Raw genomic sequence first — 142,764 nt, 5'->3', positions numbered from 1 at the left:
AGAGATGCAGAGTCCTTGTCTGAGCCATGACAGTGCAGATCCTGTGGCTGACCTGGAACGTGTCCACGGTGGAGAGGGTGGGGAAGCTCCCGCTCTCTAAGAGAGGGCACCCTTCACCCCAGGTCAGCTCTGATCCCTGGGGAGTCATGAAGCCTCTCCTTCACTTCTCCCTCTGACAATGACACCAGAACTCATGGGACCTGTGGTAGGCAGAATAATCGCCACCCCAAAGATGTCAACATCCTAATCCTGTGAATGTTACCTCACAAAAGGAAGTTCACAAATGTGATTAAGGATCTTCAGGTGGGGAGGTTATCCTGGATTATCTGAGCGGGCCCAGTGTCATCACAAGAATCCTTATAACAGGGAGACAGGAAGGTCAGAGTTACACAGGAAATGTGATGATGGAAAACAGAAGTCAGAAAAGAGAGAAAGATTTGAGCGCTCGCTTCAGCAGCGCATATACTAAAATTGGAATGATACAGAGAAGATTAACATGGCCCCTGCGCAAGGATGACACGCAAACTCGTGAAGCGTTCCATAAGTTTACAGAAAACAAATTTATGGTTACCACAGGGGAAGGGGAGGAAGACGGATAAATTAGGAGTTTGGGATTAACATATACACACTACTATATATAAAATAAACAATAAGGTCCTACTGTATAGCACAGGGAACTGTATTCAATACCTTTTTTACAATATCTTGTAATAAACTATAATGGAAAAGAATCAGAAAAAGTATCCACATAACTGAATCACTTTGCTATACACCAGAAACTAACACAACATTGTAAATGAACTATACTTCAATTAAAAAAGAGAGAGAGAGAGAGGGAGAGATTTGAAGATGCTATGCTGCTGGCTCTGAAGATGGAAACAGGGGCCATGAGCCTAAGAATACAGAGGGCCTCTAGAAGCTGGGAAATGCAAGGATACAAGCAAAGGAGAGCCTCCAGAAGGGACACAGCCTTGTTGACACCTTGAGTTTAGGACTTCTGACCTCCAGAACTGTAAGGTGATAAATCTGTGTAGTTTTTTTGTTTTTTAAAAATAAATTTATCCATTTATTTATTTATTTTTGGCTGCATTGGGTCTTCGTTGTTGAGCGTGGGCTTTCTCTAGTTGTGGCGAGCTGGGGCTACTCTTTGATGCAGCGGTGCACGGGCTTCTCATTGTGGTGGCTTCTCTTGTTGCAGACCACAGGCTCTAGGCACGCGGGCTTCAGTAGTTGTGGCACGCGGTCTCAGTAGTTGTGGCTCATGGGCTCTAGAGCGCAGGCTCAGTAGTTGTGGCTCACAGGCTTAGTTGTTCCATGGCATGTGGGATCTTCCCAGACCAGGGATCGAACCCGTGTCTCCTGCATTGGCAGGCAGATTCTTAACCACTGCGCCACCGGGGAAGTCCCAATTTGTGAGGTTTTAAGCCATTACGTTTATGGTAATTTGTTACAGCAGCAATAGGAAACAAATACAGGGCCAGACACCACACAGAAAGACCAGAAAGCAGGGGGCATACCCTTCAAGAGGAAAGTTTTTTAAAAGAAACCAGGCAGGGACTTCCCTGGTGGCGCAGTGACTGAGAATCTGCCTGCCAATGCAGGGTACATGGGTGCGAGCCCTGGTCCAGGAAGATCCCACATGCCGCAAAGCAACTAAGCCCGTGTGCCACAACTACTGAGTCCACGTGCCACAACTACTGAAGCCCGCACGCCTAGAGCCTGTGCTCCGCAACAAGAGAAGCCACCGCAATGAGAAGCCTGCACACCACAACGAAGAGTAGCCCCCGCTCGCTGCAACTAGAGAAAGCCCACGCGCAGCAACGAAGACCTAATGCAGCCAAAAATAAGTAAATAAATAAAATAAATTTATTAAAAAAAAAAATGGCAACCAGGGAGCACACACCGGGACCCCAAAGGAGTGTGTGTCACAGGCCTTGCAGGACACCAAGTGGAGGGAAGGAGGGAGGAGCTCTAAGAGCGGGCAGCGAAAGTGAGGTCACCAATGTGCTGACCTGGTTGGCGAATTTCCACATCACATGCACCACATGACAGCATCCCAGCTCTTCCACACACCCAGATCCTATGGCTAGAGAGTCAGTGCCTCCTATTCCTCCCCTCGGTAACTCAATACAGTAGTAAACAGGCATGCCCTAGGGTAACTGTAGCTGTGCCTTTCCTCTCAGAAAAATTCAGGGCAAAAGACTCCCCATACCCCTCCTTCAACTAATCCCAGCTTCTCCTCCTGTCTCCTCCATAGTCCATACAACTTCAGGCCCACGTATGCAACCCAGATGCACAGACACCCAGAGGCCCAAGAGTTACAAACCTCTTGCGAGGCAGGTGGAGTGCCGCAATGTTCACAGACACGAGTCCTTTGTTCTCTGCCCCCAGAGTTTTGTTGGTCTCCTAACTTTACAGACCAGAGGCTACAATCAAAGGTCATAAAAAGATATGATGATGGAAAGCCAAGAGATGAACAAACTCAGGAGTCCAGAGTCTGAGTTCATTCCTCCCAGCAGAGGGTAAAGAGTGGCCCCACTGTGTGCAATCTTGTCGTGGATGACGCCCAGCGCTCTGCGGCTTCCCCAGGTGGAGTTCACCCCACGGAGTGAGGCACACGAGCTCCAAGGATTACGAATATTGGAAGGGAAGAGTAGGAACAACATTTGGGGGGAAATTTTACCTTAAATTAATACATTAAAGACTATCGGTAGAAGAGGCAATTGAAAATCAGTCTCTAGTCCATTTTGAAACAGAACATCAGTGAGTCATTAGCATAAATAAATAAATCTTCCTTCAGAAAATTTTAAGGATGGATTAGGGGATTGTGGGGTTGGTCTTAAGTCCCTACAACCTTCACAGAACCAGGGCTGTGACTTTATCACTCTTTCCCTCACCTCTACCCAGCAACACCTGGCGGGTGGAGGACCACGTGGGTTTCTGGTGCCTTTTTCAAGTGCACAGCAAGCAAGTAGAGCTCAGAGCAGCTTGTATACGGAGTGAAGTGGTAACGGTGCAGGTGGGGTTGAGCAAATCGGAAGGATGGAAGCAGAGATGGCTCCCTCGGAGGGACCTGGCAGCCTGGGCGGACTAAGAATCAGACAACTTAGAACCTGAAGAACCCAATGGCCATGATGCCCTTCCCGGCATGGTCACTTACTCTCTGGACAAGCCAGTAAAACTCTTTGAACCTCCCCTCCCTCTCTGTAAAATGGAAGTGTGGTCCATTTTAATCCCACGAGGATGCTCTGTAACCTGTGTACCGCTGTATAGAATGTTAAGTGGTTATTTTTATTGTTCATACGCTAAGAAACTATAACTCGAAAAGAGGCCACGACTTGCTCAGGATAATGCTGACGACTGGCAGCAAAGCAGAGTGGATGGTAAAGGGGGCGATTTGGAGGGTCTCAGAGACGCCGTATCACACATCAGGACCTATCTTGCACTGTTGCATTGCTTCTCCCTTCTTGCTTCCTCCTCTATCCCTGACCCTTTGCTTCAATTTCTTACCTGTTTCAGCCTTTTTCTTGGGAGGGTACTCATCCACAAATTACCTGCTCTGGGGTCCTTCAACCCAAACTGTCTGAAAGTGTGGGCACAAAGGTGGATCAGGGGACTATGGGGCTGGTAAGCATAAGCCCGAGCCACTGAACCAGGAGCCCTGATGTTCAAGCTTGTCCCTGTGCCTTGGTCTCCACAAGAAAGTTGTACCACCCATTCTGCAGGATGGAATGCCCTACAGAAAGCAAGGAATGCTGTTGTTGCTGCGCCTGCTCTACCCATCAGGCCCAGAGAAGAATGAAACTTCCCTATTCTTCTGCAGCCAATAGTGCACACAGCCATTAACAACACTCTGCTGGCCAGGGTGATCTTGAGGTCCTGTATCTGCCTGGCACACAGTAGGTGCTAACGCTTACTGAATAGAGGATGGATAGATGAACAAATCTAGTCAGAAAATACCAAGTGTGCACAGGAGCCATTGTTCTTCCCTAGCGAGTAAATATCAGGGTTTTTACATCGTGGGACAGCCCCATGAAGTGGGGAGGGCAAGTACCGGTGATGCTAGACAGAGTTGGGGGCAGGGTACATATCATGGCTTCTTCTCCTTCCCCCGAGAGAGCTCACAAAGCACAGGCTATCCCTCAGTGACCACTGGATGACCGTCTTCAGGTCCTCCCTTGCTTCTGGACACAAGACTTTGGCTGAGTTGGGCTGGCAAAGGGTCGTTTTGTGTCTTCATCAGAGGGCCAATGAACACTTTCCCACGTGGGTCCCCAAACCAAACTCTCTCTTTTTGCCAAGCCAGCTTCTGCTCCATGAACCACACTGGTCTGGTCTGATGGGTGAAAGTCAGGAAGGGGCCATTTGGATAGGGGGCTGGATTGTTATTTATTTATTTTTGGTTGTGTTGGGTCTTTGTTGCTGGGCACGGGCTTTCTCTAGTTGCAGTGAGCAGGGGCTACTCTTTGTTGCAGTGCGCGGGCTTCTCATTGTGGTGGCTTCTCGTTGCGGAGCATGGGCTCTAGGAGCAGGGGCTTCAGTAGTTGTGGCATGCAGGCTCAGACGTTGTGGCTCACAGGCTCTAGAGCGCAGGCTCAGTAGTTGTAGTGCACGGGCTTAGTTGCTCTGCAGCATGTGGGATCTTCCCGGACCAGGGCTCAAACCCATTGGCAGGCGGATTTTTAACCACTGCACCACCAGGGAAGCCCAGGGGGCTGGACTGATTATTATAAGAACAATCAGTTATAAGAACTGATTGTTATAAGTGCTGATTAGAATGACCTGGTTGGGGCTCATTTGCAGACAGCTCTTGGTACTGGAGGGAGAGGTCTGCACCCTACTACCCAGAGGCACATTTCCAGCCTCATGGGCAGTCAGAGAGACCCAGAATCTCATCTTATATGTGAGTGAAGTAAGACCCCTGCTATTAGTGTCAAAGACAGGACTGCCCCCCTTGGGCCCCCTGCCCGCCCCCCCACCACCAATTCCCAGTTGCTTATTCTGCCACTACACCAGCCTTTCTTGTATCATATGCACATCACCCTTCTTTCCCTTCTCTCATTCCCACATCCTCTCTCTCCCTTGCTCCTGTCAGTGGTACCTATGGTCACTGCTGACAGTGCCACTAGGGGCTCTGAGTCTGTCACCTGAAGATGCTGGCCAGATTGCTTTCTGGGCAGCAGGAAGTAAGATGCCAGTGTGAAAAAGGGGAAGACTAGGATGGCTGCCCCTCAGGATCCAGGAGCGTTTTGCCCATCGCCCCCAGGGTTTTGGAAAATTATTTCCCACAAACAGACTTGCTTTTCTGCCTTGTGTCCCCTCCTCTGGTCCCTTAACAATGTCACCATCAGATTTCCCTCCAACTCCAGGAACTCCATTTGGATTTCTTGGTTGGTATTGCTGGCTCATTCCTAGAAGTAAACTGGAGGCAGATTGGAAAGGCTTGTTTTCCTTTAGCGTTTCCAGAACCAGGGCTTTCTTTGTCTTTTCCGATAAGAGAAAACAGGCGTCAAAATGCCCAGACTTGCCAAAGTCCATAAAGACAGATGGTGAAGAGGAGAGGAAAAGAGTGAGCATGAGAGACAACACGGGGGAGGAAGGAAAAGGAGGAATAATACACACCATTACGAGTGAGAGAGAGCGAGCTTGAGAGGAGCATAATAGAGAGAGAAGGCCAGGACAGAAAAAAGAAAGATGGAATGTATTAAAGCAGATAGCTGCTGAAAGGGAAGCTAGTGATGCCACTTGGTAGAAATCAGAACACCCTGTTCCCCTCCAGAGCTTCAAAATAAGCACCTTTCCGGGATGGAGTTTTCCCCAGCCCTCTGAAGCAGCCATAAATTTCACAAGGGTCACGGGCCAGCCAGAAGCGCTGGTTTATTAGTCTCCCCTTTTGCTGGGGCATGCACTTCTCCGCCCTCTGCCTTGCTCTGGCCAGTTCCCCCTGACTCCCTCCCTCTAGACCTGGAGCAAAAGGGGCGAGGTGATGCCCCTCCGACCAGTCCTCACCCAGCAGCGGGTGAGCTGGCTGCCTGCCTCGGCGGGTGTGGCAGCACTTGGCTCTGTGATAGGCTGGAGCCGGCTCCTTAGAAGGAACTGGGCACGTGTTTCTAATTGTGGAAAAGCTGCTTCCCTTAGCCTGCCTAACCTCAGCCGGTTCCAGATCTAGGAGGTAACCATTGCCGGCTGCCAGAAGGCACTGATAGGCAAAGAAAACACCGGAGCCCCATCTGAGTTCTAAGGCACACAATCCTGAGACTTGGATAAGGTTCCAGTTCTGCCCACACAGGCCAGCCTGAGCTATCTTTCCTCCTCATAGACCTCTGAGAGCCTGGGAGACATTTTTCACGTGGGACCAGGAGCCGAGTTATAAAGTCTCAAGTCTCTGCCTACCCACAACAAAGGCTGGTATTATTGCATGAGTAAATAACTTGACTGGTGAAAGACAAGAAAATCAAAACAAAGCAACAGCAAAGTCAAAGCAGCTCTTCCCTATAAACTAAGCCCTGATTCCAGCTCCTGTATGGTACACAGTGGGGCTTTGAAACAGATCTTACCTACCACACTACAGCAAGTTTTCCCTCCTCCAGCCCTTTTCATCTTGAAGCACTGGCAATATTTTAGAAATCTAAGAAGCGCCTCTAAGGAGAGATGTGCTGAACCTTTGGAAGGGCCTCTCTCCTCCAAGGACAAACAAGCAGCGGAGGAGGGGTGCACAGATGCTCTGCAGCTTCTGGACATCCTGATTCATACAGCTCGACCTGGACACTTCCAGCTAAGCGCCTGCCCATGCTGCTCCACCCCCTTCCCTTCCTGGCTCCCTCTTACCCTTCCTTCTTATCCTGATCCCTCCCTGCCAGTTGTTGGACCTGAAGTTTCTGCTGAATCACCATCCAGTACTTAGTACAGCCAAGAAGCCCGAGCACCCAGCTCAGCAATTTCCAAGAGCTGAGTAATTCTTCAGCATTAGCTAAACATGGCTCCTGAGCTGGGGTGGGGGAGAAGAGAAAAACGGAAGACACAGGGAAAGCAGGGGAGACAGGACACAGCATGCTGTGCTACCTGGGGGAGTCCCCTTTAGTTCCTACTCATTACTTTTCAAGCCCAGGCCGAAAAAATTCCAGCTATCTCATGCCCCAATTCTCAGGGCCAAGAACAGTAACGAGCACATCATGGCCCTTGATAAATGTTTGCTGCATGAACAAAGTGCTGTGATTCTCATTTATATAAGGCTTCCCCGGGGTCCCAATCCCCTTCTGTTCCAGAACAGGCTTTTGAACAGCATCCTGGGGTAACCACCCTGAGGAAGACTTCCAACCAAAGACCTGCTCAGCATCTCAGGGATTTGGAGAGGACGTGGAAGGCAGAAATAGAGAGAAAACATTGTTAACTGCTCACTACAAATGCTGGAGACAGTTAAGTAGAAACGTATTTCATTTGAAACTTAGTTAATTTTGATTTGTAGATCAGCTAGATTTCTCTCTCCTAGTAGTCAATCAGTCGACATGGCCGGCTGATTCTACTTCTAATCCTTTCTTGTTTTTGTCACCTTGTAACTTCGTTTTTATTTTGGGCCACCACCTCTTTGGCCTGGAAAAATGCTTAGCCTGCTGACTCGTCTCCCTGCTTCAAGTGTCACGGTCTTCTTCACTCAAATGTGAACCTAATCATGTTACTCCTCTGCACAAACTCCTTTGGTGGTTCCTTGGATGAAGTCTGCTCTTCTCTGCATGATATGCAGACTCCTTTACGATCTGGCTCCTACTCACCTCTTTTGCCTTATCTCCTGTCTCTCTCCTAGGCCTCACCCACACAAAAGTACTTGCTTTTCTCCAACGAGTCATTTCTTTCTTGACTCCAAGTCTTGCCTATGCTCTTCCCTCTACCTGGCTGTTCTACTGTATGCCCACCTGGAGACTGCCTACTTACCTTTCCAGACTCAGCTCAATCTGGGAACCTTCCCTAGCACTCCTGTCCCAACTCTGAAGCACCTTTCTCTGTGTGGTACATTCTTTTGTCATCACATTATATTGTGATTATTTGTTTGTACACCCATCTTTTCACTAGCCTTTAATCTCTTTCGAGACTCTATAAATAATGCCTCACCTTCACTCAATGTAGGAGCTCAGTATGGTAATTAACTGATGGATTTGCAGTTTCTTTTTTCCTTGGATATCCATTTAAACAGGTGACCCTGATTTGGTCCATCTGCCAGAAACCCAATTGAGTGGATTTTGTATAACTGTACCCAATTCATGGCTGAAATTTTGAAATGGGACTATGGGGTCGCTGTGCCTGTTTGCGTGTTTGTATATGTCTATATACATGTGTTATAGATGTGTGGTATTTTCTACCTCCAAGCGGTATTGCCAAAATTAACTTGTAAAAGAGCTCCATTTAGTTGGCTTAAAGAAAATTAAGCAGAGGGACTTCTCTGGTGGCGCGGTGGTTAAGAATCCGCCTGCCAATGCAGGGGACATGGGTTTGATCCCTCATCTGGGAAGATCCCACATGCTGTGGAGCAACTAAGCCCATGCGCCACAACTACTAAGCCTGTGCTCTAGAGCCCACGAGCCATAACTACGGAAGCCTGTGCGCCCTAGAGCCTGTGCGCCACAACTACTGAGCCCACATGCCACAACTACTGAAGCCCATGCACTCTAGGGCCTGCGTGCCACAACTACTGAGCCCACGTGCTGCAACTACTGAAGCCCGCACGCCTAGGAGCTGAGCTCCGCAACAAGGGAAGCCACCACAATGAGAAGCCCGCACACCGCAACAAAGAGTAGCCCCCGCTTGCCACAACTAGAGAAAGCCCACACGCAGCAACGAACACCCAACGCAGCCAAAAATAAATAAATTAATTAATTAAAAAAAAGAAAAGAAAAATAGCTTGGTATGATGGTTGACTTTGTCTAATGTCTCAGGAAGTTTTCATGGGTAATCTAAACATTAATTGTTGGAAACAAGTAAATTAAATAAATGTAAATGGGATAACAGTTTTTAGGTGAACTCTTTAATAATTATTATGTTTTATGGTATGTCCACTTAAAAATGGTTTCTCAAAATCTTTTAGTAATTTAAAACTTTGGAGTTTTGCTAAGTTAAATGATGGGGATTCACTGAATGTCTAGATCACTTCCAAATAAGATAAAATACTGAAACCTTAACTGCTAAAGAAGTCTAAGTTTACCTACTTCTGTCTTATTACAGAAAAACTAAAGACGTTTATATGTATTAAAAACATGTCATGTACCACACTGGAAAAAAAGCATTATGTTATGAGGAAATGTATGGTTTAGAAATTATGATATGCATTCATAAGTTTGCCAATCAAAAAAATACTGGTATGACAGTTTACAACTGCTTAACAAAGACAAAACAATTATCTTTTTTCTCCCTACCTGATGTCTCTAAAATTTGGAAACTCAGTGAGTATTCTTATTTTCATGGCAATATAGTTATTTGTATAAGTTCAGTACGAATCTGTTCTCCTTATAACATGATACAATTAGAAATATTGGTTATGGGACTTCCCTGGTAGTCCAGTGTGTAAGACCCCGAGCTCCCAACACAGGGGGACTGCATTCGATTCCTGGTTGGGGAACTAGACCCCACATGCATGCCGCAACTAAGAGTCCACATGCTGCAACTAAGGAGTCCACATGCTGTAACTAAGAAGTCCGCATGCCGCAACAAAGATCCCACGTGCTGCAACTAAGACCCAGCACAGCCAAAATAAATAAATATCTTTTTAAAAAAGAAATATTGATTATATTACCAGGGCTTTGACTGGATTGTCATATTTGAGAGAGACATACATAGAATTAGATGTGACCAGACAGCTTTAAAGAACTAAGGTTGACTTCATGGAGCCATAAAGCCCCTTGGAAAAACAACCTGGTACCTTGCCTTCAGGGTTCCCACCAGCTTTACCAGGTGAGTAAGGAAAGTTCCTTCCTTGCAGGCACAAGAACCTCAAGATAATTTTGGAAACCTCAAGGAGAGAAAAATTCACCCAAATTCATAGGTATTACAGGTGAATCTAATGTCATGTCCTCGGTGTGGCTTCCTGGCCTCGAGAGGCAATTAAAAGTTCAATCTGGGGCTTCCCTGGTGGCGCAGTGGTTGAGAGTCCGCCTGCCGATGCAGGGGACATGGATTCGTGCCCCGGTCCGGGAGGATCCCACATGCCGCGGAGCGGCTGGGCCCGTGAGCCATGGCCGCTGAGCCTGCGTCTCCGGAGCCTGTGCTCCGCAATGGGAGAGGCCACAACAGTGAGAGGCCCGCGTACAGCAAAAAAAAAAAAAAAAAAAAAAAAAAAAAGTTCAATCTGGCAATTCCTTATGAACAGTTCCAGCAAAGCATATTTTAAAAGGCCTGGACTTATGTAAATAATCAGGCCAAGTTTAATACAATTAAATTTATTTTACAAACAAATGAGTCTTAATTTGGCCATCTTTGGTAAAGATAAAGGTGATTTTAGAGAGAGAGAAAAAATTATGTTTCAATAGAAACTATAATACACGCTTATGGATATTAGATTCTAATTCTGTTAATCATCTTTGAGGTTTTGTTTTTCTACCTGTAAACTGGACTGGACCCTGAATTCTTCTATTTTCCTCAAATATTTGGCTACAGCTCTCCAAGCCTACATTTTCCATTTTTCTCTCACTTTTGACTTGAAATTATTGAGAACTAAAGCTGTCCTTTTCTTGAAGTCCTACAAACTGTAACTGAACAACCTGATATAAACTTAAGCAAGATCAGCACAATAACCCACGTTTAGACAATCTTTGTGCCTATTGCTTTGTAAGCCACTCAGGAAGTTTACCTGAACACCAGATGACATCACAAGAGATTTCAAACCACAAAAGATGCTTTGAGCCTAACATCTAGAAATCTCAGCTGGCAACTCTCAGGACTCAGACACTGGGTTTATAATTTGCTTCACCCATTAACCTCTATTTTTCTTTGTCTCCACAGAAATGCCTCTTATTAAATACCTGGTTGCTTATACCCTGTGGGCCTAACTTTGAGTGCCCACCTGCATCACCACCTCCTGAAATGAGTAACTGAAGTGACCTATTGTCAGGACGAAGACACTCGTTCGATGAGATATAAAGCAATCTATCAACTCAACTTTTTGACTGTGACAATGCTAGAAGAAGTTTCGAAGGCAAGACTGGAGGGGACCAACATGTGCCTCCCCAAAATGTCTCTGGCATGCAGATTAGTTCAAGTTGAAAACAATCGAGGCCCAAAAGACTCAGGAAGAAATTTTGCCCCTCCCCTCAGCTGCCTAAAAAGAATTTAGATAGAGGACCTGTTCCTGGAGTAGTGCTATCACCAGAGATATCGGCAAAATGTGGGCTGGGTGGTGGGGAGATTAAAGATTAGAGTCCACTCTCTGTCCCATTGTCTCCACAGGGCTCAGCAAACAGTTTTTACCAAACATTTGCTTTTCATTTGCAAGTCAATTACCTTCCTCCCTCCGAAGTCCCAACATTCTCTTTTGTCTTTAGCTGAAGGTGGTATTTAAGGTGAGGGTTTTGACTATTTTGGCGAGTTACTCAGTTTTTCTGGGTCTCTTCTAGGTATAGTTGTTATTAAACTTTTCTTTGATTTTTTCTTGTTAATCTGTCTCACGTCAATTTAATTCTTAGACCAGCCAGAAGAACCTAGAAGGGTAGAGAAAAATTTCTTCCTTCTCAACAATACGTACGAGGCTGATGAGACACGCACAGCACTCTTTGGGGACCAGGGGAGGGCAAGAAGACAACACTGTCCAGGTACCTGTGGTGATAGGCTTAGTGCATGGGAATGAGATGTTTGGGCCTCGAGAATATGAAACCTCAAAGGAAAATGAACTGAGAGTAAGGGATTTAGAAGTTAGGAAGGACTGCTGAACTCTCTGATGTCAAGGGATTAATTTGTAAGAGATCTGCAAAACAACACACACAGGTATCTACCAAATCATCATGCATCATACACCTGGAAATTTCCTGAAGAGGAACTGCAAAGCAATTCAGGGTTAAAAGCAATACCTACAGTGAAATCCTTAACCTTCCAAATCACTCAAGGAAGGAGGAGAAATCTGAAGCCCTGGAAAACTAGCCTCTTCAGAATCATAGCAGAGAGATAGAAAACAAGATAAGAAGCATTTTTTTTTTTTTTTTTTTTTTTTTGCTTGTGAAATGCATGCAGGGTACTCCTTTCTCCTCAGGGCAAGAAAGGAGAAGGAGCTTCTTTTGTACAAGGCATTCTGGAAGAGGGGGACTTGAATGAGAAGAAAAGATTCTAATTCAGATGCTGGATGTGACCCCAGCCCCCAAAGAGAGGAAGGAGGTCGGGAGCTGCCCGAGTGAAAGGTGGCCCAGTCCCCAAGAGAGGGGGGACAAACAGAAGGAAAACCCATAGTTAGGGAGCAGGATATACAAATGGGGGACCCCAGAACACCTGGCACTCCTTCTGTGTCACTGGGACCACTTTGTTTATAACTAGAAACTCAGGTAGTAGCCACAAGATGTGGCTAAAGGATAAAAGTGCAAGCTGCAGAAATAACTTGTCAAAATGTACGTCTAAATACCCAGATGTGTGCGCTGAGAGATGCATTTTACTTAGAATTATTAGGATACCTATCCACTGTTACAAGGGCTCCTGGGCAGGGGAGAGGGGTAAAGATAAGAGGAAGCTTTCCTGGTCAACTGTCTTTATATATTACTTGACTCTTACTTAGAGAATATAGTCACTTACTTATGAAATAAGAAAGGAAGGAAGGAAAGAAGGAAGGAAGGGAGGGAGGGAGGGAGAGAGGAAGGGAGGGGGAGGGGAGAGAGAGAGAGAGAGAGAGAGAGAAAGAAAAGAGAAATACCCAAGCAAATCACAAAAGGAAGGTACCAAAACCAAGTTCTAATCCCTCTCATTCCCCTGCTTCCTAACTCCCTCCTCCCACTAACATACTTGCTCTGGAGAAGGGAGAAAGGCTTTTCATTTAATTAAAATATAAAAGACTTTCTTTTTTTACCGCCTGGTGGCTAGGGATATTTTGCTGACTCAGCAGTGAATAATCAGCTTTGACCTAAATAATAGAATAACTCAAAGTGGCAGCTGCAGTTGCATAAGCTGGAGCCAAATCTGCAGTTCCTTCTCTCTCGCTCTCCTCCCCGCTTCACTCCCTTCAGGCTATGAGAAGGCAAGCCAGTTACAGCAGGTTCTTTCTGCCTCTCCACCCGCATCCGGACATTCCCACCATCACTTCTCATCTGATCTTTTCCAAAACTCTAGAGGGTCTTTGCGCAAGGAGTCACCTACCTAGGCTTGGCGGGTTTGGGGAATGCAAAGGAAGCCGTGGGGTCTTGCCCGGGGAACTCTCCCCTGTGGCCTGGTTTCTCTCCTAGGGGAGGACTGAACAGCCTCAGGGTTCTTGATTTATAGCTGGAGGGTGAGGGTGGCCTGTCGTCTGAGATACTTTAGCAGCATCAGCAGGAAAAAGGAAACTGTGTCTGTGGGCATGAGATGCTGAAACAGCAGTGGCCTGCACTCTGTGGTCCCCCTTCCCACCCCCATTAACCTATCTGATGGCAGAAACAGCCACTCCTCCTGCATTCCCATGCCCCCTTCCCCCTCCTCTCACCTCCTGCAGCTCCAGATCCAGCCAGCAAGCAAGGACCAAGTGACTATCCTCGTGACTACCCTCGGTGACTACACGACAGGATCACGAGGTGCCCAATGCTGTGCTAAGAATACTCTCGTCTTGGGCAATCCTTGCCACGGCACGTACAGCACACGCGAGATCTCAGCCTCATCTCACGAGAGGTGGGCCGGTGACCTGGCCAAGCACTGGCTGCACTTAGAAAGTGGTGCAGAGATGCAGGCTCGGGAAGCCCGGTTCTGGAGCCCACATCCCTCTGCCTCCAGATCCACGAGCAGGCCCAACCGGCACAAGGAGTACGCTCCGAACAAGTATATTGGTTCCACAGTGCCACTTGCCTAGATGATGGGGTCTTATCCGGGGCTGCACACCACTGCCAATGAGGGCACACACCCCTCAGGTCCCACCCCAGCTCCTGGGTGGGCGAGTGACCCCTCCCTCCCCTTCCCACCAGCAGAACAGAAGGAAGTGTCAAGACCTGGGACAGAGTGTGACCAGGATGGTCACTGCCCTCAGCTAGGTGGATGTGTGTTGGAAGGTGTGGGAAGGCAGGGACTGAGCTGACTCTAGAAGTGGAGCCTCTGAAAAAGTCCAAATATTTACTTTAGAAATTAGTTTTTGGCTAAAAGGTACAACATACCCCAATCCATTGAGATCCCTGATTATCAGAGATTAAGTGTTGAGACTTCCTAGAAATACAGGTTGCCAAACTTCTCCATAAAGCCTCTCTAACCTATTCCAGCTCACAGATCTCTTCCCCTTTTCGGAATTTTTACTGCAATTGAATCCTAACCATGAAATCTGTCTATATGGCTTTTCTGCCTAGTTAGACAGAAAACTCATCAAGGGCGGGGACCATGGACATGCTGCTATTTGTGTTCTCCCAACTCACATCTTTACACTCTCCTCCCAGAGAGTTTTGTTTTTGTTTTTTTCTGTTTTTTTTTTTTGCGGTACGCGGGCCTCTCACTGTTGTGGCCTCTCCCGTTGCAGAGCACAGGCTCCCGACGCGCAGGCTCAGCAGCCATGGCTCACGGGTCCAGCCGCTCCGTGGCATGTGGGATCTTCCCGGACCGGGGCACGAACCCGTGTCCCCTGCATCGGCAGGCAGACTCTCAACCACTGCGCCACCAGGGAAGCCCTCCCAGAGAGTTTTAAGATGTGAGCTGGCAGGTTGAGAGGCCAGAAAAGTCTTCCCACGAGAGGTAGGGAGTCTCCAGCGTGGTGTGTGCGCTGGAAAGAGAAGGAATCACCTTGGCTAATTCACTTTCCTGGCTCCGTTTCCTTTTCTGCTCTAGGAAAATTGTAAGACTGGCCCAGCTTGCCTTATGGATTTGTTGTGAGGCTCGGGTCGGATGATACAAGTGAAACTACTTTATATGATGTAAAGAACCCTCCCAGTGAAAATTACTGTGCCTGTGAACAGCTATCGATACTTAAGTTTTGGGGCTTCCCTGGTGGCACAGTGGTTGAGAATCTGCCTGCTAATGCAGGGACACAGGTTCGAGCCCTGGTCCGGGAAGACTCCACATGCTGCGGAGCAACTGGGCCCGTGAGCCACAATTACTGAGCCTGCGCGTCTGGAGCCTGTGCTCCGCAACAGGAGAGGCCGCAACAGTGAGAGGCCCGCGCACCGTGATGAAGAGTGGTCCCTGCTCGCCGCAACTAGAGAAAGCCCTCACACAGAAACGAAGACCCAACACAGCAAAAATAAATAAGTAAATTAATAAACTCCTACCCCCAACATCTTCTTAAAAAAAAAACACTTAAGTTTCTTCTTTTTTTTTTTTAAACACCGGATAATTATTATGTCGAATCCATTTGTCCACAGCATGCAAATTGGAAACTGAAAAGTAACAAGGAAGAAAAAAAAGGTGGGGAGGAAAGAAAGAGGGAGAGGAAGGAGAACCAGAGATGAGGAAGGCTAGAAGACGCCATCCCGGGAGCAAGGCCCAGGTGTCACTTACATAAGCAGATGGCAGCCAGGAGGCGAAGGCCAGACTCTGGGGGGAAGCAGGTGGGGAAGAGCGGCTGCAGCACATAGTTGGAGAAGGTGAGGGCGATGACAGCCTGGTTGGTGGGGTAGATCACCAGCACAGCAATCCATAGCCTCAGGAACCTGGTGGGGGAATGGGACAGCACTTGAGCCAAGACATCAAAAAAGACCCCCGCTCCCATCGCCTGGCAGGGCAGGGATTCAGAAGCCATCAGGGAAGCCCGGGCAAGTCACCGGGCAGTGTTAGGAGAGGCAGGTGGGCTAAAGGGGTGCGGTTCTTTTTTGTTTTCAGGGATGCTAAGGAACCCAGCCACTGCTCAAAGGAGACACCTAGCCCTCTGCAAGGACGGTAAATTGGTTTAACGATGAGCTGTTTCAACTAGTACTGACTGGTCTTGGTGTTCTTTCTCTCTCCCTGCTCCTTTCATCATTTCATCATCTCTTCTCTACCACTCTAGCCCCCAGCATCCACTGGTGGAAAAGAAAATTTGCAACCCCGGAATCTTCACAGTCAGGGCATGCTAAAGGCGTGGCCACTTAAGCAAATGCCAAGGGGAGGCATCGCTGGGGGTTTGTCCTCCACGCCCTTGGGCCCCTTGGTGAGGTTTGAGCTCTTCAGTAACAGGGCTGCAAGGGCTGAGGATATTCAAGATCAGGGTCTGGAATCAGGGATACCGTTATCCTTGGTAACGTGAAAAGTACCCCGTACCTTAGTGGTCACTCTCATTTGTCAGGATAAAAGGGCTTTGTTTTTGTGATGCGCTTTCCCCGCGCATCTCCAGTCAGAGTTGTCACTTAGTTCTACTTGTTCTCACTCATAGAATCTTGCCCACTAAGGTCAACAGAGATTAAGGGAATTCCCTGGCAGTCCAGTGTTAGGACTCCACGCTTTCACTGCCAAGGGCCCAGGTTCGATCCCTGGTCTGGGAACTAAGATCCCACAAGCTTCATGGCGCAGCAAAAAAAAAGAAAAACAGAAAACAAAAAACCCTAAACAGAGATTAAAACGACAGCCTGGTTCCTCTGCCACTCTCAGGGGCATCAAGGGGACACAGGCTGAACTGGCAACCATGACTTAGAGGCAAAAGAGGAATCCCAAGCTCTAGCGCTCTTCAGCATGCTGGAAAGCCCTGGCCTTGGCTTCTGGGACCGCTTGGTCCCCTGCACATCCTCTTACCCAGCCAGTCCTCCGAAGATGTCCTTGACGTAGGAGTAGTCACCTCCAGATTTGGGGATGGTGACCCCGAGCTCAGCATAGCACAGGGCTCCCACAGCTGTGATGAGGCCTGTTATGATCCACACGATGAGAGCGAGGCCCACGGAGCCGGCATTCTCCAGCACACCTTTGGGTGAGACGAAGATTCCGGAGCCAATGATGTTCCCTGCAAGAGGCACCAAGGGTACCAGGGGAGATGGCACAGTCAGTACAGTTGGCAGGACCAGCACCTGCAGGGGTGCTCTCACCTTTGATCTGATGCAGTGCCTTGGGGATGCGCTAATCCCCTCCAGGCAGGTGCGTCTAGCAATAATTCTCCTTAGAAGGAGGGGAAAGAGGAGCAGACACTGGACATGTAGAGACCAGGAACTTGGTCGGGTACTTTACATGCATCATTTAATCCTCAGGACAAGCCTATAGAGTCAGATACCACCTCTCCCATTTTACAGAGGAGGAAACTCAGTCTCAGAGATACCAAGTGCGTCGCCGAAGGCCACACAGTATTAAGTGGTGGTGCAGATTGAACTGACTGGGCTGAACGTAGTCCAGCCAAGGTGGTGACAAAGGCCTTACTTAAGGCTGGCTGGAAATGGAAGGGCTGGAAAAAATGGGCTGTTCTGAGACCTGCTGCCAGTAAGAAAACTTTAAAAATGAGCTGAAGGGTAATGCCTTTGGACAGATTGTGGTCACACCCTGTGTCTGGGGTCTTCAAGACCCATGAGTATGGACAGCACTCCTGGAGGCTGGCCTCTACCCCAGACACACGGCCCCATCCTTGGTGCGGAGCATGAAATAGCCCTATCAGAACAGCCCTGGTAGTTTGGAAGTGGTTTGTCGGGGTGCAATATGTGCAAAGCCTCAGCACCATATTCTTCCAAAGGTCTCTCCCCTCCATTGTCCCATGTGCCCCTCACAACCACCTCATGGAATCAGGAGGAGGAGGAAGTACAGGCATTTCTCTCTATTTTACAAACACAGAGACTAAGACACAGAGGGGTTAAGTGGCTTTCTCCAAATTCCACAGCTACTGGTAGGTAAAACTGGATCTAGAAGTTGGTCTCCTGTTGCTTAATCCAAGGGCTCTTTCCACTAATCCACTTCTGTTCTGTGTGCAAGGGGATGGTCTGCTCCTGAGAGGTGACGCTGGCCCCAGGGACTGAATGTTGGCTACTAGGATGTGTGTGTCGGGCCGGGGAGGAGCAGAAGTGTGGAGGCAGCTCCTGACATGTTCCTTCCTAAGCTTTCCTTTGTTCACTTCTTATGAGTCCAGGGATAGGTGTTTTGAAAGCTCCCTCTTCGTGCCCCACCCTGCCAAACTAATGAGGGCCTGGGGGAAGAAGCAGAGACTAAATAGATCCAGGTGGAAATACAGAGCTGGGGGCCAACTGAGGCCAGTTGGATTTGACAGTGTTCTGAGAACACCTCAAACTCCCACCATCTCTCTTTAGTGGTTTGGGGACCTCCCTGGCAGTCCAGTGGTTAGGACTCTGAGCTTCCACTGCAGGGGGCTCGGGTTCGATCCCTGGTCAGGGAACTAAGATCCTGCATGCTGCACGGCATGGCCAAAAAAAAAGAATGCCCTCTCTCCAGTGGTTTGGAACAAGTTCTGGGCTGAGTAAGATGCAGAGTATACGATTTTATGCTCGAATTTCAAAAACTGACTTTCGGATCTCAACTACAACTCAACCTCAATCCAGTCCTGAAACTTTCACTTCTAAACCAAAATTCAGTCAAAGGGGAAGAGAAGAGAATATTCACATCCTAAAAGCAGTAATATTTCATTCTTTCGGGACGTAGAATATGCTGCCCCTTTTCAAACTAAAAAATTGCTGCGTGAGATGAGTAATGAGAGAGGGAAGGGCCCAGGAGGATCAAAAGAACAGCCAAGCGGTGAGACTGAAGTACAAAATCGGAGGGCCTGGGGCTACAGCTAGATTCCGATGGGAAGGAGGCACATTTATGTCTCCAACAGGCCTTCTTTCCCCTAGTGCTAACTCTATCCCAATAGAACAGGGCTGCATATAGAAGTGAAGCTAAAAGAAACAATCCCTCACGTTCAAGTCTGTGATCTAAACATCAGGCAAAGAGAGACAGAAAAATGAGATCCCAGGTGCTACCAGTTCTTAAAGGCTTTTCCTTTTTTTGGTATTTTTATTTAAAGTCCTAGGCTTGGAATGAGAGGACACCTTTCAGCCCTCCTCTGTCCTCAACCTGTCCCCATGTGTGCTGTGCATGGATGTTGGGTCAGTGGGGACTAAAAGGGCCTCCTGGTAGCATCCCGGGACTCAGGACACAGTCACCCTGTCAACGGACCCTTCATCTGCCACACTAAATGTGAGATGGGATTGCTGATAGTGCTGAAAGGTAATAGTAAACTCCTTGCCTGGCAGGAATTTATCAGAAGAGTCATCTGTAGGGCATTTTAAAGCCAGACGAGAAGGGGGCAATAGAAGCTTATAAAACTAGCTCAAGGGGTTAGAAAAACAATCAATATGGGAGAAAAACAAGGTTTTGGCTTTGGTCTTTAAGGTGCCGAAAGGGTGGTGGGGAGATAGCTAGGCAGTTCTCAGAACCAGGAATGGCTGCTGCCACAGGGAAAAGGGCGGTGAATGTACTGAAAAGATTCCATCTTCTCAGGAATGAGGAGTGTCAAAGTTCCACTAAGGTTCTTAAGAAAACACCGCAGTGGAGACGAGTGAGCACTTCAGTTCTCCTGCTTTCGTTCTGACATTTCCACAGTATGTGCCCCTCCCCATCACCGCAGGTGGAGGGTGGGAGGTGCAAGACCAACAGCCCTTTTCGAGGGTCTGACTACTTCCTGTCTCCACTGATTCTTGGATAATGTGTCCTTCCATGGAGCTGCCGTAGTAGATGGTGAGGGCTGGCACTGGGACAAGAGTTCTCGTTTTATAAAACTTGAGCTCTCCCCAACAACAATCTTCATTTTGACCAATTAAAATGACGAAGATAAAAGTGGAAAAAAAAATTGAATTATGCTAACCAAAACTGAGCACTACGGGATGGGAAGGAGAGGAATGCCTTGCCCTGATTCTAGGAAGCCGCTACCTAGAAAACCAGAATCAGATGTCTCCTCCCCCTTAGCAGCCTCTAGAATTTCTACAGGGGGAGGAATGTCACTCAGAGCACAGCTATGTACTGGAGCCCAAAGAATATTCACATTACATTTACTTAAAAGTGATGCTGGGACTTCCCTGGTGGCGCAGTGGTTAAGAACCCTCCTGCCAATGCAGGGAACACGGGATCGAGCCCTGGTCTGGGAAGATCCCACATGCTGCGGAGCAACTAAGCTTGTGTACCACAACTACTGAGCCCCCATGCCACAACTACTGAAGCCCATGCACCTAGAGCCCATTCTCCGCAATAAGAGAAGCTACTGCAGTGAGAAGCCCGCGCACCACAACAAAGAGTAGCCCTTGCTCACCTCAACTAGAGAAAGCCCGTGTGCAGCAACAAAGAGCCAACACAGCCAAAAATAAATAAATAAACAAACAAATAAATAAATAAATTAGACTACAATTCTGCAGCCTGTGGAAGGAAAACCACATTCACAGAAAGACAGACAAAATGAAAAGGCAGAGGACTTTGTACCAGATGAAGGAACAAGATAAAACCCCAGAAAAACAACTAAATGAAGTGGAGATAGGCAACCTTCCAGAAAAAGAATTCAGAATAATGATAGTGAAGATGATCCAGGACCTCGGAAAAAGAACAGAGGCAAAGATCGAGAAGACGCAAGATATGCTTAACAAAGACCTGGAAAAATTAAAGAACAAACACCTAGAAGAATTAAATAACAAACAGACATGAACAATACAATAACTGAAATGAAAAATACACTAGAAGGAATCAATAGCAGAATAACTGAGGCAGAAGAACGGATAAGTGACCTGGAAGACAGAATGGTGGAATTCACTGCCATGGAACAGAATAAAGAAAAAAGAATGAAAAGAAATGAAGATAGCCTAAGAGACCTCTGGGACAATATTAAACATAACAACATTCACCTTATAGGGGTCCCAGAAGGAGAAGAGAGAGAGAAAGGACCCAAGGAAATATTTGAAGAGATTATAGTTGAAAACTTCCCTAACATGGGAAGGGAAATAGCCACCCAAGTCCAGGAAGTGCAGAGAATCCCAGGCAGGATAAACCCAAGGAGAAACATGCTGAGACACATAGTAATCAAACTGACAAAGATTAAAGACAAAGAAAAATTACTGAAAGCAACAAGGGAAAAATGACAAATAACATACAAGGGAACTCCCATAAGGTTAACAGCTGATTTCTCAGCAGAAACTCTATAAGAAAGAAGGGAGTGGCACAATATATTTAAAGTGATGAAAGGGAAGAACCTACAACCAAGATTACTCTACCCGGCAAGGATCTCTTTCAGATTCGATGGAGAAATCAAAAGCTTTACGGACAAGCAAAAGCCAGAGAATTCAGCACTGCCAGACCAGCTCTATAACAAATGCTAAAGGAACTTCTCTAAGTGGGAAACACAAGAGAAGAAAAGGACCTACAGAAACAAACCCATAACAATAAAGAAAATGGTAATAGGAACATACATATCGATAATTACCTAAAACATGAATGGATTAAATGCTCCAACCAAAAGACACAGGCTTGCTGAATGGATACAGAAACAAGACCCATATATATGCTGTCTACAAGAGACCCACTTCAGACCTAGGGACACATACAGACTGAAAGTGAGGGGATGGAAAAAGATATTCCATGCAAATGGAAGTCAAAAGAAAGCTGGAGTAGCAATACTCATATCAGATAAAATAGACTTTAAAATAAAGAATGTTACAAGAGACAAGGAAGGACACTACTTAATGATCAAGGGATCAATCCAAGAAGAATATATAACAATGAAAAATATATACGTACCCAACATAGGAGCACCCCAATACATAAGGCAAATGCTAACAGCTATAAAAGAGGAAATCGAGAGTAACACAATAATAGTGGAGGACTTTAACACCTCACTTACACCAATGGACAGATCATCCAGACAGAAAATTAATAAGGAAACACAAGCTTTAAATGACACAATAGACCAGATAGATTTAATTGATATTTATAGGACATTCCATCCAAAAACAGCAGATTATACTTTCTTCTCAAGTGCACACGGAACATTCTCCAGGATAGATCACATCTTGGGTCACAAATCAAGCCTCGGTAAATTTAAGAAAACTGAAATCATATCGAGCATCTTTCCTGACCACAACGCTATGAGATTAGAAATCAATTACAGGGAAAAAAACGTAAAAAACACAAACACATGGAGGCTAAATAATACATTACTAAATAACCAAGAGATCACTGAAGAAATCAAAGAGGAAATCAAAAAATACCTAGAGACAAATGACAATGAAAATACGATGATCCAAAACCTATGGGATGCAGCAAAAGCAGTTCTAAGAGGGAAGTTTATAGCAATACAAGCCTACCTCAAGAAACAAGAAAAATCTCAGATAAACAATCTAAACTTACACCTAAAAGAAGTAGAGATAGAAGAACAAACAAAGCCCAAAGTTAGTAGAAGGAAAGAAATCATACAGATCAGAGAAGAAATAAATGAAACAAAGAAAACAATAGCAAAGATCAATAAAACTAAAAGCTGGTTCTTTGAGAAGATAAATAAAATTGATAAACCTTTAGCCAGACTCATCAAGAAAAAGGGGGAGAGGACACAAATCAATAAAATTAGAAATGAAAAAGGAGAAGTTACAACAGACATTTCAGGAATACAAAGCATCCTAAGAGACTACTACAAGCAACGCTATGCCAATAAAATGGACAACCTGGAAGAAATGGACAAATTCTTAGAAAGGTATAACCTTCCAAGACTGAACTAGGAAGAAATAGAAAATATGAACAGACTAATCACAAGTAATGAAATTAAAACTGTGATTAAAAATCTTCCAACAAACAAAAGTCCAGGAACAGATGGCTTCACAGGGGAATTTTCTCAAACATTTAGAGAAGAGCTAACACCCATCCTTCTCAAACTCTTCCAAAAAATTGCAGAGGAGACTTCCCTGGTGGCACAGTGGTTAAAAATCTGCCTGCCAATGCAGGGGACATGGGTTCGAGCCTTGGTCCGGGAAGATCCCACATGCCATGGAGCAACTAAGCCCGTGTGCCACAACTGCCGAGCCTGTGCTCTAGAGCCCGCGAGCCACAAGTACTGAAGCCCATGTGCCTAGAGCCCATGCACTGCAACAAGAGAAGCCACCGCAACGAGAAGCCCACTCACCACAACGAAGAATAGCCCCTGCTCACCGCACTAGAGAAAGCGTGCACGCAGCAATGAAGACCCAATGCAGCCAAATCAAAAAAAAAAAAAAAATTGCAGAGGAAGGAACACTCCCAAACTCATTCTATGAGGCCACCATCACCCTCATACAAAAACCAGACAAAGACAGTACAAAAAAAGAAAATTACAGACCCATATCACTGATGAACATAGATGCAAAAATCCTCAAAAAAATACTAGCAAACAGAATCCAACAACAAATTAAAGGATCATACACCATGATCAAGTGGGATTTATCCCAGGGATGCAAGGATTCTTCAATATATGCAAATCAATCAATGTGATACACCATATTAATAAATTGAAGAATAAAAACCATATGATCATCTCAATAGATGCAGAAAAAGTGTTTGACAAAATTCAACACCCATTTATGACAAAAACTCTCCAGAAAGTGGGCATAGAGGGAACCTACCTCAACATAATAAAGGCCACATACGACAAACCCACAGCAAACATTGTTCTTAATGGTGAAAAACTGAAACCATTTCCTCTAACATCAGGAACACGACAAGGATGTCCACTCTTGCCAGTATTATTCAACACAGTTTTGGAAGTCCTAGCCATGGCAATCAGAGAAGAAACAGAGGAATACAAATTGGAAAAGAAGAAGTAAAACTGTCACTGTTTGCAGATGACATGACACTACACATAGAGAATCCTAAAGATGCCACCAGAAAACTACCAGAGCTCATCAATGAATTCGGTAAAGTTGCAGGATACAAAATTAATGCACAGAAATCTCTTGCATTCCTACAAACTAACAACAAAAGATCAGAAAGAGAAATTAATGAAACAATCCCATTCACCATTGCAACAAAAAGAATAAAATACCTAGGAATAAACCTACCTAAGGAGGTCAAAGACCTGTACTCAGAAAACTATAAGACACTGATGAAAGAAATCAAAGATGACACAAACAGATGGAGAGATATACCATGTTCTTGGATTGGAAGAATCAATATTGTGAAAATGACTATACTACCCAAAGCAATCTACAGATTCAATGCAATCCCTATCAAATTACCACTGGCATTTTTTACAGAACTAGAACAAAAAATCTTAAAATTTGTATGGAGACACAAAAGATCCCGAATAGCCAAAGCAATCTTGAGAGAAAAAAAACAGAGCTGGAGGAACCAGACTCCCTGACTTCGGACTATACTACCAAGCTACAGTAATCAAGACAATATGGTACTGGCACAAAAACAGAAATATAGATCAATGAAACAGGATAGAAAGCCCACAGATAAACCCACGCAAACATGGTCACCTTATCTTTGATAAAGGAGGCAGGAGTGTACAGTGGAGAAAGGACAGCCTCTTCAATAAGTGGTGCTGGGAAAACCGGACAGGTACATGTAAAAGTATGAGATTAGATCACTCCCTAACACCATACACAAAAATAAGCTCAAAATGGATTAAAGACCTAAATGTAAGGCCAGAAACTATCAAACTCTTAGAGGAAAACATAGGAAGAACACTCTTTGACATAAATCACAGCAAGATTTTTTTGATTCACCTTCTAGAGTAATGGAAATAAAAACAAAAATAAACAAATGGGACCTAATGAAACTTAAAAGCTTTTGCAAAGCAAAGGAAACTACAAACAAGACAAAAGGACAACCCTCAGAATCGGAGAAAATATTTGCAAATGAATCAATGGACAAAGGATTAATCTCCAAAATATATAAACAGCTCATGCAGCTCAATATCAAAAAAACAAACCCAATCCAAAATGGGCAGAAGACCTAAATAGACATTTCTCCAAAGAAGATGTACAGATGAACAAGAAGCACATGAAAAACTGCTCAACATCACTAATTATTAGAGAAATGCAAATCAAAACTACAATGAGGTATCACCTCACACCAGTTAGAATGGGCATCATCAGAAAATCTACAAACAACAAATGCTGATGAGGGTGTGGAGAAAAGGGAACCCTCTTGCACTGTTGGTGGGAATGTAAATTGATACAGCCACTATGGAGAACAGTATGGAGGTTCATTAAAAAACTAAAATTAGAATTACCATATGACCCAGCAATCCCACTACTGGGCATATACCCAGAGAAAACCATAATTCAAAAAGACACATGTGTCATGAATAACCTAGGGGTAAGACGGGAATAAAGACACAGACCTATTAGAGAATGGATTTGAGGATATGGGGAGGGGGAAGGGTAAGCTGTGACAAAGCGAGAGACAGGCATCGACATATATGCACTACCAAACGTAAAATAGATAGCTAGTGGGAAGCAGCCGCATAGCACAGGGAGATCAGCTCGGTGGTTTGTGACCACCTAGAGGGATGGGATAGGGAGGGTGGGAGGGAGGGAGACGCAAGAGGGAAGAGCTATGGGAACATATGTATATGTATATGTATAACTGATTCACTTTCTTATAAAGCAGAAACTAACACACCATTGTAAAGCAATTATACTCCAATAAAGATGTTAAAAATATATATATTATTTGACCAAATTGCAGGCAAATGCAAAAAAAAAAAAAAAGACACATGCACCCCAATGTTCATTGCAGCACTATTTACCATAGCCAGGTCATGGAAGCAACCTAAATGCCCATCGACAGACAAATGGATAAAGAAGATGTGGTATATATATATACAATGGAATATTAGCCATAGAAAGGAACAAAATTGGGTCATTTGGGGGCTTCCCTGGTGGCGCAGTGGTTGAGAATCTGCCTGCTAATGCAGGGGACACGGGTTCGAGCCCTGGTCTGGGAAGATCCCACATGCCGCGGAGCAACTAGGCCCATGAGCCACAACTACTGAGCCTGCGTGTCTGGAGCCTGTGCCCCACAACAAGAGAGGCCGTGATAGTGACAGGCCCGCGCACCGCGATGAAGAGTGGCTCCCGCTTGCCACAACTAGAGAAAGCCCTTGCACAGAAACGAAGACCCAACACAGCAAAAATAAATTAATTAATTGATAAACTCCTACCCCCAACATCTAAAAAAAAAAAAAAAATTGGGTCATTTGTAGAGACGTGGATGGATCTAGAGACTGTCATACAGAGTGAAGTAAGTCAGAAAGAGAAAAACAAATATCGTATATTAACGCATATATGTGGAACTTAGAAAAATGGTACAGATGAACCGGTTTGCAGGGCAGAAATAGAGACACAGATGTAGAGAACAAACGTATGGACACCAAGTGGGGAAAATGGGGGGGGTGGTGGGTGGAGTGGTGGGATGAATTGGGAGATTGGGGTTGACATATATACACTAATATGTATAAAATAGATAACTAATAAGAACCTGCTGTATAAAAAATAAATAAAATTAAATTAATAAAAAAATAAATAAAAATAAATTTTTAAAAAGTGGTGCCTATTATATACAATCTTTAGTGTAATTATTTGATTAATATATATCTACCCCACTAAGACTGCAAGCTCTGTGAAAGCAGAAACTGTATTGCTTACCTGTGAAATGTCACATAGTAAACACTCTATAAATATTTACCAAATAAATGATGTCTGATGTCAATCTAGAACTGATCTCCACAGAGCAATTTAATATACCTGTTTATCTGGAGCCTCCAAAAGCTTTGAAATATGTCAAGTGTCTACTGTAGGCAAATGAGTAAAGCAACCTACTCATTTCACTGCTGAGTAGACTGGCTACTATTACCATCTCTAATTTATGGGGAAAGAAAGTGGGGCAACTATTATTCTCATTTTTCCAAATGGAGAAAATGAGGGAGATATTATTATTCCTATTTTACAGATGAAGAAACTGAGACCCAGAGAGGTTAGTTATTTGCCTAAATCACAGGGTAAGTTAGTAGTAACTGGATTAGAACCTAAATCTTCTGTCACAGCCTTAAGCTTTTCCCTGAAAATTGTCTATTTTACATGCTCCACCCTATAGTCAATGAGAATGGTTCACAGAAGATGCTTATTAAAGAACTGGAACACAGATCTGATTCTTTCCTTCTATTGCAATACCACGTTCAATGATAATTTACAAAATGTTCATGTCCATTACCTTACGTGATTCTCACAGCTACTTTCTTGGGTGCACAGGTCAGGCACTATCATCCCTATTTACCTTTGCAAAGACTGAGCTTCAGAGAGGCGAAGAGCCTTGATCAAAGTCACATACTGCATAGGTAGCAAGGCCTGGACTAGAGGCATGACCTTGGACTCCTGGTCCAAGGGTTCCTCCTACTCCAAGCTGCCTCTCCTCTAGAAATTACACAACACACACCTTAACTGCAGGGCTTTTAAACTTTACACTGTCCAAATGAGGGTTATCTGGAGTGGCTTTGAAAGAGGAAAACTGGGGGCTTCCCTGGTGGTGCAGTGGTTAAGAATCCACCTGCCAATGCAGAGGACACAGGTTTGAGCCCTGGTCTGGGAAGCTCCCACGTGCTGCGGAGGCCGCGCACCCCAACTACTGAAGCCCGCTAACGTAGAGCCCATGCTCTGCAACAAGAGAAGCCACCGCAATGGGAAGCACACGCACCGCAAAGAAGAGTAGCCCCCGCTCACCACAACTAGAGAAAGCCCACATGCAGCAACGAAGACCCAACAGAGCCAGAAATAAATAAATTAATTAAATAAATTTATAAAAAAGAAAAAAAGAAAAAGGAGAACTGGGAAAGGGCTTTTCTACCTTGGCTATGAACCTTTCTTGATGAGAGGTTGGAAGAAAGTTGATTATGGCAGGGATTTTTTTTTCTCCATTGTTTTCCTCTTAGGCTCATCATCTACAAAGCCATTCAAGAATGAGATGCCCAACTGTCTGGTAGAGCCAAGGTACTGGAGGTCAGGGTTTCAATCCTCTCTTTCATCCACTCCAATTGGGAAAATAACCATCTCATCACATAGATCTTCTTTAGTGAAAAATCAGTCCTAGAATGCCTGGACGATGAGGTCCAGCTTGGCTTGTTCTGGCAAAGAAAAGCCAAGTGAACCACTCCATTAAAAAGGGGCCAAGGGGCTTCCCTGGTGGCACAGTGGTTGAGAATCTGCCTGCTAATGCAGGGGACACGGGTTCGAGCCCTGGTCTGGGAAGATTCCCACATGCCGCGGAGCAACTAGGCCCGTGAGCCAAAACTACTGGGCCTGCGCGTCTGGAGTCTGTGCTCCGCAACAAGAGAGGCCGCAATAGTGAGAGGCCCGCGCACCGCGATGAAGAGTGGCCCCCGCTTGCCACAACTAGAGAAAGCCCTCGCACAGAAACGAAGACCCAACACAGCAAAAATAAATTAATTAATTAATAAACTCCTACCCCCAACCAAAAAAAAAAAAAGAAAAAAAAGGGGGCCAAGTTGTATCAGTGGGCAAGTTGTCACTAGAAAAACTGCTGGAATTGAGAAAATCCACATTTGCCATGAATAACTGCTGACTTCACCTGTGGGCAAATACCCATGTGATTCATATTAAGGCCTTACTCACTTCCAGGCCTGTCCATGCTAGAATGCTGTAGCCATCAAAGAATTTCCTAGGGCATGGAATTACAGACTTCTAATGCCCAAGAGACTCTCAAATCCAAAAGGCTTTGGCCTTTCCTACAGACTCATGCTCCTCTTGGAATCTAGCCAGAGCTTCTCCTGGCCCTTGGAGGTTCTGTCCTTTTCTATGATGTCCAGAGAAAGCCAAGGTGAACCTTCTTTGTGCTTCTCCCACAAAGTGGCTGGGAGGGTCTCAGGATTTTCAGGACTAGGGGAACAGCATGGAAGTAGGGTCAGCATATCGAGGCCAGGCTTTGATCCTCATGGCAGGCCTGGAATCTCACCATGCCTCTCACCCTGTGTCCATTTCCCATCAGGACTGTACAAACAGCTACCTCAGGGTGACGGCTGGTCAAGACTCCGACACACACCCTGTGGTGTTGCCATCTCCTGCCCAACAGAGATGTGGAAGGCGCTCTAGGACTCTGCTGGTTCGGATTCCATGCTGAAGAGTGAAATGGGTGCTAGACTTAGAGTCGGAGGAGCCATTGAGTTCTTGCTTTGCCACTCATAAGCCGTGTGACCTGAATTTTTCTGAGAGTCCCTACTTCATCTGTTAAATGGGAATACTTGCTCCCGCCTTGCCTACCTCACAGAGTTGTTGTGGGGATGAAATGCGATCACACATGCGTGGAAACATTTTATAATCTGTTTAATGCCAGCAAATATAAGAAGCTACTAGGATTTAGAGCCGTAGGAATAGAAATAATCCCTAGAAGACACCAATAATGGTCTTGCTTTGGAAGTTTGGTTCTGAAATAGCACTGCAGAGCCAGGACCATGAAGCATTGTCTGTGTACAATTTTTAGATGCCACAGGTAGGTGGCCAACAGGTAATTACATCTCAAGAAGTATTTATTGAGCACCCACTCTGTACATGCTTGCTTCGAAAGGTAATTGGGAAGCACTTATTCACACATGGACTTTTAACATAGATGGAGCCAACCACCATCCACTAGCCATTTAACATAGATGGAGCCAACCACCATCCACTAGCCATTAAAAGACAGGCATCCTGGCCTGAGGGGCTAAGAGTGCTGAGCCCTCAAAAATGACCATTAAGGATTCACATCGGGCTTCCAGCATCTCCCTGTCTGGTTGGGAAACCAGGCACCAGCAGTGAGAGGCTTTGTCTACATCAGTGGTTCTCATCCAGTGGCAATTCTGCACCATCTCCCCACCCTCAGGGGACAACTGGTAGTGTCTGGAGACATTTTTGGCTGTCACAACTGGGGAGGCGGTGCTACTGGCATCTAGTGGGTAGAGGCCAGGGATGCTGCATGGGACAGCCCCCCAAAACAACAAAGTATCTGGCCCAAAAGGTAATAGTGCCAAGGTTGAGATAAGCCTGTCATCATCTGGTTAATTCCTAAAGTCCTTTTCAAATTTGAACTTAAATGAGATTTGGGTGCTTGGTGTTTTGTTTGCTTTTTGCTAAGTGCAAAAATTTATTGTTCATGGGAATAACTCATTTTTAAGCTAAAAAATTTTGTTTTCAACACACAACATTAAATTTACCACCTTAACCATTTTTAAGTGTACGGTATTGTTAAGCATATTCAGGGACTTCCTTGGCTGTCCATTGTTTAAGAGTTCACGCTTCCACTGTAGAGGGTGCACGTTCGGTCCCTGGTCAGGGAATTAAGATCCCGAATGCAGCCAAAAAAATAAAGCATATTCACATTGCTGGCAGACAGGTCTCTAATGTATGATCTGGCTTAGACTGACTGCTATTTTTCAACAAATACTTTCTAAGCACTTATCCTGTGCCAGGCTGAATACATGGGGATGTGAAAATGAGAAAGACTCAGTCCCTGCCCTCAGGGAATCGTGCAGAGAAGTGAACATGATGCATATGGACACAGAATTGACACCACCAGGGACAGCAGAAGTTGCATGAGCGCAATTGTGACTCATGACAAGATGTTAGGGATGGAAAAGGTCACCGATGGAGGCTATTCAAAAAAAGCTTCCTGGAACAGGGGAAGCACAAGAAGCTGATTGAGTAAGTAGACTCAAGTCAACAGAGAGAAAAGGAAAAGCATTGGCTGCTTGATAAACGGGTCAGACTTGGGCTGAATTGGACAGGTCTTCCCATCACCCAATCAACCTAATCTAATCTACGTTTCTAAACCAGAATTAATGAGTGTGGAGGTGGGGTGAGAGCGGGGATTGGGGGAAGAGGGGGTGGTGGACAATGAGCTTAAAGGAGAGAACGAAACTAATATTTACTGAACATACGCCATAGGATACCAGCCTTATTTTATTTTATTTATTTATTTTGCGGTACGTGGGCCTCTCACTGTTGTGGCCTCTCCCACTGTGGAGCACAGGCTCTGGACATGCAGGCTCAGCGGCCATGGCTCACGGGCCCAGCTGCGCCATGGCATGTGGGATCTTCCCGGACCAGGGCACGAACCCATGTCCCCTGCATTGGCAGGCGGACTCTCAACCACTGCGCCAGCAGGGAAGCCCTACCAGCCTTATTTTAATACTCCACAAGAAATTTCTATTTTACTGATAATTAACTGGTTCCAGGTTACCAAGCTTGTACATAGGGAAGTAGTTTAAAAATCCAGGACTATCTCCAAAGCTCTTCCTGTTCTGTGATATCATCAGTGGTTCCTCCCTTTCCACAACATGCTAATACAAATCATGGAAAAATTCATTCTATGCTTCCTACTTCCAGCATCAGGGCCCACTTAACAAATGCCTCCTTATCCCTAAGGCAACCTGACCTGGCTGTATCAGCTGCTGAGTCAACACCCTATGCAGAATTGTACTCTAAAGAGGCAGCTAAAGAACGTACGCATCTCACAGATGTACAAGCAGACACCTTGAAAATCTATATATACTGAGAAAAGTACACTAACAATTCTGCAGCAACGGAACACCCTCTGGGTAATCGGCCTTCACAATATGCTGCTCAGTGTGAGGCTGCCCAGAACATCCTAAGGCATAATGTGAAATCCTCTCCCCAGGAGTGACATCACTGGTAATGCTGAAGATATTTACAGCAGGGAGCAAACCAATGGGAAGACTCATGACCGTGTGGAAGGATGAGGGATGAGATGCAATCGATAAAGCTTTTCAGCTCAGACTTCATTCATTCTATAAATGAAACAGCTTAAAATAGACTTGAGAGATAATTTGGCTTCTCAGAAGTAAAATTTACTGGTGCTTAGCACAGGGCCTAGCACATAACGCTGAATGAGTGTTTGCGAAATGTTAAAATATGGGCCGACCGGATCCTATGACCAGCAGTCCCTACCCCTGAGCCAGGGAGCTGTCTGCACTTTGCCATTCCAGATGTCCAGGGAGAAGAGCTGGTGGGGGGGTAAGGGTGGGGAGGGCTCTTTTGCAGGCAAGTTCTGGGAGGGGAACAAGGCATGATCCTTCTTGCTCTGTACGCTCAGCTGGGAGTTAAAAATTAGAAGGGATGGACTCCTAACTTTCTGTTGTTTGGGGTGGTTCAGAATATATTCTTGGGATTATTTGCTCATGCCTGCTTTTTTGATAACCCCTCACCACCCCCCACCCCCAAAATAACAACCAAACAACAAGAGCAACAACAGACATTCCTGAAGCGTTTCTTTGCAGGCAGCTGCGCTGCTGGATTAACCCTCAGAGGAAAGCAGAACACCTTGCTGGGCAACTTGAAAGCCTCACCCAGTATGCCCCATACCTCCATGCCACTTCAGTAAGCCGATTTCATTCAGAAAAAGTGATATATATGGTGCTGGTCTCTCTGAGAAGGTCATCTGATCTGGGTACAGGGTGTTTTTGTTGTTGCTGTTTTTCTAAACAGAATGGGCTGTTTGTTTCTGTTTCTTGGAACATATTTTTTTTTTTTTTTTTTTTTGCGGTACGCGGGCCTCTCACTGCTGTGGCCTCTCCCATTGCGGAGCACAGGCTCCGGACGCACAGGCTCAGCGGCCATGGCTCATGGGCCCAGCCGCTCCGTGGCATGTGGGATCTTCCCGGACCGGGGCACGAACCCGTGTCCCCTGCATCGGCAGGCGGACTCCCAACCACTGCGCCACCAGGGAAGCCCGGAACATATTTTTTTACCTGCTGGGTTTCTATTTTCTTTCCCTAACCTAAGTGTCTCCTGCTACTCACTTATTCTGCATAACTCTGCTCTTTGAGAGAACATATTGCAGCCCTGACAGTAGCAGGCTCAACCAGCTTGCTCCTCGAGCTCCTTGGTTCCTGGCACGAAGCAACAAGATCCCTGGTTCCAGCCGCCCTGAGCTCCATGCTGTGGAGCATTTTGATTAAGCCCAGTGGCTTCAGAGTTCAATGACCTGGATGGAAATCCTGGCTCTGCCACTGTTCAGTTACTTATTCATTCAATGCCGTCCTTTCTACCACAGTACTTATTTCATGGGATTAGATGAGAATATCCATAAAGCACTGATCAGGTACTACGAATTGGGTGCATAGTAGTGCTCAGGAAATGGTAGCTACTTATATTATTATTATTACACCGCTGGGTATAGTGTTTCTCTATCCGCTAAGATGTGTTTGTTTTGACAAGTGTCCAAGTTGGCTTCTGTCTCAGAGTTTTCTTTGAGAACAATGACAGTTTTAAACATGCTTTCATCATGAATGAACCAAATGCTAATCCTTCCATGTTTAAAAAAAAAATTGAAGTACAAACTCGAGAAGCAATTTTCACACTCCAGCCTCTGGTTAACATCCAATTGACATTTCGGGGATTAGGAAGCTAATACATCAAATTAGAGACTAAAATGTAAAATTTTCTGAAGTGGTGTAAAAACACACGGGTCTGAAAATCTTTTGGACTTGAAATGTTTCCAAATCAGTCCAGTGCCATTTCAGTATGGCTATACCTATAGCCACACTTCTCTGTTGACAAATAGCCTTTAAAAGAAGTTTCCCCCTTAAAAAAAAAAAAAAGTATAACTGATTCACTTTGTTATAAAGCAGAAACTAACACACCATTGTAAAGCAATTATACTCCAATAAAGATGTAAAAAAAAAAAAAAAAGAAGTTTCCCCCCAACTTTTCCAGCATCAGACATCCACGGTCTTTCCAGACTCCAGTGTCAGGGTTATGGTCCTGCATGTCCCACTGCCCCACCACACAATACACACCAGCCTCCCTCCTGCCTCTCTTGGTTACCAATTAGAAACGGGGAATGGCTAAGAGCTTTGGTTGTGGAGTCAGACCATCTCAGTAGTCAGTTGTGTGATCCCAGACAAATTACTTCCCAGCTCTGTGACTCAATTTCCCCATGTTTAAAATAGAGTTATAGAGACTTCCCTGGTGGCACTGTGGTTAAGAATCCACCTGCCGATGCAGGGGACACGGGTTCAAGCCCTGGTCCGGGAGGATCCCACGTGCTGCGGAGCAACTAAGCCCGTGCGCCACAACTACTGAGCCTGCACTCTAGAGCCCGCGTGCCAGAACTAGTGAAGCCCGCGCGCCTAGAGCCCGTGCTCCGCAACAAGAGAAGCCACCGCAATGAGAAGCCCACACACCGCAACGAAGAGTAGCCCCCTCTTGCTGCAACTACAGAAAGCCCGCGTGCAGCAACGAAGACTCAATGCAGCCAAAAATAAATAAATAAATAAAATAAAATAGAGTTATAATACCTATTTCCATAGGACTGTAGTCAGGATTAAATAAGGTAATATATGTAAAGAGTTTATAGCACAGGAACTGGCATTTAGTAAGAGCTCAATAAATACTATTTTTTAAACATCTTGTTAGCTGAAAGAGAGCGGTCTAATAGCTAGACCTGCATCCAATATTGCTCTGCAGCAAATATACCAAGGTACCCCATAAACATACATTGTGCTAAAAACAAAATGGTCTAACAAATCATGAATCTTTTCTGTAGGCTCTGTAGCTGAACTAGTGCCTTCAGACCTAGATTCTGGGTGCATACCTAAATACATAACTGATATAAAGTGACCTAAACAGCCAGGAACTCTGTGGGCACCTCTACCATAGCTGCAAAGAATGCTGGTCCAGAGAGGAAAGGTGTGCATGTGGGAGAGTTAATGGGAACGTGGTCTGTGCTGATCACATCCTGCAGTAGCTGAGCCAGCGCACCTCAGTCTCCCCCACAAGTGTTCCTGCAGCTGTACCAGAACGGTACCTTCTTCCACTCCCAGCCGATTGCTCAGTTCTCATTTATACTGGGACACTTTCTCACCTGGAATGCAACACTAACTGCTCCATCTATAAAAACAAATAAGGACCTCTGCCCAGGATCTAAATGAAAACACCTCTTTTAGGACATGAAAATTAAGAGTAGAGAACAATGCTTACAAGCTTGATTCAGGATTCAGACAAGCTCTAGGTTTGAGTCTTCAATACTTTTCAGCTGTGTGACCTTCAACACGTTGCTTGTCCCTCTGAGCCTCTATTTTCTTATCTGGATGAAGGGTGAGGAAGTGCTTACCACACGGGATTATTGTGAGGGATAAATAAGACAATGTATGTTTGGTAACTGGACAGTGTCTGGCACATAATAAGTGTTTAATAATGACAGCTATTAACAGTAGCTTTGATAGCATCAATTAATGAATTTTGCTGCTCCTTCATACTCTCCTTAGATTTGGGGGAGACTCCACATTCATGGAGAAATCTAAGTTCACCTGTTGCCAACAGGTTTCCTTGGCCAAGTATGTGGAGAGCAATAGCCTGGTTAGATTAGGGCAGAGGTGATGTTAAAAAATTAAAAACAGGTCAACCTCATTTCTAAGTTGATGAAATTATTCCTGGCTTAAAGATTTTCAAGCCAGGTTCCCAAGAGCCCTTCAGATAAATACTTTTTATTACTACGCTCTTCAGAGTTTTGTCCAAGGCTCAATTAAATTCAACAATCATTTGAGTAACTGTTTCATGTCAGGGACACTGCTGAGCACTAAAGATTCAGAGACGTATACGACACATTTTTTTGCTCGAGGAAATCACAGTTTAGTCATTTTCCGTCTACCTACCAAATCTCCCAGAATTACCTTCTCTACTCCATCTTTCTCCATGTCCTTCAAGATGCTTCTTAATCTAGTTCTGGGTGAGAACTTCTCTCTCTTTGTGCTTCTCACCATTCACCTAACTTTGTCCTCCTTACACAGCTCAACCGTATCATAAATTTTCAATGTTCTCTGTCTAATGTATATAAATCTCATCTCCCCAGTCAGATTATAAATAATTCTAGGGCATGAGTCTTCTATTAGTTCATTTTATATTCTTGTAACACCTGCCATTTTGTTATTCCTACTTTAAATCATCAATGACGATTGTGAGTGAAATTTTATGAGGTTTTATGAAACATAGTTTAACTTATCCCTCTAAGTCAATTGGATATGAGATAGATTTGGGGCAGTTGCTACTTTCCCATACCTCATGACCTTAGGAAATTTCCTTTCTCTTTTTGCCTTCAAATTCTCTTCCTTCCACAGTGTTGACAGTGCACACCAGATCACTGAATTCCATGTGAAAAATGCCATTTCTATTTTTGCATTTGGTCTTGAAAAAACGTGAATCACTGTCATCCCCTCGGAAACCCCTCTAGAGGACAGGGCAGCTACTCAGCACATTTGTAAATCAACAGCCACACAGGAGGGGAAATGGAAAGGATTTCATCTCCACATCACCCTAAAGGGGAAATGTGTATCTCAGCTTAAATGGAGATACAATCGTGACTATTAACGGTACAAGGACTCTTGCACTTTGGAAAAATATCCTGATTTCTCTGAAATCACATATTTGGGATCTCTTTTCACCATAGACTACCAGAGTTATTATTCTGGTTGCTATAATACCAATGGGAGCATTGGGACTATTCTTACTGTGAAGTGCTATCCATGAGGCTGTGGACAAATCAGTAGTAGCATTCACCCAACTAAAACTATATCTCTTATACCTGGACACTCCCATTTCTTCATAGTCTTAGACAAACGATAAAGGAAGAGACAAAAACAAGCTCAGTATATAGGAGAATATTCTCTACCTTTGAATACCTGCACATATGTAGGGGTGGGTGAACAAGGCTGAGGCAGGAAGGAGGTCTGACTGTGCTTGTGTGTATGTGGGTGTGCACTCTGTGGATAAAACAGAACCTTCCCAAAGGGGGGAAAATTCTTAATCCTCTCAGTCAAATGGGTGAAAGAGGTAACAGGCTCTGGGCTATTTACAGACCTTAAATTGGCATGTGCTATACATATTGAGTACTTTGCTGATCTCATTTTTTAGAGCAATTGAAATAAGGGAGAGACAGAAAAGGTCATGAGAGATTCAAATCATGACTATAATTGTTTAAAATAACATTACCTTTCTTAAAACTGTAGATGCCTGGAAAACCTCCCAGAGTCAGAGAATTAGATAAAGTGGGATTCCACTTTGAAAGCAGAGTGGAGATAATGTGATGTATGAAGGCTGGGTGTAGAGGTGAAGAGGACTATCTGAATATTGTACTGATTTGATTTGATTTAAAGGGTGTTCTCCAGTGCCACCATTGCTCAGGTGCCAAAATGCCTCTGTGCTACCATGAGGACCGTTGGGTTATCCAAGTGCTGTGGGCACCAGGACACTACATGCCTTCAAAAGGAAGTCTGCACAGAAACCTATCTGTCCTGACTGTCCCATGCCCCTTTCTCTGGGGAAAAGGTAAAGCCCTCTACCAAAGACAGCAGAAGAAACTCTCACCCTCTGGAGTGAGGACAGTAATGACCCATTGGCCATCGATCTCTAGGGCCTCTCTGGAAAGAGGAATATGTGTTGTCTCGAGATGGAGCCATGTTTGGGACCCCCTGCCCGGTAGAGTACAGTTAGGGGGTTGGAGTGGCCTGCACTGGCACTCTTGGGGACACTCAGGCTCCCCCAGTTTCAAAGCCTCCCAGCCGGACTCCCCATTCTAGTTATTCCCATTTCCCTTTGAGAACCTCACAGGGTCTTGCGTGGATGTTAAGAGACGTGGATGCTACATGGACTCCATCAAGCAACGAGAGAAACTGCCAACTGCACATTTACAGAAAAGCAAAATCTGTCTCTTCTTTTCTTCCATAAGTTATTTCCTCATCTGTGAAATGGGAATAACAGCCCTATCACATGTGCTTTGCCAAGAGAAAGTGCTGTATAAGGTGTAAAAGCTATAGAAAGGCAAAGCATTCTTATACTGCTGTTTGTAGCTATTTTTATTGTGACACACCCCCTAGGCCCATAGTCTCATATAATGTAAACAATAAAACAGTGACTAAGTATGTCTCAAAAGCCAGTCCACAGCCTGCTAAGGAGATGGCTGCAGGAAAGCCTGTTAAAAATCTAGGTTTCCCAGCCCTACCTTAAGTCAGCTGAATCAGAACCCTCAAGTGTGGAGCCCGGAGACCTATATTTTCAACAAGCTCCCAGGCAACAATGACCATCAGCCAGATGTGTGCCCCTATTTGCTCCATTCCGTGAACGCTGGACAGAACTTCTCAGCCGGGTTTGGAGGAAGAGATGTATGACATACAGCACTTCCTATACCTCAAACTTGACCAGTGGGAATAGGTTACAGCACAGGTGAATGACAACTCTTTTCTAAGGGAGCAGGAAGTAGAAATAGTGCTTTACGGGGGTTGGGGGAATGAGGGGTTAAGGTTCTACAAGAGGACCTCCAGACGGGGAGGAGTGGTCGGTGGGGAAAGGAATTGGACTCACCTACAATGATACCACAAGCACTGACCAATCCAATCTCTTTCTTCAGGGCCACTCCGCCCCCTGCAGAACTCTCGGGGCTGGCCTCCGACTCGCTCCCACCTGGGTGGTTCTTTCCAGTGTTGTTTCGGTGCCTGGCTCCTTTTTCCATGTTTCTCAGTAGGATTTCAACCTCCGAAAGGTATCTCTCTTTCTAATGCATATGGATGTAAATATATTTAGAGAGAAAGCCTTTCAAATGGAGACGTCCTTTTCCGTGATGTGATAAGGACCACTCCTACCCTCTTTTAAAAAAAAAAACACCCAGGCAGATAAAAGAGAAAAATGAAAATATTCCTACTCTGCCGTGACACTTTCTTGTCACTCGTGCTTACAAACAAGGAAAGTGTTGTTGGGGGCGGTAAGGGGGAGGCATAGATATTTAAATATAAAAATAGAACTGTACCAGCTACTCCGGCTGGAATTCTCCTGAAAAAGGATGTAGCTCTTCAGAAACCAGGACCTTTCAGCAATGTGTACCAGGCAGTGGCTTATTTCAGATGCTTCAAAGAGGTAGTCCGGATTTCCCTCAGCTCTTCCCCTAAGAAAACAGATTGTCTTTACCTCCCCTTACCCTTTTCTTTTATGAGGAGGATAAAAGTAGTTTTCATTAACTGACAGGAAAAAAGGCAATCCTCCCGTACTCTCTTCTCTCCCAGAAACAACGTGGACCCGACCGGTTTGCTCTAGGTCCTGTTTCCACCTGGCGTGGGTTTCTTTCCCCTCCCCGTCTCCTGCCTTCCGCTTTCTCCAGATGTCCTCTTCGGTCTCGCTTGTTTTCTTGTCCCTGTTTTCCTTCTTCCGATCTCCGTCCTCACGGCACAGACTGCCCCATCTCCCGTGGTTACAGGAGAGTGGCTCTGGCACAAACGAACGTGTTCCCCTTTTAGCGAGGGGTTTTATGTGCTGAGCTAGCTCCGCCCCCCACCTCCTCCGTTCCTATCCATCCTCTGTCTCCTCCTTTCTGTTCAATGTAAATAGCAGCACACAGCCGCCAAAGATCACCGAGAAGATGGATTAACAGATTTCCTTTTGTAATCGATAGGCTCTCTTTTCTCCATCTTCCTCTTTGTAGGTAGTGGAAGTATTAAAAATCCTCCTATGTCGACCGTTCCGGGAGAGTTTCATGAGCTGGTATAGCATTACAGGTCTTTCAGCAGATGTGGGCTTTATAAATAAGGCACCGGTTGTGCAGACACTTTAGTACCATCAGAAATACACTGGCGAATGTATTAAAATATTTATGTCTGGAAGATTTGAGGATACAGGAGAGAAGGCTGTAGGGACATTATCTTCAAGTATCTGAAAATAGGAGGAAACTCAGGGTGGGAGAGGGGAATGGAAAGAATTAAGAATAATGGTAAAGAGGTTCATTTAGTATAATTGTGAGCAGCTGTGAAGAGTAGCGTGGAAACAAAATTACCCGGAAGAGGTGGCAGCCTCAGCGTTCGCAGCTCTTATTTAGTGTTATCTGAAACGGGGCGGGGGACGGGGGGGAAAGACCCCCACTCTGGTCCCAGGAAAGAATGACACAAAATCTGGTGGGATGGGGCCTTTTACAGCTTCTAATATTTTTGCATCTATAAATTATTAGAAAGGCAGACTGGAGTGGGAGTGGGGAGTTATAAGCACCTCTCTGATCATGAAGCAGATTGTTTATGTTAAGAGATGACTTATTTCCACACTGATACTGTATCTTGGCTTCTGTGAAGAATTTTACCCAGAAACTACTGCCTTATGTGAGAGCAATGACATCTATTTATAATTGCAAAGTACTCTGAAAAAAACAGCAAGAAGCAATATAGCAGACCACACTGTAAGTCTAAAATGAAATTATTTTGAATCTGTATTACATACATTATGCAAAAGCACTTGATTTTAAAGTGGGTCTAAAAAATAAAGTTCCCCAAGCTGACCACTAAGTACAGAAATTGGCCTCACTTTTTACAGAATGTTCCAAAAGATTTTGGATTTTAAGGGAAGTAAATAATTCCTTAAAATGGGGATTGTTGAGCTATTGTAGGAAGGGCTTTTCCACATGGGGTAAAGTCCAATCAGCAATCTTTTCTACTTCGCCCCCTTGAACACTCAGCAAGTATTAAGAGGTTTCAAAGTTTAGGAGTTCAACAGCTTCTCCTTCTGCAGTTCAAGATATAGCAAATTGAAAGCCTCAGCAAAAAAAAAAAAAAAAAAAAAATGTGGGGGTGGTGATGTAAAAAGGATTTTTAACAAAAAGAACAGACAAAGCAGGGAATATATAGCACAGAACTCCATGGGAGGGGATGAGTCATGGGAAATGAAAAAATTTTGAATTGCTTTTGGCCTTTCCTGACAATATCAGAAAGCATCAACCATCTGGTTTGAAGACTTCTGCTCAAATTTCAATGTCAAGTTATAAAACAAATAATCTTTCTGCTCTCAAACATGAATTCCTTCAGTAATGTTTCAATTCAAATGGTGTAGATATAATACGAGATAAAACATGAATGTGATGAATTTGAGGTCTCTTGCCAAAACTGGTGCTAGCTGATCACAATATGGTAAGCTTTAGCCATCTCAACGTATGAACTAAGAAGCTAAAGGGGGAGTGGGATCAAATACAACTTTGGGATGCAATGGTATTAAGCACACCCAATTGGAAAGAAAGTGTTTTTGAAATTTAATATTTCTGTTTCTTTTGCACTTGGAGTTTATAAGTGGCTTATGATTGTCTATTAATGGTACAATGGAAAAGGTAGAAAAGGAATCTCCCCACCCCACCCCCTAAATAAACAGGACCATTTATTCATATTATAAGGCTTCCTTCAGGTTTGGATCTTTTTGTGGAATAAATCCTAAGTGTGTCAAAATTCCACATGGTTAACATTGAGCGCAGGAGAGAAAGAAAAGTCTTCGCGAGATATGTTGAGAAAAATCTATAGAAATAATTAACTGAAGGTTATTAAATTTTTAGTGCTGAATTCTTTTTTATTCATAACTCGATTCTACATTTGCCTTTATAATTTTAGATCTGTTGTCTACATTTAAATAGTACATTATCTACAAACTGTTTTCTGCACAATATCTTGATTTTTTTTTTTCCCCTCATTAAATACTTCGGGGAGACAAGGCTGTAATTTTTCCCTATTATAAAGATTAGGAAGCTGAAGCTCAGAGAATGTCTTACCTGAGGACAAAGATAAGACACCTTTGGACAAGTGGGATATCAATGGTTTACACTGAGATCTTCCCAGGACATTACAGCTACTTGCTGATGCCTCAGTTTCTTCTGAGGGAAACAGAAGACCTTTGATCAGGGCCATGTCCACGCTTCTTGAATTGGTGTCATAACTGTGCTTTTAGAGACCCACCTTGATGCCACACCTAACATCAGTGAGATCCACAGGTCTTAATCTGCCCCCACTCCTCCATTTGTCACCCCTTCCCATAGTCCTCGGTTTGGTTAGTTTCCAAGTACTTTAGTACAACTCTGTTTCCAATATCTGAGTCACTGTTTACTGTTGTTTTTCATGCTGAAGATGGGAAGAAATTGATCTTTTTACCCAGGGAAAGGGTGGGTAAGAGGGTCGTTTTCTTAGGAATCTGTACTTAGGAAGAGAAAGGCTGTGTGAGGCTGACATCTACTGCACAAAGAGGGATATGGCATGGGGGCATGCTGCTTGTATGGTAGCTGAACAAAAACGCTGTCATGTTTCAATATTCCCTTTTTGAAACAACAGGTAAGAAGTATCTGTTAATGCAAAGGGGTAGAATTAATGCACAAAGCACATTCACTCCATTCCTCACTTTTTTTTTTTCCTGCCGTGCCGCACGGCTTGCAGGATCTTAGTTCCAGGGTTCGAACCCAGGCCCCTGCAATGAACGCGCCGAGTCCTAACCACCGGACCGCCAGGGAATTCCCTTGACGTTTTTTTTTCTGGACCCAATAGACAAGCACTTTATTCTTGTTCTTTGTAGCAGAGCTATAAGGTCTGAGGTCACTAAGAGAATTCCCAAATCTCTTCCGGGAGGGAACTCACAGTCCATGCTCCCACTCTACTCTTCTTCTCGCACCTACCTGCCCAGAGTCAGAAGGAAACCCTGATTTCAATTAAAGCCAGCTTTCTTCTTAGAATTCCAGCGACCACTGCCTATAGTCAAACAGTGGCTTCCTGAGCTAGTGGTTCTAAGAGACTTTATTTAATTAAAAATGGAAAGCAGGGCTTCCCTGGTGGCGCAGTGGTTTAAAGTCCACCTGCCAATGCAGGGGACACGGGTTCGTGCCCCGGTCCGGGAAGATCCCACATGCCGTGGAGCGGCTGGGCCCGTGAGCCATGGCCGCTGAGCCTGCGCGTCCGGAGCCTGTGCTCCGCAACGGGAGAGGCCACAACAGTGAGAGGCCCGCGTACTGCAAAAAAAAAAAAAAAAAAAAAAAAAGGAAAGCAGATGAAAATTAGTGAGCAAAGAAGAAGGAAGTAAGAAAGAAAAGGCCAAAACAGGTTAGAAAAAAAGGAAGATGAAATGAGGAGATGCCCTCAGTTAATAAGCCCTTTTTAGTGTATGCTCTGTTTGCCTTTCGGACATATTCCTAAATTCAAAGGAAGTTGTATCTTGTAAGGTCTATGTAGTCCTGAGAATTTGGATGGAGCAGACCCTGTTCCGTTATGATGGTCCATTAGTTCATGCTCTTCTGGGATAACGATGAATTCTTGCTCTGACACTAGAGACAAAAATTCCAGCAGATTACTGTTCTGTCTGCTGCACTTGGCCAGATTCCATGGAGCCAGCCCAGCACCAGTGGGAAGGAAGTAAAGATGCATTCCCTGAGGCAGGCTGCATGTCCTTCACTCCTTCACTGGGCCCATCTGTCATGGCGACTTGGTATTCTTTTTAAGGATTTAGGTGACTTCAGTTCTGAGTACTTAAATATGGAAACTTCCACCTCCTCATTGGTTTTCACTGAAGATTTGTGTTTATCAAAGATGAGAGCCCCTGTCTTTTTTTAAAAAAATAAATTTATTTATTTATTTATAGCTGCGTTGGATCTTCATTGCTGCGTGCAGGCTTTCTCTAGTTGCAGGGAGCAGGGGCTACTCTTCGTTGCATTGCGTGGGCTTCTTATTGCGGTGGCTTCTCTTGTTGCAGGGCACGGGCTCTAGGTGGGTGGGCTTCAGTAGTTGTGGCACACGGGCTTAGTAGTTGTGGCACACGGGCTCAGTAGTTGTGGCTTGCAGGCTCTAGAGCACAGGCTCAGTAGTTGTGGCACATGGGCTTAGTTGCTCCACGGCATGTGGGATCTTCCCGGACCAGGGCTGGAACCTGTGTCCCATGCATCGGCAGGCGGATTCTTAACCACTGCGCCACCAGGGAAGTCCTGAGAGTTCCTGTCTTTTAAGATGTGGAAGAGAAGTTCCCTGAGGTCAGAGATTTGTTTTGTTCATTGCTGTAACCCCAGTACCTAAAATAGTGCCTGGCACTCAATCAATATAATCGAATGGGGCTTCCCTGGTGGCACAGTGGTTAAGAATCCACCTGCCAGTGCAGGAGACACAGGTTCAAGCCCTGGTCCGGGAAGATTCCACATGCCATGGAGCAGTTAAGCCCGTGTCCCCCAACTACTGAGCCTGTGCTCTCAAGCCCGTGAGCCACAACTACTGAGCCTGCGTGCCACAACTACTGAAGGCCGCGTGCCTAGATCCTGTGCTCCACAATAAAGAGTAGCCCCTGCTCCTCACAACCAGAGAAGAGCCTGCGCACAGCAACAATGACCCAATGCAACCAAAAATAAAATAAATAATAAAATAAATAAATTTAAAAAAATATATAATTTAATGAATGAATGGTGATGTGCATTAATGCATAATAAATGCATAAATCACATAATAACTGATGGACTGATGTGCCGACTAATTGTAGCAAGATGTAGTCCTCAGTGCCTGGAGAGGGACTGGATTGTGGAAAGAGGGGAAAAACACCATCCAGGGTTTGACTTAAAGATCATTTCTTACAGAGCACAGATCTCAAGCAGGCCCTCAACCCTGCACAGCGATCCTACCACAGTCCTGTAGTCATTGCCTCTTCCACTTATCTCCTCCTCTCTGCAAAGCAACACCATCCCCCAAATCCTCACTTTCAGTTGACATTCTTGCCTATTGTTTCATGGTGAGAAAATAGAAATAAGTGGAAGAAAACATCCACATCCTCCTACCACTAAATCTGTACATCTTTCCCCACATACTCGACCTCCCCTCCCATAGAAACAGATGTGGTGTCCATGCTCCTGTGTATCTATCTCCCTGACTTGTGCACTCGATTCCCTGTTCTTTCTTACCTACTCATGAACTTTGCTCCTGCAATTACTCCTTTCTTTCCTGCATTATCAGTTTTTTACTCTCTCCTGGATTATTCCTATCAGCATGCAAATATGCTGTAACAGCTTCTGTTTAAAAAAACAAAACTAACAGAACCTCCCTTGACTTTACTCCCCTATTCAGCTGCCACCCAACTTCTCTGCTCCCCTGTTTTCACTTCTTCACCTCCATTCATGCTTGAATCCACTAGTCTTAAGCTTTTGTCCCTATCCCCATGATGAAGCCATTCCTGTCAAGGTCACCAGTAGCCATCGCAGGGCCCAATCTAGCAAGCGTTTCTCAGTCTTCGGCTTACTGATCTCACAGCAGCCTTGGCTCCTGGGATCCACTCTTCTGGCTTTCCCCTACCTCACTGGCCTCTTAGGTTCCTCAGCTGGATCCTTTTCTCTTCCCAACCTCTCCTCTATCCTCCCTCACTACCTGGGTGATCTCATCCAGCCCTATGACTTTCAGTGGCATCTACACACTGATATTTCCCAAATTTATAAATCCAGCCCTCATCTCTCCCAGAAATTCTAGAATTAGCTATCTGTCTACATGATGTCTCTGTTGGATGTTTAATAGGTATCTGAAACTTAAAAAGCCCAGTGCCTGCATGCCCCTTCAAACCTGCTCTTCCTCCAGTATTCCCCACTTTAGTAAATGGCACTCCTTGGTCAGGCCAAATATCTTGGAGTTAACCTTGACTTACCTTTTTCTCTTATCTTTTATTCAGCATTTGGTTTATCAGCCAATCCTGTTAGCTGTTAATTTAAACTCATTTAGAAATGACTCACTTCTTACCATCTTCACTGCTACTACCCTGGTTTATTACCACCTCCTCACCAGCTCTCACCTGGACTATTCCACTGGGCTCCCTGTTTCGACACCTGTTGTCCTAAAACGTCCTCCTATACATCATTCTCAACAGAGCAACCAGAATAATCCTTTAAAATCATAAGTCAAGGACTTCCCTGGTGGCGCAGTGAAAGAGACTCCGAGCTCCCATTGCAGAGGGCCTGGGTTCGATCCTTGGTCAGGGAACTAGATCCCACATGCCTGCCATAACTAAGGAGCCCGCCTGCCACAACTAAGGAGCCGGCGAGCCACAGCTAAGACCCAGTGAAACCAAATAAATAAATAAATAAATATTTTTTAAAAATCGTAAATCAGGTCATATCTCTCCATTGCTCAAAATCCTCCAGCGGCTACTCATCACACCTAATTAGAATCAAATCTGAAGTCATCTTTCTCATGGCCTCTGGTGACCACTCCAAAATCATATCCGTATAATCTTCCTTCCACTTAGTCCTTCCAGACTCCTTCCTATTCTTGTGAACACCGAGCTCTGCTTCAGGCCTTTACACTAGCTGGAGCTTCTGTGAGGAACACTCTTCCTCTAGACAGTCACATGCTCTGTTCCCTCGTGTTAGGCTTATCTCTCATCAAATGTCACCTTGCAGAGGATTCCTCTGATCACCCAATAGAAAATCAATCTTTATTCCATCACCTGGACCTATTTTTTGTCATTATTACCTAACATTATTCATTTGCTTGTTTGTTCCTTGTTTCCTCTGTTAAAATGTAAGTAGGGAAATGATATTATAGTTATAAGTAAAGAATCTTTATCTTTTTTTTTTTAGGGTGTCTTCTTTTATTTATTTATTTTTGGATGCATTGGGTCTCCGTTGCTGCACATGGGCTTTCTCTAGTTGTGGCGAGCGGGGGCTACTCTTCGTTGCAGTCTTCTCATTGAGGTGGCTTGTCTTGTTGTGGAGCACGGGCTCTAGGCATGTGGGCTCCAGTAGTTGTGGCATGAGGGCTCAGTAGTTGTGGCTCACAGGCTGTAGAGCGCAGGCTCGATAGTTGTGGAGCACGGGCTTAGTTAATCCGTGACATGTGGGATCCTCCCAGACCAGGGATGGAACCCGTGTCCCCTGCGTTAGCAGGAGGATTCCTAACCACTGCGCCACCAGGGAAGTCCCCATCTTTTAGTTATATATGCCAATATATTTATGGATGAAATAATTTGATGTCTTGGATTTGCTTCAAAATAATATAAGGGGGGGCTTTCCTGGTGGCGCAGTGGTTGAGAGTCCACCTGCCAATGCAGGTGACACGGGTTCGTGCCCCGGTCCGGGAAGATCCCACGTGCCACGGAGCGGCTGGGCCAGTGAGCCATGGCCGCTGAGCCTGCGCGTCCGGAGCCTGCGCTCCGCAACGGGAGAGGCCACAACAGTGAGAGGCCCGCGTACCGCAAAAAAAATAAAAATTAAAAAAAAAAATAATAATATAAGGGGAAGTGATAGAGCGGTAGTTTATCAATGAAAGAAGGCTGTGAGTTGATATTGTTTAAGCTGGGTGATGGGTAGGTAGGAGTCCATTATACTGTCTTCTCTAGCTTTGTATATGTTTACATTTTCCTATAAAAACAAACACAATCTTTGCTCGTTTCTTTATCATCATCTCCCTAATGTCCAGAGCAGTACTTGACATATAGAAGGAATTCAATAAATACATATTTATTTAATAGTTATTGCACTTTGAATCAGGAGAGTAAAGGTATATTTTCAAGATAAAAGTTAATCATTTACTGCCAATTGTTGAAATCTAAGTTCCAAAGGAGATTTTATAAAGAGTATTCCCTTCCAGGCTTCACATCCAAGAATGTCTTAATTGTGGGAATGCCAAAACTAAACTTAAGAGCAATTTTTAAAAATATAGCTTAACTGGGAGATCAGCTCGGTGCTTTGTGACCGCCTGGAGGGGTGGGATAGAGAGAGTGGGAGGAAGGGAGATGCAAGAGGGGAGAAGATATGGGGTCATATGTGTATGTATAACTAATTCACTTTGTTATAAAGCAGAAAATAACACACCATTGTAAAGCAATTATACTCCAATAAAGATCTTTACTATATATATATGGCTTAATTTCTCACCTCTTTCTCACCAAATCATGATAATTAACCGTCATCTCCTATACTACTAAAATTGTGAAGCAAAGTTGGGAAGAAAATACAAAAATCTAAAAGGCTATAGTGGACTTCCCTGGCGGTACAGTGGTTAAGAATCTGCCTGCCAATGCAGGGGACACGGGTGCGAGCCCTGTTCCAGGAAGATCCCACATGCTGCGGAGCAACTAGAGCCCGTGAAGCACAACTACTGAAGCCTGCTCTCCTAGAGTCCGTGCTCCGCAACAAGAGAAGCCACCGCAATGAGAAACCCGCGCACCGCAACAAAGAGTAGCCCCCGCTCGCCACAGCTAGAGAAAAGCCCGCATGCAGCCCCAACGCAGCCAAAAGAAAAAATAAAAAAATAAAAGGCTACAGTGTGGAGCTCACTGATGTAGAACGTACAATCTATAGTAAGAGAATGTGGTCTTTTAGGAAATCTTCAATACTACACAATTAATCAGATTAATAGAGAAATAAATTCTAATAGAAATTTTATTACATATACAGGGATGTGCTCAATTAATTTCACTTGCATATTCAGCCAATACTGATCAACTGTTTACTGTGCTATAGATACAGGGAGTATAATGGCGGACAAACACCATCTGCCTTCAAGAACCTCAAGGACTGTGATGATTGATTCTAGGTGTCAACTTGACTAGCCACAGGGTACCCAGAGTTCGCATTATTTCTGGGTGTGTCTGTAAGAGTGTTTCTGGATAAGATTAGCATTTGAATTGACGGGTCCATTAAAGTAAATTGCCCTTCCTCACGTGAGTGAGCATCATCAAATCTGTTGAGGGCCTGAATAGGAGAAAAAGCAAAGGACGGAGGAATTCACCCCTTGTTGCTTCCTATCTGCCTGCTGGAGTTGGGACATCTCATCTCACCTTCTCTACCCCTCAGATTGGGATTTAAACCATTGACTTCCCTGATTCTCTGGCCTTTGGACACAGACTGACTTACACCAACATCTTTCCTGAGCCTCTGGCCTGCAGACAGAAGATCATGGGACTTCCCAGCTTCCATATTGAGTAAACCAATTTGTTATAAATAAATCTCTCTCTCTCCCTACCCCCATATATATACACACATATATCTCCTACTGATTCTGTTTCTTTGGGGAACCCTGACTAAGACAAGGACCTTAGATGCCAACACTTTAGATCTTTCTCTTTCCTCCTAAAGTCCAGGTGCAGCTTAGTTTCCTATGAGACAGGAGGGAAGAGGGCAGGACACAACCTTTAAAAGAATGACATAGCCCTTGAGGATACGACGAAAACTGGTTAGAACCTACTAGGCCCAAGATGGCGGAAAATTCAACTTCCAATAGACCTTGAGCCTCATTGTATGCTCATTGTAATATATTAGCATGCTAAATGACAGCCACCCACTGGTGCCATGACGACAGAGGCTGACCATTTTAGGCCAAAAAGTGGGCGGTGGCCCAATTCCTGAAAACTGCTTCCCCTTCTCCAAAACAGTTAGAATATTCCTCCCACTTAGCATAGGCAATTACCCAGCCCATAAAAACTAACCACCCCTGCAGCCCAGGGCCACTCTCGCCTTCTGAGGTGGACAGCATTCTGCCTATGGAATAGTGTATTCCTCTCTAAATAAACCTGCTTTCACTTTACTGTGGCTCACTCTTGAATTTTTGCTCTGAAAAGCCAGGACCCTCACTTGGTGGCCCATTCCGGGGACTCACCTGAGACCTGGGACCTGACCAGCCTATCATGCCCTATTTTCCTGCAACATCTTGACTCCCCAACAAAGGATCACTGGACATTTGAGGAAAGCTCCAGCATGACAATAACAAACATAGGTGATGCAAGAAGCAGAAGAAGGGCTTCCCTGGTGGCGCAGTGGTTGAGAGTCTGCCTGCCAATGCAGGAGTCACGGGTTCGGGCCCTGGTCTGGGAGGATCCCACATGCCACGGAGTAACTAGGCCCGTGAGCCACAACTACTGAGCCTGCCCATCTGGAGCCTGTGCTCCGCAGCGGGAGAGGCCGTGATAGTGAGAGGCCCGTGCACTGCGATGAAGAGTGGCCCCCACTTGCTGCAGCTGGAGAAAGCCCACACACAGAGGCGAAGACCCAACACAGCCATGAATAAATAAATAAAGAAAGAAAGAAAGAAAGAAAGAAAGAAAGAAAGAAAGAAAGAAAGAAAGAAGCAGAAGAAAACTTCCAAAAAATTACAATTACTATACTCAGAAAGGGGAATTAGAGTGAGAAGATAGGACCCAGTTCTGAGGCCAGGTAATAGCCCCATTAGGTCATGCCAGTTACTGGGTTCAAAACCAAACTCCTCTCAGTTCCCCAGACAAAACCAAATTCCTGTGTTCCTCATTTTGTCATGGCCATAGTATCACGTTATCATAGCATCATGATCTCAATCACCCAGGTCTGAGGCCTTCATCTTTTTCCCTCCCTCTCCCTTTTTAACCCCATATCCAATTGGTCACCAAGTCCTGTTGGTTCTGCCTCTGAAATTGTCTCACAGCTGTCTTACTATCCCATAGCTGCTGCCCTACTCCAGAACTATTCATCCAGTCCCATTGCAATAGCCTACCACTTAATCCCCCATCTGCAACCTTCCATCCCTTCATTCTGTCCTCAGAGTTATGTTTCATAAAACACGGGGTTGATCATGTTTCTATCCTGCTTAAAAGCCTCTGATGGTTCTCTATTGTATAAAGCAGTGGTCCCTAAGGCTGGCTGAGTGAGCATCAAAATCACCCAAGGAGCTTTTAAAATTAAAAAATATACTGGCCACAGGGAAGTGCTCAGGTAGACCTTCTCCTATGGTACCCTCTGGTGGCAACTCCATGCAATGGCTGACTTTCATTTTACCCACAAAATTCCCTCTGAGATTCTAATTAAGATGGATCTGCCTAATGGTTGGGGGAACCACTAGCTTAACAAATAAAGTCTAAACTCTTGGATGGAGGCATCAATCCATCTCTCTAGCTTCTTCCCCATAATATCTTCTTATCCTCATCATCCTTTTGGTGTCCCATTCACTCTTCCCTTTAGCCACACTGGACCAGACTGTACTTTCCCATACTAATGTGTTTACTGATGCTTTTCCCCTGATTGGAATGCCCCTCCTCTCCACCTGCAGGATAAAACTTTCCCATTTTTTAAGGCTCATTCAAATGCCTGTTCCTCTAGGAAACCTGCCCAAATTGACCTTATCTCTCTTTTTTTCTGTGTTCTCATAGCATTCCCTACTTCCTCAGGGAAGCCTTTCCAGACTGTATGCTCCCATAGTAACTGGTGCTTTGTCTTATATGACAGTACTTAAAGTACTTAATAGTTATATACCTATTATTGAGATTAAAGAAAATGTCTTCCTCTCCTACTATACTGGAAGTGACTTGGAGACAAGAGCCATATCTATTACCATGTACAGAGGGTACATAATATAGATGCTCAATAACATTTGTTGACTGGGTTAATTAATGGTTTTGAAATGATCATATATTCTGTTTTGTAGTGTGTGTAATTATATCTGTATATATTTGGATTCCTTATTCAGCCATAGGCTTTTTGAAGAGACAGATAAAATTTCTTATGTCTTTGTACCACACCCCTATCCCCACCTAGATCTGTGCCTGGGATAGAGTGGAAACTTAGATAAAATTGCCCCATGAATATCCCAGGAGAATGCAGATTCCAAGAGAGCCATGACTTTGTCTTCTCCCTTGCCATATCCCCAGGGGCTAGAATAGTGCTTGTTCCCTGGCATTTGCTTAGTAAATATTTGTTGGCTGAATGATTATAATTACCACATAGATCCTTCTCCCATAGTTCCTGGTGGTATTAACCACTAATCTTCATTTTATTCCTAAATTTCTCTTCTCCCATTGAGATGTATTCCTGTTTGAGTGTGCTAAAGTGTGTCTTGAAGCAAGGTAAAATTCTCCCTGATAATTTCCTTTCCTATTCCATTGTTTATCAAATATTTACTGAGCACCTACCACATATCAGACACTGTGGAAGGACTGGTAAGCCCAAAGTAAAAATATAGACCCAGTCTGGTTAAAGACGGAAGTGAACACAATGGGACAAGGGTCATGATAGTGACATGCAAAGGCTGCTCTGGGAGCACCCCTCAGTGGGCAGGCCAGAATAGGCATCTGGAGAAAGTGATCTCTGAGCTGAGTCTGGAAGGACGAGTAGAAGTTAACCTGGAGAATATGCCAAACAAAGGAAACAGCTTGCCCAAAAGGCACACCAGCAGGAGAGTGTGATTTAAATGCAGTGTGACTAGGACTTCCCTGGTGGTGCAGTGGTTAAGAATCCACCTACCAATGCAGGGGACACGGGTTCAAGCCCTGGTCTGGGAAGATCCCACATGCCACGGAGCAACTAAGCCCATGCGCCACAACTACTGAGCCTGTGCTCTACAGCCCGCGAGCCACAACTACTGAGCCCACCATGCCACAACTACTGAAGCCCGTGCGCCTAGAGCGCGTGCTCCTCAACAAGAGAAGCCACCTCAATGAGAAGGCTGCGCACCTCAACAAAGAGTAGCCCCTGCTCGCCGCAACTAGAGAAAGCCCGCGTGCAGCAACGAAGACCCAACGCAGCCAAAAATAAAAATACATTAATTAATTAAAATAAATAAATAAATTCATTGTGACTGAAGTGCACCGTCCTCTTGATCAAACATTGAGAGATGCAAAAAAAAAATGCAGATCATGAAGAGCTTTAGTGCCATACTCAGTAAATTGTCTTGAAAGTGTTGGGCAGTTTTAAGCAGAACAGTGATTGGATCTGGCAGCTTGGTAGGATGGAATTGATTGGGCAAATCTATAGGCAGAGAACAGTTAAGAGGTGATTAGAGTAATCAAAATAAGGAATAAAGAGAAACAAAGCAAGAGTGATGAAAATAGAAAGATGATGGATTCAAGGTATATTTATAAAATATATACTCAATGAACACTTGTATGTCTAGAAAATTACTTACAGAAATAATTGCATGGTGCTTAAAGATAAATGAATGTAAAGATGTTTATTACATCATGTTTTAGCAATAATTAAAAATTGGAAACACTGTATGTCCATCAATATGAGATTAATTAAATTATTACTAATCAAAGCATGCAAACTTTAAAAAGAATGATGTAGAAACTGGGTCATTTGTAGAGATGTGGCTGGACCTAGAGTCTGTCATACAAAGTGAAGTAAGCCAGAAAGAGAAAAAACAAATATTGTATATTAATGCATATATGTGGAATCTAGAAAAATGGTACAGATGAACCTATTTGCAGGGTAGGACTAGAGACACAGAGGTAGAGAATGGATGTGTGGACATGGGAGGAGGAGGAGGGTGGGATGAAATGGGAGATTAGGATTGACATATATATACTACCATGCGTAAAATAGATAGCTATCGTGAACATGCTATAAAGCACAGGAAGCTCAGCTCCATGTTCTGTGACGACCTAGATGAGTGGGATGGGGGGTGGGAGGAGAGTCCAAGAGGGAGGGGATATAGGTATACATATAGCTGATTCACTTCATTGTACAGAAGAAACTAACACAACATTGTAAAGCACTTACACTCCAATAAAAACAATAAAAAGAATGATGTATAAAAATAAAAATATTAACTGAAAACAAATTGTAAATTGATCTTATGTGTATAATATCACATTTTTGTTTAAATGCGCATAACATATGTGTATTGTGTGGTGGTATATGCATTGAAAGAAATTCTGGAAGGATTTACATAAAGACTGTCAACCATGTTTGTCTTTGGGGAATAGGGTCGGGGTGATGGGTTTTCATTTTCCAATTTATAAACTTGTGTTTTCATTTTTTTCAAAACTAAATGCAACATGTGAGCCTGGATAGAAAAAAACATTTCTTCTCTTTCTATAAAGGACATTTGTGGAAGAATTGGTGAAATTTGAATAAGGTTTCTAGATTAGATAATAGTACCATATCAATGTTAATTCTTTGATTTTGTTAATGGTACTGACTTTATGGGAGAGAATGTCCTTGTTTATGGGAAATTCACAGTGAAATATTTAGGAGTAATGGGGCCTTATGTCTGCAACGGATTCTCAAACGGAACAGAAAAAATAATAGATGTGGTAAAATGTTAACATTTGGGGAATCTGGATTAAAGTAAACAGGGATTCTTCTATATTTTCACTTTTTTGTAAGTCTGAAATTATATATATGTATATATTTAATTTTTGGCTGCACGCGGGCTTTCTCTGGTTGCGACGAGTGGGGGCTACTCTTCTTTGCGGTGTGCGGGCTTCTCATTGCACTGGCTTCTCTTGTTGTGGAGCACGGCTCTAGGTGTGCTGTCTTTAGTAGTTGTGGCGCACTTGCTCCGCGGCATGTGGGATCTTCCCTGACCAGGGATGGGACCCATGTCCCCGGCGTTGGCAGGTGGATTCTTATTTATTTATTTATTTATTTATTTTTTGCGGTACACGGGCCTCTCACTGTTGTGGCCTCTCCCGTTGCGGAGCGCAGGCTCCGGACGCGCAGGCTCAGCGGCCATGGCTCACGGGCCCAGCCGCTCCGCGGCATGTGGGATCTTCCCGGACTGGGGCACGAACCCGTGTCACCTGCATCGGCAGGCGGACTCGCAACCACTGTGCCACCAGGGAAGTCCTATCACTTTTTTATTTTTGGCTGCGCTCGTGGCTTGAAGGATCTTAGTTCCCTGACTAGGGGTGGAACTCAGGCAGTGAAAGCGCATCCTAGCCACTGGACCGCCAGGCAATTCCCTTGCAGCATATTTTAAAGAAAATTCCAGACATTCTATCCAACATATCTCAACAAGCATCTCTTAAAAATACAGACATTTTCTTATATAACTACAAGGTCATTATCACACCTAAAAATTAAGGATAATTCTTTGATATCAATTTTTTTAAAAAACTGCTTTACATGTATACTGGGGTTGATCAAATAAGTAAATGTATAATGGGTGTTGGGAGCTAGGGTTCTCACTGTCAGAAAGAGAAGACGGGGAGAAAGCAAGAAGGGAAGACTGGAATGAACCCTGTGGTACTGGAAATAGATTTGGAGACATCAGCATGAACTCATGTTTAGCTTAATATATGTAGAAATAAACAGACAGAAACAATGAGAAAAAGTGTGTATCCACAAGTTAGTATACGTACATATATTACCTAGCTCTGTCCACTGAAAGGGCCTAGAAACAATGACATCTCCATAGCGATGAGAACACCTTATGTCCAAATTTTGGTTTCAAAATACCATTCTCCAATAAAGGTAACCAAAGATCCTTGGAGAAATGTCTAATTTTAGAGCTGGGGCAAGGAAAATACAAAATAATTCTGGAGCATCTTGTAGTACCAAAAAGGAAATGTTTAAAATTTTAAAAGGATGTAGGAGTCCACCTGAAAGATTTTCCCAATGGCCAAATGGAATAATTTGAGCAACAAAATAAATAATGTACTATTAGATTATAATCCAAAGTATAAAATAAATGTACATGAGTCCATACTGAGACACATAAATGACTGAATACATAACTAACTGGTGGAGTAGAAGCAAACCTTTACAGAAGAATTCCAAGTAATATGGAGATACTCTTCCTTATAAGAGGTGGTACTTAAACACTTCTTTCTAGTTTTGAGGCTGCGCTGGACTTGCAGTCTTGCTTCCAAAGAATACAGAAAGGGAAAACATTAACTTTAAAGTGGGGAAACCTGGGAAACACTACCTTAGCCAAGTAGTATTCATTTTTAAATTATATCATCACAACGTTGTACAACCATCACCTCTAGTTCCATAATTTTTCATCACCTCAAACAGAAATTCTGTACCTATTAAGCAACAACTCCCATTCTCTCCTTCTCTCAGCCTCTGTTAACCTCTAATCTATTTTCTGTCTCTATGAATTTGACTATTCCAGATATTTCACATAAATGGAATCATACAATATTTGTCCTTTTGTGTCTGGCTTATTTCATTTACCATTGTTTCCAAGGTTCATTAATGGTGTGGTGTGTATCAGAACTTCATTCTTTTTTATTGCTGAAAAATATCCCATTGTATGTATATACCACATTGTTTATCCATTTATCTATTGTTGGACAATTGGGTTGTTCCCTTCTTTTGGTTATCATGAATAATGCTGCATCAATATTGTGAACGTTGATGTACAAGTGCCTGTTTAAATCCATGTTCTCAATACTTTGGGGTATATACCTAGGCATGGAATTGCTAGGTCATATGGTAGGGTAGTTCTATGTTTAACTTTTTGAGGAACCACCAAACTGTCTTCCACAGCAAAGGCACCATTGTACATTCCCACCAGCAATATACAAGAGTTCCAATTTCTCTGCATCCTCCCCAACACTATGGCTTTCTTTAAAAAAAAGTACAGCCATCCTTATAGGTGTGAAATGGTAACTCACTGTGGTTTTGATTTGCATTTCCTTCATGAGTAATGATATTGAGCATCCTTTCATGTGTCTATTGGCCATCTGTCTAATCAAGAAATGTCTAATCAAGTCCTTTGCCCATTTTTTAACTGAGTTGTTTGTGTCTTTGTTGTTAAGTTGTAGGAGATATATGATTTGCAAATATTTTCTCTCATTCTGTGTGCTGTCATTTTGCTCTCTTGACAGTGTCTTTTGATACACAAAAGTTTTTAATATTAATGAAGTCCAATTTGTCCACTTTTTCTTTTATTGTCTGTGCTTTTGTCATAGTTAGGAACCATGGCCAAATTCAAGGTCATTAAGACTTGCCCCTAAATTTTCTTCTAAGAATTTTATGTTTTTTGCTGTTACATTTAGATATTTGATCCATTTTTAGTTAATTTTTGTATATAGTGTAAGGTAAGGTTCCAACCTTATTCTTTTTCACGTGGATATCCAGTTTTCCCTGCACAGTTTGTTGAAGGGATTATTTTTCCCCCCATTGAAGGGTCTTGGCATCCTTGTTGAATATCAATTGACCATAGATGTGAGAGTTTATTTCTGGATTCTTAATTCTACTCCATTGGTCTATATGTCTATCCTTATGCCAGCACTGCACTGTTTTGATAATGGTAACTTTGTATAGTAAGTTTTAAATTTGGGAATTGTAACTCCTCCAACTTTATTCTTCTTTTTCAAGATTGTTTTGGCTATTCTGGATCCCTTGAAATTCCATATGAATTTTAGGATGAGTTTTTCAATTTCTGCAAAAAACACCATCGGGATTTTGATAGGGATTGCATTGAATCTGTATATCACTTTGGGTAATATTATCAGCAATATTAAGTAGTTTTCTATGTACAAGTCTTGCATCTCCTTGGTTAAATTTATTTCTAAGTATTTTATTCTTTTTTGATACTTTTGTAAATGGAATTGTTTTCTCATAGACGACTGACTTTTGACAAAGGCAATTTAGTTTAAAAAAGATCTTTTCAACTAATGGTCCTTGAACAATTGGATATCTATATGAAGAAAACAAAAACAAAAGACACACACACACACACACAAGGACTTTAATCCATACCTCAAATCATATAGAAAAATTAACTCAAAATGAATCATATTCCTAATGTGAATACAAAACTGTAAGTCTAGATTTCTAGCATTTTAGAAGAAAATATGGGAGGAAATCCTTGTGACCTTGAGTTTGGCAAAGACTTCTTAGATATGACACCAAAAGCATGCTTCATTAAAGGACAAATTGATAAGGAAGATGGCGGAAGAGTAAGACGCGGAGATCACCTTCCTTCACACAGATACACCAGAAATACATCTACACACGGAACAACTCCTAAAGAACACCTACTGAACGCTGGCAGAAGACCTCAGACCTCCCAAAAGGCAAGAAAGCCCCCACGTACCTGGGTAGGGCAAAAGAAAAAAGAATAAACAGAGACCAAAGAATAGGGACGGGACCTGCACCAGTGGGAGGGAGCTGTGAAGGAGGAAAGGTTTCCACACACTAGGAAGCCCCTTCGCGGGCGGAGACTGCGGGTGGCGGAGGGGGAACGCTTCGGAGCCGCGGAGGAGAGCGCAGCAACAGGGGTTCGGAGGGGAAAGCGGAGAGATTCCTGCACAGAGGATCAGGGCCAACCGGCACTCACCAGGCCGAGAGGCTTGTCTGCTCACCCGCCGGCACGGGCGGGGCTGGGAGTTGAGGCTCGGGCTTCGGTCCGAGCGCCGGGAGAGGACGGGGGTTGGCGGCGTGAACACAGCCTTCAGGGGGTTAGTGCGCCACGGCTAGCCGGGAGGGAGTCTGGGGAAAAGTCTGGACCTGCCGAAGAGGCAAGAGACTTTTTCTTACCTCTTTGTTTCCTGGTGCGCGAGGAGAGGGGATTAAAAGCGCTGCTTAAAGGAGCCCCAGAGACGGGCGCGAGCCGCGGCTAAAAGCACGGACCCCAGAGACGGGCAGGAGACGCTAAGGCTGCTGCTGCCGCCACCAAGACGCCTGTGTGCGAGCACAGGTCACTCTCCACACCTCCCTTCCGGGGGGACTGTGCAGCCCGCCACTGCCGGGGTCCCGGGATCCAGGGTCAACTCTTCTGGGACAACGGACGGCGCGCCTCAGGCTGGTGCAACGTCACGGCGGCCTCTGCCGCCACAGGCTCGCCCCGCACTCCGTGCCCCTCCCTCCCCCCCGGCCTGAGTGAGCCAGAGCCCCCGAATCAGCGGCTCCTTTAACCCCGTCCTGTCTGAGCGAAGAACAGACGCCCTCCAGCGACCCACACGCAGAGGCGGGGCCAAATCCAAAGCTGAGCCCCTGGGAGCTGTGAGAACAAAGAAGAGAAAGGGAAATCTCTCCCAGCAGCCTCAGAAGCAGCGGATTAAAGCTCCACAATCAACTTGATGTACCCTGCATCTGTGGAATACATGAATAGACAACGAATCATCCCAAATTAAGAAGGTGGACTTTGAGAGCAAGATTTATGATATTTTCCCCCTTTTCCTCTTTTTGAGAGTGTGTATGTGTATGCTTCTGTGTGCGATTTTGTCTGTATAGCTTTGCTTCCACCATTTGTCCTAGGGTTCTATCCGTCCGTTTAAAAAATTTTTTTTCTTTTCTTTTTCTCTTAATAATTATTTTTTTATTTTAACAACTTTATTATATTTTATCTTTATTTTATTTTACTTTATCTCCTTTCTTTTTTCCTTCCTTCCCTCCTTCCTTCCTTCCTTCCTCCCTCCCTCCCTCCTTTCTTTCTCTCTTTCTACTTCTACTAATTCTTTCTTTCTACTTTTTCTCCCTTTTATTCTGAGCCGTGTGGATGAAAGGCTCTTGGTGCAGCAGCCAGGAGTCAGTGCTGTGCCTCTGAGGAGGGAGAGCCAACTTCAGGACACTGGTCCACAAGAGACCTCCCAGCTCCACATAATAGCAAATGGTGAAATTCTCCCAGAGATCTCCATCTCAACACCAGCACCCAGCTTCACTCAACGACCAGCAAGCTACAGTGCTGGACATCCTATGCCAAACAACTAGCAAGACAGGGACACAACCCCACCCATTAGCAGAGAGGCTGCCTAAAATCGTAATAAGTCCACAGACACCCCAAAACACACCACCAGACATGGACCTGCCCACCAGAAAGACAAGATCCAGCCTCATCCACCAGAACATAGGCACTAGTCCCCTCCACCAGGAAGCCTACACAACCCACTGAACCAACCTTAGCCACTGGGAACAGACACCAAAAACAACGGGAACTACAAACCTGCAGCCTGCAAAAATGAGACCCCAAACACAGTAAGATAAGCAAAATGAGAAGACAGAGAAACACACAGCAGATGAAGGAGCAAGATAAAAACCCACCAGACCTAGCAAATGAGGAGGAAATAGACAGTCTACCTGAAAAAGAATTCAGAATAATGATAGTAAAGATGATCCAAAATCTTGGAAATAGAATAGACAAAATGCAAGAAACATTTCACAAGGACCTAGAAGAACTAAAGATGAAACAAACAATGATGAACAGCACAATAAATGAAATTAAAAATACTCTAGATGGGATCAATAGCAGAATAACTGAGGCAGAAGAACGGATAAGTGACCTGGAAGATAAAATAGTGGAAATAACTACTGCAGAGCAGAATAAAGAAAAAGGAATGAAAAGAACTGAGGAGAGTCTCAGAGACCTGTTGGACAACATCAAATGCACCAACATTCGAATTATAGGGGTTCCAGAAGAAGAAGAGAAAAAGAAAGGGACTGAGAAAATATTTGAAGAGATTATAGTTGAAAAATTCCCTAATATGGGAAAGGAAATAGTTAATCAAGTCCAGGAAGCACAGAGAGTCCCATACAGGATAAATCCAAGGAGAAATATGCCAAGACACATATTAATCAAACTGTCAAAAATTAAATACAAAGAAAACATATTAAAAGCAGCAAGGGAAAAACAACAAATAACACACAAGGGAATCCCCATAAGGTTAACAGCTGATCGTTCAGCAGAAACTCTGCAAGCCAGAAGGGACTGGCAGGATATATTTAAAGTGTTGAAGGAGAAAAACCTGCAACCAAGATTACTTTACCCAGCAAGGATCTCATTCAGATTTGATGGAGAAATTAAAAGCTTTACAGACAAGCAAAAGCTGAGAGAGTTCAGCACCACCAAACCAGCTTTACAACAACTGTTAAAGGAAATACTCTAGGCAAGAAACACAAGAGAAGGAAAAGACAGACAATAACGAACCCAAAACAATTAAGAAAATGAGAATAGGAACATACATATCGATTATTACCTTAAATGTAAATGGACTAAATGCTCCCACCAAAAGACACAGATTGGCTGAATGGATACAAAAACAAGACCCATATATTTGCTGCCTACAGGAGACCCACTTCAGACCGAGAGACACATACAGACTGAAAGTGAGGGGATGGAAAAAGATATTTCATGCAAATGGAAACCAAAAGCAAGCTGGAGTAGCAATTCTCATATCAAACAAAATAGACTTTAAAATAAAGACTATTAGAAGAGACAAAGAAGGACACTACATAATGATCAAGGGAGCAATCCAAGAAGAAGATATAACAATTGTAAATATTCACCCAACATAGGAGCACCTCAATACATAAGGCAAATACTAACAGCCATAAAAGGGGAAATCAACAGTAACACATTCATAGTAGGGGACTTTAACACCCCACTTTCACCAATGCACAGGTCACCCAAAATGAAAATAAATAAGGAAACACAAGCTGTAAATGATACATTAAAGAAGATGGACTTAATTGATATTTATAGGACATTCCATCCAAAAACAACAGAATACACATTTTTCTCAAGTGCTCATGGAACATTCTCCAGGATAGATCATATCTTGGGTCACAAATCAAGCCTTGGTAAATTAAAAAAAATTGAAATTGTATCAAGTATCTCTTCCGACCACAATGCTATGAGACTAGATATCAATTACAGGAAAAGATCTGTAAAAAATACAAACACGTGGAGGCTAAACAATACACTACTTAATAACGAAGTGATCACTGATGAAATCACAGAGGAAATTAAAAAATACCTAGAAACAAATGACAATGGAGACACGACGACGCAAAATCTATGGGGTGCAGCAAAAGCAGTTCTAAGAGGGAAGTTTATAGCAACACAATCCTACCTTACGAAACAGGAAACATCTCAAATTAACAACCTAACCTTGCACCTAAAGCAATTAGAGAAAGAAGAACGAAAAAACCCCCAAAGTTAGCAGAAGGAAAGAAATCATAAAAATCAGATCAGAAACAAATGAAAAAGAAATGAAGAAAATGATAGCAAAGATCAATAAAACTAAAAGCTGGTTCTTTGAGAAGATAAACAAAATTGATAAACCATTAGCCAGACTCATCAAGAAAAAGAGGGAGAAGACCCAAATCAATAGAATTAGAAATGAAAAAGGAGAAGTAACAACTGACACTGCAGATATACAAAAGATCATGAGAGATTACTACAAGCAACTATATGCCAATAAAATGGACAACCTGGAAGAAATGGACAAATTCTTAGAAATGCACAACCTGCCAAGACTGAATCAGGAAGAAATAGAAAATATGAACAGACCAATCACAAGCACTGAAATTGAAACTGTGATTAAAAATCTTCCAACAAACAAAAGCCCAGGACCAGATGGCTTCACAGGCGAATTCTATCAAACATTTACAGAAGAGCTAACACCTATCCTTCTCAAACTCTTCCAAAATATAGCAGAGGGAGGAACACTCCCAAACTCATTCTATGAGGCCACCATCACCCTGATACCAAAACCAGACAAGGATGTCACAAAGAAAGAAAACTGCAGGCCAATATCACTGATGAACATAGATGCAAAAATCCTCAACAAAATACTAGCAAACAGAATCCAACAGCACATTAAACGGATCATACACCATGATCAAGTGGGGTTTATTCCAGGAATGCAAGGATTCTTCATTATATGCAAATCAATCAACGTGATACACCATATTAACAAATTGAAGGAGAAAACCCATATGGTCATCTCAATAGATGCAGAGAAAGCTTTCAACAAAATTCAACAGCAATTTATGATAAAAACCCTGCAGAAAGTAGGCATAGAGGGAACTTTCCTCAACATAATAAGGCCATATATGACAAACCCACAGCCAACATCGTCCTCAATGGTGAAAAACTGAAAGCATTTCCACTAAGATCAGGAAGAAGACAAGGTTGCCCACTCTCACCACTCTTATTCAACATAGTTTTGGAAGTTTTAGTCACAGCAATCAGAGAAGAAAAGGAAATAAAAGAAATCCAAATCGGAAAAGAAGAAGTAAAGCTGTCACTGTTTGCAGATGACATGATACTATACATGGAGAATCCTAAAGATGCTACCAGAAAACTCCTAGAGCTAATCAGTGAATTTGGTAAAGTAGCAGGATACAAAATTAATGCACAGAAATCTCTGGCATTCCTATACACTAATGATGAAAAATCTGAAAGTGAACTCAAGAAAACACTCCCATTTACCATTGCAACAAAAAGAATAAAATATCTAGGAATAAACCTACCTAAGGAGACAAAAGACCTGTATGCAGAAAATTATAAGACACTGATGAAAGAAATTAAAGATGATACAAGTAGATGGAGAGATATACCATGTTCTTGGATTGGAAGAATCAACATTGTGAAAATGACTCTACTACCCAAAGCAATCTACAGATTCAATGCAATCCCTATCAAACTACCACTGGCATTTTTCACAGAACTAGAACAAAAACTTTCACAATTTGTATGGAAACACAAAAGACCCCGAATAGCCAAAGCAATCTTGAGAACGAAAAATGGAGCTGGAGGAATCAGGCTCCCTGACTTCAGACTATACTACAAAGGTACAGTAATCAAGACAGTATGGTACTGGCACAAAAACAGAAATATAGATCAATGGAACAGGATAGAAAGCCCACAGATAAACCCACGCAAACATGGTCACCTTATCTTTGATAAAGGAGGCAGGAGTGTACAGTGGAGAAAGGACAGCCTCTTCAATAAGTGGTGCTGGGAAAACTGGACAGGTACATGTAAAATTATGAGATTAGATCACTCCCTAACACCATACACAAAAATAAGCTCAAAATGGATTAAAGACCTAAATGTAAGGCCAGAAACTATCAAACTCTTAGAGGAAAACATAGGCAGAACACTCTATGACATAAATCACAGCAAGATCCTTTTTGACCCACCTCCTAGAGAAATGGAAATAAAAACAAAAATAAACAAATGGGACCTAATGAAACTTAAAAGCTTTTGCACAGCAAAGGAAACCGTAAACAAGACCAAAAGACAACCCTCAGAATGGGAGAAAATATTTTCAAATGAAGCAACTGACAAAGGATTAATCTCCAAAATATATAAGCAGCTCATGCAGCTCAATAACAAAAAACCAAACAACCCAATCCAAAAATGGGCAGAAGACCTAAATAGACATTTCTCCAAAGAAGATATACAGACCGCCAACAAACACATGAAAGAATGCTCAACATCATTAATAATTAGAGAAATGCAAATCAAAACTACAATGAGATATCATCTCACACCAGTCAGAATGGCCATCATCAAAAAATCTAGAAACAATAAATGCTGGAGAGGGTGTGGAGAAAAGGGAACCTTCTTGCACTGCTGGTGGGAATGTAAATTGATACAGCCACTGTGGAGAACAGTATGGAGGTTCCTTAAAAAACTACAAATAGAACTACCATATGACCCAGCAATCCCACGACTGGGCATATACCCTGAGAAAACCATAATTCAAAAAGAGTCATGTACCAAAATGTTCATTGCAGCTCTATTTACAATAGCCAGGAGATGGAAACAACCTACGTGTCCATCATTGGATGAATGGATAAAGAAGATGTGGCACATATATACAATGGAATATTACTCAGCCATAAAAAGAAACGAAATTGAGCTATTTGTAATGAGGTGGATAGACCTAGAGTCTGTCATACAAACTGAAGTAAGTCAGAAAGAGAAAGACAAATACCGTATGCTAACACATATATATGGAATTTAAGAAAAAAATGTCATGAAGAACCTAGGGGTAAGACGGGAATAAAGACACAGACCTACTAGAGAATGGACTTGAGGATATGGGGAGGGGGAAGGGTAAGGTGTGACAAAGCGAGAGAGAGGCATGGACATATATACACTACCAAACGTAAGGTAGATAGCTAGTGAGAAGCAGCCGCATAGCACAGGGAGATCAGCTCCGTGCTTTGTGACCACCTAGAGGGGTGGGATAGGGAGGGTGGGAGGGAGGGAGACGCAAGAGGGAGGAGATATGGGGATATATGTATGTGTATAGCTGATTCACTTTGTTATAAAGGAGAAACTAACACACCATTGTAAAGCAATTATACTCCAATAAAGATGAAAAAAAAAAAAAAGGACAAATTGATAAATGGGACTTCAACAAAAGTAAAAACCTGCTCTTCAAGGGGAATTCCCTGGTGGTCCAGTGGTTAGGATTTGGTGCTTTCACTACCAGGGGTACACGGTGCGGCCAAAAAAAGAAAAGAAAAGAAACAAAACAGAACAGAAAAACACCTCTGCTCTTCAATAACCACTATTAAAAGACTGAAAAGACAAGCCAAAGACTGGGAATATATTTGATAGAGAAGTTTCTTCAGAATATATGAAGAACTCTCAAAATTCAAAATATGAAGAAAAAAAAAAAACCCAACCTAGTTAAAAATGGGCCAACGATTTTGACACTTCACGCACATTCATTTGCTTATATATAAGCACACGAATATGTGTTCATCATCATTAGTCATTAGGGAAATACAAATTAAACCACCATGAGTGGGGCTTCTCTGGTGGCACAGTGGTTAAGAATCCACCTGCCAATGCAGGGAACACAGGTTCGAGCCCTGGTCCCGGAAGATCCCATATGCTGTGGAGCAACAAAGCCCATGTGCCACAACTACTGAGCCTGCGCTCTAGAGCCCGAGAGCCACAACTACTAGAGCCCATGCTCCACAACCACTGAAACCCACACGCCTAGAGTCCGTGCTCCTCAACAAGAGAAGCCACCGCAATGAGAAGCCCACGCACCGTAATGAAGAGTAGCCCCTACTCAGCACAACTAGAGAAAGCCTGCTTGCAGAAACAAAGGCCCAACACAGCCAAAAATAAATAAATTAAAACAACAACAACCACAAACCACAACGAGAACCACTACACACCTATTAGAATTAATCAAAATAAAAAGACTGAACATTCTGTGCTGACAATAATGTGGAGAACCTGGAAATCTCATACATTGCTTGTGGGAATGGAAAACGGTACAATTACTTTGGAAAAGTTTGGCAGCTTCTTCAAAAGTTAAACATATACCCCACATAGCTACTATTTGATCTAGCCATTCAGCTTCTAGGTATTTCCCCAAGGGAAAAGAAGGCATATGTCCAAACAAAGACTTGTACAGGAACATTTATAGCAGCTTTATTTGTTATAGCTCCAAACTGGAAACAACTCAAATGTCCATCAACAGATGAATGGACAAATTGTGGTATATACATATGATAAAATACCACTCAGCAACAAAAATGAAAGAATTATTGATACATGCAAGAACATGGATGGATCTCAAAATCATTATGTTGAATGAAATAAGCCCGACAAAAAAAGTCTATGTGATTCTTGTATATAAAACTCCAGAAAATGCAAACTAATCTCTAGTGATAGAAAGTACGTGTGTTACCGGGGGAGAGAAGTGTGGGGAGGGTTGGGAGGGATGGTTTACAAAAGAGCATGCAGAAACTTTTGGGGATGATGGATATCTTCACTATCTTTCTTTTTTTTTTTTTTTTTTTTTTTTGGTATGCGGGCCTCTCACTGTTGTGGCCTCTCCCGTTGCGGAGCACAGGCTCCGGACAGGCAGGCTCAGCGGCCATGGCTCACGGGCCCAGCTGCTCCGCGGCATGTGGGATCTTCCCGGACTGGGGCACGAACCCGTGTCCCCTGCATCGGCAGGCGGACTCTCAACCACTGCGCCACCAGGGAAGCCCTTCACTATCTTTATTGTAGTGATGGCTTCAAGGCTTTATACATATGTCAAAACTTACCAAATTTGCATTTTAAATATATACAGTGGATTGTATGCCAATTCTATCTCAATAAAATTGTTTAAAAAGCTACTAATCTTATGTACAGTTAATTTCATTTGTTTCAGTCCTCAATTTTTAGGAGTTGCTTTTCAATTCTATTTTTAATATGTAAAATAATTATATTTCTATAGACAAAATTATATAACAAGTTAAATTCAGGGAAGTCTTCCTTTCATATTTTTACTTCTATAATGTTCCCTTCCTATCTTCATAGGTAAATTTTTTTTGTAATTTCTGTTTTATCTTCTAGTGTTTCTTTTTGATATGCATTTATTAATATATCCCTCCCCCCCTTTTTTTGGCCACAGCATGCGCCATCTTAGTTCCCCAACCAGGGATCAACCCTGTGCCCCCTGCAGTGGAAACGCGGGTTCTTAACCACTGGACCGCCAGGGAAGTCCCTATATTTCCCCTTTCTCAAACAAAGAATTGCACATTATGTAACCTTCTACACCTTTTATTTTCATTTAACAATAAATTTGCCTCATATTAGTGTATGAAGATCTTTCTCATTTCTTTTTATATGTGCATAATACTCAACTGTGATTTGTCACTGATAAAACAGTTATCAATCTTTTGCTATTATAAATACTACTGTGAAGAATAACCTTGTTCATAAGTGATCTCATATTTTTGCCAGTGCATCTTTGAGACAGATTCCTCGAAGTGGGATTGCTGGGTTAAAGATAAATACATATGTAACTTTCCTAGACAGGGCCATGTTCACTACAGAGTGGTTACACTATTTGGCATTCTCACCAGCAATATATGAGTGTCTGTGGCTCCCTAAACTTGCCAACACAATATCTTATGAAATACTTGGATCAGCCAGTCTGAGAGATGGACAGTAGTACTTTGATGGAGTTTCTGTTTGCTTATCCCACTAAAAGTGAGGTTGAATATCTTTTAATATGTTCAAGGGCCATTAAAAATTTTTTTTCTATGAACTGTTTATGTCTTTTGCTCAAATTTCTATTGTCATCGGCTTTCTCTTTTTAGAAGTTATTTGTATAGTAAAGCTATTAGCCCTTTGTGATTTAAGTTGAAGATGTTATTCCCCAATTTGTCACTGTTTTTTTATTTCATTTGTAGTGGGCTTTTCTCTCTGTGTGTGTGTGTGTGTGTGAGAGAGAGAGAGAGAGAAAGAGAGAGAGAGTTTGGACATCTAAAAGGTCTTCTTTTATTTCTATGTAGTCAAGTTTATCAGTCTTTTCTTTTATTGCTTCTAGACTTTTGGATCATGGGAAGAGTTCCCCTAATCCTCAGTTGTAAAGGTGTTCACCCATGTTTTCTTCCAGTACTTGTATGTTTCATTTTACATTTAGATTTCCGATCCACTTGAAATTTATCTTGGTGAAGAGTGTGAGATACAGACCCAATGTTATATTTTTCCAAATGGCTATCCAGTTTTCTCAACTCTTTATTAAAAAACTCAATCCTGGGAATTCCCTGGCAGTCCAGTGTTTAGGACTCCGCGCTTCTACCGCCAGGGGCTCAGGTTCCATCCCTGGTCAGCCCGCATCCCACTGGCTTTGCAGTGAGGCCAAAACGAAAACAAAAAAACCTCAATCCCACCCCGCCCCCACTGAATTCCTCACCTCTATCACAAATTAATAATTTCAACTGTACATGTTTCTATTTCTGGACTTTCTATTCTATTTTACTGGTCTGTATGTTTACCCATGCACCAATAGCACACTTTTTAAATTATAGAGACTTTATAATATGTTTTAATATTAGGTGTGGCTAGCTTCCCACCCCACATGACACTAAAAGATTTTCAGGGTTTTCCTGGATACTCTTGTTTGTTTGGATATTTTCCATATGAAAGTTATAATCAATTTGTTTAATTCTAGAAAGGCAACCTGTGTTTTTTGTTTGTTTTGGATCAAGTTAAATTTATAAATTAGGAAGAACTGACATCATTGGGATGTTGACTCTTCCTTTCCAACATTATGATGTTGACTTGTTATTTTATTTATGTTGACTTTTGTCTCTTTCAATAATGGTTTAAAATTTTCTTCATATATATTTCGTTAAGTTATTGCCTAAGTATTTTATCTTTATTTTTATTTTAAATAGTCTTCTGTCCTCTTACATCTTCTACCTGATTATTATTTGAATATGGAAAGGTTACTACATTTCTTTCTGTTAAGTTTATAACTTGTTACTTTACTAGATTTTCTTATTATTTACAGTAGTTTCTCGATTGATTCTCTCCGATTTTTCAACATACAATGATATAATCTGCTAAAAGAAGTGTTTTTATCTTATCCTTTTAAATTAGTGTTCCCATACCATGTTAAGTGGTAGTGGTAGTCTTGTCTCATTCTTGACTAGCAAGAATGACTCTAATGTTCCCTCATGTAAAAAACATGCGGGGGACTTCCCTGGTGGTCCAGTGGGTAAGACTTTGTGCTCCCAATGCAGGGGGCCCAGGTTCGATCCCTAGTCAGGGGACTAGATTCTGCATGCATGCCACAACTAAGAGTCCACATGCTGCAACTAAGGAGTCCGCATGCCGCAACTAAAAGATCCCACATGATGCAACAAAGATCCTGCGTGCCACAACTAAGACCTGGCAAAGCCAAAATAAATAAATAATAAGTAAATAAAATAAAAATAAAAAACATGCTGAATTTTGCATACACATACACAGACATCTTTTAATCATATTAAGGGAATATCCATTGATTCCTACTTCATTGAAAATTTAAATCAAATGGATATAAATTATGACAAATGCTTTATTGGCAACTGTGGAGATTAGCGTATGATATTTCTTCTTAGAAATATTATTTAATATAATAAGTTACATTAATAGATTTCCTAATATTGAACAATCCTTTCGTTGTGGTTTTTTTTTTTTTTTTTTTTTTTTTTTGCGGTACGCGGGCCTCTCACTGTTGTGGCCTCTCCCGTTGTGGAGCACAGGCTCTGGACGCGCAGGCTCAGCGGCCATGGCTCACGGGCCTAGCCGCTCCGCAGCATGTGGGATCTTCCCGGACCCGGGCACGAACTTGTGTCCCCTGCATCCGCAGGCAGACTCTCAACCACTGCGCCACCAGGGAAGCCCAATCCTTTCGTTTTTGTAGTGAACATCACTTGGTCATAATGTATACTTTTTAAAATATGTTGTTGGATTCTATTCTATTTTCTATCTTATTTAAGATTTTTGCACCAATATTCACAAGTGAGATTGTTCTGTAGTTTTCTTGTGTGTATGTGTGCAATCTTTATCATTTTTTTTTTTTTTTGCTAAGCTCATCTCATAAAATGTTTTTGTAAGTTTTCTTCTTTTTCTATGACCCAGAATGCTTAAGTAGAATTAAGATTATATTTAGGAAAACTATGCAATGGTTTGAGTTGTGGGCTGAACTAATCACTTTTTAATGGAACACCTTTTTAACCTGAAAGAACAAGTAACAAACAAACTATACTTATTCAGATTTGGGTATTTGGTAGACATTTTCTCAAAAATACACAAAATAAGCTTGTCACTTCAAGGAAAACAATTGACTTAGTATTTATTGACAATGACAAAACTCAAATTTTCAGATGAAAATTAGAATTTTGGGAAACTTGTATCTGCAACTGTGAACCTGACAAGTTCCCAATACTCAAAGACTTTTCTGGTGAGATAGGTGTTGATACAAATAAAAGTGATTTTTAAATATTGTATAATGGAGTGTGTCAGTATTTAATATTGTATCATGAAATGTGTCAATGTGTTTAACTCAGTGAACCAATATTTTCCAAATGACCAATTTGGTCTAATGCCAAATGTTACACATTCATTGATATGGTGTCAGATCCCACGTTGCAGCTAGCTTTTAACAAACTCCCACTTCTTGAATTTTGGTTTAGTATCAAAGAAAAATGTTCACAAGTATCTAAATAAGCTATTAAAATACTACTCCCTGGGGCTTCCCTGGTGGCGCGGTGGTTGGGAGTCTGCCTGCCAATGCGGGGATGCGGGTTCGGGCCCTGGTCTGGGAGGATCCCACGTGCCGCGGAGCGGCTGGGCCCGTGAGCCACGATTACTGAGCCTGCGCGTCTGGAGCCTGTGCTCCTCAACAAGAGAGGCCACGATAGTGAGAGGCCCGCGCACCGCGATGAAGAGTGGCCCCCGCTTGCCGCAACTGGAGGGGGCCCTCGCGCAGAGGCGGAGACCCAGCACAGCCATAAATAAATAAATTAATTAATAAAAAAAAATGTCAGGTGCTGTGCTATTTAAAAAAATAATAAAAAAAAATTAAAAAAAAATACTACTCCCTTTTCCAGCTATGTATTTGAGTGAGTCCAGATCTTCACACACTTCAACCAAAACAGTACACTGTAACAGAGTGATTGCAGATGTGTGAATCCGGCTGCTTTCTATTAGGTCAGATAGTAAGAAATGATAAAGCTGTAAAACAAAAACAATACCCCTCTTCTCACTAAATTGTATTTATTTGGGAAAATATAGTTATTTCCCATAGGTTATGTTAACATTTAATGGGTTTATTTTTATTGTTGTTTTCAAATGAATAAAAAATATTAAAAATTTTTTCAATCTTAATTGCTAATATGGTGAACATTGATAGATATAATACAATCCACAGAAACCAAAGCTCTGTAGGCAAGGGTGTCTTCAATACTTTTTTTTTTGGCTGTGTCACACAGCATCCAGGGATAGGGGATCTTATTTCCCTGACCAGGGATGGAACCTGTGTGCCGGCCATGGAAGCACACAGTCCTAACCGCTGGACTGCCAGGGAATTCAATACTTCAATACTTTTTAAAAGGTAAAGGAGTTCTGAGACCAAGACGCTTGAGAACCATTACTTAGCAGCTTCCTCAGGAAAAGCTCATGTTCAGATTTTTTTGTCAGCAGGCTTTACACCTGAACACAGCATAAGGGGATATAAAATTCTTGGATCATATTTTCTTTTTGAGAATCTTGAAAATGCAGTTTCATTGTTTCTAGCATAAAATGATGCTGTAAAGAAGTCTGACGCCAGTCGAATTTCCTTTTCCTTATAAATGACTAGGACTTTTTGTCTGGATGCTCAAAGGGGTTTTTCCTTATCTTTAAAGACTAATAGTTTTACTAGAAAGTGTTTTGGTTTAAACTGTTCTGGGTCAGTTTTATCCTATACACTGTAGGCCTTTGCGATATGTAGACTTAAGTCTTATTTCAGGAAAATTTTCTCAAAATTTTGTTTTAAATATTTGTTCTGATACATTGCTCTGGTTTTCCTTGTGGGGATAAATTTGTGTGCTTGTTCTCTATATCTATCACTTTCTCTTGAAAACTTTTATCTTCCTTTTTAGAAAAACCATTCTCCTTTCAGCCCTTAAATGTGCTTTTTTTATTTCTGAAAAAAGTTAAAAAAATTTTTTCCTGAGACTGGTTAGTTCTCATTTAATATGCGACTGTTCTCTACCCATATCACTTTTTAGCTTTTCTATTTCTGATTTATGCTTTTCTTTCAAATCATCTATTATTTTATTTCCCTTAAAAATATTAGGTTAAAAAAAGAGAGAAGAAAAAATACTAAGTTAAAGTTTTCATCTGCTTTGTGACATTTTTCTAGTGTGTTACTGTCTGCTTGAACATTATTAGGTTTATTTTCACCTTGTTTCCATAGCATGTATGGGATTAGATCATATTTCTTATTTGTTCCCAATCTTAAATGAGGTAGATTTTCCCGGACTATTAAGAAAACGCACTCTTGCCTCTCGGCCCCGCCCACGCCTCGCGCATGCTCTGGACCCGCCCACTCCTGGGCCCCGCCCACGCCTCTCACACAGCGTCGCGGGCCACGCCCAGCCTCTTGCCTCTCGACGGTGCCAGGCTTGCTGTATATTTTCCCGCCATTTCCAGCTTTTCTTGAGAACTGATTGATTTCGGTGAGATCCAAGGCCTTTTGGGATCACTGCGGCCAAACAGGTAGGGCATGTAGTTAAAAAAGAGCTACTGCGGGCTTCCCTGGTGGCGCAGTGGTTGACAGTCCGCCTGCCGATGCAGGGGACATCCCTGGTCCGGGAAGATCCCACATGCCGCGGTGCGGCTGGGCCCGTGAGCCATGGCCGCTGAGCCTGCGCGTCTGGAGCCTGTGCTCCGCAACGGGAGAGGCCACAACAGTGAGAGGCCCGCGTACCGCAAAAAAAAAAAAAAGAGTTACCGGTAAATCTGAGACTCTGCTTAATCTCCATCACCCCTAGAAATCAGACGAGTCTTGCCCTCACAAATCCTGTTAACGGCCCTTCTTCTAAAGGGTTCATTTGGTCAACGCATTTGATTAAAATCGTTCTTGCTTCCCCTAAACAAACCAGGGCATATATTACTGTGACCTTTTCAGTAGTTCTTTAGACTCACTTTCTGGTAGAAGTTAGTGTATCTGTGAGCAACAAATAGGTATCTGAAGCTCATGCCTCTGTGTAATGTCTTTGCATTGAAACATTTATTCAGTAAGTTTTTATCGTGAATCTTGCCCTTATGTGACAAAAATATTACAGTGTGGCACAAACCAGCCAATATTCTTTGAGCAAATGTCTCCATAAACTACTTTAAAACTTTTTTAAAGAAAAGACTTAAAAAAAAAGAAGACTTCAGTGGGGAAAAATTTTACCTTCTGTTTTGATTTTTTCCCCCAATTTAATTTTAAATGAAATTAAACTAATATATATTACATTCTTGTAGTATAGTCATGAAATTAAGCGTAAATCTATTAAATGTGTGAACTAATTACAGCTCTATGTATCAGCTCTGTATTTTTTTTTTTTTTTTTTTTTTGCGGTACGCGGGCCTCTCACTGTTGTGGCCTCTCCCGTTGCGGAGCACAGGCTCCGGACGCGCAGGCTCAGCGGCCATGGCTCACGGGCCCAGCCGCTCCGCGGCATGTGGGATCTTCCCGGACCGGGGCACGAACCCGTGTCCCCTGCATCGGCAGGCGGACTGTCAACCACTGCGCCATCAGGGAAGCCCTCAGCTCTGTATTTTTTATGTCAGTTTCTTCATTTAAAACCTTACATTTCAGTGAATATCAGATACATCTTTTGAAAAATGATGGGATTGGAAAAAATGTTAAATGATTTTCAAGATCGCTTCCAGTTCTATGATTCTGAGTTTCTATGGAGTAGAAGGAAATGTGAAAAGCTGAGACATCATGCATAAATAATGTTTCCATTAGATAAAATGTGTCCCAAATGGCTAATATGTGATCTTGTATATTTGGTCCACTACCTTCTCCTTGCTCCATCTTGCTGTATCACAGGAAACTATTAGGAAAGAAATAGATTTTTTTTTAGGATTGTTTTTTCTAATTACAAATTAGTGCCTGAATTAATCCAGAAAATTTAGAAAACAAAAAAAGTGTAAAGGCAACACACACACACACACACACATACACATGATCTCACCATTCAAAAAAAATCATCATTGTCCTATTACTCTTCTAAATATGTATAATTTTTCTCTTTAGAAAATTGCATAGCATAGTCTGCAGTCTGCTTTTTTTACTTCAGAGGTATATGTACTTCCTCACATCCAATTGAAATACCCACAATAATATGCCCACATCCCAATAAGTTAGCAGAAACTAAGCAAACATTGTTAAGTAGATTTTGGAACAGCTATAATTATGTTATGCCCCAGGTTATTCTCTTTCTCTGCTGCAGAATGGATTGGTTTCACTGCAACCTGTGTTTCCAAAAAGATGGGGCCCATTTCTTTGTCACCAGCTGTGGCCATATTTTCTGTAAAAAGTGTTTGACTCTGGGTGAGTGATTTAACTGTTTTCAGATTCAGGCAAAAATGTTTTTAACCTAGAAATAATGATTAACCATTTCTCTGTGTAACTTGGAATAAAAATCACTTAGTAGGCCGAAGGTGGTGTGGGTATAATAGGAAACTGTTGATTATGAAAATCGGAGGAATCCATTAAAAGGAATGATTTAGCAAATGGACTATCTATTACTTGAACATCAAAAGGTGCTTGTCAGTGTTCTGAAGCCTGTGGCAGGGAAAGCCACAAGGTTATCAGACTGATTAGAGGAAAGAGAAAAAATAAAAATAAAGAATAGAAATTGGGAAAGTGGTTGATAACAAGAGCTATTTCTAATGGGAAGTAGTATAATCTGTGAAATCAATTTAATTAGAAATGTTGACGATGGTGATAGTGGTGGGTGATACCTTTGTGGTTTAAAAAGTATTTTCATGTGTACCAGTTTTATGTATCCTCACCACAATCCCAGGAGGTAATTATTAGTAGACCCATTTTACAAATGAGGAGCTGGTTCAAATAGGTCTTAGAAGAGACAAATTTAAGGTGTGTCTTTTTTTTCTTAATGCTAAAATACTTACAAGGTATGTATTATATTCTGTAGGTATGTATTCTGGGTAGTAGGTCCAGAAGAGGGAGTTAAGATGTTTTGATCAGGGAAAATTTCATAGAAGAGGTGTTGTTTCAATAGAGTTTTGAGTAATAAACTGGAGTCTGCCAAGTGAATTAGGCAGGGAAGGTCATTCTGGTTTAAGAGAACAGCATGTGTAAAGGAATACAACATCATTAAACTTAGTACAGGGAAGTACATGTGGTTGGGATTGGTAGAGCATAAAAGAATAAAGTAAGAAATGGTGAGAGATGAGGCTAGAGTGGTAGGTAGTGGCCATATGATGGAAGGCTCTATATACCAGGCTAAAGAACCTGAACTTTATCCTGCAGGTGATGGAGAGCTGTGGAAGTTTCTTTGTCTTGTCTTTTTCTTAAATAGCAGAATGATTTGCACTTGCTAGCTCACTCTGATAATAATATGGAAGGAAGACGGGGAAAAACTTCATCCCCAAGGAAAGAAGAGTCAGGTTAGGTAGCCTCTGGAGAAGCTTTTTCTCTATGTGAATCTCATGACCCTTTAAAGTTATCTGCTAATGTAACAAAGCTATTACTATGGTAACAGCAGCTCACTCTGGAGCAGTTTGTCTCGGTGAGGCATATGTCATGTGACGTTTTCTCCGGACATGGCATTTATCTTAATCAATAACCAGCACCACTACTAAAATTTTAACTTCACAGGAAGATTAGTAATTTTAATTTCCACATCTTTCAGATTGGGTTAATTAGAGAATGAGAGTAGGAGAGCTTCAAAACAATATCCAGGAATATTAGCAAGGTGAGAACAAGGCAGGAATAATTGGAGAGTTTCTTATGGTGCCTAATGTGTGCCTACTGTCTGGTAGATAGAATAAAAAATAATAACTTAAAGTTGAGATCTTTGGTACTCTTCCCAGACTCTAGTAAATGTACACTCCTGTACTCCTGCTGGGAGGCTACTGTCCCTCACCTGCAGAAGAAAACTGAGAATTTATAAAAAGGGAGATGGGTAGAGGTACAGTGTGAAAGCCTTACTTCTCATCAACATACAAGTTTGGAAACACTGATTTCGAGAATGGAGCTCAAGTCGATGTCCTTTTATAGCACAATGACATTTTGAATTCAGTAAGAACCCTCTTTTCGTTAGCTAGCCTACTTGACTGTTATCATGTACTTTAGGAAAATCTTACCTCATGCCCATGAGAACCAAACATTTTTTTCCCCTTTCCCCGCTAGATAAATGTGCTGTTTGTGGAACTGCCTGCAAGTATCTGGCTCTTTCTGATAATGTAAGTTTTTCCTCCCCGTCACAAACAATCTTATCCCATTCCTGGTGTGTAGGAACTATACAAAGAATACAGTGGCTAAGAACTGAAATTTTGGGGGAATTCTCTGGTGGTCCAGTGGTTAGGACTTGGGGCTTTCACCGTGGGGGCCTAGGTTCAATCTCTGGTCAGGGAACTAAGATCCTGCAAGCCACATGGCATGGCCAAAAAAAAAAACTGAAATTTTTTTTTAAAAAAAGGAACAAACAAAACGTGTAGATAGCAATTGAAAAAAAAAGGAGGTAAACTAGAGATAAAAGAATTATTTGTGGATTTGTGACTGCTGTCACAGAAGCATGAGGTAAGAAGGATTAGGATATGTAGTCTACATCTCCTAGCGCAATAGTGATCGCCCTTTTAGCACAGTGAAATAATACCTGGTTGCTTTAGAAAGGGTGCTATGTCTTTAACCATATTTGCCTGTATTTTATTTCATTCCATTGTGGATGTGTCTTACTCTCTTCATAGCTGAAACCTCAGGAGAAGATGTACTTCAAAAGCCCTGTGGAGACAGCTTTGCAGTATTTTAGTCACATCTCTCAGGTATGAGAAATAAGAGTGAAGAAAACCTGATTTTCCAGGCAAGTTATAAATGCATCTTATTTCTTTTCCAGAGGTTCTCTTTAAACTGCATTCATATATTTGTATACAATGGGGAGAAATTGGCTGCCCTGTTTGCTTTCTTCCCTGATGATACAAATCTCAACAGTTAACTTTTTACTCACCCAGAATCTGTGATAGGCTGTAAAAACTACTATGTAGCTGACATCTTGCCTTGTGGTTCCTAGTTCTATTTAGTAATTTTTGAGGATAAAAAAGGTTCTAGAGAGCTTTGTCTTCTTTCTTCGCACATTTAATGAATCTTCTAAAAATTGCTTTGAATATACAGGCCTGACCCTGCAAACAATGGATTTAGTAGCCAAACTTTCAAGCTTTTGCTTATAGACCTAAGTTCAAAAACGGATTTCTTGTTCTCCACTCTTATTTTTCAATAACCTCTCTTAGCAACACATATATATTTAATTCTTCAGTTAGTATTTATAATAGGTTGCCTGAATTTTGGAAGATATTTTTCTTTTCCTGATGCATGATATGTTGTCATGCCATTGACTTGGTCAGGAGCAATAGAATTGTGGAAGGAAGTGAAGAGGAGACAGGACAACCATTTGAGAAAGTTCCCAAATTCTAAAAACTTTGGTTTTTCCTTTCCACTCTCCAGTTCTCCACCAAGATCATTTCATAGCCTCATGGGATTGCTATCTGGGCACATTTCTTGAGATTTTATCACTATTTTTCTTCTCTACTCTCCTCGTTCTTACGAGAATATTTTTTTATTAAACGTGAAGATGGTCCTTTGTCATGTTTGGCTGAAGACAGTAGGTTTAATTTTTCTTTGGTGTCTCCCCCTCAATCCTGACTCTGGAGATAGAGGAAGGGAAATTAAAGCTTTCACTGCATCCTGCTTTTAGCTGCTTGGGTGAACCGTCATATTTGAGATACTATTTAACATTATGGGGAGATAAAATCCAGCTGAGACTCAAGGAGAAATGTAAACAAGGTCACATGAACAAGAGAAAGAGCAGAGCTTTGGTTAATAACTAAACCAAGGGTTAGTTAATGATCAGGAGAGAAATTATATGTAGTCTGAATTCTACCCTGCCTAATCATGGGACCAAATACACATGGTCAAGTAATCAAGATAAAATACATGAAAAGGGTCAGTTAATCATCACTGTAGTGAAGTGCCCGTTTGGTGAAGTCAGCAATGTCTGAAAATGTGTTTTCCCAATCTGTGAAGTTGAATAACTGATCCAAGTAATGTCTAGATTGTCTCGTTCAGGCTTCTGCTCATATTTTTCTTCCTCAGTCAGACCTTTACTGACTCTCATATCTCAAATAGCAGCCCCAAGTCTACTTCTTACCCTGCTTTATTTTTCATCATAGGTCTTATCTCTAACATTATATAATTTATTTATTGTCTGAATCCTGCACTGCTTTCCCTTAGCATAATGTGTTCAAGGTTTATCCATGTTGTAGAATGTATTAGAACTTCATTAGTACTTTATTCCTTTTTATGACCAAATAATAATCCATTATATAGCTGGATATACATTTCACGTATTCATTCATCCATTGAGGGACATTTAGGTTATTTCCACTTTTTGGCTATTATGAATAATGCTGCTATGAGTATTTGTATACAAGTTTTTGTGTGGACATATATTCATTTCTCTTGGATATATACATAGGAATTAGATCACTGGATCAAATGGTAACTCTATGTTTAACTTTTGGAACTGCCAGACTGTTTTCCCAAGTGCTTGCACATTTTACATTTTTACCAGCAGTGTATGAGGGTTTTGATTTCTCCATATCCTCACCAACACTTGTTTTATCTGTCTTTTTTTAATAATAATCATCCTAGTGGTGTGAAGTGCTATCTCGGTGTGGGTTTGATTTGCATTTCTCTGATGATTAATGTTGTTGAGCATCTTCTCATGTGCTTATTGGCTATTTGTTTGTCATCTTTAAAGTAATATCTATTCAAATCCTTTGCCCATTTTTAAGTCGGATTGTCTTTTTATTAGTTGTAAGAGTTCTTTATATATTCTAGGTACAAGTCCTTCACCACATATGTGATTTGCAAACATTTTCTCCCATTTTGTTGGGCCCATCCACTTTAAAATTAAGAAGAAGTAACATAAATGTCCATTAAGTAAATACAAATAGGAAGAACAGACAACATCAAGCATCAAATAGAGTAGGAAATAAAGAGAGAGAAGAGGTTGAGAGAAAGAGAGGGAAAGATATAGGTTCACAAAGAAAGACAAATTCAGAGCAAAAGGCACAAATGAAAATACAGAGGGACTTCCCTGGTGGGCCAGTGGTTAAGGCTCTGCGCTCCCAATACAGGGGGCATGGGTTTGATCCCTGCTTGGGGAACGAAGATCCCACATGCCATATGGCGCAGCCAAAAAAAAAAGAAAAAGATAAACAAAAATACAGAGAAAGACTTTTTTAAAAAATGAATTTATTTATTTATTTTGGGCTGCATTGGGTCTTCGTTGCTGCACGCGGGCTTTCTCTAGTTGTGGTGAACAGGAGCTACTCTTGGTTGTGGTGTGCGGGCTTCTCATTGCAGTGGCTTCTCTTGTTGTGGAACACGAGCTCTAGGCATGCGGGCTTCAGTAGTTGTGGCTCTCGGGCTGTAGAGCTCAGGCTCAGTAGCTGTGGCGCACAGACTTAGTTGCTCCGCGGCATGGGGGATCTTCCCCAACCAGGGCTCGAACCTGTGTCCCCTGCATTGGCAGGCTGATTTTTAACCACTGCGTCACCAGGGAAGCCCAAGAAAGACTTTCATAAATTTAATGTTGGGACTGACAAACTTTTTCTTGAAAGGTTAGTAAATATTTTAGGTTTTGCAGGCTATGCAACCTCTGTTGCAGCTACTCAACTCTGCTGCTGTAGCACAGAACAACAGCCACAGGCAATCTGTAAACAAATGGGTATGACTGTATTCCAGTAAAACTTTATTTACAAATACAGGCAGCTGGCCCTGATCATTAGTTGGCTGACTGGGAAATCATATGTTTTGCTAACATACTTAAATAACTACCATATAAATCGTTTGAGTAAAATCAGGTCAAGACCTGATCTCATAAATAGATCAGATCAGTTTCCCATCCCTCACTTGAATTTAAAGACTGAACAGCTGAGATAATCAATGGTGCCTTTGAAGAAAGGTTTTATTTAGTTGAAGATTATTTTACCTGAAAAGAAAAAGTTTATCTGTCAGTTTTTAAGACTTCTGAAACAGTGTAGCTGAGTTCTTTATCACTACTGAGCAGGTCGAGGAACCTTAAGCCCCAGTGTGAGAGGCTTTGATCACAAACTGCAACCCAAAACTTAACTCCCTGGCTGTGCCACGTGGCTTGTAGGATCTTAGTTCCCCCGACGAGGGATCGAACCTGTGCCCCCTGCAGTGGAAGCGTGGAGTCTTAACCACTGGACCACCAGGGAAGTCCCCTTGCTTTTGATAAGGAAGCATTTTTAGGATTCTTTTTTGCTCAAATCTCTTTGAGCACCAAAGTAGTTTTGGCACGTAGGTTAGTAGGTCTCTTGGCTATATATTGTATCTAACCATAGTATCTATTGCTCGCCAACCCTTTGCCATTTTAGATAACTCCCAGGATTGAGTGCCTTTTTTCTGCTTCTGCATTGTTCAAATTTTCTAAAATGAATATGTTTTACTTTTATTGAAAACAAGAATAAATTTTAAAAAATAGATTACAGTGAATTCTTATCTGTGTAGAATTAGTTTGCTTTTGAGTAGAAAGGAAAGAGTGTAGAGACTATATAAATTCGGAAGTAGAATTCTTTAGTAAGGTGGCAAAAGCAACTTGCAAATTAAATGAGAACAAAAAGTTTATGACAAAAGTACCAGATCTAGGAAGGACCTAAGAAAAAAGGTTTACGGTGTGAGTAGGGAGGAAACAAACGAGACCTGAATACTGCTGTGTATTCAAAAGTAGAACCTGACAAAGCTAAAATACTTTCCACATATTAACTTTTGATCTGATTCAGTAATCCCATGATAGGCACATCAGTATATCAAATGGTAAATTAAAGCAAAAGATAAAATTATTTACCCATGGCCAGAAATAAAATTCAGGAATAGGTAAATCTCCTTCTGTGCCTCTTTGCCCTTTACTGTAGCAACATAAACAGCCTACAAGTGTCTATGTGTGAGTATCTTAGGGAAAGTAAATTGGTTACCAGTGCTCTGTAGAGCTAGGAATGTGGAAACTGAGTCCAAGCTAATAGTAAACAAGTAAGGTCAGAACCAGTTCTAAGCTTGGAAACATTTTTTTGGTTGTCACTTCTTGCTCAAGATGAATGGTTATATATATATATATTTTTTTCGTTACACGGGAATCTCACTGTTGTGGCCTCTCCCGTTGCGGAGCACAGGCTCCGGACGCGCAGGCTCAGCGGCCAAGGCTCACGGGGCCCAGCCGCTCCGCGGCATGTGGGATCTTCCCGGACCGGGGCACGAACCTGTGTCCCCTGCATCGGCAGGCGGACTCTTAACCACTGCGCCACCAGGGAAGCCCGAATGGTTATATTTTTAAAGGGTCATTCTATGTCAGAATGTTCTCATTAAGATATTAGGAAGGCACTTTTCTGGAAATGAAAACCTTTGGCTTTCCCTAGTTTTGGGGAATCATGAATTAGGTCAGATGCTCCAGAAGAAAATGATCAGTAATAGAGTATGAATTGATGGGTTTCCATTTGTTGCTACAAGTAAGGGGAAAGGAGTTATGGGGGTTGTATGTCAAAGGTCTGTTTTTCCCTAGTAGGTGTGGAGTTTCCAGAAGAAGCAAACAGATCTCCTCATCGCCTTTTATAAGCATAGAATTACCAAGTTAGAAGCAGCCACGCAGGAGGCACAGCAAACACTGACTAACCAGGACAAGTAAGTGACGAATGAAATCACCAGAGAGCCTTTTTCTTCTCATAGAAGCTGTAGCCCTTATTTCCTTATGGTTCCAAAGCCTAAAAATTGCTCCATGTGTGTTTATGTTTGTCTTGGTTAAGTCAGGTACAGAATTTTTGGTCTCTCAATCTCCATTTTATTTTTCTCTTTCTTCCCTCAAGGGACCTTCCCTACTTTATAGCTTTCCCCTTTTACTTCCATCTGTCGAAAACTACTTCAGAGAAATCGGACATGACTTTTTCACAGTAATAATGATGGAAGATTTAAAATGTTACCTCTAGGAGGGTGTGTTTTGGTTCTTTTTTTTTTTTTTTGGCTGCGTTGGGTCTTTGTTGCTGCACGCAGGCTTTCTCTAGTTGCAGCAAGCGGGGGCTACTCTTCATTGTGGTGTTGGGGCTTCTCATTGCGGTGGCTTCTTTTGTTGCAGAGCATGGGCTCTAGGCGCGCAGGCTTCAGTAGTTGCAGCACGTGGGCCCTAGAGCACACGGGCTTCAGTAGCTGTGGCACATGGGCTCAGTAGTTGTGGCACACAGGCTCAGTAGTTGTGGCTCATGGGCTCTAGAGTGCAGGTTCAGTAGTTGTGGCGCACGGGCTTAGTTGCTCCACAGCATGTGGGATCTTCCCAGACCAGGGATTGAACCCATGTCCCCTGCATTGGCAGGCAGATTCTTAACCACTGCACCACCAGGGAAGTCCATGTTCTTTTGGAAATCTTAAGCTAAAAGATGGAATCCCTGATGGAAATTTTCAGACAGCAGCAGGCCAGGGGAAAATGTGTGGAGAGGAAATGCAGTTCTGTGTAAACTTCTGAAATCGTACCAAGTGACTGTTTATTTTGTCCACCTGATTCTTCTCACCACCAAAACCCTGCCATTGCCCCCCTGAATCACCAGATCTCTGACAGAAATACCTTGTATAGTGGCAAGTATCTCTCCGGAAGCATTAACTAGATGTTGATAATAAAAATCATGTTTTTTATCCCACTGACCTGCTGGAGCTGATTGTTTCTTTTTCCATCTTTTGCCTAGAGAGCTGTCAGTCTTAAGGAAAGAGAATGGAGAACTGAAGAAATTGCTAGCCATCCTAAAGGTGAATGAAATAGATTTTCCATACTATTATTTTCTCTCTTACTTGGCCCATCTATCTAGCTGACTGAATAGAATTAGTGTTTCCTAACCTTTTTCACATCATGGCTGGTAATATTGATAACATTTGTACAGCAAGCACACTGTAGTAAATGGACGAGGCCACAGAAGACCTTGGAGGGATGAAAGGACAAAATCTAGCACAGTGGTAACCTATTCTCGAATATCAGGGAGTCCATGCCATAACACATGGGAAGCTGTCTTATAGAAGAGATATCTGTGGTAACTTAAAATTTGTCTTCAAGAATCCCAAGGCACCTCAGGACCTTTCCTGTCCCTCAAACTCTATTTCCTGGACATTTGTCTCTTCCCAAGATTGTCCTTTGTGTTTATATAATGTTCCTTTTGATCTTACTCTTGTAACTCTTCTAGCACATTGTAATCCTGTCATTTTCCTTGCTCTCCCCATAGACTCTCTATATTTCCCCACATGTATCAGTCTACAGGATTCCCAATGTGTTTTTGTGAAGAGGAACTAAAATTTTCTCCCCCCAAAGCTAATAATTTTCTGAGGAAACACTCACTGTTGCTGTTTTTTCTTCTATTGGGCATCTTAGTAACCACAACTAGAGGACATTGCAGCTTAGCTATCTGACAAGTAAGATCCATTGATTGGGACCATTGAGCTACAGCTTCCTTCACTCCCATTTTTTTCACCTACAGGAATCTCCAAGTTGGTACCAAGGAAGCAGGTCAGTTTTATCAGGCCCCATACCATCCCTCTTTGAAAATTTCTATCCTTTCCTTTTTTTTTTTTTTAATTGGAGTATAGTTGCTTTACAATGTTGTGTTAGTTTCTGCTGTACAGCAAAGTGAATTCTATCCTTTCTTGGCACTTGGCTGTAGCTCCTGTGTGGGCTCTGCGGTGGAGGGAATGGTTTATGAATTCATTTTTCACTTCTCCAAAAAAGAGCTCCTTACTGAAAAGTGCTGAACTAAAATCTTGGATGAATGCTCACCCTTGACCGTCACTTTATGAAATCCTATTCACCCCTCAAAATTGAACTCATGTGTCATTTCCTCTGTCAGCACTTTATTAGGCAGAGTTAGATGTTCTATTATTCATTTATTCAATAAATATTCATTAAGTACTTACTGTTTGTGAAGCACTGTGTTAGGTGTTGGGTGTACATCACCGATTATTCTAATTGTAAATGTCTGTACCCTACCAGTTATTATATATTTTTAATATCAGCTCTGCATTGGTGGATTAAAAAGACATGGCCCCTGACTCACAGAAGCTAAAGTATAGTGTTCTATCATCCTTCCATACTTCTGACATACCCATTATAACACTTATGTTGCTCTTTTTCTTTTTGTCTCTCCCACTAGCCTGTGAGCCTCTCAAAAATAGGAACCATATTCTAGTTATCTTTGTAAGTTCAGGATCTAAGACTTATGAGCACTAAATAAATGTCTGTGGGTAGATGGAAGAGGGGATGGAGGGAGTGAGGGAATGGCAGATGTATGAATGGATGGACAGATGGATAGATATATGTAAAGTTGAGAGTACCTGGTAAGGCACTATGGGAAGGAAGAAAGAAGGACTTCAGAACTTCTATTATGGGCAATAGAGAAGTGGAGAAGATTTCGTTTAGGGAATTGGAGAGCCAAGGAGTCCCATATGGAAAGCTTGCCTCTGTATTTTGGGCTGATACCTGTAATACATGATTAGTAAGCAATTTGTGCTCAGAGAGAAGGCTGTTATTTCTGTAAATAATGACCTGATTGATCCTCTAAGGTGGCACTAAGTTCTGCTTAGAGAAAATAGAGCTGCCTTTCTTTTTTTTTTTTTTTTTTTTCCTTGCAGGTCAACCACACCTCGACCAGTGGGCATTACTTCTCCATCACAGTCAGGTAGAGACCATGTTTTGCCCAAATATCTGTGTGAGATGAGTAAATATCCTTATCCCATATGGAAGATGGTTTCCTCTCAGAAAGTATAATGTGATTTTCCAAATCTTATGTATGATATGAAAAGGCCATACTCCTGGACACTCACTTGCAACATGTAGGCTAGGCAAGGCAGGGCACACCATTGATGGCAACTTTTCATTCTGCATTTTATTCCCTTTCAGTTACTCCACGACCCAGTTCTCAGCATAGCAGCCAAGTGGTCAGGTGAGTAGAAAGCTACACAGCAGCATTAGAACTGTTGGCAAAAGATCAAGATGAAAGAAATGCCTAGATACGGCTGAGACAGGGACTGAGGAGACTTTATGTCTGTGTAAAAGTTTAATACCAGGTTTGTTTTTTCCTTTTTGTTTTGCCTTATACAGTCGGTCCTCCTCAGTGGAATCTATCCCTTATAGAGGGGCTGGCTTTAGTAACTTGGGACAGGTAAGAAATATTCACATTATCTTTTCAGATTGAGACTTCTAATGCTAAATGAAAGCCAAGATTAAAGCAAGAATATTAAAATTATATTGATTTTGGCATGAATTATCTGATGCCATGCCTGGACTCTCTTTCAGCAATTCAGACCTGATGTTAGAAGCTGACCTAATTCATGACTCGGAATGAATGGGGTGAAAATAGTGGACTGCATTAACAGTGTCCATCATGTTCATTTTGGAAGGAATAAAGTGTGGATCCTTCCTGGAGTCACGTACCCACTCTGGGAGAAAAACATACACTTCAGTGTATAGCCATAGCATGAAATATGGAAGCCAGAGAATCGGGATATATATATATATATATATATATATATATATATATATATATATATATATATATATATTATTATTATTTTTTTTTTTTTGGCGGTACGCGGGCCTCTCACTGTTGTGGCCTCTCCTGTTGCGGAGCACAGGCTCCGGACACACAGGCTCAGCGGTCATGGTTCACGGGCCTAGTCGCTCCGCGGCATGTGGGATCCTCCCGGACCGGGGCAGGAACCCGTGTCCCCTGCATCGGCAGGCGGACTCTCAACCACTGCACCACCAGGGAAGCCCCGGGATATATTTATTAATGTTTATTATTTGTCCCTCAGGGAGCCAGAGCGCTGCAGGGAAGGAGCACTCCAAGAGACTCTTTTACTGGTGAGAGGGGCAGTGTAGGGGAAGGAGTCAGAAGCCAACACATTCTGAGCAGATACCAGCAGATTTCTGGTTTTCTGTGCATAATATAATGCCATTTTACTTTTTCTCCAGAAGGTGGTTCCAGGTATCCAGATACAACTTTTCAAGTAATGATATTTCTGTTCTCAAACTGATAAGGGGAAAATTGAAACTTGAGTATTAGAAAGTCATTGAAACCCTCTGGTCAGGAGACTGGAGAGTAACTTTTAAAATAATTGACCTGGATTTTAATTGCCACAAGATGGCAGTAGAAGTTAGATCTAAAAGAAAGATTAACTAGATGCCAATTATGTTAGCCTGAAGGGTGTCTGGCTTCTTCACTGTGTATCAAACACAAAAATATTCCAGTGAAGAAATATTTTGGTTCCACCTACGTAATTTCTTGTCTCTTTCCCCTTAGAACTATTACTGTTATTACTGTTTTTCAAGGCATTAGTCAGTCCATAGAGTATACTTGGAGAGGATTTCCCTTTCTTTCCCAAGAGGCAGTTTTGAAATTCACAGATCTCTTCCTGGATAACCATTTTTGAAATTCACCAAATAGCCTCCCTCCAGTTCTTTCATCTTCACCCCTTTGAAAAACTAGGTGCTCTAGCCAATTTATTTCTGTCAGGTTAGTAGTAATACTCTCTTTTATTTCTGATTTTAGTTATTTGGGGCTTTCTTCTTTTTTCTTGGACAGCCTGGCTAAAGATTAGTCCAATTTTTTAACAGTTCTAAAAAGGAAGTTTATTTTTAAAAAATTTTTAAATTAAAGTATAGTTGATTTACAATATCATCTAAGTTTCAGGTGTACGGCACAGCAATTGAGATACATATATATATATATGTACCATCTTCCAGAAAAAAAGCGAATGAACTTTTTGGCCAACCCAATACAGACATATACATACATATGTATGTATATTTATATAACTGAATCTATATATACATATATTTTTTCAGATTCTTTTCCCTTATAAGTTATTATATAATATTGAGCACAGTTTCCTGTGCTATTGGAAACTATTCCTGTGCTATAGTTTCCTGTCCTTGTTGGTTATCTGGTTTTTTTTTAAATTTATTTATTTTTGGCTGCGCTAGGTCTTCGTTGCTGCACGCGGGCTTTCTCTGGTTGTGGTGAGCAGGGGCTACTCTTCGTTGTGGTGCTCTCATTGCGGTAGCTTTTCTTGTTGTGGAGCACGGGTTCCAGGTGCGCAGGCTTCAGTAGTTGTGGCACGTGGGCTCAGTAGTTGTGGCTTGCGGGCTGTAGAGCACAGGCTCAGTAGCTGTGGTGTGCGGGCTTAGTTGCTCTGCGGCATGTGGGATCTTCCCAGACCAGGGCTCGAACCCATGTCCACTGCACTGGCAGGCGGATTCTTAACCACTGCACCACCAGGGTTATCTATTTTATACATAGTAGTATGTATGTGTTAATCCCAGCCTCCAGATTTATCCTGCCCCTCACCCCACAGGGTTAGTCAATTTTGTTTATCATTTCAAAGAACCAACTTTTAGTTTTCTTGATTTTTCTCTATTATTTTTCTATTCTCTATTTCATTTTTTTCTGCCCTAATCATTTTCTTTCCATCTGCTTTTGGGTTTAGTTCTCCTCGTTTCTTAAAGTGGACAGTAGCATTATTGACTTGAGATCTGCTTTTTTAATATAGACCTTTACAGTTATAAATTTCACTCAGCACTGCTTTCACTGCATCCTTTTAAGTTTTAGTATGTTGTGTTTTTGTTTTCATTCATCTCAAAGTATTTTCTAACTTCTGTGATTTTCTTTTCTTTGACCCATTAGTTACTTAGCAGTGTTGATTATCCACATAATTGTTAATTTCCCAAATTTCCTCCTGTTAATTGATTTTAATTTCATTTCATTGTTGTTGAACAACATACTTTGTATGGTTTAGATCCTTTTAAATTTATAGCCTAAAACATTGTCTATCCTGGGGAAAGTTCCCTGTACACTTGAAAAGAATGTGTATTCTGCTGTTGTTGGGTGGAGTGTTCTATAGATATCTGTTAGATTTAGTTGGTATATAGTGCCATTTAAATCTTCTGTTTTCTTGCTGATCTTCTGTCTTGCTGTTTTATCCATTATTGAAAGTGGGGTATTGAAAGCTCTATTATTGTTGAATTATCTATTTTTCTCTTCAATTCTGTCAGTTTTTGCTTCATGTATTTTAGGACTTTGTTTTTAAGTGCATATATAAGTGTTATATCTTCTTGATGGGTTGACCCTTTTATCATTTTGACCTTTGTCTCTAGTAACAATGTTGTCTTAAAGTGCATTTGTCTGATATTACCCATTCCAGCTCTCTTTTGTTTACTGTTTGCGTGGAATATCTTTTTCCATCCTTTTACTTTAAACCTGTATGTGTCTTTGAATTTACAGTGAGTCTTTCATAGACGATGTATAGTTGGATCTTTTTTCACCATTTGGCCAGTTTCTGCCTTTTAATTGGAGAGTTTAATACATTTACATTTAACGTAATTATTAATAAGGAAAGACTGCTTCTGCCATTTTGCTATTTGTTTTCTATGTGTCTTTTTTTTTTTTTTTTGCCACACCACACAGCATGTGGGATTTTAGTTCCCCGACCAGGGATTGAACCTGTGCCCCCTACAGTGGAAGCGTGGATTCTTAACCACTGGACCACCAGGGAAGTCCCTGTTTTCTATATGTCTTATGTATGTTTTGTTCCTCACTTCCTCCATTTTTGCTGTCTTTTGTGTTAAACAGCTATTTTCTAGTGTACCATTTTACTTTCTCTCTTGTTTCTTTCACTGTATTTTTTGTTATTTTCTTAGGGATCAACATCATAATTAACATCATAATTTATAACAATTTAGTTCAGATTATACCAAACTTAATTTAAACAGTGTACAAAAGCTTTTCTCCTATATAGTTCCATTCCCCTCTCCATTCTATTGTGCTGTTATTATATAGATTATATCTTTAAAAATTGTGTTCTCCTCAACATAAATTTATAATTATGTTTTATGCAGTTGTCTTTTAAATCAGATAGGAGGAAGTTACAAAAATACACTTATACTTTTATGTTTATCAATGTAGTTATCTTTACCAGTGATCTTTATTACTTCTTCATGTAGATTTGAGTTACTGTCCAGTGTCCTATCACTTAAGCTTGAAGGACTCTCTTTAGTATTTCTTGTAAAGCACGTTTGGTAGTGATGAATTCTCTTAATTTTGACACTCATCTGGGAGTGTCTTAATTTCTCCTTCATTTTTGAAGGATAGTTTTGCTGGATTTAAAATTTTTGATTGACAGTCTTTCAGCATTTTGAATACGTTATCCTCCTATATTCTGGCCTCCATGGTTTCTGAGGAGAAATCAGTGCCAATTTTATTGAGAATCCCTTTCATGTGATGAATGGCTTCTCTCTTGCTGCTTTCAAGTTTCTTTTTTTGCCTTTAGCTTTCAACAGTTTATGATGAGTCTAGGTGCGGATCTCTTTGATTTATCCTCTTTGGGATTTGTTGAGCTTCTTGGATGTATAGATTAATGTTTTCATCTAATTTGGGAAGTTGTCAGCCATTATTTCTTCAGATAATTCTTTCTGCCCTTGGTCCTCTCTGTTCTCCTCCTGGAACTCGCATTTTGCACATGCTGGTGTGCTTGATGGTATTCCACCAAGGTCTTTGAGGCTTTGTTCATTTTTCTTCATTCCTTTTTCTTTCTCTTCTTCATACTGGATAATCTCAATTGATTTATCTTCAAGTTTGCTGATTCTTTTTTCTGACAGCTCATATCTCTAGTGAAGTTTACATTTTAGTTATTGTACTTTTCAATTCCAGAACTTATATTTGCTTCTTTTTAATATAATATTTCTTTATTAGTGTTCTCTATTTGATGAGACCATTCTCATACTGTTGTTTAGTGCTTTAGACATGGTTTCCTTTAGCTAACTGAACATGTTTAAAATAGCTGATTTAGGGACTTCCTTGGCAGTCCAGTGGTTAAGACTGTGCTTCCACTGCAGGGGATATGGGTTCGATCCCTGTTCGGGGAACTAGGATCCCGCATGCCTGTCAACGTGGCCAAAAAAAAAAAAAAAGAACCGCTGGTTTAAAGTCTTTGTCTTTAAAATCCAATGTATCTGAGCTTCCTCAAGGACAGTTTCTATTGCTTGTGCTTTTTTCCTTTACATAGATCATACTTTCTTGTTTCTTTCATGCCTCATAATTTTTTGTTGAAAACTGGACAGCTAAATAATATAGCATGGCAACTCTAAGAATCAGATACTTCCTCCCTTCCCAAGGTTTGTTGTTGTTGCTGTTTGTCATTGTTTGTTTAGTGACTTTCTAAAACTGATTCTGTAAAATCTGTATTCTTTCTCGTGTGGCCACCAAAGTGTCTATTTGGTTAGCTTAGTGTTCAGCTAATGATTGGACAGAGCTTTCCTTAAACACCTAGTACCAATAAATCCCTCAGTGTTTGCTGAGGGACTGTGTGTTGGGGTGTACCTTCAACATGCAGCTGACGACTGTGCCTTAGCCTTCACTTTCTGCTTGTATGACCTCAAGGTAGTCCCAAGGTGAGAGCTTAGAGCCTTTTCAATCTTTACTGAGCATGCACACAGCCCTGTGCATGCACATGGCCTAGATTCCCAAGAACTTGTTGTTCCTTTTCAAAATCCCGGTGGACAGGTCATTCCACAGCTTTTCCTTTTATGCTTTTTGGTTAGCCTATTGTTTGCCCCAACTGATATTCACCTCCTCAGGCAGGCTAAACAAGTGCCTCTAATTATTTGCAACAAACACTCCTGGGGAAAAAGCTTTTCACACTTGGTGAACTCTTAAGCTCCAAGTCCTGGTAAGTTTGGCTCCAAGTTAGGTCAAATAAAGGCAGCCTTGCAAGTGAAGTCTTCCAGTGAACAACTAGGCAGGTCAAGTATGACAATTCTCTGGGAATGAGGTTTTGAAAGAGCTCCAACCCCATTCCATCCCCTATGATGACTGCCAAACTGTTGATTTTCAAGGCTACCATGGAGCTGGAGAGGGAGAAATGGGAATAGGGCAAGTTAAAATGTCACAAAGCTCACTGTTCTTACTCACATTCAGCTATTTTTCTGGAATAAACATTCCCCAGATTGCTAAAAGCCCTTTGTTAATTTCCAGAATTCTGAAGAAGTTGATTCTGACAATTTTTGCCAGTTTTCTCATTCCTTTTATGGAGAGAATCTGTGGAGGTCCTTACTCTACATTTTTACTGCTGTCACTCCCAGCCAATTTAAAGACCCTTTGTCTTTAGCCATTCTTTCTGATAATCTTCACCTTAGAGGGGAAACCAAGGCACAGATACATTAGAACACATCAAGGCAGTGATGGATCCTTGCCCATAAACTCATGAAAGGGCGAGGAAAGCACCTTTATGATCCACTGCTAGGTGACTTGTGGGCTTTTTCACTTGCCATTAGCCCCCAAGTCTAACATATATACCAAATCTTTGATCCCCTGTTCCTTTGCCCTGGCCCCCAGAATACCTGGATCTCTTCTTGGTTCATGAATTATCTCATAGGCTCATCTTTATGCTTTTCAGAAACCCCTTCACCAGCTTCCACTCACAGCCTATCTTATAGGTAAGTAATACTGCTTCCTTTCACTTGAGATCTGTTCCCACTGACATTCTGCCAGCAGCCCTGTGGTTACTTCTCCACTGGCCTATACCACTGAAGCTTATAATCTACCTTGTAAACTAAAGAGAAGGTTGAACAGTACTGTGTCTAATATACATCTGAATTACTTAATTGTATTCTGAGTTGCAAGCAGGGGATTCATTTCCTCTCTGGTTTAAATGTATAGGCTCTTCCTTTACACATGGTTTTTACTTTAACCTTTCCTTTTCTCTACTGATGCTTTTATTTCCCTTCCTTAGACCTTCATCTGCCTCCTCCGGACAGGGGATTTTTTCTTTCAGACCATCCCTAAGTGGTGGGGATTCAGGTCAAATAGGAGTCCTCACCCCCAATAATTCAGGTAAGTTAAATAACATTCCCAAAGGAGTGGAGCTTCAACCATTGACATATACACTAAAATGAAGATTTTCAAGGTGCAAAGAAGTTGAGATTTTTACACCCCAGCCCCTGAAAAAAGCACTGTCTCAAGTTTGACTCCTTAATATTCTTTAAGAGTTACCCCATTTCCTTCACAGTTAAGGCAGGCTTTGGATTGTGCCTAAATATCACTCATCCTGTCACCAGGAGTAGAGTTCTGCTCTTTAGCCAGAAGGTTGGCCTGTAGAATTAAACTGGCTTTTTGTTTGTTTCTTTTGAGATCCCTATGTTGCAGCACTGCTGGGAGCTTAGTGCTGAATGAGAATGATAAAACCAGCATCCTTTATTCTCCTCATGTTTTCCCAAAAGGTACCTCTGCTACCAGTCCTTGTGATAAGGGGCTGTCATCTTTCATAGCTCACCAAAATCTTTATATTGTCTCTACATCTTTCTACTCATAGTTAAACTCAAATCTCAGACCTCTGTGTCACCACCCCATCCTCACAGTAAAAGAATGGACTTTATATTATAACCCACCTCTTGAATTGCTGAGCTAACAGTCTTTTCCCTTCTGAGTAGTATACTGCAGATTAAGAACCACTTATTTATCCTGATGCATAAATAACAATACTGAGAAACTGCCCCAGGTAGTTATCTTTCACTATTTAATTCCATCCTCCAGGTCAGAGGGAGAGCAGAACCACACTAGAGGGTCTTCCTGGTTTCCAGCTACCAGCCCTACAGGTGAGCCCTGGCCAGTCTAACTGGTCTGCTCATGAAAAACTCACACAGTTAGGCCTGCACACTTAATGCCTCATTCTGGTCTCTTGTTAAGGTGATAGAATGTAACCAGTGGAGAATGACGTGGTTTCAAGTGTGGTAACCACAGGTACACAGTTTTCCAGAGTGGTGTCACTCTGATAATATGACTGTCAGATTACCTTCCTGGTTTGGGGTTTAAAAATTAGGTCACAGGGCTTCCCTGGTGGCGCAGTGGTTGAGAGTCCGCCTACCAATGCAGGGGACACAGGTTCGTGCCCCGGTCCGGGAGGATCCCACATGCCGCGGAGCAGCTGCGCCCGTGAACCATGGCCGCTGAGCCTGCGCGTCCGGAGCCTGTGCTCCGCAGCGGGAGAGGCCACAACGGTGAGAGGCCCGCGTATAGCAAAAAAAAAAAAAAAAAAAAAAAAAAAATTCGGTCATATAGTAATGAAAGGTTTTAAACTGAGAGGTCTTGGCCAGGGTGAACTAAGGATGTGGACACAAATGACATTCTCAAGAGTTTCACAGAAAGGGGTTTTCAATGGAATATATATTTTGGATAGAGGTACTGCTTGAACTAGGAAAAACCATTTTCATTTCTCCAAAGAGCAACAGCAGAATAATGTTTTGTAAATTTATGAGACTATGATTCTGATCCAGAAAACAAGAGGAAAAGGGCATGGGAACGAGAAGAGAGGTTTGTAAGGAGCTCTATTAAATGAAAAGTCCAGTCTTGCCTTTTAAGTTCACTTTTACACCTTGGGTTTTGAGGATATTTAGGCCAAGCTCCTGGTGACCTACTAAGGTAGGTAAATATTTTGCTCTCATGTTCCAAAATTCCCTTTATTTTCATCAGCAAGGAATTAGGGTCTAAGCCTTAACAGACAACGCTGGGGAAATAACATCCCTCTAAGACCCTCGTAAATCGAGGGATTAATCTACAGGTGAAAAAAAGACTTAAGACACATAAACTATCTGCAAATAAATGGCCTCCAGTTGGATCTTGATTGGAACAAACTGTAAAAACCATTTATGAGACAGTTGAGGAAAACTGAATACTTAGTGGACATTTTATATTAAGGAATTGTTAATAGTGTTTTTTTTGTAGGCATGATGCTATTGTGGTTATGTTTTTAAAAATAGTCTTTATCTTTTAGAGATGCATACTAAAATACTTATGGATAGAAAATTAAATGATTGTCTGAATTTTGCTTTAGCTTAATCTAGTGGAAAGGGGCAGTGTGAGAAAGTAGAAATGAAAAAAAATTGGCCATGAGTTAATTGTTGAAGTTGGGTGATGAGTACATATGAGTACATTATACTACTGTTTTTGTATTTTTTGAAAATTTCCATAATAAAGTTAGAAAAAGAGTTATTGAAGAAAGTACCACTTCCCCAGAGGCCTAAGAACTCTGCCTCCCTGGTAATCATCTCTGGGTATGGTAGTCATGTTCCAGGCTTCCCAAAACTGTTTGATTTTCAAATATTCGGCTTTATCACCATAAACCACGGAAATGCTCCAGTTTCATAAGTAGCAACAAAGCCTTTGTCACATTAGATGTATCAAATCTTAGTTTGGAAAAGTTAGTTTTCATGAAAGGGGGAAAACTATGGGGAAGCAACAGCAGCGGTTTACTGTCACGATAAACTTCATATAATGACTTGAGAGGGCCTTACTTGCCCTTTTTGTTACAAACACTCGCCCTTTTTGTTACAAACACCCTTAACTGCCTTCCTGTCCTGTGCTGCAGAATCTCTACCAACAGAGGCAGATGGGATTAGCCAGGGGGAGAGAAGCATGGAACACTCCCAGATAGACCATTTTCAAGATCTGATCTATACATACTGCTGAAGGACGGACGGTAGCATCTCATACTCATTTAGGTGTGATGGCCTTGGAAAATGTACCCCTACCTTGTTTCCTGGTTTCACTCTGTACCTTCTCTCTCTCAATCTTAACCCTATACACCCTGTATTACTTCCTATGAAAATGATCAGGTCAGAGCTTCAGGAAGATGTTTATATCTCTCCCACAAGATACAGATAGCTCCCTTATTTCCTGCAACTTGAAACAAGGTTATAAAAACAATTCTTGGCATCATTGGGGGTGGGGTGGGTGGGGTGATATACTTATTAACCATGTTTTATTTCTGGATTTCACTTTTTAGCTTTGGATATATTCTCCCACTGCCGATGTTAACAAGCCACAACACTGTTCCTTGCCCTAATTTATTATACTTTTTCTATTTGCCTATTGTTTCCTCTGTGCCTAGTTACTATTAAATATGTTGATTTTCCTTTCTGTTTGGTAATGGTTGGAGACACAGGCTTACTAAAGTACACAGATAGTGAAATAAAGAGGATGTCCTTTTATTGCTACTGCAACTCTATTGGTATTACAAGCTCTCAAATGGTGGAGTGGGCAAAGAACACTACCACTGAGATCAAACATTTATTCTTCTTTGGGTACTAAGGGGTAGAAATGAGGGATTAAATGGGTAGGCCACTGGCAGGCATACCTTAAGCAAAAATATTGGAAAAATGTAAAGATAGCATCTGCCAGAAATAAATTTGGTCTTGGGAATGACCTTGTAGCTGAATAGGATCCCACTACCCTTTCTGAAACTGAATTTATTTTAAAGGCATTTCTAAACTCCCTCTCTTCTGAGCAAGAGCCTGTGCTGTAGCAGGTGCAGAAAAAAGTCTGCCTAGTGATAGATACTGATCTACTAACTTTTCAAGTTTTTGTTCTTTTACTTTACCTCACTATATCCTGCCGCTTCAAAAATAAATAAAAAGTATACTAAATCAGAAAGTTAATGGATTTGGCTCCATTAATCTCTAAACCATAGAAGTGGCAAAGTGGAGGTGAGAGAAACAATTTTATTTTTGGCCTTTTTATTATTATTCTAGCAATTTGGGGCTTTCCACTTTTTTATTTCTAGATGGTTAACCCACTGATACCTTTATATCTGACCCCAACTGATGAAAACCATTCTAAAACATCAATTAATTCAGTTAAGGACCATGGTCCCTCTGTCTCCAAGACAGATCGTATAAAGTGAGGGAAAAGTCTCTTTTCTGGACACATTAAACCAACACCAAAAAGATAAAAAAATCAGTCTATGTCAAGCTAGGCAGGAGGGACTGTCAGGTTTGTAAAACCAAACCTGGAACCTACCTGCACTGTCCTTCCGAACAGTAGAAACCATTCCTTCTCCTCTCTACCCCTCTGTAATTCTAATTCTACTTTTTTTTTAAAGGACATCTCCCCTAATTCCCACCTCCAATAAATATCCAGTCTAAATTATTCTCCACCCAATTATTAAACTTTTTCACAAGCTCCGGGGGGAAGATTTACCCTGAGACAAATAGTGAACAGAATGGGGGTTTGGGAAAGATAAAAAGGTACAAGGCATAGTGGTCCAGTATTAGAAACGAAAACATTCTGCTCCCTGTGTGACTCAATAAAGCAGCAGGAAAACATATAAAGTCAAGCTGGTATAAGGAAGAGGAAGTATTTGTGATTGACTGGGACATACTGAGATTCTTGGCTGCATTGTGTGTGGACTTGTGCTCAGAGAGAAAAGAAGGGGTGCAAGGCAGCCTTATATTCCAAGGAAAATGGTGGGGTGGGACTGGGGGATGTACTGGAATCTTTACACCTCCTTTCTAGTCCTCCATAGATGTAGGCCGTAGTACACTAAGGGGAAATAACAGCCAATACGAGGAGAGCAAGAGCCTTTTCCCGGCCTCATAGTTTGGACCAGACCCATAGCACTCTTCTCATTGAGGCTGGAGGCCTGGATTTCTGCCCATCCAATCCCCACCTTGCTTTGTCCTCCATGATCATCCTCCCTGATCCACCCTTACTACATCCCGCTGTCCCCCACCCTCAAAAACACAAAGCTTTTCAGTTCTTTGCCACAAGGTAAGTAAAAAAATGTGGTTTCTTTGTTTAAACAGTTACTAAGTTGGTTCGTCTTTTAGTAACAGACCTCCCCTCCCCCAGTGCACCCTCAGTCCTGGATGATCACATCATCATCGTCGTCGTCGTCGTCTTCCTCCTCCTCCTCTTCATCCTCATAATCTTCTGGCAGTTCTTCCTCCTCCTCTTCCTGCTCTTCATCTAGACAAACCACCACTTCAGCTGGCTCAGGTAATCGAGAGTCAAACCAATCCAGTACCTGCTGGGTGCTAAGCCTTGATGCCTGACTCAGTTGAGGGATATCACTTTCCCGTAGCTGTTGGTGGGTTGCCCAGTACCTTTCCAAGGGTCGTATATCTGGTGGGGGTGGGGGGATCGGCAGAGGTGGTGTCTCAGCCCATTCATTCAAGGAGCGGGTTGAAGGTGGTGGTGTGGGAATTGCTGGATCCTGGAAACTAGGGGCACCAGGTACTGCGTTGTCCCGAAACCATTTTAGTTGCCCATGCTTCAAGGCATAGCGTGTGTCACCAAACCACTGAATAATCTCAGGCCGAGGTAAGCCAGTGATCTGCTCTAATTTATGGTAATCCTCACGCCGTGCCCACTGGCACTGTAAAAAAAACGATTTGAGGATAGCCAGCTGCTCTTTGGTTTTGCGCTTGGTCTTTCGCTGGCGTTGCATATCTGGGGAAAGGTACTCTGCAGGGCCAACCCTACCAGGTGCTGAGTTATGCCTTAGCCCCTGGGGCCAGGCTGGCTCCAGCTGTGGGCGTAGTGCCTGTTCATTGGGTGACAGTGGCTGTGGGATACAGCCCAGTGGCTGGAGGGGTTTAGAGGTGGCAGTAGCTCCATTAGCCAGTACCTGGAAAGAGGAAGAAGAGGTAGAGGAAGGAGGAGTCACATTAGATGCTGACTCCTTCTTACAACTACTGGCAAGTAATGAGACGGGTGGAGGCTTATCCCGAGCACGGGGCTGGTGGACAGCTGTGGAGTGGTTCCAGGAAGCAGTACCTAGGCCGTGTGACTGGTCGGGACCCTTGCCTGCCTGCTCCTTAGAGAGGCCACTGCTTTGAAGATCCTGCCAAAATTGTGATTGGTGGGGGAATGCCCCACTGCCAGGTGCCATCAGGGGTTCCTTTGCTTTCTGGTGACTCAGTGGCTCTGAGGGCTCTGAGGGCTCTACCTTCAATCCTTTCATCTGGGTGGGCTCGCCAAGAGTCAGGGGAACTATTCCAAGACCAACTTGTTCTGGAGGTGGCACTGGAGAAGGAGGCACCTCCTCTGGGGGCCGCCCTGCATGATGAGTAAAAGAGAGAAGGGATTTGAAATGGAGTTGGTCCCGATGGTAGACTACTCGGGCTCGAGTCTCTTCAATTTCTTCGGATGACCAGCTAATGCCACAGCGGAGGCGCTGGGCCATGAACCAAGTCTTGACTTTCTCCATCTGCAGCCCATAGCGTAGGCAGAGAAGGGCAATGTCTGCTAAACTGGGATACGGAAAGTAGCTGAAGGTTTGTAGCAAGTGCTCATTGCCATCCAGCTCACTAGTCTGGGCTGCTTGGGTCCACACAAGTTGTAGCTCCTCAGAGATTGGAGGGAGACAGATGAGCCCCGCAGGGGAGCTATTAAGACCGCTGGCCTCTTTATTAGGAGGCATGGTGCTTTCTGATTTGTGCCCTTCAGAGATAGCTGTAATAAGAAGAGAAACAGCTCGATCACTGGGGCTCCTCTTTCAACCCATTGTTCAATTTCTACCAAACAAAACGTTGGACTCCAGTACAATCAACTTCTACGTGTACTGTGCTGGATTGCTTTTAAAGTGCATAACAATTTCTCATTTAATTTTCATAACCTTGTGAATCATCAGAGCCTGCTATAATTCCCTTGTAAGTATGAAAAAACCAAAGTCCATAGAGGTTAAATTATCCCAAGTCACAAGACTAGTGAGTGTTGTCACCAAAAACGAAATCTGACTTCCGAGGTTAAAAAGGAAAACATCCTTATAGCCTTTATCTTTCCCATTCAAATTCACTTCACCCTCTAAGTTAATGGAACAAGAATGACAAAACTAAGACTCACCAAGAAAACAAGAAGAGGTGTAATCCCAGAACACTTTAGCTCCTAACAGATTATCTCTAGAGTTATCTCTAGATTATCTCTAGAATATGGAAAGGTTAAGAATACAACGTGTGAAAATCTAGAAGGTAGAATAGCACAGTCCCTCTGCCCAGCCCCCTTTTCTTTCCCTTCTTGGTGGGCGAGTGTTAGGGGGAGGGGATTGATGGGTTTTTTTTCTAACTCTCAGTAGGATAAGATAGGTCAGCTATCTGGGATAAATGGGGCTCACTCCCCCTCGGTTTTGGTCTGGTTAGGGTAGAGGGAGGGGAACTTTTCCTACCCCTGTCATCCTCAGAACAAAGGTTATTCCCCTCCCCCCAGCCTTTGTCTCTTCCAACTGCTGAGTCTCTCTCCAGGGAGCCTAGAGAGCTCCCTCAGACCTTAGCAGCCCCTCCGCACAAGACGGGAGGCCCTCAGCTCTTATCTTTTCAGTCCAGCTTTCTTCTCAGAACCAGGTGGGCTCGCTCATTATAAACTGTAACCGGGTCCTGCAAGCTACCCAGCAGCACCAGGGCTCCCAGGGTCATCGTGGCTGCGGGGACTGCAGGGAAAGCCTCTGACTACGCTTCATTCTTGGAAACCTGCTCAAGCTATTTCCCAGAATAATTCTGTTGACCATTTTTTTTTTTTTTTTGGCCATGCCTGAGGCTTTTGGGATCTTAGTTCCCCAACCAGGGAGGAACCCATGCCTCCTGCAGTGGAAGCACAGAGTCCTAACCACTGGACCGCCAGGGAGTTCCCTGTTGACCAAATTTTAACTCGGCTCCCTGTGTGGGCATTAGAGACTTTAAAACATCTGTCATCCTTTACTCTTAGAGGAATCCCATCTGAGTTTATAAATATTACTTCTGATATGTTATGGATAGGACAGGATTCCGATATAAATGCTACATGATGAATTGAGAAAAATCTCAAGTCCAGAAAGTTACACATAGTGCAGTGTAATATCGGGGATTTTATATGATGAGCAGAAAACTTCGGAAGCATTCTAATGGGTGTCACCGTTCCCTTTTAACAAGCAAATCTTAACAAACTGAAGGCCATGCAGACCCTAGAAGCAGTACAGCTTGAAGAGAACCTTAAGAGGGTAAATGAAGGCAGCACGGCATAGTGGGTTAAAATATGATTAAGGCCAGCCTGCAGTTTGAATCCCAATTCTGCCACCAGCCATGTGATCTTGGGCAAAAGCTACTGAACTTATAGGAGCCTCAGTTTCCTCATGTGTAGAAAATGGAGACAATGTTGAATGTATGTAAAGTTATATATTTTTACAGAGCACCTACTGTGTGCTAGATGTCATGTGTAGGCGGGGCCTAGAGCTGTTAGAGGTGGAGGTCTGGGGTGAGGCAGATTTGAGGTGAATCGCAGCTTCTCCACTCCCTAGAGTGCTCGCTAAGCTTTATTTTCCCATCAGAATAAAAGGAGGTCATAACAGCGTCTACCTTGCAAGTTTATGACTAAATCAAAAAATGCAACTGATGGGCTTCCCTGGTGGCGCAGTGGTTGAGAGTCCGCCTGCCGATGCAGGGGACATGGGTTCGTGCCCCGGTCCGGGAGGATCCCACGTGCCGTGGATCGGCTGGGCCCGTGAGCCATGGCTGCTGGGCCCGCGCGCGTCCAGAGCCTGTGCTCCGCAACGGGAGAGGCCACAACAGTGAGAGGCCCGCATACAGAAAAAAAAAAAAAAAAATGCAACTGACGTCATGCCTAGACCAAAGTAAAGGCTCAATAAATTAGAGCTTTTATCATTGCTTCAGCCTCACGGGCTGATTCTGATATAAGGTAATGCTCCTCTTAGACAACAGGGGAAGTGAGGCAAAGACTGAATCCTTTAAAATGACTGTTTCAGTCTGTTATTGCAGTCTTAATCCTAATGAGCAGTGGAGGAAACCAGGGTGTCTTGATTTTGTACTTTTTATATTTGGGGAGTTGGATATAATTCCAGAAAGGATTTTGCAACTTTTAAAAAGTAGCAAAATCACTGCTTTAGAATTGAATCCATAATTTGGATATAAGTTCTTTTTGATTACTAGGTGAATTGCCAGTGTGGTAGCTCTACCTTTACCCTCCAGGTCCATCCCAGACACAGCTGAGGGGCTGTGAGGAAGTGCTTGCACAGCCAGGCACTAAACTACCATTTGGAAATTGTGGCCCACCAGGAACACCACCAAATCTAAGCTGGAGAATACTTGATGTTCCAGCACTTGACATCCACTTAACCTTATCTGTGTCCTGTTTTTTAAGGTCACAGTAACAGTTCAGATACGAGGAAAAGGTAGCGTGAGGAATAAAGCAGTCCAGTGTGAGGATGAAGACTGCCAGACAGGAAATAAGGCAGGCACAGCTATAAGCCCACCAGGAAGCATTTTACTTTCATTCATGTGGTTTGCTATTGTCAGATTCCCATATCAGCTTGATATTTCAGTATAACATACAGTAATGGAAAGGTCATATCTGGTGTACTGTATGTATCTACAGTTTCCCAGTGACACAAAACACAAGTTGTGGAAGACTTCCTGATACAGAATGGTGGCTTAAATCAGGGCACAGATGTAGAGCTGGTACCTCCCTGGAAGAATCTGGCTTTGATATAGGAGAAAACTATCCAGGGAGTGGCTCATGAGAACTATAACAAAGAGGGTAGACCCTACAGTAATCAAAACCACAGTGAAGACACTATAGTGTCTTATGTCCTTGTACTTCATTTGGAGATGGGAGAGAAAGGGAAGGAAAGCTGGAGAAATAAGGACTCCTCTGAGCAGAGGTGGTGGTAGTGGTATTATCAATTCTGAATTATTACTAAACTTGTATCCATGCCAGGTATGCCCCACTGCTACTTAAAATCACTAATAAAAAATATAGTCAGGGTAACACCCTTATTTCCCTTTGGGCTTTCCATACCCCTGGACAAAAGGCAGAAAAGAATGGGCTGCCTTAAACTTCCAGTGTAGGTGTTCACACAATCCTAGGAAAAAGAGGTCTTCAGAACTTGAACCTAGGCTGGGAATTCCCTGGTGATCCAGTGGTTAGGATTCCGCACTTCCACTGCAGGACTGCAAGGGGCACGGGTTTGATCCCTGGTGGGGGAACTAATCCCGCATACTGCACGGTGCCAAAAAACCCTCGAGCCTAGGCTTATGGTTAAAAGCAGGAAACAGTTCAAGTGAGAGACCAGATATGAGCCTGCTAAATTCTCTAAATCTTTATTCAGAGAACTGAGGTATGTTTCTGAATGAAATGTGTTTTGGTGATAGTTTTCAAGGGCCTTAAAGGACTTTTAGTGATATTCAATTCATGTGCTTCTCAACTTTTTGGATCATGAACCTCTTTGAAAATCAGAAGTTATAAACTCTCAGAAAGTTATGACTTACTGCCCCCCCCCCCCGCCCCATAAACATTCACACTTACACATTACATAAAGTATAATCTCCGGGGGTTTGCTGATTGCCCAGAAGTCCTGGTTAATAAGCTCTGCCTTATGTCCTCCCAACTTAATAAAAGCAATGGTGGTAATGCTTAAAGAGAAACAGTTTATGAATGAATGGAAAGAATGGTTGGAAGACTCAAGAGAATCTGAATTAGTCTAGAAGCGACTAGGCATTGGTGATATTAGTTGGAGAGAGTGGAAGTGAGGGGTGTTCAACTGGGCCAAAAGCCTGGCTTAACTGACCCCTACTGGATTACATTATCAATACCCATAGTGCACTGGAAACTAGACACTGGTAGGCTACTCTAGTATGGCAAAGTCAGCTGCTTCCTTCAGCTGCCCTATGTGCTTAGGCCAGTTGTGTGTAATTCCAAACCTGCTTAGGCTCATTGTTTTTCTGTATATAATAATTAAACATCACATAAATCTATGAAAAATGAGTGCATTAAGAATTGTTTCTGGGAATTCCCTGGCAGTCCAGTAGTTAGGACACCGTGCTTTCACTGCTGAGGGCCCGGGTTCAATCCCTGGTTGGGGAAGTAAGATCTCACAAGCCACACAGAGCGGCCAAAAGAAAAAAACTGTTTCTATGAAAACAAAGTCAAATGCTTTGGAAAGACATAATACAAAGGAGTGTATATTAAAAATTTTTTTTGAGTTGGGAGTAGGCAAGAAAACTGTAAAAGACTGGAGGGACTGGGGATTTAAAAAACTCAGAAGTATTCTGCACTCAGATTGCTTCAAAAGTGTTTAAATTCTCACTCCACTTTAAAGAAACCAAACGTGGAAATCACAGACGATGAGAGGCAGTGGCTCCAGGCTCAGGCTGCACATTAGAATTACCTGGGAAACTTAAACCAGGGCATCAACCTCCTCATTCTGACTTAATTAGCCTGGACTGGGGCTCAGGCATAAGTAGTTTTTAAAAAGTTCTCAGGGTGCAGCCAGATTTGAGATTCACTTATGTCGTTTATCCTAGAAAGACAATTGGGACTGCCAATCAGCATACTTACATAAAGAAAACGCCTGGACACTAACCGAAGAGATTGGTGAAATGAACGTACTTTTAATGACAGTTCTTAAGATATGTATGCATCATTTTAAAAATTCCCAACTTTAACTGGCTTTTTTGTTTTTTCGTTTTTTTTTTTTTTTTCAATTACTGCCACCTACTTATCCTAATCATAAAAAGCGCTTCAAATGTATGGTGAGAAGGGGGTTCATATGACAAAATATCACATCTGGGCCCTCATTACCAAATAGGTCTCAGCTTGAGTCTTCTTTCAGTTTAGAAGTCTCAGATTAGGACGCAACACCAGGAACCTCTGAGGACTCAGGTTCTCACTTTCCTAGTTGGTTTTCTGAGTATGTCTGGGTAGGGGTCAGAGGGGGCAATTTCTCTTAAACCTTTCATTCCCAAAGGCAACTGCTCCCCAGGAATAAGGCCAGGTTTCTGTACATGTGTTGAGGTCGCTAGGAGGTAGTCATGGAGGGGAGGAGGGGAGGCCTGGGAAGGAAACGTTTCTCCTATCCTCCATTTCACAGGCAGTCTAGAAGGCTCCAAACTGGGTCAGAGAACAAAAAGTTCCTGCACTTGGGGCGATGAGCCCCAGGAAGCAGGAGAATCTCAAACCCTCCCCTCGCCAAGGGCGTCCCTACCCAGCCTTCCCCTCCTCCCTACACACCCACTCACCCTCCCCCAGTTACAACAGGGAACCGAAAAGTCCAGAGGAGAAAGGAGAGAGAACCAGGCGACTTCGAACCTAGAATTCTCCTCCCCCCAGCGCGGGGATGGGGCTCCGGGGGTCGGAGATCGTACAGGGGCTGGGAGGGGAAGTCGAAGGGGCTGGGGATCACTCACCGCAGTCCGGCCCGGGCGGCGGCTCCCAGCCTCGCACCATGGGCCGGGGGGAAAGGGGGAGAAAGGGCAGGGGGCCTCCGGGGTGAGAGTGGGGTTGCTGCCCGGTGCGGCCTGCTCCGAGCCCACCCGCGCGGAGGGCTGGGACCGGGACTGCCCCCCCCCCCGCCCCCGAAAGCGCGCCCGTCTAGCCCAGCCCTGCTTCAGCGAGTTGGAGGCGGGGCGGATGGGTGGGGCGGGCTCCAGGGGCGGTGCCAAGGTGGCCAGAGTCCTGATTGGTGAACGCAGGTGGGCGGGCCCCGGCGGAACAGACTGAGCCGGCCATTGGCTGCGTGGGCCTCGGTTGAAGTCGGCTATTGGCTCCGTGGGCCTCAGCCGGGGTGGCTATTGGCTGCGTGGGGCAGAGAAGATGTCCCCCCGGGCTAGGATGCAGTGAATGGTACCCCCTCCCACCCTCGCCTTGTGGGCGCCGGATCTTAGGGGTCCACTGGGCAATGTTCCTCCTGGAATTCCCCAAGAAATTAACAGCAGTTTGCTGAACTGTCCAGACCGCCTACAACTACTCCCCATTTGTTTCCTTCGGAAGGAAGACTTTTTCAGTATCCCTTTGCCAGTCTCACACAGGAGACGCGCGTTCCCAGACGAGGGCCCAACCGCTGTCAGCAGCGTCACTGTAAACGAAGCGCCTAGAGCAACCGGGAACTTGTTCTCGAGATGGATCAAATGTCTTGGACACCCTTAAAGACGAGGATCCTAGCAGCCCGGCACCTTCGGCCACTTCCCGGGTCCAGCTGTCACCAGACAGGTGTTCTCAAAGACGAAGTGCTAGAGGAGGTCACCTCGTTCGGACTTACCCACCCGCTCCGCCCTAGTAAAGAGGACCTGGAAATGTGCCTCATATTTGGGGACCTTGGTTTTTGTTGTAAAGGAGTGCGATAAAATGGTCTTTCCACCGAAACAGTATTCCACACCGAAATTCTGGGCCAAAAGTTTGTATAGTTAGGATTCTCAGTCTTCTGACTAAAACTTGGGAACAATACTTTCTGAAGTGAGTCTTCTGTTCTCATGCTAGTCTCCTCTTGTATTATTTAGGTCACAATAGCTTATATACCGACAATAAATTATAAAACAATTTCAGACTTTGCCCTGTATTCTACAGATCTCGCCACTCCCCCTGTACCCCCTAAAAGTCAACCACCATAATCGCTACTTCTGATTCTTAATTGCTCCAGTCTAAGGTCAAGAGCTCTTTCAAGGTTGCCAAGCATGAGAAATATATCTCTAATTCAGCTTGGAGCCCCATTTTCCGTTGCTGGCCCTGCATTTGCCCCTTCCTCCCCTCTCTCCCTCAATACATTTAGTAACAATCTCAACTCCTAAGAGCCATGCCCTTCAAACTAGTATCCTGCAAAAACATGATAGGAGTAAGCAACAGAAAGAATATTCTCAGCTTTAGAATTAGAAACTTTTGATCCCTGAGGGTTTAAGCCAGGGCTGGTGGTACATACAGAACTTCTCCTAAATCATGACTTATTACAATACGCCAATGGTTTGTATGTAACGAAGGAAGGGAAAAGTGAAACACTGTAGGCAGCAGGCAGCCCTCAGTTGTCGATGGAGAGCTTATTGTTTTATAATCCAAACAATGAAACTGGATTGACCCGGAAGAACTCACGCTTATTTGGCTGGAAAGCCAGGCAGGAACTGTGAAAATTTAGTGGCTGCCCCTGGAGGGTTCAGTCAGTCACTCTGGGCATCACAGATCATGGGCTGGGAATTATGAAAGGTAGACAACTCAGTCACATTTCTTGTCTCAGAAGGATACTCACTCCCAATTCAGGTGTAGGGAGAAGAATCAAAGACAGATTTAAGGGAGGAAGAATCCAAGGAAAGAAGAAACTCCTCTGCCCCAGTTCTGGAGAACAGGCTGAAGCCTCCCTCCTTTATGTGGGTTTCACCCTAACACTTTATTTTTTGTGTTTTATTAATTTTTATTGGAGTATAGTTGCTTTACAATGTTGTGTTAGTTTCTGCTGTACAGCAAAATGAATCAGCTATCACCCTAACAGTTGGGGTGGGGGAGTGGAAGAGAGGAAGAGGTCCAGACTTGACATTATCAGAGAAGGGAGGGTCCCACCTTCAGCAAGACAGTAATCATCCCAGCTCTTCCAGGGACTAGTGCTGAAGAATGTGGATTTACCACATCATCCTTAATCTTTGGTGAAAACTCCCTCTCCCTTTGCATGGCTCAGAAATATAGCAGGACTGACCAGACACACAATGACCTAATAGCTAAGGAAGTTGGAGGAAGGGCCCTCTCTTGCACAGAACTCTTCCAAAGCATGGGAGGAGTCCCAGCAATGTGTTAATATGATCATAGGTTTTTGTAGAATTTGAAAAAAAAATTTAAACTGCAGTTGGTCAAGACTGATGTCTCTTTCCTTTCTGACTCCTCCTCCATCACACTTCTCCTTTTGTCCAGTGGCAATGAAGAGGCCACGGGTATTTGGGGATTGACTAACCAAGTTGAGCTGGGAATACATTTAGTTTGGGTGTAGGAGTTACACATCTGTGATTTGCAGTTACTTCTGTGAATAAATAGTAATTACAGTGTTATGGGCTGAACTGTGTCCTGCTAAAATTCATATGTTAAAGTCCTAACTCCCAGTACCTCAGAATGTAACCATATTTGGAGATAAGGTCTATGCAGAGGTAATTAAATTATAATGAGGTCTTTAGGGTGAGTCCTAATTCAGTATAACTGCTGTCCTTATAATAAGAGGAAATTTGGATGCAGACATGCAGGTAGGACCATGTGAAGATACAGGGAGAAGACGGCTATCCACAAGCCAAGAGAGAGGAACCTCAGAGTGAAATCAACCCTGCCAACACCTGGATCTCAGGTTTCTAGCCTCAAAACCGTGAGAGAATTTCCACTGTTTAAGCCACCCAGTCTAAGTATTTTGTTATGGCAGCTCTAACAAACTTAATACATACAGCTTCCAGGAATACTCCCAATGTCAAAAATTCAGAGTTTATGTTATTCATTATTGCAAATTTGAAAATGCTCCAAAATCTTACACCACATATACTGAAGACATTTGGTAGTGTTTTTCCAAGTTTGACAAAAGTCCCCCCAAATTATGTGACATTATTACTTACAAGGTGTGAAGGTGAAATTTTTTTTAATTATCAAGAATTTTTTTAAAGTGATCATGGAGATGGAATTATCTCTTTACGGAAAAATTATCTATAATCATCATATAAAAAGACTATCAAAGAGCATGCAGCCAAAAACAAAATTGTGGGGAAAAATATTTAGGTTTGCCACATAGGTAATTTTAAAAATGTTATTTTTCTTGATTTTGTGATATTATGATATTTGTCAGCTTTTTTAAAGTTATAATTTTTAAGATATCTTTTCTCATTCTGAAATATTTATTTTACTTGAAAAAGGCCCCAAAAGTTGTATGCTTCAGACAACCGAAAACTTGGATCTATCCCTGGGACTAACGAAACAGATATGGTGAGTTTCTGCCCCAGTTAGGGAAACCCTGCTCCAGTGTTCTGCGCTCTGTCCTAAAAAACAGACGTGAGGGCTGACCAGTCATCACAACTGCAAGTATTGAGGATTTGGGATAGCAAAAGCTGCAATGGAGTTTGCAGAAGAGAGATTTCAGACAAACCTACCACCAAACTAAGATATGAGAAGTCTGGAAAGACATTAGGGCCACAGAGAGACCCTAGGCGATAAGCCATGGAGGGAACCCATGGAAAGCCCCCACTTACCTCTTCTTGGGGATCTGCTCCTCATGCTGACTCTACCCTTCAGCATATCTGGTTTCAATTACAATGCGTGTACTAAAGAGTGGGTGCTCTGCAGTGACATCACAACTTGGCCATTATGATGTAATGATGAGGCATCTGATTATTCTCGGGCTAGGGCTTCCCTGTAAGGAACAGTCTCATTACTTGGTGGATAATTGGACTCTTTCATCATTCAGGTGATGTGGGAGTCAATACTATGTTAGAACTTGATCTTTTTCAAATAGACAGAGAGGTCCTCACTTTTCCTCTCCATCATATTTCTTGTCCTTTGTTTTAGGATTGCCCTTGATAGACAAAAGGGGCTTTGCTTTTCCTTCCAGTGCCTAAGGAGCAGATTGTAATTTAAATGGCCTCCTTAAGAAAAGCACCCCACCAAGGGGAAACACGGGGCCTTCACCTGAGCTGTTCGCTTTAACTGCAACAGCAGCTGGTGCTGGGTGCAAGGGAGCTATGAGCTGGGCCTGGTAACTTTCCCTACCACTACCCAAAAGGGTGCCGTGATACTATAGGGGTGTCTCATACCAGGGCCGCCCAACTCCTCTACATCTCCTTCCCATCCAACTTTTGCATAGCCAGAGGACTCCAGCAGACAGGGAACAGGACTTGCAAGAGATGAGATGGCCAAGAAATGCAGGGTGCCTCTGGGTCTCTTGCCACCCTCAGCCCCAAACAAACAATACTTCTCAGTAGCTTATATTTTCTTTTCATATTTCAACTTTATTTCAAATACGAGGTCTTTTATCCAGAAGGGAGAGCAGTTGCATGAGGAGGCTGAAGTGAGGCACAATACGAGTGGGTCTGGGGCCCAGTGTACAGAGCTGCACTGTGAAGAGGGTGGGGAGGCTCGGGAAGGGTCTGATGAGAACGGTGGTTTGAGGGGGATTCAAATAGCAAACTTTCATTTCCTCCCCAGGTTAGCTATTCAATGGGTAGATTATTCAGTTGTTGTTTTGTTGTTGTTTGTTTTAGCAACTTCACTGTTCTTCAGCGATATCACTGAAAGAAGTGCCAAGGCTGGGGACATACCAGTCCCTTTTGTTTCTCTTTCTGCCTGGACGGGGAAGGGAATGGAAACTAGAAGCAGAAAATGAAAATTTCTGACGTGTCCCTTGCCATGAAAAATCGTGGGTCTGACCCTGTGGAGAGAGGCCTGTTTCATAGCCTGGGAATGGGAGGTGGTCAGGAGGCCTGGGTTTACGTCCCATCTGGAGTTGCACTAACAAATTCTCTGACCCTGCTGGGGTCCCTTCTCATCTCTGGACCTGTGTCCTCATCTCTAGAGGAGTCTGGACACAGTGATCTCTAAAGACAAGCCTTTTCAGGTCTCTGGATTCTATGACCTGCGCATTGCAAGGATCCAGAGGGGCTCCAGAGAAACACAGGAGTTAGAAGCAAGGGAATGTGGGATTAGATTGGCAAGTTGAGTTAGGGCTTATTGTGAAGAGAAATGATATATTCATAAAAGAAATAATGTATTCATAAAAGAAAACAAAGGAACAGGAAGAATACTTAGGAAGACATCTGAGGTCTGGATGAGAGGAAAGGGCAAGAGTGTTCCTGCTGTGTTGCTTCAAGGACCCGAGCCCCTGACCATGGTAATGGTTTCTCTTATGGCCCTTCCCGGTCCATGGCTAACAGGTTATACCCTAAATTGCCCCCATTCGTACAGTCATCAGGCTTTAGAGGAAAGTCCCCACCACAACGCCTAACACATGACAAATCTCTGAAGTTTCTGCCAAATTCTTAGTGTTTCCCATGTCAGATTAGACTAGCAGCTTACCCCCAGGCCCTGGGGCAGCTCTGTATGGGAAGAACCAGAAGACTCATGTCTTGGCTCTGTAAAGCTGAGAATAGGGGCATGGGTGAGCCAGGGTACTTCTTAGAGAAAAAGCTCAGGAACAATGAACTCTTCTTGGTTCCCTGCCCCCAACCATTTGCATTTATCTGCTTAGTAATACTCAGGTTCCCAGAGAGGGCCCAAGCACAGACCATCCAGCAATTGTCCTAGTCAGGGACCCTTCTAGTGGAAACTTTAGGGAATTGGCCTGTTCAAGGCTAGCTGGGGTAGTAGGAAGGGGCACAGCATACCAACAAGTGTGGAGGACTGGCTAGGGCCAGGAGAGAATCCCAATGTATGGCAAGGCTGGAGTTCAAATGGGTTCCCAAGTTCTCCAGCAGGCGCAGGCGCAGGCGCAGTGGTTCCTTGCTGATCCTGCAGAGCCGGGACACGGGCACAGGAGGCAGCAGCAAGCTCCTGGAAATAGCAGATGAAGCTTGGGACCCTTGGTGCTTTGCCTTCTCCAAGCCAGTTGGGGAGGCTGGGAGGATGGGAAGGCAGAGCACAATTAGAAACTGTGGTCTTTTCCTAATAAGAGATGGTATGTTCCAAGGTTTTTTTTTTAATGGCAAGGTTTTAATTTTGTTTTTAAAGGATAATATTATGACATCATGGTTATGCACTGAGGCTCTGGAGATTTCCTGGGTTCACAATCCTAGCTCGGCCATTTACTAGCTGTGTAACCTTGCACAAAATACCGAGCTTTTCTGAATTGTTTTCTCTCTAAAACAGGAATAACATTACTCAACTCATAGGGTTGTTTTGTGGATTATAAAGCATGCAAGACACCAGATTTTAGTGGCTACGTAAGTAAATGTGAGCTCTTGCGACTGCTGATACACATAACAGTAATGCATACACATAACGCAAGAGATGATCACACACTGAGCCTTGACCCACTCTCCCGCTCCATTATCCTCCCTTGGGCTCTTCATTGGTGACTAAAAAGTGTATTGCTGGTGGCTTTCAGTACACTTTCTCTCGTCACTCTGCTGGAACTTTGACCTGAGGGTGATCCACAAGATGCATGAAATTCTTTGTTTTTTCCACCAGGTGAAGATGATGCTTAAATGGGCATTTGTCTGAGGAATGACCCAGGGTTTCTCTCTTTCAGCCATTTTTCTTCAAAGGATTAAAGATTTGGAGAGGAGGGGCATGGTAATAAGCCCCATACTCCATTCTGAACGCATGTATGGGCACATGTGCGTGTACCCTCGCTCACTAAGAGATAAAAGGGGAATCCAGAAAATTCTGAGAAATCAGTAACAGATAGAAACGGGTGTGGGGAGCTGGTTACCTGGGAGCTCCTTGTTCATCTGCAGCATCAGGAACTGCTTTTCCCTCTTCTCCCTTCTAGAAGACTGTCAAGAAGGAGCCTGAGGGAGGAAGGTGGATCAACCATGGTCTTGGAGAAAAGGAAGTAGGTTCTCCACTCCTTCATCTTCAACAAGGATGAAGAGGGAGGCAGATGGAAATAGAGAAAGTGAAGGTAAATACCGTATATGCTAAAAGAAAAATGAAAGTGATGAGAAGGGGACAAGGAAAGAGAAAAGCAAAGAGCTTAGACATAGGGTGAGAAGGGAGGAAAACACACAACCAGCTGAGGTTAACCAGGAGAGACATAAGGCATAAATGTGAATGGGGAGAAGAGTCCAGCTTTCCCATTTCACTTGCTCAAGGTATGGAGCAGACTGCCATCTTCTGGTACCATTTAATTTTCAAGGTGCTCTGATTCTTGGTTTGAAATGTTTTCAGTTTCTTATACTTATAATCCTTTATACTCAAGAAAGTCCCCAACGTTGTTTCATTTTGGGGGCTCCCAAGCATCATTTTCCCCTAGAGAGGCACCTCCCCAAAGCTGTCTCCCAGCACCCAGGCTGGAAGTCTGTTGGGTCAAGAGCAAAAGCAAGGGGCAGAGGATGAGCTGTGGTTTGAAAGAGGCCCTGGAATACCCTGAGGCTGCAGGCTGGTTGCTGCAGACTGGATGCTTTCTGGGCTCTGGAACATGTGTCAAAAACTGGAGAGCCATTCTCAGGCCCAACCACACGCTTGGGGTGCTGTGTGTTCTGAACTGTAAGCACTCCAACCGTAGGCTGGAGAATGTGGCTTCTAATCCACACTCTGCCCCTCACAGATCATAAAATGTCAGAGCAAGAAGGGGCCTAAGAGATCACCTAATCCAAATGCAGTTTCTCAAGGAGGAAACTCTGGCCCAGAGAGGTGAAGTAACTTGCCCAAAGTTATCCAGCTAGTCAGTGACTTCCTTTTCTTTTGTGGCAGAAGGAATCCTGTGATTCACCTGTCTCTTGACAAATACAGTCCATAAAGTGCTTAGAGGTCATTAGAAGGCACCCAGAAAGGTAAGGCTGGCATTTTTCTGGAAGCCCCTGAGTGCACCAACACCTTAGGCACCGCATTATTTGGCCACAAGGACAAGCCTGGAGTTGGTTTTACTTTCATTTTCATCCCCAGGGCTGCCTGGAAGCTGGAGGAGGGAGCTCTGATGCTACCTGCCATCACTCCCCAGCCAGTCAGTGCAGACTGAAGCTAGGGGCTGGGGTGACAAGCGAATCCTGTCATAATGTCAGGGGCTGGGGAGCAATGGCCAAGTTCCTGGGACTTAAGCAAGGCAATTATGGGTGAGTTAAAGCTACGATGGGCAGGGCTGGGGAACCTGCGGTGGCTAAGGCCAGTAAGAAGAGGGAATAAGCCAGCAATCTAAATGATTTCAACTGTGGTGGGCTCCTAGTTCACACAAAATATGTCCTCGGTCCCAAAGAGTTACCCTCAACCTTTGACTGCCTAGGCCGGACGGACCTACTCACTTTCTCCCAATGCCCACTCACGGAAGAGAACATCACTATCGTCCTTTTGCTTCTTTTCTAACCTTCCAGCACCCTTTCCGTCTCCCTCCTTCTATGACTTGGGTTCCTCCACTCACATCCACCCCAACCTCCCCAACTTTCGTTGATTCTACCCACACCCCACACCCCTTTGGTTTCCCCCATCCTCCTCGCCCTCCCGGGCTTGACTCTCTAGGGCAGCTCCCCGCCAATCTCGGTTTCTCCCATTCCTCCCCACCAAATCTTCGGGATCCCCCAGCCCCCCGGTGCCTTTGATTTTTTTCCGCCGTCGGCCGCAGGCGTCTCAGATAAAGTGGATCCAGCCCTGTAGCTCCGGGGCTCCACCACTGCCCGGGTGCTCGGGCCCACGTAGAGCATAGTCACGGCCGCCGTTGTTGTCCCAGAACTCGTGGCCGCTAACGCGGTAGCGCAAGGCGAAAAGCAGGGCGCCACCAATGGGTGGCGCCGGCAGGCGGAAGGCGAAGCGGTCGGCGCGCGGCGGGGGCGGGGCCGGACCGGCGTAGGCGGCGGGCTCCTCGCGTTGGGTCCGCCAGCCGTCGGCGCTCCAGCGCACGCTCACGCGCTTCTCGTAGGCCAGGTCCAGCACGCGCGCGCTCCCGGCGACGCCCAGCGGGCCCGCCTCGGCGCGTTCCAGGCAGATTCGCTGCGCCCGCAAGCGGGCCGCGAAGCCAGGCTCGCTGGCCGGCTCCAGGGCAACGCGCGCCTCCTGCTGGGAAAGGGGGAATGGAGGAAAGGGGAGGAGGGAGCCCAGGAGAAGGGAGGGGAGGGGAGAGAGAGGGGGCGGGGTCAGGGCGAGGCACGGGACCAATCGGAGGCCGACCCCGGCGTCCGGGCAGTCAGAGGGGAGCCCTGCTGGGAGAGTGGCCTAGAGCCACCTGCCAATGGGGACACCAAAAGGGATGAGCGAGAGCAAGCCCAGGGTTCGGGGTGGAGATGGGTGCTCCTAGATAAATCCACTCCCATAAACCCGCCGAGGCCAAGTTGGGGAGGTCCCGGGGAAGGGGCGTACCTCTGCCGCCTACCTGGAGACCTCGGGCGCGGGACTGGCACGGCGCGAAGTGGCGAAGGGCGTCCCTCTGCAGCTGGACCTGCACGTGGCGGGGTACCCGGGGCAGCTCTCCCGGGCGGAAGCGGCGCACCGCGGTCAGCTCCAGCCCAAGCGCGTCGGCGAAACGCACTCTCTTACGGGTGTCGGGGCTGCGGCTGTGGGGCACCCGGGTACCGCTGCCTCCGGCGGGCGCAGAGCGAGCCCTGCGCTCCCGACTCGGAGCAGGAGCTCGGGATCGGGCCCCGAGGCGCGTCCCGCCTTCGCCTGGCACCTCCTCCGGCTCCTCCTCGAGGCTGGGCCGCTGGCTGCGGTAGTAGGCGCGCTCTGTCAGCGCGGCGATGAAGCTCAGGTTGCGGGGAATGTCGGTGCGGGGGGACCGCTCGCGAGACATGGCACCCCCCGCCCCGGCGGAGCCCTCCCGCAGCGCCGCCGCGCTGCCTTCCTTTCCTGTCTCCCACCCGCCTGGTGTTGGCGCAGAAGCTTCAGGCACCCTTCGCAGTTGCGTACTCTCCTTGCTGTCACCTCCAGAATCCTCCACCTCAGCTCCCAGGGTATTTGACCATCACTCCTGCGTCTCTCTGCTCTGAGCGTGCGCTCAGCGGCGCTCACCCTCCGGTCCCGCGGCCGTCGCCCACAGCCCTCTGACAGGTGGCTCCCCATCCAGCAGGAGGTGGGCACTCCAGCCTACAGGTCCTGAGTGAGACCACTCTGCCTTTTTTCTTTTTTTTTTTTAACGGCCTCAGCCTTTCGGCTCGGGAAGAGTTAACGTAGGGAGTAGAGAGTAACCTTTCCTTTCCTTTTCGGGGAAGTTTCAAAAGGCCCAGCCTGTAACTTTCTCTTCAGGGCTCAACGTCTTCTTTCCCAAACCCTAGGCTCCAGGTTTGGGAGGATGATGGGCGAAAACATGGGAAGGTCACGAAAGCTAGTTAGAGTCTCAAACAGAAGCTGAGATGTGGTACTCAAAAGGGTGGGTGGCCCATTTGAAAGAGTTCTGAGCTGAGAGTTGTGGAAAGACATAGTTTCGGGTCTCACCTCTGGTGCTATTTAGCTGCGTGACCTTGAGGAAGGGACAACTTCTCTGGACCTCAGTTTTCTTATCTGTAAAAAAGTGGATTAGAGTTCTGATCTCTAACCTGACTGTACGCTCTTTGACGTACAGTCAAGGCTGTGTCTGATTCATGGTCAGTTTCAGCACATAGTAGGCCCTCAAATTATTGAATGAATCATCACATATATCTCTTGGAGCTGGGGCTGCGGGGTTCTAGTTCCAGTGGGAGCTCCAAGAAGGGCACAGAGCTGCTTTTTACTCCTTCATTTTTTTCTATATTAGTGGGAAAAAAATTATGAAGTTTAGTTTTTTTCTAACTTCCTCCTGATCTTGTGTAGCACTTACAGTGTGCTAAGTACAGTTGTTTTACAAATACTAACTCATATAATACAGTCATCATAGGACTAGGGAGTATTATGCCTATTTTATGGATGAGAAGATTGAGGGAGAGAGACAGGATAGGACTCTTGCCCAGGGTCACATAAATTAATATTTGGATAGCTGGAATTAGAAGTCAGCAGTCCCACTCTAGAGTCTACTCTTTTATCCACTTAGTTATAAGTGGATTAAAACATTTCATGGTAATAGTTAACATTCTCAGAGCATTGAAACGGGGAATCTTAGAGTGGAAACGGAATCTCTAAATTTAAAGCAACAGGAGTGTTTAACCGTAAAATCACAAGTGACTAAGTTGGAAATAAATAGTGAGACATATGCTATCTTATTATTATACAATTTATTCCTGCTTGCATTTTAATTCCAGTACTAACCATAGCAATGCTGTTTAGCCAGGACTCATTTTTAAAGTGATATTGAGTTTTATTTTCTTATTTTACACATACGTATATAATCCATGGACACATTCTTTTCATATTTTAGGGTATAAAATAATGCTACAGTAATTTGTGTTACAGTCAAGCAGTTAAAAACTGTCTTCCTTGCTCTGCTAAAATATGTTATTGACAGAATAGGTAAGGTTCCACGTCAGCCTAAATGGCTCGAGGTTTTCTGGGAAAAGCTCTGTTGCCTTGTCTACAGTTTGAGCTGCCATTCCTTGGCTCTGTAGTGTTGGCCTGAGAAGGTCCTTGAGGTACACAGCTTTGGACCTGGTGTAATTTGTGTTGTTCCAGCAGTCTTTGTTTCTTAAACAGCCACTGCAGTGATCTTCAAACATCTGACTGCGCCTACTCAATAACTGGCCAGAGGCATCGAGTGATTTCTTCAGTCAACATTTACTGAGGGTCTATTAGGCTATGAGGACATAAAAGTGAATAAAATTCAGTGCCTGCTCTCACCACGCTTATAAATAAATGGGTGGGCGAACAGAAATCTATTCGGATCCTGTGACAAAAGTGTTTTTATTTCAAGTAAATTCTTAGAAGAAATCAGGACTGCAAATGAAGGACTAGGCTAGATTATTTTATAAGAAAGAAGGCAAACTTGGGACTTCCCTGGTGGTCCAGTGCTAAAGAATCCGCCATCCAATGCAGGGGACGTGGGTTCGATCCCTGGTTGAGGAACTAAGATCCCACCTGCCACGGGGCAACTGAGCCTGCGCACCACAACTACTGAGCTCACACACCTCAGTGAAAGAGCCCGCGTGCCGCAAACTACAGAGCCCACGTGCCCACGTGCCCCGGAGGCCGCGCGGCACAACTAGAGAGAGAAAAAACCCGCACGCCACAACTGGAGAGAGAAAACCCGCATGCCACAACTAGAGAGAAGCCCGTGCACCGCAATGAAGAGCCCACGCCACAAGGAAAGATCCTGTGTTCCTCAACTAAGACCCGACGCAGCCAAAAAAATAAATAAATAAATAAAATTACATTAAAGAAAAAAAAGAAGAAGAAGGCAATCTTGCTGGTGGCAGCTGGAATGATCAGCCCAAGGACAAAGAAGAAATGAGGATGATTGAAAGGATACAGTCATAAAGGAGTGGAATCGGTGGTATGTTCAGAATATTGGGGAGAACTGAGTTTGGGTTTGCAAATGATGTGGATTCAGTTTGGCCTTGTAAATGGCATGATAACAGCATTGATTACCTGAAGCAAAGAGGGACCTTGAAACAATACAGTGTTAAAGTTAAGACAAACTTTCAAATCAGAATTAGGTTGAGGCCCATCTTCTCAGTATGTGGCTTTGGGCAAATTACATAACCTCTCCAAGCCTCACTTTCCTCATCCATAGAATGAGGATAACACAACATAAGGATTAGTGTGAAGATAAAATATCAAGTGTGTAAAGAAAGCACTTAGTACCTAATAAGTCTTCAAAATGTGTGAGTCATCACCATCTTTACAGAAAAGACCTTTCTTCTCTAGTTACCATAGAGGCAGATGGGAATACCAAGGCTTGGACTGGAGGTAGAAGCAAAGGGAACCAGCAGGGAAGGAAAATTGGGTTACCTCTTTCGGTCTTTGGTTGGAGAGCCCTGCAAATGGAGCTGAAGGAAGTGCCAGCTGCAGGAGCTGGTGGGCCCCAATCAGAATGCCTGAGGGTGCCCTCGTGTGGATCAGCTGTAGTCAGATGGCTTCACACCCTGTGTAAACATACTGCCTTGTATAAATGGTAGACATTCATGTATTTGCATATATATATGTAATCTGAAAGGATAAACATCAACCTTGACATTGGCAACCTCCAGGAAGGGAGGTGGAATTGGGGGAAGAGCAGAGGGAGGGGGATTGATGACTTGTATTTTCTTTCTCTACACTTCCATATTATTTGACTTTTTCATAAGGAGAATAAGTTCACGTGTTGGCTAGAAAGAACTAAAAAAGAAACCAATCTAATTACAAAAAAAAAAAAAAAAAAAAAAAGAAGATAAAGTTACCTGCAGAAACTGCTTGCGATCCAAGTCCTGACTCCCTGATGCTTGGCTAAAGCCCCAGCTCACGTAGAGACCACTGGGTTAAAGGTCCTGGAGAAAAGAGGAAGTGAAGTGTTTGGTGTCTGTGTCACGTCTGCTAGTCCCACAGGATGAGGCACCTGGCAGGCAGTTCCCACCGGAATGGGAACTGCTCCTCTTTTCTGGGCACCCATTCCAGGGCTGCAAAAGTTCAACAAGTGCATGGAACATCAGAGACCTTCTGGAAATGCTGAATTTGCTCTGAGGTTTCCTGAGCCTCAGCCGGCTTCTCTGGGTAGCCTCCAGGGTCAGGAGCCCCGTCCGGCTCTCCATGTCCTCCTGGCCCTGCTCTTCCTGGCCTCCAGCGGCCCTCTCTCTTCCTGAGTTGTGGCCCTTCCCAAGCCTGCGTCCCAGCCCCGCCCCTCTCTCTGGACGCATCTCTGGGCCCCATCATCACCCGGCGCCGGGCCCTCCCTCCCGCCCCCCCTTTCTCCTCCCTCCTTCCTTCCCTCCCTTCCTCCCTCTCTCCCTCCCTCCCAGCTCCTGCACCAGGAAACAGCCAGATCCTGGCAGCGGCCTGACCCGTGAGATCCCTAACCTGGCAGGCAGGCGGGGTTGGAGACCGGCTGAGGGTGGGGGTGAGGGAGGAGCTGGGCCTTTGGGCTGCACTGGGGGGAGCGGGAGTAGAGATGGTGTCGGCAGGAAGCCCTTGGCCCTGGGTTTCCCGGGAGGACAGTCATTAAACATGGATTCGGCCACACAGCTGGTAGAGCGTTGGGGGCAGGGGCCTGGTCCCGGGAGCTGCAACCCCAGCCCTTCTCAGCCCAGACCCTGATCCCTGGTCTTCCCCACCTAGCTCTGATCTCCCCCTCCCCTTCCCAGGGCTCCACGCTGGGCAGGAGGATGAAAGGCCCCAGCTGGGGGCTCCTTGCCACCAGCGCTGGGTCCTAAGAGCTGCCATCCAGGCTGGGTGAGTGTCCCCTTCCTTCTCTGTCCCGGGCAACCCTTTGCTTCTCCCCCTTTCCCTTCAGCCCCTGTCTCCTCGCCCATCTTGTGCCTCTGCCAGCATCTTCACATCTTGCCTCTGGGGAGGTCCTAAGCCCCTTCCTCTAGCCAAAAAGGTGTGTACTGTGGCGGGGTTGGTGGGGGAGGTATAGAGGTGTCATAGAGCTGCTGTTGTCTTGTTATGAAAAGAATCTAAAGTATTTTAGGTGAAATTTACTTGTTTTACATTTAATTTGGCATATTATGAATTTGAGGGCCAGCCCCTCATGCCCTGGCCCCGCACCATGGCCTAATCTCCTTGTTCTTACTCGTCCCGGCCCAGTGGTTTCTGAGATTTCCCCTCACCTCCCTCCCTGTCTCATGGGCTGGCCAAACCTGAAATGCCTCCTTCTGGGTCTCTGACCATATATTCATGCCAGTCTTTTGTGTTTGACTCCTGCAGCTGCCCGGATGGCGACCCCAGCCTCGGCCCCAGACACACGGGCTCTAGTGGCAGACTTTGTAGGCTATAAGCTGAGGCAGAAGGGTTATGTTTGTGGAGCTGGCCCCGGGGAGGGCCCAGCAGCTGACCCGCTGCACCAAGCCATGCGGGCAGCTGGAGATGAGTTCGAGACCCGCTTCCGGCGCACCTTCTCGGATCTGGCAGCTCAGCTGCATGTGACCCCGGGCTCGGCCCAGCAACGCTTCACCCAGGTCTCTGATGAACTCTTCCAAGGGGGGCCCAACTGGGGCCGCCTTGTGGCTTTCTTTGTCTTTGGAGCCGCGCTGTGTGCTGAGAGTGTCAACAAGGAGATGGAGCCACTTGTGGGACAAGTGCAGGAGTGGATGGTGGCCTACCTGGAGACGCGGCTGGCCGACTGGATCCACAGCAGCGGGGGCTGGGTAAGAAACTTCTCCATTGCTGCCCTGAACATCCCTCTGAAAAGCTGGTCTCCAGGGGGAAGACGGGGGCTCTGGCTGGAGCTGGGGGCGGCTGTGCTGGGAATGAGGCGCGGGGGCTGAGTCTCCCTGTTTGGGTGGAATCAGACGCCCTCACTATGGGTATCACTGGACTCTGCACTCCAGGGCTGCCATGCAGTCATCACTGGGTGGGCTCATGGTCCAAAGCAGAGGACAGAATACACAGTAGACAGTGTAGTGCCTGCAGAGAAATGGCATCCAGCCATCGGGAATTTTTTACACCAGAGTACATGGCATGGGGGTGTCAGGGATCAGGGATGGGTGGTGGTCAAGGCAAGCCTTGGCAAAGGATGCCAGTTCTGAGCAGAATTTTTGGCCAGGGAAAGGATGGGATTCAGTTGACATAGAGAAGGGCAAATGAGCCAGGCGCTCAGGGGGCATCAGAGGGGCTGGCGGCCAGGAGCTTGGGCCAGAGAGGAGCTGGGGGTGGGGTAGTGCTTGCAGTGGATGGAACTGGAACTCTCCCTCTCCTCTTTTCTCCACTCTTTCCTCTCCTGATATCCCTTTCTCCTTCTTTCTCTCCTACTTCCCTTCTCTCCCACAGGCGGAGTTCACAGCTCTATACGGGGACGGGGCCCTGGAGGAGGCGCGGCGTCTGCGGGAGGGGAACTGGGCCTCAGTGAGGACAGTGCTGACGGGGGCCGTGGCACTGGGGGCCCTGGTAACTGTAGGGGCCTTTTTTGCTAGCAAGTGAGAAAGTCCAGGGCCAGGTGGGGCGAGGTGTGGCTGGGGGACAGGAGAGCAGGAACAGAGCAGAGGAATGCCCTTGGAAGAAGTGGGGGAAAGGATGGGCATGGAACAGGGATGGGAAGGGGCAAGGTAGCGTGCAAGAGAGCTGAGTGTGCCAGGCAGGCGGTTGAAAGAGTGAACTGGAGCTATTGCGGAATGTGTTGGGAAAGTCAGGAGATGGATTCATTCCAGGGTTGGGGGGAGGTGGGAGGGATTATGCCTATAGGTGTAGGCACATGAAACTCTACCTAGAGCTTGATTTGCAGCCCCGAGGAAGGTGGACTTGCATAAGGGGTTGGCGTCTCCTTTGAGTGAGTGAGATTTGGGGCAAACACAGAAGGAACATCCCTTTGGAATGGGAGCTTGGGGTTCTCAGGGGATAGGGAGAGGTGGCTGTGACCATGGGCTGCTGGGATATGCGTGTGCATGTGCACGGGTGCTCGTGTGCATGCTGGGCTGCTTGTCTAATCTGGTGGCTGTGGGATTCCTCGAGGAGAAAACATTCCCTCTTGCAGTGGTGAGAACAAGGGGCAGCTCTCTGTCCCTCCTCCCAACGTCCCCTCCCCTCTCCCCTTGTCCTGCTGCCTCAAGGCTGAGGGAGAGAAACACTGTATCCAGACTGAGGGCTCTGGCAACTTTTCTGCAGAAAGTCGTCAGCAGGGCTTTGGAGAGAAGAGCACTTCTGTAGCTGGCCTTGTTCCTTCATTGTCCCCCTTCCTTGTGCATCACGCACTTGCTGCTGCCTCCTGGGCTCTGACAGAAAGGCAGGGCTGCGGAGCCTGCGGGGGTGGAGGCTTCGGGAGCTGGAGCTGCCTGCTGCCCTCCTCTCCCACTGGGGCACACTGGTGCCTAAAGTGTTCCCTATCTCTGGGACCTTTTGTACCCAAACTTAAACTCTAAATTGGGGCTCTTACTAATTTTCCTTTTGAGTGTGTGGACATAAATGCAGATCTGGAATACAGTCTGGGTCCTGCACTGTGTCTCGGAGAGACTGTTGATGTCTTGAGAGGAACATTCCAGCTCTGAACCCCATGAATGTGAGGGTGACGTGTACTCCGTGACTGGCCTATTCCATGTGGTGGGCTTTGGTGCTGCTTTATTAAGGGCCAGGTGTCTGGGTTCCACAGTACCTCCCAGGACCTAGAAACATTGATATTTTCTTGGAAGCCACGCTGTTTGCATGGGTTTTACTTGTCTGTACCTCAGAGTCTGAGGATGTTAACTTTAGAGCTCCCTGTCCTCTATAACAGATTCAGATGACAGCTTTTTCTTTTGAGAAAGACATGATTTCACTCCAGATGTATGCCCTGAGCCAGACCTCACTGCTGCACTTTCCTAGGTGCTAAAATTGCTGCTCTCCAATGCTGACTTCTTCTGACACAGTGCTCTAGAACCCTGCCCTTGATCCTGAGCACTGACCAGCTTAGCTAGACCATGGTTGACTCTTGGAGATTTTCACTTGGTCCCAGAATGTGGCAACATAGTTGTACTCACAAGAATGTGGGACCAAAATTGGCCTCAGGTGTTTAGCTCAGACTTTTGCTTTTGAAAGAGGGCTGCACTTTTTAACGGTATTTATAGGGGAGGTGGTGGACTGCATGGGCCACTTGGTCTGTTGTGAGTATGCTGGTACCAGGCACTCAGAGCCAGTCTGTGGCAGGCAGTTGGGGTGGGGGGGGGTCTCTGACTTGCTCAGGACAAACTAGGCCAGTGGTTTTCCAACTGCTTGGCAGAGCCCCAAAGTTTCCTAGGGTTGCCTCAGGAGTCCTTGGGGGAGATGAGGCGGGGGCACTGAGCAGGCCAGGTGACTTGCCCTCAGACAGAACAGCTCCCCTGTAGCTGTCTTACATATCGGGGTTCAGGGTAAGATTTTATTTGCATTAAGGGGTTTGCTGCTGAAAAACAAAGTTGGAAAACCACTGACTAGACCGTCAGCTCCAAATTGGAGCCTGTGCTCCCCCAGGTTTGGGTCAGACTCTTCCCCCTACCCTCTACCACAGGACGCCTAGCCCTGGTAGCTTTCCTGGGGACCTTTAGCAAACAGAGGTAGCAGGGACTGTGGTCAGGTTACCAAAAAGCCCGGCTCTGAGGCCTTCACACCTGGGTGGAAGGAGAGGCTGTTTTCTGAAAGGGTAAAAGGGCTTGGTCTGGATTCCCGGAAGCATAGCTTGGATGGGACCACAGAGGGCAGTTTTGACCTGTCCTGCCCTTCTGAGCTTGAGGGGGAACGGAAACCCCAGAGACTCTTCTGTCAGGGAAAACTAGCGACTCTCTTCTAGAGCCATATAGTTCCTTGGGATTAGCTCTTGGCCAAGAAGGCTGAGTATGGCTCCCAATTTTTAAATCCATTTCATTTTTTTTAAAATAAGGGAAATAAATCTTATTGCCATTTTTCAGAGATTAAATAGGTGGAGAGGGTGTTTCTTGCTCTCCAGAGCCCAAAGGGACAAATAGGGACTTTGCTTAGGCCAAGGAAGGAGCAGAGGTAGGGCAACTAGGTCCTGCACTTATTAATCCCACTCCCCACTTATTCTAGGGCATACACTATTTTACTTTTTTAAAATCATAAAGCGGCGGGAGAACAGATTTGGTTAGTTTAGAAGAAAAGAAAAAGCTCTATAAATATAAATATATATTCCTGTATTTTTATTTAATAATTTATAAATACCAAGTTCATTTGACTTTTATTTTTGTGTAATATGTAATGGTCGTATTAAAAAAAATAAATAAAACCCAGAAGTTTAATGAGAAGGACTGAGCAGGGTTTGTGACTTCTATACTGTCTAGCCTGGGGTCAGGACATTTCTTGATCTAAGCATCTCATCATGACCTTGTTAAGGCCAAGAATTAGATTAATAGGGATTTGGGAAAGTATTGAGATAAAAAAATTAAAAAAAAAAAAAAAATGGAGGGAATTCCCCAGCGGTCTAGTGGTTAGGACTCTGCGCTTTCACTGCCAAGGGCCCGGTTTCGACCCCTGGTCAGGGAACTAAGATCCCACAAGCTGCGCCATGCAGACAAAAAAGAAAAGAAAAAAGAAAATCAGAGTTGTTCTCCCATCCCCCCATCCTAGCCAAATGCCCAAAGCCAAGAACTCCATCTGTGCCAACCCAAGCATTGAGAGGGTGTGTGTATATGGTACTTTGGGATGGCCACAACAAAACCCAAAACAAAACAAACAAAACCTACCAAAAATCTTTATGATGTAATCAAGTCCCCTGTTGTGGTTCAGCTGCTAAATCAGAAGTATGTGATAATGAGCATTTCTCCTCAATATCCTGCTGCCTACTTCAGGCTTAAAATAAGTCTGGCAAAAATGGAGTCCTTGCTTACTTTCCTGCTCCCGAGACATTTGGTTTCAGCCATTGTAATGCAAACTGCTAAACTGGATGGGATCTACAGGAATTGTTCAGCCCATCCCTCTGTACTTCTAGTCTAGGACCACATCAAAATCATGTCTGACAGGAGTAGTGATCTTAATTTTAATTCACAAGTGGGAGTTTCTAGTCTTTCTATAATCCAATGCAATATAATGGTATTTGGGTTTATGTGTTAAATTGTAGTGAGAAATACACTGCTTAGAGGAATCCAGTGTTGTATTTCTATTCTCTCTATATAGAAAAATCTACGGGACAAGCCATGTTAAAATCAGAGAGTGGCTTGGTGAACATGGCTCTAGGGAAAAGGGAATTAGATGCTCTTAATAGTTAATATCATTAGGCTATGATAGCTAGTGTATTTATCCCTACTGTAGTTTGACTGGTTTATAGTTTGCCTAATTCCAAAAAGCATTTGCAGCATCTTACTATAATACACGAAAGACAAAACAATCGGAAAATATAGATTTTTAAAGTAAGGGTAAAGGGAAAATTGAAATATTATAATAAAATGACAGCAAAAAGGAAAACGAACACAGAAAAGGAGTCTATAAGCAGTATTCCCAAATACTAAAGGTAGGCTATGAATTCAACTCTGAGCTTCTTGGCAGCTAAAGAAAATTGGAAAACACAATGAGATTCACATCCCTCCTAGGATTTGTAAAACCTTTCAGTTCCTCAAGGTAGGCAAAAAGTTTTGTGGCTCTTCTGAGAAGACACTGAATGATATAGTGGACACCACCCTCTATAACACCTGACAGCAAATATGATGTTGAGTTTTACACTACCGTTTCTTGCAGAAACACCAAATGAGGATTCAGCAGGTCCTAAGCTTGTTCTATCAGGATCATCACAGTTTAGCTCAAATATGCTCTATGATGCCATAGTTTAAAATAGGGCTAAATTTCAGACTATCTAAATGGACAGATGGATTGTTTATTCTTCAGACAGTTCTCTGTGAATGTTATTTCTCCAAATGATACTTTTGATAAAAATTGGGCAACATTTAGTTACACTTTCTAGCAAATGGATGGATTATAAATATTCTGTGTTTTTAGTTGAGAGCAGATCCTTTGAAAACTTTAAAAGCTGCCTTAAATGTGGATACAGGTGAGATACAAATAAATTAACAATATTTTAAAAATCAACCAGAAAACATAATATAATGGAATGCTATCTAGTTTTTTATTCATTCAGTCATTCATTCATTCAGCAAATATTCAAGCATCTTAGGTGTGCTGAGGACAATTCTAGGCACTGAGGTAGAGAAGTGAACAAACAGGCACAAATTTCTGCTTTCATGTTACTTTCATTCTAGTAATGGAAACAAACAAAAGCTAAATAACTACCTACCTACATAAATAAATTTCACGATGTTCATTAACATAACATTTCACGTTAGGTGCCAAATGCTATGGAGAAAAATAATTCATTAGGGTAGGATGGGAAGGTGTATGTATAGGTTTCAATGTTAAATAGAGTGAGTGGGGAAGGCCTCATTTCTAAGGTAACTTCTGAGTAAAGTCATGAAAAATGAAATTGGAAAAATATTTTTATTGACATGGAAAAATATTTGTTATCTTATTAGGTAAAAAAAATAGATTAGAAAACAATATATGGTATGATCCCATTTTGCTAAAAAAAATATGTATATATACACACATATATATACCTCTATATGTATTTGTGTATTGAAAGTTTCAGGATGGTATATGCCAAAATATCATTAGTGATTATCTCTGGGTGGTGGATTTTATGGGTGATTTTATTTTTTCTTTTTGCTATCAGTATTTTAGGATTTTTTTTATAAGGAACATATAAAAAAGAAGTTTTTCAGGTACAAAGTCTTCTAAAAGTTAACCAAGCAGAATGGAAATTAAGCAGCCCAAGAGAGGCTCCTTCTCACTTAAATGGCCACCCCACTTCCATGCAAGGTTGGACCTAGGGAGTTAAGGTAGGTCGGGCCAGACTTTGCATTAGAAAGTAATTGGAGTTGGCTCCAAAACAGAGGTAAGTAAATGATCAAGGCTCCAAGGTTCTGTGTCAACATTGTCCAATAGAAATATAGTGCAAGTCATGTAAAGCAACTATACTCCAATCAAAATTTTTAAAAAGTCAAAAAAAAAAAAAAGAAATATAATGCAAGCCACATATGTAGTTTTACGTTTTTTAGTAGCCTCATTAAAAAAACCAAAAAGAAACAGGTAAAACTAATTTTAATAGTATTTTTTTAAACCTAGTATATAAAGACTACTATAATTTCAATCTGTAATTAATACTGAACAATTATTAAGTTATTTTACATAAGTATCTTTCTCATCCTGAGTCTTTGAAATTCAGTGTATATCTGACACTTCCAGCGCATCTCAATTCAGCACCATTCACATTTCAAGGGCTCAGTAGCCACGTGTGACGAGCGGCTACCATAGTAAACAATGTACTTCTAGATTAGAGGGAATTATTGCAGCCAGTAAATGTAAAATTTTCAAAGCAGGAGTTAAAAATGGGGATGAAACTACTAGGAAGCCAAGTATTTATATGTTTAGTGAGAAAACTTTTCCCTTCTGGACAGAACTGGACATGCCCTCATCCATTTTTACTGATTTAATTCTTCTTTTCTCAACTCAACAGATCATTCACTTTTGTTAACACACTTTTCCTTCTTCTAGGGCAAAACATCACTGAGTTTCAGTTTTTCCGGAACTCCATGGCCCTCTATTGATAGGTTATTACTGAAGGAAAAGTATACTTATAATGGGTGAATCTTACATCATTACATACCAATTAAAAAAAAAATTCATTCTCAGAGGAAAACTTATCTCTTTGATGTTGTCTATGCATCAACAACAGGCAGGATATAAATTTATTACAGAAGATCATTCATTCAGTTAACATTTATTGAGCACACAGTGATAGCCAATGGCAATACAAATATAATTAAGAAGGTGTCCCTGCCTTTTACACTTTCAGTCTAATAGGGAACTATATTACAGATCACCATTCAAATATCTTTTTAAAATGTGTTTGTAAAAGTAATCATGCTTATTAGAGTAAGTTTGGAAGCTGGGCACTCTCCAATGCCCAAGTGTTTTTTTTAATTTTAAATAAAAATAATATACAATATTGTGGGAAAAATCATAGAACATAGAAAATTATAAAGAAGATCAATCATAATAAGCCTACTACCCAGAGAGAATCACTATTAACATTTTGGTATATTTTTTTTCCATCAGTTGTCTGTGCTTATATTTTATGATCATACTGTATATACAATTTTTTTTTGTATATACAATTTTGTACATTGCAATTCTGCTTACCATTATATTGCAAGCATTTTCCTTGTCATTAAAAATGTTTTGAAGACATAATGACTATATAAAATTACATATATGTGTGTATAACAATTTTCCTGAAAAGTGCCCACTTGGACAATCAAGTTGTTTACATTTTTTTTCACTTTGAAGAACACCTTTATTCTCAGATGTTTACCTAGGTTTTAGATTATTTCTTTAGAACAGATGATAAGAAATACAATTACTGTGTTAAGAACCTTAACATTTTAAAAACTTTTGTTGCATATTGCCAAAGAACAGATTGTACTGGTTCTTTTTCCTTTTTTTCTCCAATGCCCAAGTTGTTTTTTTAAAAAATCAGATATACATAATTTTAATCATACTTTATATACAATTTTACATCCTACTTCTTTGGCCTAACAAAAATTATTTTTATAAGTTATCACACACTACGTGTAAACCTTTTTGTAAAAGAAATAGGTGCATAAAAAAATAAAAATAGGTGCATAATAATCTTGTGATGTAATTATAGTTTGCCTAAACATTTATCTCTTATTGGAATTTAGTCTTTTTCCAGCTTCAGCATTGTACGTAATGTTATCTTTGTGTATTAAAACAGACCTTACAGAAATTTTGATCTGAGCTTTGAAATCTGGTTTTGGATTCCCTGCTCACTTCTAATTAGTTATGACTTGGGGGAGTTACTTCATTCTTTCCTCATCCCTAAAAAAGGTTATGGTTTGGGGACTATTTGCTTCATAATGTTATGAGAGTTCAATGAGATAACATAACAAGGAGTCCAGGATGCAGCCTGTTACAAAATCCAGTGCTCAACAAAACTGTGGTTCAAAGGCATTATTTTAAAAATCACATTTCCCTTAACTGGCTTTCTTAGTTTAAATTAGGTATCAATAAACATCCAAGTCTTGATTTGGTTAAAATCAGTAGAAAAGATTTTTCTTCCAGCAAACTCACAATCTTTTAGAGCTTGTCTGCGGTGCTCAACTTAGTTCTCCCAGACCACTGAAGCTGAGATGGCTGATGAAGTAATTTTCAGTGAAATTTTAAGCAACTGTGACTCTGCTCCAAGTTCTCCTGTTCCTGAGGTAAGGATTTGTGTGAAAAAATGAGGGTGAGGGGAAGAGTGGGGTATACTGTGAAGCTTTTGACTTTTGGTTTGCTAGTAGGAATCTCCTCTTGTTCAAATCCCTCTACCAAGTCATGTACATCCTCTCCAGGTTGTTTGAGTAACTATTTGGTTGGGCTCATGTGAATCTGGCTCTCAAACCATAGCTTGGTCTGGCTGCAGCTATCCCTCTTGCAAACTTAGCACTGCCGTTCCTTCCTTTTTAATAAATGTGTAGGATCACCACTAAACTATGGCAACCCTGCTTTCCAGGGCTAGGTCTCATTGGTACCTCAGAGTGCAACGATGAGGTGGAATTCCTCTGGGGTCTGAAGGAGGGTCTGGGAAAGCGCTGTAGATGAAGGGTGGCACCCAGATCCCCAGTCTATGTATCCTTTGGTCAACAAACATTTATTTGGATACTTACTATGTGCTAGGCATATTGCTCCACGGTGGAGATGCAAATGTAGATAGAATCCAGCCTCTCATCTCCAAGCTCTCACAAGCTCTAGTTAGGAAAGGAAGCACAAAATGATTAAGTGCACAGTGGAGGTAGGCCCGCTTGTCATGGGAGAGGAGGGGAGGCCAGTTAGTGGAAAGCTTCACAGAGGAGGTGATGATGGGGTTTGCAGTGGTCTGGCTGAAGAAGGACTGCATGTACAGAGGCACAGACCTGGGTGCAGATACACCCACTGGAATGAAGAGTGTGGAAACAACATTCACTTAGTAGCCTGGTCTGGAGGTCTCCAAGACCTCAGAAAGGAGTTCTGAGAGTTAACCTGGCCAGTGTGGATTGGAGTGGTGACCCACTGGAAGCTGACCCATTAAGCAGCTGCAGCAAACAGTCCTAGCAAAAGAAAAAATGAAACTGGGGCATGAGCAGAATGCTTGGAAAGTATGCCTGTGCAGGAAGACAGCACATACAGGGCTCATGACTAGTACTGGAGTGAGGATTCCTCCCTGCTTTCTGGTTTGGGGAGACCTGGTGGATGGTGGTGCCAGTAACCTGGGTGGGAAAGATAAGCTCCTTCCCAGAGAGCGCCATTCAGAACCCTCCATTTCCAGCAACATCCCATCTACTGGTGCATTCCTGGTAGAAGACCAGTTTCCAGAAACCGCCGCAGTATTTCCGGACTCTGCCTTCCAAGAACTCACTAGTTGGCAACCAGCAGCATCAAGATGGCCGCCTCCTAAAGACCAGTCATGTGACCTCGGCTTTCACTGGGAGCCCGGTAGTCCGTTCGGGGGCAAGGTTCACCTGTCACGAAACGGGTGTCAGCCCTTCGAATCTCGCGAGCCAATCGGCATCTGAGGCTGGGCCACTTCGGCGAAGCGATCGGAAGATTGGTCCTTTCCACTCGCCTTGCCAGCGGCCAATCACCGACCGTCATACTTCGCGGACCCGCCCTTAGGCGGGGGAGAAGCAGGAATGTCGTCACAGCTAGGCGGTATTGTTACCTAAGGACTTGAGAGGAGGTGGGACGAGTGTTGATTGACAGACCGATTTCTCCTACCGGGATTTAAGGATTTGGCGCAATCCCCCGCCTTAGGGATGGGGTCTTATTTGATTGCCTAGTAATATTCCCCAATGGAGTCCTAGCTCGTGGTGACGGGCAGGCTGCTTGACTAATGAATCCTCGGCGTGGCCGGCGCAGCTCTCCAATCGCTGGGCGGCTGGCCCCAGTCTGAGCGGCGATGGCGGCGGCGGCGGCGGCGGCAGCAGCAGCGGGGGCTGCGGGCGGTCGGGGCTCCGGGCCGGGGCGGCGGCGCCATCTTGTGCCCGGGGCCGGTGGGGAGGCCGGGGAGGGGGCCCCGGGGGGCGCAGGGGACTACGGGAACGGCTTGGAGTCTGAGGAACTGGAGCCTGAGGAGTTGCTGCTGGAGCCCGAGCCGGAGCCCGAGCCCGAAGAGGAGCCGCCCCGGCCCCGTGCCCCCCCGGGAGCTCCGGGCCCTGGGCCTGGCTCGGGAGCCCCCGGCAGCCAGGAGGAGGAGGAGGAGCCGGGACTGGTCGAGGGTGACCCGGGGGACGGCGCCATTGAGGACCCGGTGAGGGAAGGAGGGCGAGCGAGCAGGCCGGCCGGCCGTGTCACGGGAGGCCCAGAGCTCAGGCGAGCGGGAGGCGGGCGGGGGATGGGGGTGGGCGGGGAATAACGTGGCTGGGGCCGGGCTGGGGAGGCAGCCTCGACCGCCAGAAGGGGCCCAGCCGGGTTGATTCGGGCGTCATGGGTGCCTAGTGTTGTTCTAGAGAAGGTAGCTTGGTTTTCTTTTCATTACGACCCTCGCGTCGGGCGAGAGAAATGGCCGAGCATGGCTGGGGCCGCGCGCGGAAGGAGAGCAGGGTAGAGCCCCTGCGTTGGTTCCTCTTAAGCTGTTCTCCATACTCTCCCCACTCATTGTAGGAGCTGGAAGCGATCAAAGCTCGAGTCAGGGAGATGGAGGAAGAAGCTGAGAAGCTAAAAGAGCTACAGAACGAGGTAGAGAAGCAGATGAATATGAGTCCACCTCCAGGCAATGGTGAGTAACTGGCGGTTGCACGCGGAACCCGGGTCCTGAGATTGGAAGGGTTATCGGAGCACGGTTTATATGGAATTAGATGCTCGGAACCTTGGAGCTGCTTGTCTGAGCAATTACTGGGCAGTTGCTGCAGTCATAGTCCATTGTGTGTTTTTCTGACCTTTGTGAGACGGGGCCTATGTTTTGGTGATGGTAGTCTTGTGCCTCCCTTTGTCCCTGTTACAAATGTGTTGCTCTTTGTTCTTAGTCTTCCACTACCCTTTTTGGAGGTTGCCAGCTGGTATTTGACCTTCAAGTCCAATAGTTTTTCTTTCAGTTGGAGACCTTTAGTTAGGAGTTCTAAGATAAACTGCTCAGCTTCAGGGGGCTTCTCCTCTAATCTAGAAATGTCCAGCCTCAGCCGACTTAATTTTGTTCACTTTTCAAATCATTTTAACCGAAGCTACTCAATAGGTACTTGATTTGGGGGCAGGAGGGAATCCCTGTATTGTTTTCTTTGATTTTTAAGACTGTATTAATCTATTCCTTAGTTTTTCAAGTATTTGGTGAGCACCTATTGCATGCTAGACTTTTCTAGGTAATGGGTACAGCAGGGAACAGAACAGACCAAAATCTTTACCTTTGCTGCTGCTTGTGGTGGTGGTAGTGGTGCATAGATTGGCCAAGTAGAAAACAAGCGTTTTTTTCCTGATCCTTTTTTCTTCAAAGCTGGCCCAGTGATCATGTCCATTGAGGAGAAGATGGAGGCTGATGCCCGTTCCATCTATGTTGGCAATGTATGTACCAGAGCCTTGACTAGGGTTGGGGAAATCTCTTAGTTTGGGGGATTATTTATTAGGAGTCTTGAAAGGAACCATTTCCAGGGTAGGTGGTGGATTTAAGGGGTGGAGGGAGGGTTGGAATGAGGTGAAAGGTAATGGTGATTAGCAGAGGCTCTGGGGTTGGAAGGAAAAGAGGTTAGTTCCTTAGAGAGCTAGATATTGGTGTGCTTTGGTGTGTATGGATGGCCCAGCGCAGAGGCTAGGCAGAGTACCTGTGGAGATGGGAGTTTGCCCTGTTACCTGTGAAATGTACCCCCCCACAGGTGGACTATGGTGCAACAGCAGAAGAGCTGGAAGCACACTTTCATGGCTGTGGTTCAGTCAACCGTGTTACTATACTATGTGACAAATTTAGTGGCCATCCCAAAGGGTAAGTGGGGAAGTTGAGGTCGTTTTAGTCACAGTTAAAAAATAAATAAATTATATTTTATATTGAGCAGTAAGTTACCTAGATGTTAAAGTAAGTAGTCTATCTTTTAAGATAGGTGTTAATGTTGATACATATCAAGGATTGCACATAAAATTGCCTTCAGGGGCCCAACAGATAACAGAGATGGGGGCTGGGTGTGGGGGGATCATGAACTATAAGGGGGGGCGCCTTCTGCACGACCCCCACCGTTTTCTGCCTTGCGGAAAACCAGGCCCTCTGTATCCTATCTTATAATTTTCCAAGAGTAGTTGCAAATTTTGATTAAAATCTTCCATTAAGAATTTTTTGGACAAATAATTAAAAATATGAACACACTGTACTCAAACAAAGCATGCCTGCAAGTTGGATTTGACCTGTGAGCTGCTATTTGTATCCTCAGATAAAGTGGCAATTACCCTTTTCAGGTTTGCATATATAGAGTTCTCAGACAAAGAGTCAGTGAGGACTTCCTTGGCCTTAGATGAGTCCCTATTTAGAGGAAGACAAATCAAGGTAAGCCCTGTGCCCTTTGCTGTTCTGGTTCTGTAAGTTCTCCAGGTTGGCTCTAAGGCATTGTGTTGTACGTGTCATTCTCAGGTGATCCCAAAACGAACCAACAGACCAGGCATCAGCACAACAGACCGGGGTTTCCCGAGAGCCCGATACCGTGCCCGGACCACCAACTACAACAGTTCCCGTTCTCGATTCTACAGTGGTTTTAACAGCAGGCCCCGGGGTCGCGTCTACAGGTCAGGATAGATGGGCTGCTCCTCTCCCCCGCCTCCCATGAGCCCTGTATGCTTCCTTCTCTCCTCATCTGAGGAACCTCCCTCCTTTACCCTCCCCTTGGTTCCGGGGACTTGGTCTCCTGCCTGTGCAGGGTGAGGAAGGTAGTTGCAGGCCAGGAGGCCAGTCTCATCTTTTTCTGGAGCAGGAATTGGTGATAAGGGCTGGATATCTCCACCCTGTTCTGAGAGATGCTTCTCCACCCAGCCTTTTTTTCCTTGAGAGTTGATGGCAGTGAAGGTGTTTACACAGAACTCCCAGGAAGAACAGGGCCTCAGAGCAGTGAAAGCACTGTTTGGACCTTTGCTACTTTTCTCAGAGTTAGGGAGGGGCTGAAGTTTGAACCTCCCTTGGAAGAAAACCAGAGGCTAGTTGATCCTCCTCAACAGCCATGTGGGAGGATATCGAGATATTTACTCTTTAGCCAGTCTTTTGCAACTTTCTCGCTGGGCCTAGTGTGGCACCCATGTTGTTGCTTCACTTTACTTCCGTTTCTTTACATTTAAATAGACAGTTTAGGCATATAGACCTTGGCTTTTCATAAGATTTACCTGTCAGCTCCCAGGAGTTAGGGAGGATCTGTTGGTGAGAGCCTTGCTTTTAAGAGCTGTGGAGAACTGGAATCTGGATAAACAATGAGTCCTTTTTCTTGCCCCTATGTCTCAGATGCATTTCTTTATGCCACTGTTTGGCGAGGTAATAACAGTTAATTCCCCACTCCCATTTGCCAGGTGTGTCACTATTTCTGGGATTGTGGGGGTCAGTTTTAGGACTTGGGAAACTTCTTTCCCCTCTTCCCTTCTCAATAACTGGGGCGAGGGCCCACGGGGAGGGGCTTGTACTGAACTATTTAGTGATCATGTTAACACCTAACTCTCCTTCTTTCTTCCAGGGGCCGGGCTAGAGCGACATCATGGTATTCCCCTTACTAAAAAAAGTGTGTATTAGGAGGAGAGAGAGGAAAAAAAGAGGAAAGAAGGAAAAAAAAAAAGAATTTAAAAAAAAAAAAAAAGAAAAACAGAAGATGACCTTGATGGAAAAAAATATTTTTTAAAAAAAAAAGATATACTGTGGAAGGGGGGAGAATCCCATAACTAACTGCTGAGGAGGGACCTGCTTTGGGGAGTAAGGGAAGGCCCAGGGAGTGGGGCAGGGGGCTGCTCATTCACTCTGGGGATTCGCCATGGACACGTCTCAACCGCGCAAGCTGCTCCCCCTGTTTCCCTGTGCCCCTTTGCCCCCTTGCGGGCTGCTCAAGGGTAGGTGGGCATGGGTGGTAGGAGGGTTTTTTTTTACCCAGGGCTCTGGAAGGACACCAAACTGTTCTGCTTGTTACCTTCCCTCCATCTTCTCCCTAGCTTTCACAGTCCCCTCCTGCCTGTTCCTGTCCTGCCAGGTCTACCACCCACCCCACCCCTCTTTTCTGGCTCCCTGCCCCTCCAGATTGCCTGGTGATCTATTTTGTTTCCTTTTGTGTTTCTTTTTCTGTTTTGAGTGTCTTTCTTTGCAGGTTTCTGTAGCCGGAAGATCTCCGATCCGCTCCCAGCGGCTCCAGTGTAAATTCCCCTTTCCCCTGGGGAAATGCACTACCTTGTTTTGGGGGGTTTTGGGGTGTTTTTTGTTTTTCAGTTTTTTGTTTTGTTTTGTTTTCCTTTGCCTTTTTTTCCCTTTTGTTTGGAGGGAATGGGAGGAAGTGGGGACAGGGAGGTGGGAGGTGGATTTTGTTTATTTTTTTAGCTCATTTCCAGGGGGTGGGAGTTTTTTTTTTAATATGTGTCATGAATAAAGTTGTTTTTGAAAATAAAAAATGTTTGGCCTTTTGGGTGTATGGATTATTTATCTTCCTGTTGTCTCTTAAATCCCAGATGGCTGTTAATTCTCCTTTCTGGAAATGCTGGTGTTGTGGAGGGGAAGTTCCCACCTAAGGAGTAGGAGTCAGAAGTACAACTAGCAGGAACATTGTGCGTTTAGCTGAGCTTGATGGGGTTTTCTGGAAAGCATGTAGCCCTGATTGGCATTTGAGAGGTACATTAAATGAGCCTGGGAATATAAAGGAATGGCCAGATTAGACTGCTCTAATAGCACTTTAGTGTGTCCTCTTGATAAAATTTATGTGCAAATGAATTATCCACATCAACAGCACTAGATTCTTATGTTGGCGTCTGGGTAGCCTTTTTTGTCTTCTCTACCCCAAGGTAGGCTCAAAAAACGAGGGAAAAAAATAATTAGGGGGACTTCCCTGGTGACGCAGTGGTTGAGAGTCTGCCTGCCAATGCGGGGGACATGGGTTCGGGCCCTGGTCTTGGAGGATCCCACGTGCCGCGGAGCACCTGGGCCCCTGTGCTGCAGTTACTGAGGCCCGCATTCCTAGAGCCTGTGCTCCGCAATGGGAGAGGCCACCACAATGAGAAGCCTGTGCACAGCAATGAAGACCCAATGTAGCCAAAATAAATTAAAAAAAAAAAATTAGGGCTTCCCTGGTGACTTGGTTAAGAATGTGCCTGCTGGGGCTTCCCTGGTGGCGCAGTGGTTGAGAGTCCGCCTGCCGAGGCAGGGGACTCAGGTTCGTGCCCCGGTCTGGGGAGATCCCACATGCCACGGGGTGGCTAGGCCCGTGAGCCATGGCCGCTGAGCCTGCGTGTCCGGAGCCTGTGCTCCACGACGGGAGAGGCCACAACAGTGAGAGGCCCTCATACCGCAAAAAAAAAAAAAAGAATCCGCCTGCCAATGCAATGGACACGGGTTCAAGCCCTGGTCCAGGAACATCCCACATGCCACAGAGCAACTAAGCCCGTGCGCCACAACTACTGAGCCTGCGCTCTAGAACCCACAAGCTACAACTACTGAGCCCATGTGCCACAGCTACTGAAGCCCGCATACCTAGAGCCCATGCTTTGCAACGAGAAGCCACTGCAATGAAGCCTGTGCACCGCAACGAACAGTAGACCCCGCTCGCTGCAACTAGAGAAAGCCTGTGTGCAGCAACGAAGACCCAACACAGCCAGAAATAAAAAAAATTATTAATAAAAGTTAACATTTAAAGATAATTGCGAAGCTTACGTTTAGTAGTTCAGTGGCCACTTAATACGTTCAGCTAACTTGTTTTCATTTTTTTATAAATTTATTTTTAATTATGGCTGCGTTGGGTCTTTGTTGCTGCATGTGAGCTTTCTCTAGTTGCGGCGAGCGGGGCCTACTCTTAATTGCGGAGCACGGGCTCTAGGCACGCAGGCTTCAGTAGTTGTGGTGCATGGGCTTAGTTGCTCCACAGCATGTGGGATTCCCAGACCCAGGGCTCGAACCTCTTTCCGCTGTGTTGGCAGGCAGATTCTTAACCACTGCGGCAGGGAAGTCCTAGCTAACTTATTTTGGATTGTTCCATTAATTAGGACAAGTGGCTTTCGTTGTTTGAGTATCCTTAAGTTTAGTAGTTGAGTTACTTGGTTGTGTTAATGACCTAATTTTCCATTTTATATTCTAATGTTAGATTGGTCTTAAAAGCCTTTGGTACTATATCACACACACACCCCTTTTTGTAGACCCTCCATTACTTACAGAGTTTGTAAATATTTAAACCTCTGTACGTTCACTTCTGTTCCTAGGATTTTTGTTCATGATTGCCTCTGACCGAGATGCTCTCTTCGATAATCTTAGGTTAAAGAAATGGCTCTCCATATCCATGGAGCCTCAGCCAACCTCCCAAATGTTTTTTGTTTTTTATTTCCAAATGGTTTTGTATTCTGAAATTTCATGTATCGACCATCCCATAATTTAATATTTGATCATCTACCTCCTATTGTGTCATTTGTTAGGCATTTGGGAGTCTTCTCTAACTAGATTCAACTAGAACAGTGTCTCATAAGCTGAGTACGGAAACTTTAGAGGCTGATTAGCAAGAGGCTGGATAAAGTGTTCAGTATTAACTTTTTATTAGAAAAATGTGCAACATCTTAAGTGGCTTGATGCTGCTCATGCTGGGAAGGTCTTGTCTGTCCGCCAGGTGGCAGTAAGTGGCTATCTAAAAAAATCCCTGTAGCCTGTTGGATCTTGGAGGATGAATTGCTTTTTTGACTCTTCTTTGTTTTAATTTTCTGTGTTCAGTCCGTTCTCAATATCCTGTCTGTCCTCTATCCTACTTTAACTGCTTGAGCAACTCCCCACCTTGATTGTAGTGGACTCCTGGCAATAATCTGGCTCCAAACTCTTCGTATTTCCAAAAAGGCCCCTGTGCTGCCAAGTGTGGAACTAAGGTTTTTCCCAGTTTGATCCAGATTGATTTTTCCTGCCACATTCTTCCCTACATCTGATGTACTGTGCATTCCAGTTGAGTTTTACTTTATTTTCATGTATTGCTCATGCTGTTCCTCCAGCCTGCTATGCCCATCACATCTACTCTGTCAGAATCATAAGATAGAAGCCAAGGTGTATAAGCCAAGTAACGCAGCCAGGAAACTTATTTTGATTTCCTAGTCAGGATGAATCACTCCTGCACTCGGCAAATTGCTCCTATCTCTATTTGGCACTTCATGCTTTCATAATTAAAATAATTACATCCGTGTTTTCCCTTAAGGGCATGGATTGTGCCTTTGTATGGCTCACAGCACCTGCCACTTAGGTGTTCAGAAGGTGTTAATTCACCTTGAAGGGTCCCTTTATCCTGGGCCTGCTGATTCCTATTCTTTTTTTAAGTAAATAAATTTATTTATTTTTGGGTGCGTTGGGTCTTTGTTGCTGTGCGCGGGCTTTCTCTAGTTGTGGAGATCAGGGGATACTCTTCGTTGTGGTGCGCGGGCTTCTCATTGCGGTGGCTTCTCTTGTTGCAGAGCATGGGGTCTAGGCACGTGGGCTTCAGTAGTTGCAGCGTGTGGGCTCTAGGGCACGTGGGCTTCAGTAGTTGTGGCACGCAGGCTCAGTAGTTGTGGCACGCAGGCTCAGTAGTTGTGGTGCACAGGCTTTGTTGCTGTGCGGCATGTGGGATATTCCCAGACCAGGGCTCAAACCTGTGACCCCTGCATTGGCAGGCAGATTCTTAACCACTACGCCACCAGGGAAGTCCCTGTTGATTCCTATTCTTAACAGGAATTAGATTTCCTGCTTTACCTGGTCTCTTCATTTTTCCTGTATCATCCTCAGTGATTTTAGAGGAAGTAGCTTAGAAAGCAAGTTGCTTTCTTTGAGAAAGATTGGTTACTGTTCTGTCAGTCATTCCTAATAAGCTCTCTCTTAATCAAGGGACAGCAATGAGTCTGGTCTCATTCGGATTCTGTGGGAAGGAAGTGTCCTTGAGGAGGAGAGATTGGGGAAGCCTGTCTATAAGATTTCTCTGGAGTGAGTCTGAGTCAGAGATCCTTTGAGGGACTGTGGGTGATACAAAATGAATGAGGACAGCTCAGTGCTTTCTCAGAATTTGCCCAACCTGACACCAGCAACAGAAAAAAGCGGTGGCTGGGTTTTTTCAATAATAGCTTTCCTCACTTTTATATGGTTAGATGAGTAGATTTGATTTCTCAAATCATCTATTTTAAAAATGTCAACCCAGCTAATGCCTCTTTCTCCTTTATGCCTATGGCAATCATTCATTCAACAAACAGACATTTACTGAGTCCTTACCAAGTGCTGGGCACTGTTCGAAGTGCTAGAATTTGTTACAGAAAAAGGGGTCACTAAGTAAAGGAACTTTAATTTTATTTGCTGAAGAAAGCTTGCAATATTTCTGACTTGCATCCCACCAAAAAGCTCTATGGATTTTTTTAGATATAATTCACATACCATAAATTTGCCTTTTAAGTTTACTTAAAATTCAGTGATATTTAGTAGATATATTTATAGTAACCACATTATTTATACATATATATGTACATACCTATATAGTAACCATCACCACTACCTAATTTTAGAGCATTTTCATCATGGCAAACAGAAACCCTGTACCCGTTAACAAGCATTCCCAATTTTCCCCCCCTCGCAGTCCCTAGCAACTACTAATTATACTTTCTATATCTATGGGTATGCCTTTTCTGGATATTTCATATAAATGAGATCGTACAATATGTGGCCTTTTCTGTCTGGCTTCTTTCATTTAGCATGTTTTCAAGATTCATCCACGTTGTAGCGTTTATCAATACTTCATTCCTTTTTATGGCTGAATAATATTTCATTGTACAGTTGACCCTTGAACAACATGGGTTTGAACTGCATGGGCCCACTTAAACGTGGGGTGTTTTCAGTAAATACGTACTATAGTGCTACCTGGTCCATGGTTGGTTGAACCCATGGATGCAGAACTACGACATGGAGGGTAGACTGTAAAGTTTTTGAGGATTTTGAACTGCATAGAGGGTCGATGCTCCTAACCCCCAAGTTCAAGGATCAACTGTATAGATATACCACATTTTGTTTATCCTATCAGTTGGTGGACATTTGGGATAGTCCCATTTTTTGACTATTAGGAATAGTGTGCTACAAACATCTGTGTACAAGTTTCTGTGTGACCATACCTTTTCATTTCTCTGGGGTATATCTTTTCATGTGCTTACTGGCCCTTTGTATATATTCTCTGAATAAATGTCTAGCAGATCCTTTGCCCACTTTTAAACTAGGTTATTTGTCTTTATTGTTGAGTTGCAAGAGTTCTTGATATATTCTGAATACTAGACCTTTATCAGATATATATGATTTCCAAATATATTTTCTCCCATTTTGTAGGTTTTCACTTTCATTTATTTATTTTTGGCTGAGTTGGGTCTTCGTTGCTGCACGCGGGCTTTCTCTAGTTGCAGCAAGCGGGCTTCTCATTGCGGTGGCTTCTCGTTGTGGAGCATGGGCTCTAGGCACACAGACTTCAGTAGTTGTGGCATGCGGGCTCAGTAGCTGTGGCTTGCGGGCTCTAGAGCGCAGGCTCAGTAGTTGTGGTGCACAGGCTTAGTTGCTCTGTGACCTGTGGGATATTCCCAGACCAGGGCTCGAACCTGTGTCCCTGCATTGGCAGGAGGATTCTTAACCACTGCACCACCAGGGAAGTCCCGGTTTTCACTTTCTTGATAGTGTCCTTTGAAGCACAAAAGTTACGAAGGTTTATGCCTATGTTTTTTCCTAAGAGTTTTATAGTTTTAGCTCTTATATTTAAGTCTTTGATGCATTTTGAATTAATTTTGTGTATGGTGTGAGGTAGAGGTCCAGCTTCATTCTTTTGCATGCAAATAATGCATTTGTCCCAACCCCATTTGTTAAAAAGCCTATTCTTTCCCCATTGAATGGCCTTAACACCCTTGTTGAAATCAGTTGACTGTAAGTCCACAGGTTTATTTCTGGACTCTCGATTCTGTTCTATCAATCTATGTGTCCATCCTTATGCCAGTAGTACAGTTTTCATTACTGTAGTTTTGTAATAAGTTTTGAAAGTGGAAAGTGTGAGTCTTCCAATTTTGCTTTTTTCCCAAGATTGCTTAGCTATTCTGGGTCTTTGACATTTCCATATGAATTTTAGAATCAGCTTGTCAATTTCTGCAAAAAAGATGGCAAAGATTTTAACAGGGATTACACTGAATCTGTAGATCAGTTTATAGAAGATTGCATCTTAACAATATTAAATCTTCCAATCTATGAACACAGTATGTCTTTCCATTTATTTAGATCTTTAATTTCTTTAAACAACGTTTTGTAGTTTTCAGTGTACAGGTCTTGCAATTCTTTTATTAAATTTATTCCTAAGTATTTGAGGTTTTGCTATTTTAAATGGAATTCTTAATTTCATTTTCAGATTGTTCATTGCAGTTGTATAAAAATACAGCTGATTTTGGGGATTCCCTGGTGGTCCAGTGGTTAGGATTTGGTGTTTCACTGCCGGGGGCCTTGGTTCAATCCCTGCTCAGGGAACTAAGATCCTGCAAGCTGCGTGGTGCAGCCAAAAAACAATTGATTTTGTATATTGATCTTGTATCCTCCACATTCAGTCACTAGTTAAGTAACCTTGCTGAACTTGTTTATTTAGTTCTTATAGCTTTTTGGTGGACTCTTTAGGATTCTCTGTATACAAGGTCATGTCACCTGCAAATATAGTTTTACATTGTCTTTTCCATTCTTGGTGCTTTTTACAGGCATATCTCATTGTATTGGGTTTTGCTTTATTGCACTTGGTAGAGATTACATTTTTTACAAATTGAAGGTTGGTGGCAACCCTGCATTGAATAAGACTCTTGGTGCCAGTTTCCAACAGCATTTGCTCACTTCAGGTCTCTGTGTCACATTTCGGTAATTCTCACAATATTTCAAACCCTAAACCAACAAAAAGATTACGACTCACTGAAGGCTAAGATGATGGTTAGCATTTTGTAGCAATAAAGTATTTTTAAATTAAAATATGTACATTGTCTTTTATAGATATAATGCTATTGCACACTTAATAGACTACAGTACAGTGTAAACATAACTTTTATATGCACTGGGAAACCAAAACATTTGTGTAACTTGCTTTGTTGCAGTGGTCTGGAACTGAGCCCTCAGTATCTCTGAGGTATGCCTGTATTTCATTTGCTTGCCTCATTTCCCTGGCTAGAACCTCCAGTACAATGTAGAATAGAAGTGATGAGTGCAGACATCTTTGTCTTGTTCCTGATCTTGGGGGTAAAGCTTTCAAACTTTCACTGATAAATATGATGTTAGCTGTGGGTTTTCATAGCTGCCTTTTATTCCGTGGAAGTTTAAGGTAAACACTGCTCTTCTCCATGTATACCATGTTCTGTCGTGTCTCTAGGCTTTGCACTGTTTCTTCTTCCTTTCTGTCCCTGGCAAACTCAAGACTTACCCTGTAGGGTCCAATCCAAATATCTGAGAATCTTTCCTTGACTGCCTCCAATAGAGTATTTCCTGTCCTCCTTAGAGCTGCTACAGCACTTTTTATATTTTTCTGCATTTTCTATATAGGATTGTAATTATTTATCTCCCAGTGTTCTGAGCTCTTGCAGGCAAGGACCATGCCGCCCCAGACCTGAGGCAGCACAAGACAGTAGTGGATAATCAGTAAAAATCGGTTGCACGGTAGCCGGGCTAGGTTGACTGAATGAGGAATGGGAGTGGCTTTCATATCACTTCATATAACTTTTTTTAGGTTAGAAATGTACCCCGTATATCCTTTTAATTTTCTCCTCAATAATCCATAATGGTTTTTACTTGTGAATCCAAGTAAAACATTTCTAAGAACTGTTCATGCTTCGTCAGTACAACCTTTCCAAGGAAAGTAGTCATTTCCTTGTTTGCCTGTAAATGATCTCCAAGTTCCTGGGGTACCTTCTAAACTTAATATTACAGGATAAGTAATACTTTCTTTCATGGTGTTTAGAATTATTTTCTATCTGGTATGCGGTAAGAAGATTGCAGGCTCTCAGTTATCAAGATCTGGCTACTCTAATTACCAGTCACCTCAAAAGTTACCTCTCCAAACCTCAGTCTCCCCATCTGTAAAAGCCTAAGAAATAATAACCATTTTTCATGGGGTTATTGATGACGATCCAGTGAGATCATGTGGTTGGTGAATTTTAGAGCAACTGACAAGATGCCAGTTGTAGCTACACACATTGGTCCTGTCCACCTAGACCAGGAATTGCTTGGGGATGAGGGACTGTATCTTCGTGCTTCCTTGATGCTTCTTGTATGCTATCATTCTCTTTGCCTTTACCTCTTTGGTTGAAGTCAGAGAGACTTGCTGTGTTTCACCTACCCTCCTACAGGAGTTGCTCTAGCTTCCTGAGTGTTTTTATTTTCTTTCCATGGACCTTTTTCCAGCGGTATGCAGAGAATGGATTCTTTGAAATGCCTCTTTGACACCATTCCTCACAGTGTGCTTTGGACAGTGTCATTAGCATATAAATAACTCCTTGGCTTTACCTGGGCTCTTCCAAAAAGTACTTATCTATCATCCTGTTGGTTCTTACAGAAACTCTGGAGACAGCAATGAGTATGATCTCTCAATGAGTGTTATCATTGGCAACCCAAAGCTAAAAAGTCAACATTGGAGTCAGTTTGGACCACACAGACACTGTTCTACAGAATGTGTGATGCAGAAGGCCTGGGTTTAAGTCCTCACTCTGCCTCTTCATGGCAGTTCCTTCCATTTCTCTCATTTCCATTTCCTCAGTAGTTAGATAGGATAAAACTACTAATACCTATTACAGGGGGCTATGAAGATTAAATGAGAAGGGTTCTTATGAGTTCTCCAGTGATTATTATCAAGAGCCCAGAAGCATGGCTTAGTTCCTAGAGCTTTGGGCCTGGGGCATGGACTGGCAGAGGGGAAGGAGATAGGAACACCGGTGTTGCAGAGATCTGTGGGTAACAGGGCTCCCCTTCTCTGGAAGAGGCTGGCCTCAAGACATGCTTTTCTTAAGAATTCCTCTCTCCAGGACCTCCTCACCCTTTCCTACCTCCAGGCCTTTGCTCTCCCTATGTCCTTTGAATTGAGAGCTATGTA

At 43.6% G+C, this 142,764-nt stretch overlaps 5 protein-coding genes across 16 annotated transcripts in view; 2 read left to right on the top strand and 3 right to left on the bottom strand.

Annotated features, from left to right (window-relative positions):
• Positions 1 to 38,568, bottom strand: part of SLC7A8 (solute carrier family 7 member 8) — a gene marked incomplete at its 5' end in the record, with an annotated part of 56,378 nt that extends 17,810 nt beyond the window's left edge. The window contains 3 exons of the mRNA XM_079914209.1: positions 15,622 to 15,773; positions 16,828 to 17,032; positions 38,379 to 38,568. Coding sequence (XP_079770335.1) covers positions 15,622 to 15,773; positions 16,828 to 17,032; positions 38,379 to 38,526 — 505 coding nt within the window. The remainder of the gene's footprint in view (positions 1 to 15,621; positions 15,774 to 16,827; positions 17,033 to 38,378) is intronic.
• Positions 38,569 to 73,960: 35,392 nt separating this feature from the next.
• Positions 73,961 to 94,945, top strand: RNF212B (ring finger protein 212B). Its single transcript, XM_079912223.1, has 14 exons — positions 73,961 to 74,072; positions 75,900 to 75,952; positions 76,457 to 76,531; positions 81,349 to 81,464; positions 82,514 to 82,574; positions 83,294 to 83,322; positions 84,441 to 84,487; positions 84,709 to 84,751; positions 84,910 to 84,970; positions 85,623 to 85,671; positions 91,260 to 91,299; positions 91,596 to 91,696; positions 92,396 to 92,457; positions 94,227 to 94,945. The coding sequence occupies exons 1-14, from the start codon at positions 73,973 to 73,975 to the stop codon at positions 94,290 to 94,292; spliced, it is 903 nt and encodes a 300-aa protein (XP_079768349.1). The 5' UTR covers positions 73,961 to 73,972; the 3' UTR covers positions 94,293 to 94,945.
• A 153-nt stretch (positions 94,946 to 95,098) lies between these two features.
• Positions 95,099 to 112,418, bottom strand: HOMEZ (homeobox and leucine zipper encoding). Of its 3 annotated transcripts, none has more exons than XM_079912220.1 (4): positions 110,769 to 112,418; positions 109,723 to 109,952; positions 107,596 to 107,756; positions 95,099 to 98,092 (listed from the first exon to the last, which is right to left on the bottom strand). In XM_079912220.1, the coding sequence occupies exons 3-4, from the start codon at positions 107,639 to 107,641 to the stop codon at positions 96,495 to 96,497; spliced, it is 1,644 nt and encodes a 547-aa protein (XP_079768346.1). In that variant the 5' UTR covers positions 107,642 to 107,756; positions 109,723 to 109,952; positions 110,769 to 112,418; the 3' UTR covers positions 95,099 to 96,494. The 3 variants fall into 3 exon arrangements, with proteins under 3 accessions (XP_079768346.1, XP_079768347.1, XP_079768348.1); XM_079912221.1 differs by having other exon boundaries at positions 109,723 to 109,888; XM_079912222.1 differs by lacking the exons at positions 107,596 to 107,756; positions 109,723 to 109,952; positions 110,769 to 112,418 and adding an exon at positions 103,810 to 104,063.
• A 79-nt stretch (positions 112,419 to 112,497) lies between these two features.
• PPP1R3E (protein phosphatase 1 regulatory subunit 3E) lies at positions 112,498 to 117,696 on the bottom strand. 4 transcript variants are annotated; one of them, XM_079913909.1, is made up of 5 exons: positions 117,518 to 117,696; positions 117,265 to 117,351; positions 116,837 to 116,970; positions 113,358 to 114,481; positions 112,498 to 113,041 (listed from the first exon to the last, which is right to left on the bottom strand). In XM_079913909.1, the coding sequence occupies exons 4-5, from the start codon at positions 113,772 to 113,774 to the stop codon at positions 112,619 to 112,621; spliced, it is 840 nt and encodes a 279-aa protein (XP_079770035.1). In that variant the 5' UTR covers positions 113,775 to 114,481; positions 116,837 to 116,970; positions 117,265 to 117,351; positions 117,518 to 117,696; the 3' UTR covers positions 112,498 to 112,618. The 4 variants fall into 4 exon arrangements, 3 of the variants coding, with proteins under 3 accessions (XP_079770035.1, XP_079770034.1, XP_079770036.1); XM_079913908.1 differs by having other exon boundaries at positions 117,265 to 117,696; XR_013827202.1 differs by lacking the exons at positions 112,498 to 113,041; positions 113,358 to 114,481 and adding an exon at positions 114,950 to 115,682 and having other exon boundaries at positions 117,265 to 117,696.
• A 66-nt stretch (positions 117,697 to 117,762) lies between these two features.
• LOC307179825 (bcl-2-like protein 2) lies at positions 117,763 to 135,168 on the top strand. 7 transcript variants are annotated; one of them, XM_079909484.1, is made up of 9 exons: positions 117,954 to 118,249; positions 118,727 to 119,166; positions 127,654 to 127,749; positions 130,169 to 130,283; positions 130,992 to 131,059; positions 131,368 to 131,474; positions 131,939 to 132,026; positions 132,111 to 132,262; positions 133,192 to 135,168. In XM_079909484.1, exons 2-9 carry the CDS (start codon positions 118,735 to 118,737, stop codon positions 133,229 to 133,231), a joined length of 1,098 nt encoding a protein of 365 aa, XP_079765610.1. In that variant the 5' UTR covers positions 117,954 to 118,249; positions 118,727 to 118,734; the 3' UTR covers positions 133,232 to 135,168. The 7 variants fall into 7 exon arrangements, with proteins under 7 accessions (XP_079765605.1, XP_079765606.1, XP_079765607.1 ...); XM_079909478.1 differs by lacking the exons at positions 117,954 to 118,249; positions 118,727 to 119,166; positions 127,654 to 127,749 and adding an exon at positions 129,358 to 129,815 and having other exon boundaries at positions 133,192 to 135,165; XM_079909483.1 differs by lacking the exons at positions 117,954 to 118,249; positions 118,727 to 119,166; positions 127,654 to 127,749 and adding an exon at positions 129,941 to 130,019 and having other exon boundaries at positions 133,192 to 135,164.
• Positions 135,169 to 142,764: the final 7,596 nt, after the last annotated feature.

The sequence above is a fragment of the Stenella coeruleoalba genome (assembly GCF_951394435.1).
Source record: "Stenella coeruleoalba genome assembly, chromosome: 2".
Lineage (NCBI taxonomy): Eukaryota > Metazoa > Chordata > Mammalia > Artiodactyla > Delphinidae > Stenella > Stenella coeruleoalba.
Note: the sequence above shows the minus strand (reverse complement) of the source record. Positions and strands in the feature narration are given on the sequence as shown.

What these genes read in the sequence shown, in the direction of transcription:
- HOMEZ (XM_079912220.1), bottom strand. Translation starts at nt 107,641, where the DNA reads ATGCTGAAGGGTAGAGTCAGCATGAGGAGCAGATCCCCAAGAAGAG. An exon ending in GAGCAGATCCCCAAGAAGAG is followed by an intron (nt 98,093 to 107,595) that starts GTAAGTGGGGGC and finishes TTCTTATTACAG; the next exon opens with CTATCTCTGAAGGGCACAAA.
- PPP1R3E (XM_079913908.1), bottom strand. Translation starts at nt 113,774, where the DNA reads ATGTCTCGCGAGCGGTCCCCCCGCACCGACATTCCCCGCAACCTGAGC. An exon ending in CCCGCGCCCGAGGTCTCCAG is followed by an intron (nt 113,042 to 113,357) that starts GTAGGCGGCAGA and finishes CTTTCCCAGCAG; the next exon opens with GAGGCGCGCGTTGCCCTGGA.
- RNF212B (XM_079912223.1), top strand. Translation starts at nt 73,973, where the DNA reads ATGGATTGGTTTCACTGCAACCTGTGTTTCCAAAAAGATGGGGCCCAT. An exon ending in ATCTGGCTCTTTCTGATAAT is followed by an intron (nt 75,953 to 76,456) that starts GTAAGTTTTTCC and finishes CTCTCTTCATAG; the next exon opens with CTGAAACCTCAGGAGAAGAT. An exon ending in CATAGCAGCCAAGTGGTCAG is followed by an intron (nt 84,752 to 84,909) that starts GTGAGTAGAAAG and finishes TGCCTTATACAG; the next exon opens with TCGGTCCTCCTCAGTGGAAT.
- LOC307179825 (XM_079909484.1), top strand. Translation starts at nt 118,735, where the DNA reads ATGGCGACCCCAGCCTCGGCCCCAGACACACGGGCTCTAGTGGCAGAC. An exon ending in CAAGTTCTCCTGTTCCTGAG is followed by an intron (nt 127,750 to 130,168) that starts GTAAGGATTTGT and finishes CACTCATTGTAG; the next exon opens with GAGCTGGAAGCGATCAAAGC. An exon ending in TTTAGTGGCCATCCCAAAGG is followed by an intron (nt 131,475 to 131,938) that starts GTAAGTGGGGAA and finishes TACCCTTTTCAG; the next exon opens with GTTTGCATATATAGAGTTCT.